This window comes from Meleagris gallopavo, chromosome 8 (genome assembly GCF_905368555.1).
Source record: "Meleagris gallopavo chromosome 8, MGAL_WU_HG_1.1, whole genome shotgun sequence".
In the NCBI taxonomy this organism is placed as follows: Eukaryota; Metazoa; Chordata; class Aves; order Galliformes; family Phasianidae; genus Meleagris; species Meleagris gallopavo.
The window spans coordinates 31,103,927-31,213,388 of record NC_139411.1 but is presented as its reverse complement, the minus strand read 5'-3'; the positions used below and the strand labels follow the sequence as shown (position 1 = coordinate 31,213,388).

Genomic DNA, 109,462 nt, shown 5'->3' with positions numbered 1-109,462 from the left:
TCATACTGTGCTTGAAAAGTACTGAATACATACGTTTACTTTAAGCTGATTTTCCAATAGTTTCCCATTCTGTTTGTGTTACAGAGGTCTGTATTGTTCAGCAAACGCCCCCGTGGGTATGTGCTGTGTAATTAGAGGCTGGGGGGCTGCAGGCAGCACAGCGGGGACTAACGCAGGTATTTGAGGTAGAACAATCCAGCAAGCAATCAAAACCCGAAGTTCCTGAAGCCAGAAGGTTCAAAGCACTTGGACCAGCCTCAGTGTACTAGCAGGAGCACGATAAACCTCAGGAGGCAGAAGCTGTTGGTGTCTGGCACTGCAGGAGGCAGGCTTTGCTGCAGTTAAACTGCTGGCAGAGCCAGGGAATTGGAAATGTTAGCACTTCTGAAGTCCAGGAACTGAAATGCTGTAGGACTTGGGACAGCGAGAGATGAAAGGTTCCAAGGCCAGTCCAATAGGGTAGGAGTGATTTGCTTTCTTTTAGGGAAACTAGAGTGGATGCCAGGATGATGTGGTCCCCTGGCTGCAATGGGAGCCGAACAGCAAGGATGTGCCAACTGGTTACTGCTATTGTGGCAAGGAGCTAAGAAATTTTACACATCTTCAAAACCTGATGAATCCTCACCTAAGGGTGCTGAAAATCTGTTCCTGCTCTTAGGACCTCATTTTTGAAGAGTTACCTATCCTTCATTGTCTACACTTTCTATATTTTCAGGAACGTTGTCCTGCACCAAAGATTTGCTTCAAATAGTAAGAGATCCAGTTCAGGGCTGTTGTCACCAAAGCTAAAGGAAAGGAAGATGGTCTTGCAGCTAAAGCGCTTCCTCGGGACTCAGACAATGGTAATGATTGCATTCTTTGGAGCTTGGCAAGGCCTGTGTGCAGGCATGGGGAGGAAATGTCCATGCTGCAGAGATCCAACCTGTTACTTATTTTACTAGTTGCTATAAAAGAACAAGGCAAAGAGGAACACAAGTAACCTAATTGATTAATTTTCAAATTTAGCTTTCAAATTTAGCTTTCAAATTCATGGAGTTTTTTACAAAGCTTTGTGAAGGCAGTAAAAAAAAAAAGCCTGATAGTTTCTAAAGCCAAAAAAAAACCAAGAAAATATTGGGGTTGTTTAACATCTTCTGTCATTAGAAATATCATTCAGGAAGTTTAACTTTTCATGCTTCTCCCTTTTAGCCATTCCCTCCTTTCTTTATCCTATCACCAAGGAACAGATTCTTACTGTCTTTCAAAAATAGATGTCTGCCATCTAACTGGGTAAAATAAAAATGGTGGATTTTCTGTATTAATAGTTTAGAAGACCAGAAAACAATGAAGGGTATAAAGCTGTAAAATAGTTTTCATAGCAAATGTGCTAGGCTTATAGGTAGCATAGGCAGTGCTGTGATTAACAGCATCAGTTACCAGTGCAGCACCTCTAGTTTTCTCTGTAACACATTAATATAGATGCAGGATCTTTCAGCGTTACGTTATGTAGTATTTTAGGAAGTCTGCTGATTGAGATGAAGTTATGATGTGTCTACCATATGCTTTGGGTGATGGGTTGATGGTTGGACTAGATGACCTTAGTGGTCTTTTCCAACCTTAATGATGACATGTTTCTATGATAAGATGGAAAAAAAAACAGTTTCCTACAGAACTTCATACTGTATTGCTAATCTATTTGCACCACATCTTTATTTAGCTATTAAGGCTTGGTTTTCCTAACACATTTGTCCTACTTTTCTCCAGAGCAACTGATTTCTAGACACGTGCTGCAGATTTCCTGCTCTGCAGCTCATGGAAGTCCCCAGAATAGATGAGCTGGTTCCTGGTTGTCCTCACAGCGTTGTTACACTAGCCCAGTTTTAATGAGCAGACGTCACAGAAAGAACACAAGCTCAGGTTTGCGTGTTGGTGTAAGATGCCACCTGAAGAGGTGCTCAGTATAATATATCTCCTAATTAAAGTGTAAATTGCCTTTAAATGCACACCAAGATTACTGGGGCCAAAAGTGGGCATGCCAAGCTGGACACCTGGATGGTGACCTGGCGTTCCTTCACTGCACGTTTTGATGCCAAAGTCTTCTCCTGCACTCTGTGACATAGGAGATTAAAGGCTAAAGTAACAATATTTTCCCCCTGAATTATAGCCTTTCAATTACTCCATGTTTAGTATATGGGAAGTGTGCACACTGAGATTAAAAAAAAAAAAAAAAAAAAAAAAAAAAATCTCTGAAGAGGAGACTTAACTACATTTACAGTTCAGGCACTTCTGTTCATTGCAGTCTGGAAGTTATTTCATGTGCTTTAAGTCAATTTGGATAGCACTGCAAGGGGCAGCAACACCTGCTTCTGCAGCACAGATGTCTGCTGCACCCTGTGCTGGTGGTCGTGGCCCAGCTTAGCCTGGTGCTGCCTGCCTGCAGAGCAGGCCTCAGTAGGGGTGAGCAGAAGCCCAAGGGTTGTGTTCCTTGGTCTGAGGCCAGCCTCAGGGGTCCGAAGGGCTTAATGAACCCATGCTGTCATGCTGTTACTCCCCTGTTTTGGAGCAGGAGGGAAATATGCAAGACAAAAGCCAAAGCGGGAGGAGGGCATCTGTCTGAAGCTGTCGGGGATATAGGGGCAAGCCTGTGACTTCTGCTCCAAAGCATGTTCGTCTGTTGTCTATCTCTTATCGTTGTGTGTCCACGTCAATCTCTGGAGAAACATTGCTCTGCTGCTTCAAAAGATGTCTTACTGGCTGGGGATTAAACAGAAATTCAGTGGGAATCACAAGGCACTATGTCAACTGCAACTACTTCAATTTCACTCTGAAAATAAAGAGCATGCAATATAACATTGCTGACTTTGCACTGAAAAATGAGAAGATATAATCTAATCAAAGTAAAATGAGTAAAAAGGAAATTCCTCTATATGCTGCCCCTAGCAGTGTTGAGGTGCTGGGATCTGCCCTTGGATAGATTTGTGCCTACTGGGACATGCTGTGCAGGGATGCATCTCTTCACCCCTGTAATTATGGCTCAGGAAATAATTCCAATCCACTGAAAGAAATTAAATCCACTTAAATTCCTTCTGAGTGCGAGTTGGCAAGACCCAGGTGGCTGCAGAAAGAGAGCAGGAGAATTGGGGTTGAGCCAAAATCACCTGCAGTGAGAACAACAGAGCTCCTGGGAGGCCCTGGGCCTCCTCCCTATGCATTTCCCTCCCCACCTCCCAGAAAAACTCTGTTTTTAATTCTCTATTTGTGTGTGGGGTTGGGATGGTGCAAACCCCAATCCCTCGGCCTGTTGTGTGCCTTGCAGGAGCAGAAGGCCCTGCTGTGCCTTGGGGTCTCCTGGTAGCAGTCCCCGTAGCTGACCAGGTCCAAAGCAGACAGATGTGCACTCAGCACATCTGCTGTAGCCATCTGATGAGTGGGAAGGTGCTGGGCCTCTGCTGGAGCAGAATCTCATTCTTCCCAGCCAGCAAAGCCAAACAGAAAGCGTGGGTTGCTGTCTCAGCAATGTGAGCAGATTGACTGAAGTGGCCTAGTTTTAACTGGAGAGGCGCTTTCAGGTGAAATGTTGAATCCTCTCACCCCCCACGAGAACACATCTCATCAAAATTTTACGTGGCCTTGGGATCTCAGTGTTTTATAAACAAGGCTTTTCCAGACGTGTAAATGAGAAGAGGTGGGAATAGCAGAAATTGTTCATCAAGGGAAAAACGTGAAGGATGAATGAAAAGCACAGGAACTTACCTAAAATAAATGAAAATTTATATTTACATTTGGGAGTCTTATGTAACAGCAATACTTGCTCTTGCAGGGACCTATGGCACCAGGACTGTATGCATCTTTCCTTCTCTTTTCCAGAGAAACTTTATAACATAACCTTTGAGTTGGGATCCTGAATGTGTTGCTGGGATAGGCTTTAAAATCAGCTTGGATGGGGTTTTAGAGATTCTTCTGAACTAAGCATCCATTTATATGGCTTTTTTACATTATTTAGAATTAGACTTGGTGCCCCAGTTCTGCCTTCCATCTCTGTGTGAAAGAAAACCAGTGGAAGGAAAGTTTTTCCTTCGAGGGCACTTTTAATTGCCATGAGGAAATTCTCAAAGTTTCTCAAAGAAACAATTATTGTCAGTCATAACGCTGTAATGTTAAAATAAGGTTTGATCTCTTCATACTTATCATCTGCCTCCCTGATGAAAATAACATGCCTTTCCTTCATATGAAAAATGAAGCAAAGCAAAAATTGCTGTTTGTGATGTTTTTTCCCCAATCTGTCTATGCAAAAATAAATAAATAAAATAAAATAAAAAAATATTCAAAAACTACAAAATGTATTTTAAGCCAATAAGGAAAGAATATGAGATTTTTGGTCTGGTATTACAAGGTCTTTAAAATTCTACATTCCTTCCTATTAATTCTATCCTCCTCGGATAGGATTAATAGTTCTGTAATAGTTCAGATTCCTTTCTCTGTTGTTAATTTTGCCTGCATTTGCAGCTAGGCATGTTAGCAAAGGAGCAAGGCACTGCAGTTGTTCTGCTAACATGAGGCTGCAGAGGCAGTCTGCTTGGGGTGCTCTTTCAGTATGGGTTTGGATTATCATATAGCCATAATATCCTTAGCAGACAGCAATATACAGATTCTGATCAAAAGATCATTGCAAATTCTAGAAGAAAAATGCCTTTGTTTTAAAAGAACAAGATCCTTGACTTCTTTGGATAACCATTTCTACCACCTACTGGAGTGAGGCTGCTCCTCTCTTCGGCTTAGCTTTCCTAGTATTTAACAGGTACAGCTGCTCTTCTTGCAGCAATGCTGCAGTTCCTGTCAGTTTTCAGAGCCCCTGATATTCTGTTACCCACTCAGCTGCTTGGTGAATCTGGAAGTTACAGAGTGCTGGAAACTGGGACAACGCTTGGAAGTGCGCTTGCTTGAAAGGCTCTGTTTCTGTGGCCTGCACCCTCCAAATCCCAATTGGCACTCAAACTAATTTTGATGAAGATGTGAAGTTGCTCTGATACTAATGTGATCCAGGTGGTCCTATGCTGCTGGGAGCTGACATGTTTTGTCATAAAGAGACACTGAAGGAAGTACTTCTGAAATGAAGGCACAGCGAAGGCTGCCAGTTGTCATTTGTTCAACAAGCAGAACGGTCAGCACTGATTACAGTGCACCATCACATCGCTGGTGCAATCCTCAAACCACAAGCAGAGCCTCTGCAATAAACAGAACTAAAGCTGAGCAAGGGCTTCTGAGACATAGATAAAACCACCTGCTAAAAATTGACCTCACTTCCACTGCTAGAATGCTGCCTAAGACAGAGGGTGGCTGCCAAATGCATGGTCACTACTTTCTCCTTTGCTTAGAGGTCAAAAACAAGCATTTCCAAACAGGGAGTGGATCCTTCTTACTTAAGGGCTGAAGAATCAGTTATACCACACTTCTGAGTCACCTCCAGCAGAAGTCTGGCAGCTAAAAACTGGCTGTGGGATGCACAGGCTGACAACAGGCTGTATGCAGTATCCATTGCAATAGAAATCCTGATGTGTTAACCTTTCCCTGAAGATGCCTGGTGGCCACTCTTTGGTCTTCTAACAAAAGACTGTTTTGTGGAGCTCTAGTGCATGAAGTATTACTAATACCTATGTACCTTGTCAGGAGTTAAATCAGTCATTGCAATTAATAAGAATGTAATGCTTTTATGAGAATGATCGCTGTGTGCCTTGGATACCCATCACTTTGGATGTAGGTTGGGATTGTTCATTGCCATCCATGGTCTCTCTCCTTTTGTGATACATGCCCTTCACATTTTTAGGGATGTCGTATGGAGTGAGAAGAGAGAAGGAAACCCTTGGCCCAGGCCTACTTATCTGGAGGAATTCCCAGATTTTTGTGATTGAGAAGCCCAAAGCACATTGTTAAAAAAATATATATATATATTTATTAAGCTGAGTTATTTACTAAGATTTTCAAAGACATTTATATATTGAGGAAGACTTCCAAGATGTTCCAGGAAGGGTAAAGAAATCCTGTGAGTGACCTAAGCAGCAAACAGATCTTAACCTCTCCCTTTCTCAAAGTAGGAAAATCAGCTGAGAGGATGAGTATCCAAATGTCTTCAAACTGTTCTGCTAAATTTGTCAGCTCGAAGGTAATATTTGCAGGAGTCAATGGTGGAAGTTCATTTGCCATCAGCTCCTCTATGCTTACTTCTGAGGTTTTGTCTACCAGATTTAAGCTACATTACTGTGTCTGTTTGTAAGATGTTCTCTTAACATTACAGACAAGTTTTAGTTTTCCTTTTATAAGGAAGCGCCTTTTTTCAGGTTAATTTTACTCCATTTGGATTTGGACTTGTTTGTGTTCAATGTTAAATTCACACGTTTCAAAGCCCACCAAGATTTTGTTTTAATTGAGATAGAGTGATTCAGTATGATTTCCAAATATTGTTTTTTCATCATTTTAATTATGCCTGTCATCCTCAGTGGAGGAGGAGGAGCTGCACATAATTGTTACACCAAACAAAAGTTTTCCAGATGTTGAACTACAGTAGCAATAGGTTTGCATGTCAGTTCTGTGCATGGCCTAGCTGAAAGCACCATGCCAATTTGTGGATCTTCCGAGAGGGAAAAAAGAGGGCACTTCCTCATCAATTCTGGGTTTATCCAGAAAGATATTTTAACTCATGCAAAATAGATGTTTCACCCATACTGTCAGCAGAACTCTCCTTCTGCAAAGGTGCTGCTTCAGACCTATGATAGATGTCAGTTTTATTGAGCACTCCAGAGATCTCTGCTCTTGGACAGTGGTGTATATCACACTCACGTAAGAAAACAGATCATCTCTAAAAACATTCAACCACACAAGAAATCCTAGAATAATTCAGGTTTAATTAAAATAAGAAAAACATTATATATTACACGTGCATTGCTGCTAATCTCCTATATTAAAAAATGTGACTCTAATGCCGTGAAATGTGAGAGAAATTAAAATAAAACATTTGGCCTCTTTCTGAAGATTGCATTTTGATCCATAGGTTTCTTGTTTCATTTTCATGTTTGCCTTCCCAACCATGTGGGCTAGAAACAGCTTTTTTTAAAGGAAAGTTGAGATTCTTGCACACTAAATTAGTTAAGCTGGTGAGCCTCTAAAGAAAATATTCATTACCAGGCAACTTGTAATAACACCTTTTGGTGGCCGCACGGTGTTGTTCTTGGGCTGGCTCAGGTGTTTAGCCCACATTGCTCCCAGGTGACTGGCTGATGTCAGCCCTCAGCCAGGGTTAAGGCAAATGGTGAAAGCTGGTGTGATTGCAAGGCAGTGGGTTGGCCCCATAATGCTGCAAGTGTGTTGGTTGCTCTATGGGTGGTGTTCCTACAGCGTTGGGAACTTGTGTCAAGTATGTGCATTCATCTATTGGGATAAGAGATTCTGTTTGTGTTTTTGGCCTTAAGATGATGCCTTTCTATGCTTTTACCATGACAAATACTGTATAAATAAAAATGCATTTTTTTCCTGACGCTTGAGACCGTAGGAAATACCACATCTATGTCGAGTTAAAAAAGGAGGAACTGCCTACCTAAGAAAATAAAGCAGACCGTGAACTGATTAGCACCACATGATTCCAATCAACAAATTTATTATGGTTTCTAATAAAAAAGCCAGAACTTGCTTAGTTACATAATGCTATAATTTTGTAGACAACAGAACTGTAGCTGTATTATGAAACATATTATTTTGGCTCGTGATTGCATGAACAACTTTCTCACTTTGCTTCTCTTTTTATGGAAGCAGGACGAATCTAGTACTGACAGCTTAGAAAAAAGCAGGTACTCATTTTGTGTAACTATTTGTGTACTAACTATTTAAGTGAAGTGAGGAATACATGGGCATATTTGCAGTTGCCATCACATTGTGTTCGGTACCATCGATGGAAGAAATCAGTGCTTTGTTCCACGCAGTGTTTTGTTCCACCTCTCCATCCTTGTGACACTTTTTTCCGTATTGAATTATACATTTATTGTTAGATTTGTATTGCTGCTTACAAGCTTTCCATACACATTTTCGTATATGTTTCCAGATAATGTACCATTAAAAGACTTTTAGTGTCTAATATCATTCTTCTTGATGCCTGACAATTTTATATCATCCTTACTCACGAGAAACAATTCACCTCACAGTTCAAGACAAGGACTATACCTACAATACCCTGAGTGTTGAATACACAAGTTCTTCCCTGTCTCAATCTAAACTAGTTAAAAGGGACTGTGGAGTTTTCAGGCTATTTCCTCTGTGAATTCCTGCAATAGTTACTGCACATTAGCACATAAGATAATCATAGTCTTGCAAACGCTAATTGTTTTTAAAAGTTAGATAAAGATTATATTCTTGACATGCAGACAACTAGAAAATTACCCCTTTGTTAGTACTCCAACCTGAGGAGAACAAACTTTGACTGAGGACTCAGAACATTAAGAAATATAATAGGATCTTTCCTTCTTTTTTAATTTTCTCTCTTTCCTTCAGTAATAATAGGAGTAGCAATAATAATAATAACAGAGCCAGCCATTTATAAACCTGAATATATTGCCTTGATCGTAATGCAGTGAGATTCACTTAGATTGCCTGGAGTCAACGCGGCATTTATTTCTCTAAATTTTTAGTAGCAAAGAGTTGGGTTTCTGTTTTTCTTTTTTCTTAATCAGAAAAAAAAAAGATGCATTTTACTTCTTTTCAAATGAAAATAAGACATGCAGTTTACTGCAGCACCAGCACCACCACATTCATTAAGCTTGATGTGCACTGTGTGCTACACAGCAGTTCTGGCACAAAGAGCTGGTAATGAAGATGTCAGACATCAAACTGTCACAGGTCCTACATCTTTGGTGACACATGCCTCTGTCTGTAACACAAGGAGAGAGTCCATGTTCTTGTTCTTCAGCAGGCAGCTTCTCCTCCCAGGGACCATGGATGGATCCTGGTTTTGGTCAGAGGAAGGCTTTGGGATGGCTCATCACCTCTGTTACACAGAACTTGGGTTCCGTTGGCACCAGCATGGCCTACTCCCAAGAAAGAGGCCCTGCATGCTTTTCCTCAGCATGAGGTTGAGTCAATGCCACTGAAATCTCACTGGTGGGCTGCTTTTGCTTGTTTTTCTTCACTTAAAACACATATTTGGATGTGCTATTGTTACTGGAACAAACTCTGGAAAGCATATGATGACTGCAAGCAATAAAACGTATTTTATTAATATCCTATGGGTGGTTATCAAGACACAGTTGGAAATTTGGAAAAATCTGTTTTTATTTAAATATAATAAACGAAACAGGCTTGAGCTTTGCAAAGATTGTTTAATAATATTTCTTTTCATAAGCATGCATTTGTTCATGATAGATACAAAGCACAACTTCATGCAAGTTGTAATGGAGAAAAATGAGCGTAGGATGGAAATTGAGGAAAGGAATCTGAAGCATTAAACCACAGCCTCATGGTACGGGGAAAAGGGAAGTATTCTTGCAACTTTTCAGAGAAATGTATTCATCACACTGACATTTTGAGGCTGTAGTTGGGGGTGCTTTGAGAATAAATATTATTATACAAGGAAAAAGAGTTTGTAGGGTCCTGACAAAAGTAGATGCCAAAAACCTGATTCATTGCCTCAACCAATTCTTGTATGTAAACAGAAGCTCCCAAACCCACTCCTACATACTACTGAATATGTTCACTGCTTTGTTTAGTCAGCTGTTGAAAGTCATATCACAGTTTGTATAAAGAAAAAGCCTTTTGTTTCAGAAAACATATTCTCCAGGAAATCACAAGAGACCAGTCTGTACAGTATAACATGCAACAACTGAGATCCACAGAAACCCTTACTCTGGGAATATGAGGGTAAACAAAATACATTTCCAAGCTAAAATATCTCTAGCTTCCTTGAACATATTGTGCGATGAACTCACAATGTATGTAACTTATAAAATATGAGCAGGGATCTTAAAGGAAAGAAACACATTCCACTAATTTTGGTCCCTTGAGGTCTCTCCTGGGGTGTTATTTATTATTTCTGTTGCTAGATTCATATCAACAGTGTTTGAATTCACTGATACAAATGTTTCTACCATTTCTGAGAAATCTAAATACATCACAAATGTTCTGGTAACTTTTTTTTGGGGGGGGGCTTGACTTATTTTTCCTCACTACCCTAAATATTTAAATTTACCTGCACTTTGGGATCTGCCATATACATTTCAGACCCATCGTTTAGCATTTAGTAGTGATGATAAAGAAGATTAATGGGCCAGAAAAGTCCAGGTCCTCACCATAAATAGAACATCCCAGCTAGAATTATCCTGTTGTATGTTGGCAATCATTTGAATACTTCTGGTTTGGTAATTTCCCAAAAAGTCAAAACTGTCCAGACACACGAATAAAAAATAGAGAACAATGTATTTTATTTCTATCTAGAGCAGATCAGAAAACATTCTTGTATTTATTTTCCTTGTCTAAGCCTCAAACAATGTCCCTCAACTGTTTTGTTTGCATAAGACTAAGTCAGGCAAAGAATGAAAGGCAGAGAAATATTGAATAAATATTTATCAGAGTAGGTGACTGATAGTCCATCCATGAGAACACCCTGGCCTACAGTCTTTTTACACTAAGGGAGAAAAAATTGTTCCCCAATTGTTTTCTAAAAAAAGATTTATAAAATAATTTAAAAAACCCATCTAACTCTATATTAAAATCCTGTTATTGTTAAAGAAGTCCTAGGTACTCTCTGATTAGCTGAAGATAGAGATATTTTCATAATCTTTATTTTTTTTTTCAGTTAATACATAATTTTTGCTAATGAATGGATGCGTCCATCAGAATGTTTCAGCAGCTTTCTGTCTTCTTTTAAGACTGACTCAATATCCATAAAGACAGCAGTATGCCATCAGCTGCATCCTCTATGGCCTGAGACAGAGTTCTGCCAGTTTGCCATCCCGGCGAAGTGCTTTTGTTAGAGTATAAGGTACAGAAAGAACTTGTTTCAAAAAAAAGAACCCATAATTGAGACAGGTCACCCAGGGTAGGGGACGATGACCTAACTGAAGACACTCAAACTAGACATGGTTTCTCATCCATGCAGCAAAAAGTCTAAGTTAGCCAGGTTTTGCTTTCATCGGTTTGCATTCAAAGCACACTCATTACTTTTTTTGCAAAAAGCCTGAATGCTTTGCAGATAGCAGACTGAAGTCTGTCTTGCTAAGCCTTTTTCAATAGCAGTCTTCACGACTATGAACTAAGATTATTTTCATTTCCAGAGACAGCAGGAGATTGTTGTTCAGATACAGTGGTCTGAAAAGGCAGCTGGAACGTCCTCACTCAGTCATTAATTCCTTTGTGCCTGAACCTCAGATTTACCTATTATCCCCTTAATTTACCCATTGGAAAAATCTACTGAATTTCATAGTTAAAGCATTTTAACAGGAAGATGAGAGAGAGAAGACAATGGAACCAAAGGGGCGAAAATCCTTCATCTAATCCTTATTCACCAGCTGAGATGCTTATTGCCTCACATGCTTACACCCTCACAAGACTGAGAAGTGCTCAGGTCTCAGCTCAGCTCCAGTCCTGCAGGTTAAGAGAGGTGAGGCATGGCATGGCATGGTGGGTTGCTGCTCCAGAGCCGAACCTTCCACAACTGCAGTTAGAAATAGCCTTGAGGTTGCTTCCTTTGCGCATTGGAATGGAATGAGCAGGAATGAAAACTGCATCTTGGAAATGTGGAGTTTTCACAAATCACAGAAGAGGAAGAGAGAGTGGGCAAAGAATAGCTGGCTGACGATGACAACCACAGTGGCACAAGGCTGGCGATGGAGATAAAGAAAGGTTTCCTGCACGCTGCAAAAGCTATGTCACTTTGACAGAAGACGTTATTTTCTTTCACACTGCCTGATGCCAGAGGCTCCCTGGGGCCCGTGAGGTCTCTGAGCTGGTGAGCTCATGATGCTTATACTTTCAATAATCAGAAAGTATTCCCAAGCATCTGCACTGATTGACAGACTGACAGGATCTACCTGCAGGGTAGGAATAGCTCTGAAACCATAACACCAGCCCTGAGGAGGGATTGATGTGGCGAGATGCTGGGTGTTCACAACTCTTCTGTGGGTAGGTTTGCTCTGCACTGGTGCGGGAAGAGCAGTGGGCAGAGAAGAAGCAAGCCTGTCTTTTCTATTTTTTTATTATATTTTCCTGGAAGCCCTTTTAGATGAGGGCTTTGGTTGTAAAGAGTTCAAAGTAGTAAGATTATTTACTTCTTTTCTTCCTATTAGTCCATGCCTTTCAAGTGGTTTAAGTCTCACAATGGATTTCTACCTGTTTCAGCCATGGCAGTGCCACCATCAGGGGGGGTGGCTCAATGGTGGCAGCCACCAGGAGCAGTGTCCTTTGGGGGTTTTCAAACCTCCACAGGCTTCTTCTGGGGCAGCAGAACAGCCCAAACTGCCAATTGGGAACCATTTCAGACACCATAAGAAGGTGGAACCTGTGCACTGCAGGTAGGAAGCCTGTGGACACAGATTGCAAGTGGGGACATTGCTCTCTTCCCCATCACCTCTGCCTTTGAACCCAGCGCTGGCTGTTAGAAGCAGGAGCTCTCCTTCCTCCTATGTATTCCTTCTAACTTCTGCCATATTCAGCATGTGGATATTATTGTTCATCTTGTTGCTTCTTCAGTAATGCTGTATTCTTCTTATCCTTTGAATTCTCTGGGCTTTGCATCCTAGAGGAGTGGCTGTACACTCTGTTTGTGCTGGTAAACCTAAGTTACATCTCTAACCCCATTTGTATGGAAGATTAGTAGCAAAGCAAGCTGTAGAGAGGCGGTAAGTCAATCAATGAATTAACCTCCTGGTTAAATGCCATAGTATGTGACAGCACAAATGCATCATGGTCCCTCTTTGTTTTAGAAATGCAAATCTCAACAAGGGAGATTAGTGCAGTTCATAATGACCTAAAATGTTTGCCTTAAAAAATGATATCCCAGATGCTGGCTGGCAGACAAGGATTCAGCTTCTAGAGTCTCAGCAATATGCTTGCAACATGAAAAATGTGCTCTTATCAAGGAATGAAGACTCCAGGCACAGTATTGATTTAAATTTATGAGTATATTTCAAAGGCAGCAACGGGTTTATTTAGTGTAGACGACTGGCTGAGAACAATGTTTACCTTGCTTCCCAGGGCCAGCAGAGGTAATACTGTATGTGCCAGGATTCCACCTGGAGCAAAACTGCACATGTCCCCTTAGTGTACAAGGGGGAAACACAAGCCCACCCAGTCAAGTGACAGAGCAGAAAGACCACCCCACAGCCTAGAAGGATCAGCTCTGGAACAGAATTTTCACTCAGAGTCCTCCTGTGTTGCTGGGGAATCAACAGTGGTGGCAGCTGGTGTGTGGACAACTTCAGTTTTGTGTCTGGAAGAGGAGAAGACAGCTGATCCCTGGAGACACCTAGATGAGCTTCTTTGCTCATTAGTGAGTGCTGAGGAGGATCCCATCCCTTTCCTTGCACTTGCAGAAGGGATGATTTATGACAATGACTATTCACTATTGGAAATTTACTGCAGGTGTCCTAGTTTAGCTGTGGGTTGGCCAGCTTTGGCAAAAACTCTTTCTGAAGGTTTGTTCTTTAAGTATCCATCATGGATTGTCTTAAGTCATCCTTTTCAGCAGGCCCACTCTGTTTACTTTAGCTGCATATAAATTAACTCACTGGTTAGCAAGAAATTAGGCTATTCAGCTTGTATAAATATCCCTTATATCTTACTATGTATTGGCTGATGCAGAGTTCTTATTTCTGTTTTGGGACAAATGTTACGTATGTTTTAGGAAGGATTCCTAACTGACTGAAGCTTGTACATACTTATATAAGTTTTTAAAGATTAATAGAGGGATTTTGGATTTTATTTTACAATTAGAACCTTTCCTTTTACTTTTCAAGATCTCAGCTTTTGCTTTTCCCAAACTCTTCAACTTTCTAGGTGCGCAATCTCCATTAGATGGCGCGTGTTCATCTGTGATAAAATACTGCACTTGAGTTCTTAATAATTTATTTCACCAAATTTCCTCTTTGATTCACATTATAAACCGTTACATACAGCCTTAAGAGAGTTTTTAAGCATCAGAAGAAGTAAGAGCATTTTCAGTACAAGGGTTCTTGACTTTTCTAGGCTGTTCTAGGTTGATCTAAAATTTTTAGAAGTATTTATTTCCACGACCAACACATTTTTTTTCCCACAACTGGCATCTTTTTAAGAAGGAATTTGTTTTATGCAAAACAGAAGTTCATCTGTAACCAATACACCACCATACAATAAAAAAATAAATAGATACATCCTTTATGGCAGTCTAGGGGGGGCTTGGAGGAAAGAAAAAAATGAGATTGAAAATCTGTCACAAAACATTAAGCTTCTTACTTAACACCTTTATAATAAGAGTCTTTGCTGCTCGCATGGCATTCATAAATATGACAGGGAAATACAACAGCTCTGTGCATTAGTGAGTGTGAAGTGTCTGTCTTTTAAGTTGGGACCATTCTCTGAAGATAAGAAGTGTTATGACACAGGGATGTGCCAAGCTGACCGACACATAGATGCATGCATTACATTCTACACTATATTTTGCAAATGGACCCTGAAGAAAGAATTTCGCACTTAAGGGAGACTAATTATATGACCTTTGTATTTTGAGGATCCATCTGGAGAATTTTAATCACTCAGACAGCATGAAAGATTCAAGTCAGCTCTACTTACAATCAATTCCATGTAAGCAGCTTTACTTGTACCATAAGAACAAGCTAGCAAGAAAGATACCTTGATAGAAATTGCACTGTTTGCACTGCATGCTAGAATACACATCATGATTTCTTAATTTCCTGATAGTAATCAGGAAGTCAGGACACCAGTCCTGCTGAATGTACAGCAGCAGGGACAATGCTAGGGCAGGATGGCACCGAGAAGCAACGCAATATATTTTCCAGTTTAAGAACATTGACTTCTTTTGTTCCTTTTTTTTCCTCTTTTTAACATTTTGTGGGGCAAGCTGTGCTCTTTTGTGCTGCAGTTCAGTGTCATAAACAACTTCAGCATCTTTAGTACAGTCATCCTGCTACTCGAGCCACAGAAGCCAAAAATGCCTGGCACACCGTGCAAGTGAGGGAAATGCACTCCTAGAGATTGTTCTTAAGGAGCTACAGTGGAGGCTGCAGTATCACACATCAGCTACAAAAGCCCTAGGCATTTTATAGGCTCTGTGTTACACAGAAGCTTTGCCCATAGTCCCTTTTGGACAGAGAAATATAGTGAGTTGGGACAGATAAAGAAGGAGATAAGATGTATAGAAGAGAAAGACTGGATGGATAAACTGAAGGAACAGCAAGAAAACATTTTGGAGCTGCTACAATCATTACTTCGAGACTAAATTTTGATCTTATTATCTAGGACTGAGCAGAAACATTTATCTTAATTTGAAGTCCATTTGAAGGTATTTTTTCATCCTGTGGGTAAAGCAAACTGACAAGGGCCAACAAGCCTCTGTGTGCACACATCTCTCCTGTTTTCTGCTTTTCTCATGAGGTGTTGAGGCAGTTCATTAAGAGGTACTGAAAATTTGTGTGAACTTGATCTAAAAGGTGATTTCTATATCCGTGTGCCAAATGAACCCTATGCTGTAAGAACTTTCTGTAGTGCATTGCAAGGTTTTGGCCAGCACTGCTACAATGATGGTGATCTGTAGTGGTTGTAAAACCAGCACGTACATGGTCCCTGTAGAGTGTGAGGCTGGAAGTTGCTTGGAATCTACTGCTCCCAATTATCTGCATAACTGTAGGGACACCACTAGCAAAAAGTGACTTAGAACATTTCACTGCTGTAGAGCATCAAAACTGTTAAAAAGATGAGAACAACCCCTTACTGAACCAGCAGCCATAATTTGATGATTTGACTTGCTTCTACATCCAGATCTAAGGCCAGAAATTCTTGTCTTTGTGATATTGATAGTAGTAATAAAAATAGTAGCACAGTATTAATATGAAATACATTTTGATTTCCTTTCTGAACTCAGGCCCTGCTGTCTGTTGGCAATGGACGTGAATGAAGCTCATGGGGGACTGAAAACAGCATTTGTAGGATTAGCATTACCCAGGCCTTATGCTCCTATTGCTGATCATGTTGAAAAACATGCTGGTATAGCTGGAAGCCATATAGAGATTTCAGACCCAGATTCCTATAGGGAAATTAAATAAATAATTTTCTGTTTCAACGGCTGTAGGAAATGCTTAAATGTGCCCTTTAATTTCTCCCATCAATCAGTTAAGATTGTTTTTAAATGGGGATCTTAGGGGAGCCATATGTTTAGAGGTTCTCCTAACGTTGTTCAGCCCAACAGAACTGAGCTTGCTCCTTAGGAGGCTAATTTTTCACCATAATGTTGTATTCTGATTGAATTTCCTAGCAGTGGGTGGTCGGTTACGCTGTACATCAAGGGTCGTTTCAATGAACTCCAAAGGAACGTGGGAGAACAGCTCTCATCTCACTTCCTTCTAATTGCTTAAACCATCTCTGCATGTGAATGGTAGCACAGAGGTTTTGCAGCGAGCAGCGATCAAGGTCGGATCAAAGCAGGAGATTGTTGTGAGATACTGTGTTCATTATAGGAAGGAAATCTTTCCTTTGTCACAGACTCAGAAGCTCTGAAAAATGTACAAGCTCTGAAAAAAATTAAAGATTTGAAGGCGATTGTATGTGGAGGCCTTGTCTCAGATCCCTTTCTGTGTGAAAAACTCCTTCCAGAAGGAGCGGTTAACTCTGAAAAGCTGCTGGCACTGGAATGGCAGAGATATCCACAAACATCCATATTTTATTTTCCCAGCTTTCTGTTGTTTATGAAGGAGGCCCTTGGAAACAGAATGGGAGGAATCACCTTTCAAGTCAACTGTAAACTCTCCAGCTCTGTTCCCAAAAGTTGACTCTTGTTACGGGAAGGCTGAAGGCTGGGGCTGACCTCCAGCCTCTGCAGCTGAGCGTGTGGACATGGCACACAGCTCTGCAGCACATCGGAAAGATGCAATTTATGGTGTCAGGTCACCTGCAGTGAAACGCTCTAAAATGGGAGAATTTCCGTTTTCCTGATGTTCTCTCTTTCTGTGAAAGGAGAAACACTGAGCTCAAAAGCATATATTGAATGGATCAGCAGCAAAGGAAAAGTCTGTGTGCCGACTTAAGGCCAACAACTTGTTCATATGTATTCACAGCTTATTGCCTGGGGAGGGAGGGTGTTTGGGGAGTAAAGGTTGACTTGCTCTTGCTCTTGAAAGGGAAGAAGCTTCTGCATGGGCCTCAGACCGGTGGCCAAAAGCTAACAGGACACATTACCTCTCAGGAAGAGGAGGATGAGCACTCTTCAAGACTAATGGAAATGCTGGCACTGGGCATTGCACGAATATCACTTGGTTCTTCTTTCAGGAGCATGTAAATCGAGACCAAATCCATTCTGAGCAAGAGATAATACATTAAAACTTCTGTTCTCGGGAGGAAAAAAACCAAGAACGCTGCTTCTTTTGCTAATGGCTCTTTGCAGCCTTTGGCAAGAGCTGAGCTTTGAAAATACTTTATACAGCAACATCTGGTTACACAGTGCAAATTAAACAACAATTTACACAATGGCATGTGAGAAGATTTGACATAAGGTATTTATTTGTTTCAAAGAATTGCCTGCATTTAGTTTCCATTCAGATATTCCATATATCCCATGAACAGACTCCATATGGGTTGTACAGAAGACCAGAACATTTTGGTGCATGTAGGCATTAAAATAACTGCCAATTGGCAGACTCAGATAAGCAGAGACTCATTACAATTTTCACATAGTACAGAGAAATATGGCAATTTTCTACAAGAAATAGTAGCAATAAATTCAGAACTGGGAAAAAAATCATCACAATTCATAGTAAAGGGTTCGGCAGCAAATACAGGCCATCTAATTTATTGTAAGACATCTCCTATAGTGGCATTAAGCCATGAATAGCATGCTTTGATCTAGAAGTGATGTGGAGTCTTCCATTAAGTAGAAGCACCTTTTATTGTTTAGATGGAACATACAACATGGCATTTTCCTAATGCTTTTCCTCTTGAGGGAATAAAAAGTGTAGCTAATAAGATAAAAGTCATAGCTATGCACATCATTTAGTTCAGTTCATGGTGAACGACTCAGCCATGACAAGCGTGTAAACCCTCCACATCTACATGCACATCTGTTCATTTCTGCTCTTATCTTCCAAGATCCTGAGTATACAAAGTGGCCTCAGGAGTAAAAGATGCATGACTTGATTACTAAATTACAGATCGATAATGTCAACTTCATGTTCCTGTGGGAAAAAAAAGTATCTTTTTACAGAGATCAAGAACAGTAAGTTAGCTAATTTCAACTACTTTACTCTGATTTCTTTCCAGATATTAAATCCAAGCCTCAGATGGGATTTCCAAATACTTTGTAAACATACCAAGCTGGTGAACTTGCATAGCTGAAACTCAATGAAATGTGAAAAATCTGTAGACAACATTTCCATCAAAACAAATTTCTAGAGCAGCAACATATGAAGCCTAAAAATTAGAATCATATTAACCCCAGATCCTCATGTCATGACATTGCCCATAGAAGAATGAGAAGCTGTGAATTTGGGAGTGAATTTTATGGTTATCCAACTTGACATACTGCACAACAGAGACTAGAAAGAAAGATTGTTTAGATTATTTCTACATCAAAATTCATAATTTTAAAGACATTCTCAGTTCTCTACTACATCTGTTACCATTTAAGTTTTTTCCAGTAAAGTTAGCCTTGCCATTAAAAACTTGCAGCTCATTCCTATTGTGCTTTTTATTTATCAGTTGTTTTCAGCTACTAGAGCTGATAATTCTGGCTGTTGCTGAGCCAAAAGAGCCCTCTGCTGTTGGAAACCTACTTCCACTCAGGGGACTTCCAGCCCACAGTCGAGTGTTGTGTTGCACAGTGTAGACAAACCGAGTTTTCAGTTTTTGGAAGGCAGTATTTCTTATTCTGGTATTCTTCTTGCATCTCTGTTCCGAAATGCTTCTAAAATTGCCAACAGTTGCGTGGGTTGGCATTGCAAATATTGGCATTTTGGTGAAAGTACTTTCAACCCTCTCTCCTTTTCTCAAGTTTTTAACTCTCAGATTTCACCTTCAAATAGGTATTCATTAGACACTGTCTTTGGTGTGAGCTCAGCCACCACAGAAATAGAGAGACGTGCCACTGGTCATCCTTGTAGAGAAGGCAAATATTGTTTGGACTGTGTCTTACAGCACAACCACTTCAACCAGAGTAGAAGAAAGAAGGATTTTAAAAGGCTTGCAAACTCAGTCAAGTCTAGCAACAGTCCAATGACTGAAGCCTTTTATAAATTTAATTTATTTCTATGGCTCTCATAAAAATGTGCCTCTCATTAGAAGTACAGACTTTTAACACAAGCTCTGCTTTTGCTGATTGAAAGCATTTGGCTTATGAGTCGTGGTGCATTATGTCCCTGTGCCCACCATAAGCATTAAAGGGATATCAAGGAAGAGGAAGGACGAGAGCACAGTGCATGTTGGCTGGCAGCATGGTGGCTGCAGTATGACAGTTTTGACAGTACAGAGTAAATTCACTCAATGGAAACCAGGGCTGGGTAGTCCATTCCAACCAATGTAGGCAGCCAGGATGAAATACTAGTTTTCTCCATAGCAGATTTTCAGCAGTTTAAATGTGTGCTACAGCTTTCTATGGGCAGTTTGAAGCAGCATGCCTGGTGAATGGAGCTGATGGGACCCAGCATGGGCCATGCTGGAGGCTGGGTAAATGAACATGGACAGTTCTCACAGCTGCTTTCTTTGTTAATTGTAATGAGCGTTTATGTACAACATCATTTAAATGGATCCATCACATCTGAGAGAATTCCAAGGAAATGTTCAAGAAGCTAAAAAGAAATCAGGTCCTTCAAGCTGTATGGGCTGCCCCTGACTCTGTCACTGGCACAGCAGATATCTCTGTGGATCTTATTTCATAGTACCTCCTGCATTAATCCATGCCTGAGAGCTGATCTGTTCAATACTCTACTCACAGGACGTTCCTCACCTTTGCCTGACAGTCAAGAGAGACCTGAAAATTACAGATTATTGCCCCAAAACCTCACAGCATGTTAATTGGACACATGTGATCAGTTTTACTAGTGCTCTGGATATTGTCATCAAATCCCAGATTGATTCTCTAATTAGCCTGTTTTCTCAATTAATTAAGCTTTTACATCCATACTGCCAGAACGTTTCCTCTAATAAATTTTCTTCCCATTGGCCAGACTCCTTGAGTTGCAACAGAGAACACAGAGTATGCATAGATTTAAAGTCACTGCTGACTTCCTTTCCCACACGTTTTTTTGGTATGAAATACAGATTACCCATGCTCTGGGTGAGGAATAGGCCATAGCTTGAGCTGGCTTCTTCACAAATAGCACAGAATTTATGTGGGGAGGCGCATCATGAGTAGCTCTGTCACAGTAAAACTTCGTTTATCGTCATTTTTATTGCAGTGGCTGATAACGTAGTATAAATGTCCATAGCTTCTGTTCTGGTTTCGAGGCAGATTTTTTGCCTGATTTTGCACTGCAGTTACTTCCCAGCCTTTGCAGCTCTGTTCAGCCTGGCCAACGGAGCCCAGGGAAAAATCAGCAAGGGAATGAATGCAGCTGGGGAGCTCCACACCACTGATGGCCATATGGTGAAACCCCAGAGGTGTTATGCAATAACATACTGACACAAGAGGGGGGAAAAACTGAGAATTCAAAATAAGGAAAAATAATTATCACAACTGAGCACTACAGCAACATGAAGGAAATGATGAAAACTCATTGTTTACTAATGCAGACTTTGAGCTGCCACATTAGCTGCTTTGGAAATAGTCAGGAATGGTGATGGGGTCTGAAATGACTGGCAGTGAGTCTCCATCACACAACACGATCTGTTCCCAGATGTCCATTTATGGTTTAAATTAACGTGTTGTCCTGGATTTGTCACAGCACTCAGGCTGGGAGCACTCAGCAGGCTTGGGCAGGAGGGGCTGTGACCAGAATAAGAATCAAGCCAGAAGCAAAAATCCTCCTGAAACAGCATCTACCTACATAGGGATGGGGATGCTCACACTCTCCCACTAATAACTCATGGTCATCTCTGTGTTATACTTAAAGGCTAGCTTGGCTGTTGCTGCTATTTATTTGGTATTATGATCTGCATTTATTTTGGGCTGTAACAGTAGCAACTCAAACTAACCCATTCTGACAACTATGGTGTGACAGAAGCGTTAATCTTCAACTCTCCAGAGAGACTCAGACAGAAGAGTTAATAATGCTGACACCCACACACATTGAAGGAAAGCTACATGATGTCACCAACCATCCAGAATGTCAACAGGCATTTCTAAGAGTTTTTATGCAGCTGTTACCCAAGACCACTCAGCTCCTCTGAGCTCCTGTGAAAGGAGTTAAAAATCCAATTATGACAATTTTTGCCATCCAGCTCAGGAGCTCATTCCTCAGAATTAGCCTGGAAGAACTTGCACATCATTATCAGCTGCATGTTTTTCTGGACAAAATCCCAAATCCCTGACCTCATTTTGAAACTCTCATTAGCAGCACCTGTAAAGGAGATCAGCCTGCCCCATCCACAGAGTTGACTGAGCACACTGGGGCTGTATGGCCAGGGGCACAGTGTGCTGTCCATCAGGCTCCCAGAGCAGCATCACCTCTTGCTAATGCTGGCAGAGAATCAGATACCAATCTGAAGTCTGAAATGACAGTGATTCAGAGCAGGTGCATTCAAGAAATCAACACTGATAGAGCCAACTGCTTATGAGGAACACAGTTTATACAAACACGATCCTATTCTGATATTAACCCTAAACTCAGAAACGATGAAGTTTTCTGAAAACTCCTAAGTTTTCCTTTTCAATTCCTTTCTCCTTCACATCCCTGCATTTAAGGCAAACAGCAGCAGCTTCTCTAAAGCAATATGCTGGAAAATGCAGCTCATCTGTGCGCTCCCAGCTTTTCCCATAGTAGTTAGCACAGATGGGCTTCCTAATACCTGTGTTATTAAGTAGTTGTAAACAGCTACACACAATTTACATTACAAGTCTAAATTTACACACACATGAAATGCATGTTCCATTTGGGTGTGATGGTCTTTAAGGCCCCTTCCAACTTATGCAGTTCTATGATTCCATCTTAAGCTGTTTAGGTTGGAAGGGGCCTTAAATTTTATCCTGCTTCAACCTCTCTGCTGTGGGCTGGGCGCTCCTCACCAGCTCAGGTTGCCCAGGGCCCCCTTCAACCAGGCCTTGGGTACCTCAGATAAGAGCAGGTGAAGAAAGAGAGTTATGGGAGCTGCAGCTTTGTGGTCATGGTCACAGAGCACTGGGGAGCTAAAGGTAGGTCTTGGCTTTAAAGATGAACTCCTGATTCCCTGGGATAATTGCTTTTGGTATTTGATTTACAGAAGTGCAACTACAGGATGTTATTTGTATTCCTGAATTACAACTATCCCGTTGTGATGCTTGTTTATAGCACACGCCATCTTATTTAGAGTTTTAGAGAAAAAGAGTTGTGAATTGGAGCTGAGAGCTGCTTGCATGAGGCCATTCACATTGGGATGCTGCTGCAGGTGGCCTGAACCTGTGTATGGTTTTTCTTTCCGAGTGGCTGCAGTAGATGAGTGAGGGAGATGCTATTTATGCAGAGTACTTAACTACTAGGAAGTTTAAACCAAAAGCCACCACCACCATGCTTTCAGCGATCTCAGAAATTGAAAGGGTTGTTTTTTGTTTTTTTTTTTTCCAGATTGGTAACCATTTATAGCATTGGGCTCTCTGTCTGGAAGCTTTGCCTTCTTCTGCCCTACTCTTTTGTTTTAAGCTTCTGGTGTTTTCCAGAGCATTTTCAACATTACCTTATAAGTATTTTTTTCTTTTATGCCAAGTAGGCAGGAGGATTTTACAAATGATTGGGTGAAATAACATAAATATTTTCCATTGCAATTACAAGATTGGCCTCCCCATACAAATTATTTATGGAAAAAAAATGCTCTTAATGCCGTTACCCACATTTTCCAAGATAAAAGAGGATGAAACTGAGGTTGCTGCACTGCAATCCATTAGCCTGGTATGTATGATGGATCACAGCTAGATGCAAACCACGTACCAAGGAGCTCTAAGTGATCCTCCAGCTGACTCTGACTTTTGAAGCTGATTTTCCACCCCAGGTGCTACAGCCCAACAGAACTTTCTAGGCATGTGGCACATGTGGCATCCATCCTCCCTGCTGTGCTGGCCCTCAGCTAGCTCGGAGGCACTTTGCTGTGCAGCTCTGGATGCTGCAGGTGATGTGCATATGGGAAATCTCATGATGTGAAACACTCCACACTGGAAAGTGTAATGTCGGGAAACAGTTTGTCTGAGTGGATTCCTGAGTGAATTTCAGTTCATGTTGCCCTGCAGAACATTGCTGGATGTGTGCAGGGGCACGTAGGGGAGGTGACTATTGCTGAGCCAGCCAGTATCTTCCAGGGCCCTCTGCTTCTTGTCATCATAAATATTCAGGAAAGATACCAAAGACTGCATTTGTGTTACTTTATGAAAGAAACTAATCATGGTGCATGCTCACAGCTGTTAAAAAGCCCAGAAATTCTTAGTTGTGACCCAAGTTCCACAGAGGGCAACTTCACTGTGAATTAGGACAAACATTGCAAATGCAATTTCTTTCCTTCTTTTTACATAAGATGGATTATACGTGATTTATATCAAATGTGCCTTGGAAGCTCCCTGCCATTCGGTGATGTTCTGCTTATGTGCCTGGAGCCTCATTACAGAAGAGCTTTGGGCAGTTTGCCCTCCTCCCTGCTTGCTGATGTCGGCATTGTGTTACTGGGAATGTCGACGTGCCAGAAATGTTGGTGCAGAAATGATGTTGAACCACCGCTGACTCTTGCACAAAGACATCAGTGTTTTGTGCAACCTGCCCTCTGTGGATGGTGGATTTTCCCCTAGAAGAGACCCAAAGCATGGGTCAGTCCGTGGGCTCGGTCAGGGGCAGTGGGACAAGATGGTCATAATAGTCTTTGGAACAAGGCTGGTTTAGAAGAAGAAAACTGAGCTGGCACTGTGTGCGTGTAGAGAGGACACTGAGCATGATTGCTTCCCAGTCTCCATCCTGTGACCCTCTGTAATGACTCGATGCCTCTGATTGCCCATCACAGCCAGTCTGGTTTCCCTTCATGTCTCCTGCTCCTCCATCCGGAGCGAGTACTCTTGGCTCTTTTCCACACTCTGTAATTGCCATCTTGGCAACAGGATCTGTGTGCTTGGGTTGTTCTGAAGCTGTCTGTATGTTGGTAAATCAGCTCGCTAAACATAACAGAAAATCATTAAATTCACAGTGCAGTTTTCTTCTCGAGTTCCTAGCTTGGTTGTTTGCACACCATTCACCCAGTTTTCATGCTATATGATGTGAATTTGGCTTCTATGTTCAGTTGGAATGAAATCCACCAGGGATTCAAGCACTGTTAGGAGTAAGGCACTGCAAACAGATGTAGTCTGGGAGGACCAGAGGGCAGACAGTGCAGTGCAATGGGACAAGTGTTTCCAAATGCTCCACCACAAAAATCACCTTCCATGGGCCTTGAGGGAGAAAAGAGGGGTAAATGGTGCTTCTGTAACAATCTAGATTTGTCAGAGGTAATCCAGGTGTATAGGAAGGGTGTAACATTGTAGGTATAATCACAGATTTCAGATGAGTGTTTCTAAATGACTTGTACATCATGATCTCATAAGACTGTAATCTCAGTTAAAATACAAAGTACTCTTGAATCCTAAAGCTGTCACTCAGTATTAAATAATCAAAATATCTGAGTGCATGACAGTTCTCCAGAGAGAGGAGACAGCTTTTCATTTTTCCTCATTTGCTGGCGAAGAAGCTTTGGTAATGTTCCCTGTAAGTAATCTGGAGCTGAAGTGAATGAAACTTGGATGATGAATGTGTTTGAAAATGCTTGTTTATGTTAAAAAAAAAAAAAAAAAAAAAAAAAAAGCAAAGCATTTAATATTACTTCAAACCACCTGTGAAGCTAACCAAGGAAGATAATGGCAGTGCAGTGTTAGACCTCCATAAATCAGAAGCTAGCCCTAAGCTCAAGAAGTGTCCAGTCCCTGGATCTCCCATTCCCAGCCTTGCCATCAGTTCAGACAGGAGCTCCAATACCTCATTTCAAAACTGCTGCAAATTCTCTGCATTTTTCACAGAAACTGAGCCTCAGAAACACAACACCAAGTTGTGTGAATGGAGGTCTTGGTAGCCAAGTTTGTATTCAAATCTTGGTGCAACAGTGAAGTTTAGGGGAGCTTGCTTGAGTAGGTGATGTCTCAGCATCTGGAGAAGCACTGTGGTACATCTCTGCTGCTCTCAGGGCTAGGCCAAGCCATGCCAAGGCCAAACCAAAGGTGGCTAATCCCAAATCAGATGTGCAGGGATGGGAGAGGATGAGAAGTTCTTGGGCAATAACAGCTTCTATATGGTTGCCAAGGGAATCTAGAGATTGCTTTGTATCACTTCTGGTTTTCAATCCAGATTGAGAAAGAAAATTTGTCTGGATAATGTTCCAAAGGAGGCAGCAGTTCTCATTATTAGTCACAAGTGATTTGCATTAAAAATAATTATTGTTGTTATTGTCACTTTTTGTGACCTAAGCTGTTAAGTTCTGATGGATGCTTCTGGAAACAACTCTATTCAGCTGACAAGCTTACCTGACCCCAAGTGAAGCTGAGATATTTCTCTTGCACTGTTTGCCATACCCAACATGGAGCAAGCAAAACTAGCCTGAGCTGTATTTTGGGCTGGATTTGATGTAGTTCAGTTTTTCTAAAACTCAAATTCAGTAATCCAAATGTTAATATTCTTAATGATATAACTCTACTGAAGTCAAGAAAATCCTAAACAATGCTGTTCCCATTAATAAGGGACTGTATAAGCACACAGTGAGAAATAAATCCTTCCTTAGAGATCTTGTCGTCTACATGTTCAGAGAGAGGAAAAAGGAGAGGCTGATCTCCTGGAGTTCCTTTCCAATCCAAGCTGCTCTGTGATTTTAGGAACTGAAATACTCAAGATGGATTGAAAAATTTCAAGAATTAGATTAAAAAAAAGCAATGATTACTATAGCAGAGCCCTGTCCTTTTCCCCATCCTGTGTTCTTGGCAGTGCCTAGGATCACCATGAAGAAACACATTAATGCATTTCTCAAAGCGGTGCATTTGAGATAACTTATGTTATGCTGCATATTAGTAAACATCTGCATTGCCTTTAAGCTTCACTGCATCTTCAGAGCTGATCACTTCACCTTTTGAACAGCTTCATCAAGCATGCTGGCACAAGTCCTTTTTTAACAGCTATAAGTCAGGTTCCAACAAGTTTATTACACAGCTGTGAAATTATATTGTCATATCCAGTAATGTAAGTCTGACATGAATCTTTGATGCCTACTGTATGACAAGCAAAGACTCATTTCAGAGACTATCCTTCACATAAGTTCTTGTATTTTCTCTGCTTTAATATGAATCCACTATGGAAAGTACTTACAGCATATTGTAAACACAAGATTATGAAGATTAACAAAATCAGCTCTTGTCACCTTCAAACAAATAAATCAGCTATAAATACCAAAATGTCACCAAATTCAGATTTGGATAGAAGTTCTGTGGGGATGGAGTTGTTGGGGAAGTATCACATTATGCATTTATTAGACCAAATGGATCACAGCCACGAATACCGCTCATATCTAAAAGGAATCATTCCTTGCTATCGTCTTTAAAAAGCAATCCTTAAATACAGAAATTTCAAGGACTACTCTCATGATGTCACCATTTATTTAGCATGACAAAGACTGTTATATTTATCCGTTGCCTTCAGTTCCACTGGATTTTTGCTCATGACTTCTCAGGCTGCAGATACAGATGAAATCCCAGGGAAAAATGGCTCTTGAGTTGGTTTCAGACAACACATTGCATCTCGCTGCTGCTGCCTGGGATGTGTTAAACATACTGCTCACACTCTGCATGGCACACGTACAGCAGTTTTGGTCCAGGAAATACCAGACAGAAATGTGAGAGTCATTACTTCTTGAGATTCAAATGTTGGCAGGTAGGTCCATGGGAATTTGCTGGAAGTGGCTGTTTTTGTATAAGTAAAGCAAAAATGCCGTTCCTGCTGCACATCACCCACAACCAGGGTATTTCTTCCCATTCTCTCCTACTATTCCTTGAAATTGCTGTCATCCAGACATCTCTGTGGCACCAATGCTAGCTCAATCTTACAGTTAATGTGAAAGACGTGTAAAACTTGCTCTAACTTGACTGATACAAACAACTCCAGTTGAAACTGTTGACTAATGCAGACCTACAGTCTTCCAAATAGAGAGAAATCAGACAAAAAAAAATAATATTAGAAAAAAAGTATTGTCTATCTTTTCTGTACTGCTAATATCACAGAGTTCTGAACGTGGCACCTTCTTCAGTCCCCTTTCCAGTGATAACCCTGCTGGCACAGACCCAGCAGTGGCTGCCAAATCCCAGGGCAATGTGTTGTCAACATTAAATGTACAGCCCTTCTGGGGCATGAAGAAATGCAACTCCCACCACAAAAAAAAAAAAAAAAAAAAAAAAAAAAAAAAAAAAAAAAACCATTGCATTCTTTGCAAAAATACCAGAAATTCTTTTTGGCTTTGTTTATGGATTAATATTGTCTTTCTCAAAATGCTGTTTCTCAGCCATTCAGTGTGGAAGAGAAAGGAAAACTCTGGAAAAAGTATGCAGAGACTTTTCACTTCTCCAGTGCAAACGGACTGATGCAAATGTGTCTGATCTGAATAACCCTGAATAACAAGGATGATGCATGCAATCTCTGAGCCATGTTCAAAGCATTTCTGCAGTGAACTGAGCTGTCACCTAAGATGGCTTTGGGATGTTCAAAACATGAAAATCCCACGTTTCCCTTTCTCGCTAAGAAAAGGGTTCATATAGCAAAAATGATATCATAGCACAAGGAAGTAGAAAAGAACAAGGAACTTTTGTTTCCATGGCAATGTGAGCTCCTTCAGACAGAAGCACAAAGGCAATATGCTGAATGATTATCCGAAGGTCATGTTGTTCTTACCAGAAAAGTTAAAGAGAATACACTGGGCTGATTTCCCCAGGCAGGACACATGCTGCATTGCTAACCAGTTCAAATAAGCAATTTCTGAAAGAAATAATTGCCTTCACTAATGCCATGTGTTTATTTTAAAGTCTATTTTCATAAAGAAAACAGCAGCTTGCTCAGGAGAGAGGGGGGGCCGCTCTTCACTCATATTTTGTACCGTTATATGATGCTCTCAGAAGACAGAAGTTCAGTTCCTGCACGTTTCTGATAGGCACCACCCAGTAAAATAATGATATTCTGCTTCACATCAGACATCTCTTAACAGTGAAAGAGTGTCTCCATATAAGAACTGGTTTATGTATCCAGCCAGCTCTGCTGCTACTGCCTGGATGCTGCAGGATGCATGCAGCCCAGGTGGATATAATGGACAACCTGTTATCCCTTTCTGTAACCTACACAAGGAACGGGCACTCAAGAAACGTATAAACATTAAATGCAGTTTACTTTGCTCTTCCCAATGTCAGCTTTCTGTTTCCTCTGAGATGCTTTGACCTTGTTGACAACCGGAGTAAATGCTTTATGTGGAAAAAAAACACCAGACTGCTTAAAAACATTCTATTCTCTTCCTCCGCTGTGTTCTCCGTGATTTACTACAGACCTGAGAAGGACAGAAACTTTCTGGTGTGCAGAGGAAAAGTTATTTTTAGTCTTGTTTTGTTGCCAAGGTGTATAGAAACCTTATGTGCTACTTCAGGAAGTTACCAGGGAATGGGAATGGAAGGGAGATGCTTGGTTCTTCATCTTTGTTTCCAACCACAAAGCTTTTCTTCAATTAGAAAAAATGATGTGTGTGTTCAATGAGAGGTTGCAGGAGTCACTGTCCAGTTTGAAGAATTAATGAAGGAATGTGTGAACATATATTACGTGGCGTAAATATGGAGACCTTGGACCAGGACATCACTTAGGCACACAACCCTACCTGTCTTTCAGCAAAAATGCATTCCTGAATCAGAGCTCCTTGAAAATGCAGTTGTTGAAACCAGGCAGGGGGAAGCAAGGCTGAAGCCCACTTCTCCCAGGTCCATTATTAAAGCCATATAATTTCAAACTGGTATAAATGAAACAAAAGTTGGGGAAAAAAAACATCTCAAGGGATAGGAAATATGGAAAAGTGCAGTCTGTTGGGGCAGCGGAAGCTGGAAAGGTTCCTTTCCCAGCAGTGTTGGTGGAGCTGGCTCACAGTACACGGCTTGGAGGAGAAGCCATAACGTTGTAAATAAATACTTTTTGGGAACAGAGGGGGAAACCCCTGCTTGTTTGCTGATAACAGCATGTTTTGATTCACTTCAGAAGAACAAAGATTTAAAGTAAACTGTAGAATAACTTAAACATTGTCATGGCGTTGTTCCAGGAGGGAGGATATGGCCAGCTGCAGTCATTCTGCAAACATATTAGCTTGCTTTATCTCCTTCCATATCAACTCAAGTTTTTAAAAGCAATTGTGATAATTCACAGGCAAAAATAGGGAGCAGCCCTTCTAAAGCTGGAAATATTTCTCTGTTCAACTAATGAGACTTCAGTGAATTTAATACTCCCATGCTGCTCTAAGAAGAAAAAAATATCTCTTTTCTTGTGAGTTGTGTATTGCAAGGATGTTGACTGATGTTAAAAAAAAAAAAAAGAAAAAAGAAAAAAAGGAAGAAAAAAAAAAGAAAAAAGGGTGAAAACTACTTTTCCTTCGGAATACCTAAATTCTGCCCAGAGGCAGTCTTTGGCACTGCAGCATGGGTGCCCTAAAAGCAGAGGCAGACCACAGGTACCCATAGCAGCAACGGCCATTTCTTGGGACTATTCTTTGTATACTGACCAAGTCATAGGAAATACCAATCAGCAGGAAGGACTGAAGTTTGAGAAAAAGAAATGTAGGCAAGATAGGTACAGACATGAGTAGACACATTGGACAACGTCAACACACAGAAATCAGTTATTGGGTACATGGATAGTGAGGTATTGTGATGGGGAACATTTGGCTGCAAATTTGTGTCAGTTGTTACATGTATCAAACAAGTAAAGGCCTGATATTGACTGGAAAATATTTTGCTGTACTACAGTTAGCTATAGTAATGCATCTATGTATATACAGGTATTACACACACCCATTAAAGAGGTCCAAGTCAGATGTGAAATATTGCTGTAATATAACAGGTAAGAAATAACATATTATGTAGTATTATATAATATAAATAGATAAAATGCCTAAAATGATAAGTTGGCTCCATAGAAAAGGTGTCATATTTTAGAACAGTGGATGTGCATGAAAGAAAATACACGATCTTTGCACGCATACATTATTGAAATGTACACATGTAAAGCTGCCAAAAGCAAATAATTTAAAATTGCCCCAAATATATTCCTCAATCTTTAATTAGTATACACATGACTCTATCTTGCATACTTCCTGTTTTGCATGGAAATATAAATAGTCTTCAGTTTCTATGGAACATTTTTTACCACTGCAATGAGTTAAATAATACTTTGCAGCCAAAGCTCCTTTAGTTACCAAAAAAGTAGGTCATTAATGATGACATGGAAAAGCCAAGTTTTCTGCAACTTCTGTAAAGATGTGGAAATCCATACTACTAACCTCAGTTTGGCTGTGCTACAAACAGTAGCAAAACTGTGCAAATTTTCTGCAGCCCGTGCTCTGTCCTCAGAAACTGGGACCAAGGGCTGCATACACAAACTGTGATTGAAAAGGCAGAATAGAGAGTGGAGTAACAGATGTAATGCTTTCTCCTGCATGACTGGGCAACGGGAAGAAATACAATACACATGATGAAAATATAAGCTGGTATTTTCAACACAGGAGAGAGGATTCATATTCCACGTGAGCCAACTGCTGCACATTTCCTTCAGCACTGAATGGTATTTTGGAGGTATGAAGAAGATGAAAGATAAGATTTAATTCCGAGACAAATTGATTCCATTAACAACACTGGGTTGCATGTGTGCAGATGCCAGCACAGTGCATCCTAATCTGCTTGGAAGATGTTTCAGGGAGAACAAAAGTTGGGATCTTGCCAAGAAGAGCGAGGAAAAGGGCTACTGTTGAAACACGTCCTTCCTGGCGTGTCTCCCCTGTACCCCAGGAGATGCCCGTAGCTGGGTACATGCTATGTGTGGATTTGTATTGTTTGGGGCAACCAGGGAAGCTCGGATCTGTTCTAGAGAGGGATGCGAAAACATATTGCAAAAAGGTATATAATCCATCACACGTGGGATGAGGGTGATGAGACGCAGTTCCATTATATGTCAGCGTTTGCCCATGGCTCAGAGTGCCCACCCCATCCTGCATAGCATCTCCCAGGGATGGAAAAACTCTTTTGCTGGGAGGTGAAGGCTTGCTGCCAACTTCACTTTTCTTTGAATAAATGCTCCCTTGGATCAGCTGCACGGGGGACGGCTAAAGGAACTGCAAGGAGATTTCTGTGGAGCTGTGATCTGGGAAGAAAACAACAACAGCAAAGGGAAGCAGCGAGTGTGCCGTGCTGGAGGTCACACCTGCCAAGACAGCATCCTGTCCTGCCTTCTCCAGCGTGTCCATCCATCCGTCTGTCTGGCTGCCGAGCGCGGTGATCACATGCATCCCGCCTGCCCCCTCCCTCCCTCCCAGCCCTGTCCCGCTGCGCTGCACGGCTCCTGCAAACTCGCCCCAAGCAGAGGAACTTTCTGCAGACGGGCTTCTTCATCCCCCTCTGCTTCCCCTCCTGCCAAATAAAGTCTGGGGGCTTTGCTTTAACACTAAAAACTGATGATTGCCCTTAGGAAGAGAAGCTCATGCCCCTCTCAGCTGTTCCCCACTCTCTGTGCCCTCGGGCTGGCCGTGCTGGGGGGTCTGTCCTGGGCTGTCCCCATGGACGAACAGGATTATTATCTGCAAGAGATTAGCAACAGGGATCACTATTACTCCTTTCCATACCCCGGTGAAGAGTATTTTTCTTTCACGGAGCAACCCGGAGAGGAAGGAACTATCCGTGCTTCAGAGCCAGAGGAACACCCAGGGTTCAAACCGAGCAGGAAAGAGTTAAAACCGAAGAAAAGCAGCAAAAAAGGAAAAGCCATTCTTGAACCTCCACCAGGTAACTTTCCACCTCCTCCTCCAGAGCTCGGAGGCTCTGAATCTCACGCTGACTGTGACTTTTAACATTAATGAATATCCCGCTAATGGCAGTCTTGGTACTAATAACAATAATATGCTTGTGGTGGTGATGCTGGCAATGCACTATGTTTAATATCCTGCTGAACAGCTCTACAGAACTTTTACAGGCTTTTTAACCCCTTCCTCGTCAAGGGAAGACTTTTCGGATTGCTAACATTAATTATTTTGCACTCTAGATATGATGGTTTTCCTTCTTAATTGCACTTGACAGCTGGATTGCTGTGAGAGCTGCAGTTCTATGAGCAAATGAGGAGAGACAGATTCTGCAGTGTGGGCTGTCAGTAAACGCTGACACTTCGCTCTGTCCCCAGTTTCTTGAATATAAGAGAAGTTCCTGAGCTGATTTTGTTTGCAGTTGTGACTTTCTTTGAGCTTTTGCTTTAAAGCCCTCCAGAGGAAGATATGTAGACAGAGATTTTCTCTGAAATAGACCGAGTCACAGCAAGCTCACTGTTGTTATCAGCCTGTAAAGCATAGAAATTAAGCGACAACTAAGATTCCTTATTAAAAAAAAGACCACCTGCAATTTCCTTTGTGTTTTCTGCATGTGATTGGCTGAAAATATGCAAGCATTATTAAAATGTGTAGGAGCTGGGTCAGCTGTTGCCAGCCAGTCATTCCCATTAACAGCTAGTTGCACCACCAAATCTCACTTGCTTAGAACTGAGCTCCTCTTTACTTCAGGAAGAAACTTTTCATGGCAACAGCCAGAGCACGGGCATAAAGTTAGTAGTTCAGAGGCACTGCTGCATGCAGAGCAGCAAAACAGAGAGGCAAGAATTGTATAGGCATCAGCTTTTCCTTCTTGTATCTAGCCAATAGAATATACAGAATTTTCAATTGAAGGTTAATGTGGATAGAGATGAATTAGTTTTTGATTCACAAAGATTTTACAATAATAAATAGCGATAAGAAAATATTATCTGTGAAATCTTGAAGCTGTTTGTGGGGCAGCCAGAGATCACAGATGAGAGCAGGACAAGTGCCTTTATGGGGGAGCGGAGACATGAGACATCCATGAGCTTGGCTTCCTCACAGCCCAGCAGCTTTTTGGTCTCAAATACTGCTTATTTTCTATCTAATCTTGGGCACAGTGGATTTTTAAGCTACTGTCTCAGGTACCAGGATTGCTCTTCTTCAGAAGAGTAGAGGCAGCACCAGTTTCCCACCTGTAGAGGAGTATTCTGCAGGTTAGTTCTGCTTTTGCCTTTCCTGTTGGCTTTTTCCCAATTTCCCTGGCACCTTATCTACTCCAGAAAACGCAGTGGCAGCAATGAGGATGGCTTGTAATCTGTGAGGGCAATTTTCATTCATCGGCACAAACAGGTGCCCACCTTGCTGAGCACTTTGCAAGTGCAGAGAAGCAGCAGCTGTACCAATATCACCCTCCTTCACTGTGCATCACTCTTCCTTTCTCAACCTGATTTGTTTAATGCACTGCTGATAAAGCAGCACAAAATTCCAAGTCTATCCACCGCGAGAGCAAACTGAAGTCTTACAGGCATTCTGAACATGGTCATTCCTAACAAGATGGAATCACATTCCTTTTAGACATGGGAAATGATGGAATAAGAAAATTTAAACAAACCTTCCATAAACCCTCACAGAATACACTCCGTTGTGCACTGACCAATGGACTCATGCTGGATTAATCCCTTATTATCTGCTTTTTGCTTTCCACCCTACCTGACTCTGAGTTCAGGGAGATTTTATTTCTATGTTCAGCCCAATGTGCTGAACTCAGCCTCTTCCTCTATCTCAGCATAGATGGGCACAAGGCCAAGTATGGGAGAAACTCATGATGTGCCACCAAATTGCTGGGATCAGCTCAGTTGCTGCTGCTGCCACAGCAGCCATGTACTCTTTTTGACACAGCTCCCACCTACAGGAAGATGTTTTAGAGTCTGTGAGCTTTTGTACTGGTACCACATACAACAGATCCCCTCCACCAAACTTTTGCTCCAGCACATGGAGCCTTGACACCAACTCAACGAGTTGGTTGTTAGACCTGCTATAATATGGTGACATGCAATGCATTTCCTCAGGAGCAGCTGAGCTATTTTAACTGAAATAGCCCTAATAAAACCTATGCAGACACTCAGCAGAGTACGATTACTGTTTGTTGAAGAAGCAAGTAACTGAAGACAGGAGTCATATTCAAAAGGAAGTTTCAGGCAACTTTATCTGAGGAGAGTAATAAAAATTCTGGCTGTAGTATCAGAATTCTTTTCTTTTCCCTCTCCCAAAGACAAGAAAAGATACCACACAGCAGTCTGGCAAGGGCAAAGAGTAGATGTACAGGTCTAAGCAGTGCAGGGACACCAAAGCCCCATGTCGTGTCATTGGGTATCAGTTGGAATACGTGTACATCTGGAACCATGCAGAAGGGACTAAATAAGAAAACATGCCCGTAATTTCTCACATTCGGCCCTTGAGAAGGACAAATAGAAATATTTATGGTGATAACCAAACAGCCATGAACAGCAGCTACAAGTCTGGCTGTGTGAATATGTGTACATGTTGTATATATGCATATACATCCATATGTTTATACGTGTATCCAGAACTGGAATTAATTTACTGGACATGCAATAAACACAAGAATCTGCTTTTTGTGAGGCTCACTGGGAGCCGGGGCATGTGGAATTAGTTATTCTAACAAACAATAGGCTGGCTTGGAGCTGGGATGAAGGAGGCGGAGGGCTGGGGACGTGTGATCTGCCCTTTGGCTGAGCAGCTGGTACTGATCAGCCCAGGCTTGGAAACAAAGCTGAAATCAAACATAGCAGGCTGAAGGATGCAGCTCATAGCAGATAACACAGGCTCAGCTTATTTAAGCTAATTATTAAGTGTGAGAATACAAACATTTCAATCTGTGAAATGTTACGGTGGGAAAAATTCTATGGATGTCAGTGGGGTTGCAATGTCTGTATTTTGTTTTTGTTTTTAAAATATAGTTAAGAACCAATATTTGCAAAATACACGATTCAGATAACAGTAACATCAGCCTGCCTTCTTGCCCTGTAGATGACTCGGAAATGAAATGGTACCAGGTCATCCCTGGAAGGTAAACAGTCAGATTGACAGGTTTCTGTATATGCATATTTCAGTTTTCTAATTCCACCTTTGCTTTTTTAGGCCTTGATCCAAAGCCCATTCAAATCAGTGGAAAGAGTCTCATTAACATCAATGTTTTTCTTTTATGAGTTTTTCAATAGAATTTAATAAATGCCATCTCAGCCACCACCTGGGTGGTAAATCCCAACCAGCTCTGTCTGCCTACGGGCCAAAATGTAACCTCAGAGAGGTTTATGGGGCTGAGGTGCCCATGAACACGGCTTATAAATGCTTAAATGCTGCAAATTGCTCTCGATCAGTTCCCACTCTCATTCCTATTGTGCTTGAATTTGCCGCAGTTATCTCTGTAATTATATATTCCTTTACACTTTTGTTGCTTTTCAGCATAGCTATGAAATGATTTTAGAAAGACAATGCTAAAGACATCCTATTCTATATATCTGTTCAAGTCTAAGATTATACCATGCTTTCCAAAATACCATCTACAGAGCTTTCTTTGAGACCACCTATCAGGCTCACAGGGAGTGGAGAACATGGGGATGTACCAAACGTTGGCAAAAATTCTTCCTAGGAAACAAATTTGACTTAGACAATTATACTTGTGCTGATTCGTCTTCTGTCTATACCACAATTCTGATTGCTACTGGAAAATAAAGGAGAGGTGTTCATTTGTATGGCAGAGGTCAGAATGGTTTTTACTGATTTTTTTCACATTCTACAGGTGTTCCATTGCCTGATTTCAGGGCAATCCAAAATATGTCACGATTTTCTTCCTTGTCTGTTTCTTTCCCCAAGTTTGTTGAAACTCTTCAGATGCATCACTCTTCACTTGCCTCATATTTGTTTATTTTTGTGTAATATTGGCACTCACTCAACAACGTCTTTTTTTTGTTGTTGTTGTTAGAATTGTTTCTGTATATCTTGCATGGGCCAAGGTCTAGTGGAACCATGTATCAATTTTCAGCATCTGAGATAAGGCAGCCCATGATCCCATCAGACAGAGCTGGGAATAAAAAGATCTCTTTCATCATCACGAAAAGCAGGAGGATGAGCCTGGGGAACTCTGTTTTCTGTCAGGTTTTATGAGGCACGTGGACAAAAGGAAGTTTTAATCCGGTCTGAAAGGAGGTCAAGGAGAGGTGCTTCCTCCCAAGCAAAAATCTGCACAAAGGCAGGTTTTGACCAGATAGGTGCTGAAAGCTGCCTTCATTGGCATGTCCTATCAGTGGCAGTAAGTTAAGAATGCTGGGGGGAAATCGCTGCTCAGCTAGTGTCTGTGGAGGCAAAGAGAGGATAACATGGCCAATGTCATGAGATATTGTAGTGGACATGCAAAGTCACAGCTTGAAGCAGTGATTGAGCACCTGTTGGGAAGGCAGGGCCAACCCAGGGCAGCTCAGGTGCATGCAATACAGTTGAGTGACCAGAAGGGCTGGAGCCAGGATCCACCCCTTCCCAAACCTCATTTAAGGGTTGGCAGTGGAGGCAAGAGGATCTTGTTGGAGCTCCCTGCATACCTGAGGCCTTCTGAAGGTAGGCAGATTTTTTTTTGTTTATTTTTGTGCCTATGGCTTTTGTATTTGAGCAAATTCTTGTTTGCTGTAGGCTGGGACCTTGCTGCTCTGCTGTCGTTGCTGAGTTTTCCATTGCATTACCAATACGAGGCGATAAATGCTTAAGGAGAGTTCAGTGAGTGAATGAAAAGCTGAAACAAAGATGTTAACTGTGGAAAACTGGAAAGGTATTATAATCACAGAATAACTGAGGTTGGAGAAAGCCTCCAGGACCACCAAGTCCAACCCTTTCATGCCTGGAGACTGGTTCCCTCAGTGCTATAACTTCATGGTTTTTAAACATCTCCAGGAACAATGACTCCATCACCTCCCTGGGCAGCCTGCTCATTGATACAGAATGCAAGTGGATATCTGAGGAGGTGTGAAGTTAAGTACTTGACTAGATTGTGGTCTTATAGATAGTTAAAAGGGAACTTGTCCACTCTGGGGAGGAGATGAGAGTGAAAGACATTGAATGGATAACTGAAAGTACATAAGCAAAGGTTTCCAGCTAGAACAGAAGGAAATATAGAAGGAAGAGGTGCTTGTGCTTGCCAGAATTCTGGGGTTTGGGGTGGGATTAGCCGGAGATGAGACTGAATGGGAAAAGGGGAGATTTAAAATGGGTAGGCATGCTTCTAGGGTTAAAGGAAATCTAGGAGCAAGACAGCCATTAAAGTCAGTTTTCTGCAGGCGCTTGTTGAACTTTGCTGGCAAGCTGAAGATGGAGTAATGTCTCAGAGATCCAGTGAGGAAGAAGTCATTAGAAATGTTGGCAAGATGCATTTTAGTGGAATGCCAAAGCTGAAAGCCAGGCAGGGCAGGAGGCTGGCGGGGGTCTGAGAGAGAGCAGTGCCAGCAGCGGCTTTAGGCAATGTGCTAGGGAGCTCGGAGTGGATGGAGAGGGGAGAGATGAGCAGCAGCCAGAATACAGCAGGGATCGGGGGGACAGAGTAGAGGCTTTGGGCTTAGGGAACAGAAGGAGATGGTAAGGGTTATGACTGCACACAGGGGCTGATATGTGAGTGAAGGCTGTTCCGTGGTAGGTGACTTACATAGAAACCAGGAATGCTATCAGTGTTGCTGTTATATAACCCACTGGTATCTTTTGTCTGTAGCCTCGTAACTAGTTCCCATTCCTCAGTAGTCCAGAGAAAGTAAAGCACTCCTGTGACTTTAAAACTTCTGTAATGTAACTTTAAAACTTCCGCTTAAAATTCTTTGATTAGCAAGTTCTAAGAATGAATTTATAGAACCTAGATTCTCTTTGGAATATTTCCCATAGATTTTAATATAACATGTGTCATATCCTAATTGCCAGATGTGACTAGCAAAGCTGAAAACATCTGGCTTTTAATGAGTTTTTTTCATCTATCAACTTCTATTTTCTCCTCCAGAAATACGTAGAAAACATAACAGAACCATTCTGTTTAAGAGCCCATCCTTTAAAGAACGTTACAACAAAAGAGGACAAAGATGACTAGGAATGAATAATGAGCGGGGCCTTCAAAATTGGCCAAAACTTTCTGATTAACCACGTCTCCAATGAATAATATAACATGAGGAAAAAATGTAGAATAAATACATTTGATTATGCTAGAGAAAACCATTTTCTATGATAATTCTCCCAGTAAGCTTCTCTGAATTCAAACTAATTTTTAAGGTGAAAAAACAGCTCTTTAGAAGAAGGATGATTTCACTGAATAGATTTTAATAATATGAACCTGAGCCTAGACCTGTTCCTGAAATACCAACGTTTTATGAGTTACTTGTTATTTGAGCTCATTCTTGTTTTTAAAGTTATTCTCTGCTTATTGAGCTGGTTAGAGGGGTTCACTCTAAAGGCTCACAATCAAACCTCAATTATTTTTTGGTTTTGGCAGGCAGACTTCTGTCAGCTAGGTGGACTTAGGAACTATCAAAAAGATAAAGTAGTGGAATTTGAAGGTATGGTGCAGAAGTCATTTCTTGAATTTTTATAATCTGAGCCTTTTCTTTCTGGAGTTTTTGAGCCTTGCCCGATTCCTTGTCTACACAAGAAATGGACTCCTGGATTCACTGTCTAGGAATAGAGTTGAAATGTGACTGACATATTTACACAGAATAGCTGCTTGTGATTACATTAATACGATAATGCAAAGCATGCAATGGATCTGCACCTTCATGACGTTATGGCTTTTGGTATTGCTTGTTTTATAGCGTGCAGCTCTTTGAAATAAATGTACAAATATATGCTCTTATCACTCACTTTTGCTTATTCATGGGGAAAAAACAGATGAACAAAAAAACCCCAAAGTTCTGATGCAGCTGAAATTTAAAATCAAATGATTACCCACGCAAAACACTCCCATAGCCTTCACTCAGCTCAGACATTTCCCAAGAGAAAACAGAGGGATAGTAATAATCAGCCATGTTAGGTGCAGGCACCTTCAATTTTTCTGTACCTGGGAGATATCTTAGTGGATGGTTTGGTCCTTCTTAATTCAATAAGCCATGAGTTGAAGGGAGTCTGTTTTGGATTTGGCCATAGCCATGGTTGGTTGTAGCCGTCATATCTGTGCAGTTAGGTCTCTAATGTAGAAGTTAACTCTCAAAAACTTGCCTGAACACACTATCCGTGCCATGACAAGAAGAAAGGAAGTGGGAAAAGGGAAATAACAGGACACTCTGGGTGGTTGCTGTGTGTCGGAAGAGCTGGAGCACAACCAGAGAGGAGCAAGGCGTTTTATTCTCTGTGCAGTCAACAGGCAGTGCTAAATCAATTTGACAGGTGTAAAAGGAAGAGCGTTTCTCTTTTTTACTCAAAGCTAAAGATGGGCAACAACAAAAAAAGGTGAGAAAAACAAGAGGGGAATAAAAAAAATGCCAGATGGTGACTTGGAGAGTCAGTGTGCCTATGAAGACATCAGAGGAAGTGTGTGAGGATCATTTAAAGCATCGATACTTGGTACAGTTGATAATCTCTCTGTCTCTGTTTGAATTAAATTATAAAGCATGTTCTGGAGACTGAGATATCTAACTCTTCTTTTAGACATACAATAATTCCTTTCTGTGGGATAACGCTGATATTGGGAAGTAAGGATTTGTACTGTGTTATTATAGCATAAATGGAGACAAGATAAGGTTTTTATTCTTCATTTCCACTGTGAAATACATCATTTTTCTTAAACAAAAGGCTTTAGTGTGGCTGTCTGATTCTGGAGTGGTGTTTAAAGGAGCTGTCTTATATTCAGCCAGGTTCCCATTTATATTGTAAAATATATCTTACAATAATGTCTTCTAAAAAATTATACAAAATACTGATATTTCTGAATTGGAGGAGCATGTTTTACATTGGGAAGAGTGAACGACTTCATACTCTGACAGATAAGTGAACTGTAAATCCTCATTGCATTGTCTGTGTCAGGCTGAGCCTCAGTGCACCCACTGGGATTTGATATTGCAGAAGGTTGCAGCAAAGCTGGCATACTAGACCATAGCGAACTCCAGTAACTATTAGTCACAGCTGAAATGGAATATCTGATTATCTCATCCATTATTAGTGAGTACAGATATCAAAATAATTATCAGGTCTGAATTTCTCACCCTTTGAGTCCTACTACGTTTTTTTTCTTCACGTTTGCAAATGTTATCACAAATGCAGTACCTTTCTTGACTTTTGTTCTTGTTGGCTCTGCAAGATTGATTCCTCTATCTGGAACCTAAAAGGGAACCTGATAGGGAACCTCAAAAACCCAACTTGACTTTCAGATTTTTCTTTCTCTATGAAGACGTCCAGTAGTTCTGTGGTCTTTGCTGTCATCACGTTTGCCTTTTCACCGTTTCCTCATATGAACTCTGGAGAGCAAAGCAATCTCCTTCCCGGCCTCGTTTCAATGGAAGTTCTGTTGACAAGAGAGTAGAGAGCGAGGCCAAGTAGCTCCTGATTCCAACACATCTGAGATTTCCTGTAAGCTGCCTGATTGCACTAATCATTGTGGTGTGCTGGGAGACGTGGAGTTTGAAATGAGAGCAACTGAAAACCATCTCTTCCAACCTTTCCCAGAAATGAGAGTATTCTTATGTTTTCTTCTGAGAGGCTGTATTTTATGGTGATAGGTTTATGGCTCTGCTTTACAGTCAGGGTGCTCCTAAAACCTCTGTCTTATGAAGGGAAAAGTTCAAATTTTCTTTAAGAAGTTATTTCAAATCTGGATGTGAATGCTCCCTTACCTATGCTCTTACTAGTGAGCCTAATGCCCTCTTATGGCTTTCACTCCTTTTCCCCAAGATAATTTTCAAAAGTGTCATGAGTTTGTTCAATGCACAGAACAGAGGATTTCTGGACTCTAGAACTGAGTTCACCCCTTCTGAAGACTTTCATTGACCTACAGCAGAAACTTTGGTTTCAGCCAAAAGCCTTTTACATGTGGTTGCCTGAAGTAGAACTTAATCAGAAAATTCATATTGTCGAGGGCTTTGGTGTTTTTTTTGTTTGTTTCCTACATACTGAGAAGTTACAAAACACACTTCAGAAACAGAATGAAATTTGCCAACATGCACTGGACGGCAAGTACTCCCAAAGATAGACCCAATCTTATCCTACCAAGTGCTCAATCCACACTCTTAAGTGCTTCAAATTTCAAGCCAAAAATCCACTCAAAACTCTGCCAAAAGTATATCTGGGTTGTGAATGGCCTGCAGGTATGGAATTTCCCAGAGTGAACTTGGATTCTGATATGGTCCTGGGTGCACGTGGCCTAACAGCGTGGTGCCTACCCTAGTCCTCAGTGTGTTTTGCTCGGCCCAGATTAGGAGGCTTCTCTTAAGGTGGGTTGAGAGTGATGTTAGTAAATATAGGGCTGATGTGAGGGATGGATGAACAGCCAGAGGCAGTCCTAGCCAGGGCCCTGGGCATATCACAAGATGAAGAGAAGAATTCCTTATAGGTATTAGGTCAGATGTGTTACCCTTAGGCTCCTCTACATAGTTTTGGATCCCATTGGAGGACTGCAGTCCAGATGTCTTCCAGGCTCCCTTCAGAAGCATCTCACATCTGGCTCAGTTCCTTCACATCAGGTATTCCATCAGTAAGTGTAATTGACAAAAAGAGGCTCCCAAAATCTTATTTCTCTCTTGTAGAGGAACAGATGATTGAGAAATCGTATAGAGATGCAAAGAGCTTTGAGTCTTCTTCTAAAGACCTTTGCTTGTGCTGCCGTAGTGAGGTACTACAGAGACCCAGAGATGGGTGGGATGCACACAGCTCGGGAGAAAATGGGACTGAGATAAATTCTTCTGAAGTCACAAGGAATAGCATCTGTTCTGTCTGAATGATCAAATTGTTCATTTATTTAAAAAAAAAAGTAAATATGAAGGTTAATATACTCTAAATCTTTTTTTTTTTTTCTTCTCTGCAAAGTTCTTGCTTGGTACCTAGGATCTGGAAACTCTATAAAGAAAAAAGGATGATCTCTGCTTGCAAGCAACAGTTCAAGTCCACAGTGAACAAAGAACAAGACTCTCATCCAGCAAATGAATGCATTCAGTGTTATTTTAAGCTATTAAATGAAAAGGAGGAAAAAATTCTTGTGGATCTACTTTCTAAATAATCCAAATCATGACAAAGGCTAGTAATATGTGGAATGCAAACTGCTGTAGACACATCTGAATTGTTTGACATTGCTAATAATATGCAGAAAGCAAATATATACTTTATGTTTTTTAATGCTTGGATGCCAGTCAAATGGCAATGACTGAGAGAGTCCATACGCTCTTCTGAGAGGGCTAGAATGGGAAACCTTTCAAAGTGTAATTAAAATGCTAGGATGAAAGTTATGCAGCTAAAATGCCACTGAGATCTTTGAAAGCATGGAGAGAAAATAGCATACAACTGTTTTTCTGCAAAACTTCCTTATTTCTATTCATTAATTCTGAACTAATTTTTTTCCTCCCAATTAACGAGTTGAAAAACAATTTGTTATGCTCATGGAAGCTTGCCTTGAAACTTTTTCTATTCCACTGCTTTCCAACTGCAGAATTCCTATGCCCACTAAATGCTTCTAGCTCCTGTGGGTGGCTGGGAGGGTGGACGTTCTATGGCAGTGACTGATTTACTGATAAATCCCAGATCGTGGCCTGAACGTTTCACATCAGCACATTCAATCTTTGCATTTGAAAAGAGTCTGTTGGAAACACTGTGGAATACTGCTACTGTGAGACTTGTGTGAGTAATATCTATTAGGGACGAGCAGTATATACTGGGATTTGTCTGAATGCATTCCAAGGATCCAAAGGATAGTAAGGGCATGTCTTTTAGTGTGAGCCTTAAAGAAGAACGTATGTATGCACGCATACAATTTTAAACTCATGAAAAACTTGTATTTGATGTCATTTGAAGACTCTGACACACTCAGCTTTGCATCATGGAGCCTTCCTATGTGCCAAAGATCTGGCCTGTGATTAAGTGCCTTTTCTGGACCAGAGCAGTGTTTTTAAACAAAGCAGAGAAGATGTTTAGACAGAATGAATTTTGGGAAACTTTTTGTGGGCTGCACAAAGCTGCGAGTTCATAGGAAGCTGGAATAAGGTGGAAGGACCTCTGGACACTCAGCCATTTGGATTGGAGAGGTGCCCACTGTTTGAGATGTTTGTCTGAACCTTGGTTGAACTATTTCAGCTCCTTTACTTTCTAGCATGGATCTGGAGCTTTGTAAGAGCCTCCCTGCAAAACCTCTCCAATCCGTTCAGAAAAACGGAGTGCCATGCCTTTCAGCATTTCTGCAGGCAGGAAGACCAGAGGTCTGTAAAAATGTTGAGCCCTCAACATTTACAAGATATCAGTGGAACTCTTAAGATCACAGAATCCTGGTACTTGGTCTTGAAGCATTTTTTCCTTTAACTTCACTAAGTTGTTTATTTCATGGCTAGCTTAAGGGCGGATAGAGATGGGGAGATGCAATGGATGGCCCACAGTGTGTTTGAACTCTGCTTTCAGGGTGCACCAGCTGGGACATAGGGTATGCTAAAGGAAGGGAGAAAGCTTTGTTATGAGTTCCTAAATGTTTTTAGGATTTCCAGTTGTAGCCAAAGGACGTCCATTGTTCTGTGAGTGCTCCTGGCAAATTTCTCATCCCATCACTAAAAGTGTTTCCATGTTCAAGACTCTAATTGTGTGAACTATTTCTGATGTTCTAGTATGGTATTAGAGCTAAGCTTGGAGGGGAGGAAAAAAAAAAAGAAAAGGAAAAAATTCACCAGAAAGAATAATTAAGTAAAGAGCAAACAAGTCAACTGAATTTATTTTTTTTTCTTCTACCGTGCTCAGGAAAATACAAACATTCCTTCTTAAGGGCTGGGAAGGAGCACGTGGTTTGAAATCAGGTTAAATGTAAACACATAACTTTCTTTCCAAATCATTGTCTGAGAAACAGCTCCAGGCACTACGGTGACTCCTATGCTTTTTGAGGAGAGTTTGCTCTTACTAATTCTTCGTATTATTTCATAAATAGTAGTAACAACAGATGTGATTTTGGGGAAAAAATGTGTAAATGTCTAAGCTCCCTGCTAGAGCAGACACACCGTGTCTCTGTAACACCGAGCCTTACTCTGTAAAAAAAGGTTTTAAAACCAAGTTGGATGGATTTTAGGTATTTCCTGTCACAGGCTCTCTATATAGGTCAAGTATTCAGCCCAGATGTGCAACCTGGAGGAGGGCTGGGCTGCAGCTGAGAGCAGCCTGCATGGGGTGATGGCTCACAAACAAACCAGTGAGCATTCCCATCACTCCATGATGGTTCCTCGTGATGGGCAGCCCCACTGTTGCTGCTGTAGGAAGAGGGACAGCTCAGTGCAGGGAGATGCTGCATGTACAGTTAGGTGCTGGGGTGATGATGGTTGGCTCTGCTGAGTTGCCCAGCCCACCTTTGGGAATCTTTTTGCTTTGTGCATGGAGATGTGTTTGCAGTTATGTGTTTGACAACACAGAGGGGAAGGGGATTTTAATGCTGCTTATTGGCCACATATCCCTTGGAAAGACTTAAAACTGGCAGCGATTTGTTTTTCATAAATCAACAGAGGAAGAATGACTCTTAAGAAAAGTGGTCACAGGTATCATTACAGACACAGAATACTTCTACGTTCTGTTGGTAAATGTGTATTTTTAGTTTTAATCGTGAAAAAAAATGAAAGCTGACATTTCAACTCACAGTTAAGATGACTAATGACTGTCTGCTGCCTAGAGGCACTGCTCCTACTGCTCCATGGTGCTGGCACTGAAGCTTGCTGGCTCCCACCGAGAGCTAAGTCAGAGAGCTAAACTGGTAGAAAACAGCCCTCTCTGGAACCCAAAAGTGAATAGCAGAGTGATTCTATCTTCATCACTCGTTCACTTGGCTTAGGCCTTAGACTGCTTCATCAAAGGAAGCTAATGCATCTGTTTTGAGATCATATTCAGCATACTTTCCATCTTTTTGGAATGTCAAAGAGTCTATTCTAGAGCTTAAACTTGATTAAAAGTTGAATGGCATTAAGTGGAGATGGAACAGATGACATTTAAGGAGATTCCTTCCAACTCAAATGATTCTGTGATTCCTTGAAGTACTGCTTACTGGAAGGTGGCACATTTCAGTCTTTCTCAAGTGTAAATCGAATACTTAAAAATTGAGGCAACAGTAACTGTGGCAATAAGATGTAATGGTTCATTACTGCTATAAAGAACTCTTTTATAATAGTTCAGTTTTTTTCTGCTTGATGTCTGTAGGCTTCGTGTGTGTGCTAGGAAGAGAGAGAGAAGGTGGTGGGACTAGATGACCTTAGTGGTCTTTTCCAATCTTCCAATCCAATGTGTCTACTGCATGTTATCAGTGATAACATTCATTTCAGTGAAGTTACATGTTTGTAGAGAGTGGAGTTGTCTGTATGAATTTCACTACCAGGTCTGGTATAGCTCCAGGTTTGCCTCAGATTAAAGCTTGTAGAACACTTTGTAGATGCATGTTTCCAGGAGCCAAAGTTTAGGCAATTTTTCATCTTATGCATGTTTGAAGAACTTCATGCTTATGCTGTTCTCTGTACAACTGCACAGTGAGTGAGCTATATCTAGTGATGACTGTATACAGTTACTGCTTCAGCTTCCGCAGGAGCAGAGAAGAAATTGATTGCATCATAAGACACTCTTTATACAACTGTTTTATGCAGTTGTACGCTTTCTGGTAAAATAGACTCAAGTGGAATTGTTAAAATTTGTTAAACTTTCGCACTTCAAAAGTGTCTTGTTTATTGGGCCACAGAAGGATCTGATGATAGCAGGTACTTGTCTTGCTTTTTTTTTTTACTTGTTAATGGTATTTCAAGTCTCAATGTTTATTTTTAATAGCTACAATTATGTTCTTATTGTAGAATCTTTGGTCCTGCAGTACACCTCAGTGATTTGATACTTTAAGCTATTTTTGGCTTGAGCACATTGGATTGATACGCATTTTAATGGCACTTCTAGTCCTATACCCTGCTAGCCTGCAAGCAGTCCGACTGCTTTTTCTCCCTTGTTTGTCTAAGTCTGTTTGTTTAGATCTGGGAAGAAAAGAGTGGTTTTCATTTCGACGGCTGTATTCAGTTTTGTGGCTTTAGTTGGAATTACAGAAAGTCTTCATCCTGTACTTCAGAAAAACAGAGGAGACATTTTAAATGAATAACACACAAGTCAATGTTACTCAGTGCTTATAATAAAAAGAAGTGATAGAACACTTTTTGGTTCTTCAAGGGGATGTTTATTTCCCAGAGCAACTAAATACATGTATTCCTTTGTACAGAAAGTGGAGATCGTGGGTACCAATGAGAGCTCACCATGTTACAAGGACTCGGAAGCTTTCCTCAGGCTATGCCTGTGGTGATACTTAACAGCTCTAGACAGTAATAGCACTGAACACTGCTTGTTATCACATCAGTTCTTTTGTCAGGGCTTTGTAGCTATGACTGTGTTGGGAACATGCAGCTGTGTGACTCCCACTCCCCTCCTTCCCCATGTCAGCTCACTGTAGCTAGTGTTCCCATGGACAAGAAGAGTGGGAATTTTGGTGCCTGCCTGCAGGCCTTCTTTTTCTCCACCTTTTTCTTCTCTTATGGATGGATGGGCTTGGCTGCTGCTTCTTAAGTTCTTGGGTACTTTCTTCTTAAGCTCTTTACTGTGAGAGTGGTGAGGTGCTGGGACAGCTGCCCAGAGAGGTTGTGGATGCCCAGTCTCTGGAGGTGTTCAAGGCCAGGTTGGATGGGGCACTGGGCAGCCTGGGCTGGTATTAGATATGGAGGTTGCTGGCTCTGCATGTGACAAGGGGTTGGAGCTTGATGATCCTTGATGTCCCTTCCAACCCAAGCCATTCTATGATTCCCACCTCCCAGAAGGACCACAGGCAGAAAGATCCAGTTGCAGGAGAAAAACTAGGAAATGTTTCTTGTGTTCAGGCACGCGGACACCATGTGTGGAGGGCAGGGATCCTGTACTGCCCGCATCACAAATCATGCCATCTCTTAGGTAGAATGTATGACAGTAGCAGCAGGCAGCTCTGGGGAGGCTACATGGCGTCTAGAGTGTAGCTGAGCCTCCTGAGTCTGAAGGTCTAGGCAAGAAAACTCCTAGAGAACAGGCTCTCTGGAAATTCCTGCCTCCAACTGTGCCAGGAATAATAGTTACTCTTCCTGTTAATTGTGCTGTTTGTCACAACGAGAACAATCTGGGTGTGTGAGGGAAGAAAACTGTGTGGTAATAAAAAAAAAAGTGTACTTTCCAAAAAAAGTTTGATTTCATGTCAGATATGACCTAAGGATCAAAATAATCCTTAAATTATTCTTTAATTGCCTTGAATTGCTGAGTTTTCCCTGAACTTCAAAGGCAAGAGAGGAAACTCTTCTACTTTTGCATAGTCTGCAGCCTTTTGGCAGATGACTGATTCCTGCATCAGTCAGCATTTAGGTGGCAGGAAGGAAGTGTGAAAGTTTTCCTTTTCTGTGAGTCACAAAAGGGCTGTGAGGCTGAGGACACAGCTTTGGTGGCCTTGGAGACTCTGAAAAAGGGTTGTAATGAAGAAAAGTATCTGATCATCCAAAATAGCTGAAAGGTATCAGATGGGTGGCATTTCACTGAGGCTCTGCCTTCACCTGGAGCCCATGAAAGTGTTCCTCTTGAGCTAAGGAGGCTTTGGCTCAGACCTCATATCAAAGCAGGCTTTTGTGGTTTCCAACTTAAGGTGTTCATTGTTTGTTTTAAATATTCAACAGGAACCATTTGAAGTGCATGCTGCAGCACTGTAATAAATCCAGCCCTCTTCTCATACAACCTCTGACACTTTAAACTCCTGTGCAGTGTATTCTGCTTGTACAAGAAACATACACAGTTTTGATGCAGCATTAGAGTGCAATTAATGTTGTCTCTGGATAGGAAAATACGGCATCAACTCAATCCTTTGATTGATCTTTGGTCTGGGACTGTAATTCAGCTTATTTAACTTCTGCCTAGGAGATTTGATGTTTGCTTTGTTCTTTTGGTGCTCAAGGAATGGGTTTATAACAAAAAGCAAATAAATGCAAAGTGTGTTTGCCTGAAGAACCTTTATCTGTCTTTACTTCTTCAGTTAATCTGCTGGACTGAACTCAGGCCAGAAAACAAACTAGAATGCATTAATATCAGTACTTTGTGAACATAGGAACTGCTCAGACTGAAACCTTCGGAGCTGTTTCCAGGGAAAAGCTGGGCCTTCCCAAGTATAGAGTATGACTCATGAACATCTGTGAGAATGTCACACTTCCACAACCACATCTTCAAAACAGCAAAATTTAGCCACCCCATGTCTCCCTACAAATGGCTTAAGACTGTAAATATAATGCTTTTTTTTAACATGGAGAACCTTTTCCTGTTTAAGTCAGCCCCCGTAAAGACTGTCTGTGACAGCCAAACAACCAAAATGCACTGTTTGCAGGCAGCAGCTCAGCAGAAATGTTCTCTTGCTTGTATTTCACCTTTCAGGTGCATTGCTGTTTTAAAATACTTTGCATAACTGAGAGCTAAGTCTTATTAGAGACATGGGAACTAGAGTTTCCTTAACAAGTTCCCACTATTGGGAGATGAATCATAAGCCACACATTCCATAGGAAAAGCTAATAGTGTTAGACTTATTTAATAAGCTTCATTAAGAATTTTTGTTAAAAACTACAAGGGTCTGAAATTGGAAAGACTAAAACTGGATCAAAATAGTAAGAATAATATAAGTGTTAGAGTTTTCATCCCTCAAAATATGTTTGTGGGCTTAACTAACCTATTATAGTAGCTTCATACATTTGCAGCAGCTTTTCTACCTGTGTTTAAGCATTTTATGTAAATGGAACCCAAATTCTGCTTCTACTTTGGGATGACCCAGAAAGAGAAATAGGGAATCGGAAGCTGAAATGACAGCTGCCTTATGATATGTGATTTTGCCATGAGCGCCTGAGCATACCGTGTCAGAAGGATGAATTTTTTTAGTCCCCAGAGAATGAGGTTTCTGGAGAAGGGATGTACCTGCAGCCAAGTTAGATAGGCAAACTCACACGCTTGGTTTTTGTTTCAGGTTGGATGTTAGGAGACATTTATTCTCAGAGTGTTGATGCAGTGGCACAACTGCCCAAGAAGTGGTGGGATCATCATTCCTGGATTTAGGAGCCATGGGGATGTGGCACTGAGGAATGTGGGCATGGTGGGAGAGGCTGGAGTTGGGCTTGGGGATCTGAGAGGTCTTTTCCAGCCTTAAAGATGCTGTGGTTCCATGACTGACTCTATGATAAAAGCAGTAGGTTGCTATCAGAAATAGCAACCTGATGCACGTCCTGCTGGCACCACATGTGCAATATGGGCTTTTGATTCTTTAAACTGACCATTGTTGTTTCTAGAGATACTTAATTGTCCGTTGAGAGAACTTGGCCTGTGCTGTGTTACTGGAAATTGTTCTGGCAGTGTATGCTTGGATGCAAAATGCACGACCTGAAGAAATCGGTTACACTGTAAAGGTCATGAGGTCCTTTTCATAGTAAAAACCTGATCCAACTTCTATAAGAACAGTGGGAGTTCTTCCATTGACTCTGGTGGTGCTGGCTCAAGCCCCTAGTGCAAAGCCATAGATGTCAGCAGCAACAAGGAACTGTCCTGGCTCTAAAGCCATTCTCTGCATAGAGAAATTCTCTGTCAACTTGTCGTCAATGCTGCCTTGTCCTCTTCCTGCCTATCTCTACAGTGTAACTTCCTTTCTCCCCAAACAAACATTTCAAAGGACAAGGGGGTTCTTAGATATTTTAAAGCGAGGAAGCTCCTGGAGCTAAAACACATTGGAATCATAAGGAATAACTCGTTAGCCAGAGTGCATCCTGCCTCCAAACATCAGGGAGCCTGTCAGACAGCACTGGGCTGATATTTCTCCATTTCCAGAGCTGAGAGTGAGGAGTTAGACAAGCCCAGACTGGTGTAGATTGAAAAGGATTAGTGATATGGCTCCTAAAAACGTAAGTAAAAAAGGGAATGTGCTCCTCCTGTTTTTCATTCCATTTAAAAAAATGATCAGGTTCTTAAATTGATGGGAAACGTTCTTTAAATACAACAATCATTTGTCTGCTGTGCTTTTTAAAAGATAATAATTTCCTAAATGCATTCCCATTAGATACCAGAGCTGTAGAGACAATCCGTGCTCACCCGGACATCTTCATTTGGACCAGCAGAAAATAAAATAAATGAGTGATTTAGGAAATAAAGATGAACAAGAGTGTTCTCTTTGCCCTGTTCATACATACATCGTCTATTTACAACATTAATCTGCATTTCCAAGGATGTCTGCTGATAATTTTATCACAAAGAATCGTTAATCTTGCAGGAGATTAACTATAACTATGCTGCAGGTGTAAGGACAAGCAAGATGGTTCTGTAGAGGGTGGTGGTATTTTTCTTTTTGAGCTGAGTTTCAGTGGAAGATGCAGCATCGTTAGGGCATGGCTATCCTGAGGCTGAAACTGCTTTCAGGCCTGGTTTATTATCTCTGTACACAGCCAAGCTGAGATTACAGCCTGAGGTGGTGCTGGCTGCACCTTCAGCTAGTCCTCCTGGTACAGGCAAGACCCAAGTCATAATGGGTCAATTCAGATTGCCAGAAATGAGCTGGGGATTGAAGGTAACTCCTGCATACTTCAAGGAAGAGGTGATGGCTCACAATGCCACACTTTGGAAAACAATCATCTTCCATCTAGCTAGCAGAAACAAAACTGAAAATCATGAACATGGAGATATAATTAGCGAATCTATTTTGAATTGGAACCCCCACTAGATCACTGTTCAAGAGGCAAATATTATGTCTGAATCCATACCCTGCCTCTTTTTAGGTCTTGGAATTAATTAATTTGATCCAGACACCTTGTCAATGTGTTGTTTTTAAAGTAATACTCACTCATGGTTGAAAATTGCACGTGAAATCATGACTGGATACAGCCCAGAAAGAGAGAGATGCCCACACCTCAGCCTCTTCCCCAAACCTGCAGGGTGAATGCTTGCTTTTCTGCCAGTGAGAAACATAAATATGTTGTTGGATTTTGTTACCACATTTTTATGTACACAGCATTTGGATTAAAATGCTGAATTTCCTATATTTTCAAATTCCTTTTTCAACTAGTTAAAGAAATGACAAAATAATTGGGTCGTTGCTTGTTGAATCTATAACGTAAAGCTGTTCTGGTTGCTTATGCTTCCCCACGTCTAAAGCTTTTGTATGTGTTTTCCTAACTGGCATTTAGACAGTCTGCATGGCAGTTTTCATTGCTATATGGAAAGCTTCTCTAAATTACTTAGAATATAAAAATTAATACTTTCAGAAGTGCAGGCTTAGCCATAAAGCACTTTATTTTCCTGTGTATTTCCTAAAAATAATTAGTTTGTCTGAATTACCCCTAGAGGAGTTAAGAAAGCTTGTGAGGGAGGACAAACTAATGCAATAGTGTAGATAAACTGAAATTCACAGTATGAATTATATATTTTTTTTTTCTGTAGTGTAATGGTAACTTCAGGTTGATTGTATGACACTGTAGGGATTAACTTGGACTTAATCTGATGAGCTCATACTGAGAACTTTGCAGTCACCATCTCTGTACGTTATAGGTCAATTATTTGGTCCAAGATGTTTCTCAGTGTATCTCTTTATTGATGATGGAATTTGTATGTCTGTGGAAGGAATGAATATTTCTGTATTTTTAGTATTTCTACATTATTAACAATCAAATGTTGTCATTGTCTCCCCTTCCCCAGACCAAACAGTCCTAGCCTTAAAGCCTAGTTCACTTTCAGAGACAGCAAATTAGGTGCTCTCCTATAAATTTTTATGAATAACAGTAAAAAAAAAAAAAAAGAATTACTGGGTATTATTGAACAGCTGTTAAAGATACAAATCATTTCACTTGATATATTCTAAGGCTTGACAACAGGAAGAAAGGACGCCGCATTGCTAATAATATATTTTCATCAGAAGTATCTATATTTTGTGTCACTTGCTCTTAGAGCCTACTCTGTCATCATTGACAACTCCCACAAACTGAGCATTTCATAATATTGGCCTGTTGATCTGATGCCTTTACAGGCAACACAAATAACTGATGCTGAAAAAAATAAAGAGCAGCTAGGTGCGTATAATAGGGATCCATATGAACAATGAGATAATACACACCAATACATGCAGGCTTTTTTTTTTCCAACATCCTGCAGTTTAAGAAACCCTGCCTGAAATGCACAAGCAATCCCAGAATATGGCAATTTGATAATGTTAAGAGTCTTTCAGTCTGAATAAAACCAAACCCAGTTCTTTATACGTATGCTGGTGCTGCATGTCACATCTGGGAAGGCTGGGGAGCCTCAGCCAGTATGCTGCTGGTGGAGCTGGCTGTTTGCTCAGTGGGAAATGCTCTGTTTTTTCATTAATTCCCTTCAGAACATGCACATTACCCCCCTAGCCTGTATTAGACATGTTATAAACATGGAGCGAGTGATGTATGAGTGGGAAGGCAGCTTGTCCTGGGTACTCCTGGGTAGTGCTTTAGCATTATGAGGGTGTTCGCAGACTCAATTATACTGCAGTGCAAAAGGATTTGCAGGATTACCTGTGAGATTCATTTCCTAACCTGTCTGCAGGACTGAACTTGCTAAAGGAAGGCAGGCAGTCCCCAGCTCTGCAATTTACTCCCAGTAAAGATCTGTCAGAGCCTGAGAGTTCTTCCAGTCGCAGTGCAATGAAAGATGGAGCAGTCTGGAAGGAAATGCAATTAAACCAATCTGCCAATGAAACCCAAATCCTCCGAGCTGCTCCGTCCTCTGGTTCTCCTTATCCATCCTGTCTCTTCTCTGCTTGGGGTAATTAGATTGAAAGCTCTTCAGAATGAGGAACTGTCTGCAGCCTGTCTCTTGTGTACCAGTACGATTGCAGTTGGTGCATAAGAAAATACATTTGTAATTAACGTTTGTCTTTACCGCCTCTGATGAAGACACAGAACTTCAGTCACTGATTTCTGTGAGAACTTTCCTAAGGATGAGCATACAAATGCTAGCACAAATAGCACGCAATGGTTTTCCCGAGGGATTTTAGGCTGTTGTGAGCTGAGCAGGAGCGCAGCAAATCTTGTATACGTTTTGACAGTTTGTGCACAGCAATACAAAACCAATGTGAGAGTCAGACCTGGCTAAATAAACACCAAGGCACTGCTTCCCACCTCTGCCATGTGCAGGCTTTTCAACCTTGGTCCGTGCTGAATTCAGGGCCTCTGAATCGTGCCCTGCTCTACCATTCAGCTGCTGCCAGAATGCCTCTGTGCTTTTGTCCACCTTCTGCAGAGAACAGAGTGCACTTCCCAGCCCAACTATAGTGTTTCCAGGACAAATACGCTGAGGACTGCGAGAGACTCAAATACTGGGGTCATCTCAGACCACAGTGTTTTCTCAGCAAATAATGAAGTAGGCTCTTTCCAATGCCTTATCTTCCAAAGCCAGAGCTCTGGGCTCTAGCTTGCTGCGTTCCCAGCTCGCTGTTGGGGCAATGGCATCAGCTTTTCTTTCTTTTTGTAATTTGGAGCCGAGAGAGATGGCTCCTTGTTGCAGAATTGCCCTCTTTGTGCTCAGTCATTACCTCTGCAGCTCGGCGGTCGGCCTCCCGGACCTCTGTAACAGATGCTATTGTGCAATGTGAGCGACTGTGATTGAACTTTCCAGAATGGATTTTAATTAGAACCATAACTTCATACAGTAGCTTGGAATGAGTACAGGAGAAAAATCAAAACGAGATGAAAAAGAAAAATGCCAAAAGGCAGGAAAATAAAAGGCCATTTTCTTGGCGTCTTGTACTGAAACACACTGGACAGGAAATATTCTGCATATCTGTGAAAGACAAAAGCATAGAGCAAGCAATATTAATTTTATGTGAGTGACAAAAAGCCAGATCCTCACTGGTGTAAATCAGCATTGCTTCATTGGTTTCATGAGAACTGCCATTTCTCATCGACTTCACTGGTGCTGTGCTCGTTACACTAGCTGAAAGCCCAGGCCAGCTTGGCACAAGTGAAACTAAAACACTTGGAATGCCTGTTTACAGTTTGCTTTTTTAAAATAAATCAATACACGTTGTATATATTAAGTTTCAATAAATCTTTTGTTTTGTAGATTGTCCTCCACTTGGTCTAGAGACACTAAAAATTACTGACTTCCAGCTCCATGCCTCTACAGCAAAGCGATACGGCCTCGGGGCCCACAGAGGAAGGCTTAATATTCAGGTAACATCCATTTTGCTGCTAAGTGGGAGAATGGCTTCAGGTTGTACGGCTACATAAAGGGAGCCAGTGGATGGTTATTGGTTCTGACTGCCTTGACAGCTCATGTAATTCAAGTGAAGGGAAAACGCTGGAATTAGAGCAGTGAACAGGGTTGATGGATCACCCTTAAAGTTGTGGGGTTTATTTCCCTGGTTATAGAAGTCACGTGCTGAGGTTGCAAACCCCAGCAGAGCTCTGTGGGTGAGCAGAAGTGGGTGCTCCCTGCATGGCTGCAGGAGCATCTACAAAGAAGCTCCCACTACCAAGGACTTTTTGCCATTTGCCTGCAGTTAATGACAGCAGTTAATTGGAAGTATGTGGCTCTAAGTGAAGCTCTTGCCCTGAGGCTGCTTTTCAAAGGCAACGAATATACTACAAAAGATTCTGCAATTCGTAAGCCGTAAGCAGACAGTCTGCTTTCTCTGCTTTTATTTAACGTTAAGGTTGTGCTTAGCTACTTTGTGTGTCCAAAACTCTATTTCTCTATTTCTTGTGTTTTTTGTCAGGAGGCCCAGTAAGTCAATCTGCAGTCTCTCCAGCAGTAGAGCCAACTTGAGTGGAAGGGGGCCAGGTGCAGCAGTTGGGTGCATGTGAGGTCCCACCTGTGGGCTCTGCAATATCGTTCTACTGAGGGCTGAGCAGTTTTCTGCTTCTCAGAAATTTTCTGCTTCTCAGAAAGAGTGGTAATGCTGCAACGTGCTGCTCTGTTCAAGGAGTGTTCAAGAAATGTGGAGATGCGGCTCTAAGGGATGTTGTTAGTGGACATGATGGGGGTGGGTTGGGGTTGGATTGAGGATCTTAGTGGTCTTTTTGCAACCTTAATGATTCTATAAAACTATATATATAGATCTGTGATGCAAATCTCTGAACTCTGTGTTGGCTGTGCTTTTTCATGATCTCTAGAGGTCCCTTCCAACCCCTACAATTCTGTGATTCTGTTAAAGTCCACTTTATTTACAAACGAAAGAATAACATGGGTTCAGATCAGGAACCTATCTAGCCCAGTATGCCATTACCGCCAGTAACACCACCTTGAAGTAAATAGAGGAGAGTCTTTGATATAAATGATGGTTCTCCTAATGGTGGTCTGGAGCCTCCAATGGAAGCTGAGGGAGCAGTCTTCTGCTGGGAAATGAACAGCAGGCAGCTCTTCCTTCCCAAAGGTCGGTGAGGCTTAGGGCAGGCTGGCTTGGTTTCTTTTGGTGCCCTGTCTCCCAGGTTCTTGTGGCTGCACTGATCTCCCCCTATGTTCACCTGCTGGTTATAATAACGATGCTTCTGCCAGGTCTGTGATGATTGATTCTGTTCATTTATTATACAAAAAGAGTCTCCCCTTCCTTAATGCTGTAGCTCTGTGCCCTCCATGCAGTGCTGTGGGGTCTTGGGTGGAAGGACCTTCGCTCCAGAGCCAGCTTAAATGGGAGATTTTCTCTCTTCTTTGGTCTGAGATCTTTGCATAGAAAGATTGTACATTTTACTTGGTTGGTTTGTTTGTGGATTCTTTCTCCCTGTGAGCACAAATTTCATAATGTCACACTGCTGCTTGATTACAGATTTTCACATTGTCATTTCCTTCAGCTGAAGTTTTATGTGGACTGATTCTCTTACTATGCAACAGCTATTTTTGCAGTTCTCTGGTACATGCAGTTATCCTATGGCTCTAGGAGGCTTGTATACAAATAACACAACAGCACCCAGCTCATGGTGAACTTCAACTTCAGTGACTGCTCTGCTGTATTTTCTTGTTGAAATGCAGCCTTTTTCTCTGCTACAACCTTAGCTCCAAATGGAGATTTCTAATAATCCTCCAATCCACGATTTTCTCCACTACTGAAAGCTTATCTGTATGCTACAGACACAGCAATTCCCCAACCCCCTTGACCATTAGGAGTTACCACTATGTCTGGCGCTTATTTCTCCTTAGATACTGCTCCCTTTGAAATCAGCTAAAAATTAGCAGCACTTACATTTTGCAGCTCTCTTCGTGTACCTTGCTTTTCAGCATTAAGTTTTAAGGCTTGTGAATTTCAGTCACGTTGCTGTGGTGTCTATGCTTATCACCAAGCACAGGCCAGACTTAGCAGGGCTCTAAGGATCTGCCCTCTAGGATCTGCTTCTGCAGAACCCTGTGTTGGGTGGCACTTGATGTTGGATGCTGGAATTCCAACTTATCTATGCTCTCTAAGGAGTATTTGATGATAATTGTTCTCATCTTTCAGGAATGAAAGCTTTCCAAAAAATGTGATATTAATTTAAACTACTGAATAATAATTCTCCTCTCTTTCTGTCTTTCCTCATAGAGGAAAGCTTTACAACACAACAAGCATCATGCTAATGGGCAGCATTCTTAGTCTGATTGAAGACTGAGGGTCCCAGCCACAGCAATGGGAGATACGGGCAGAATTGGTGGAATTTCATCAGTGAGCAGGGGATTAGCATGACGTTGGTTCAAGGTGCTCTGCAGATTGTAATGCTTCCTGGCAAGCACTGGTTTTCAACCCTAAGGCTCCATCAAATTCCATCTTATTTTAAAATGCTCTGAAACCTTTGCTTGAAAAAGATTCTAACTAAGGCAGTGATCATATCTGTGTTGTTTCCCACTGTTCAGGCCTCCTTGAAGAATTTATCTTTCGTTAATGCAGTTCCTCACCATGCAGTGTGCTTCCTCTTGTACATGAGCTTTGCTTTTAAGATACTGGAGTGAGGACACAGAAGTAGGTGGCTTCATGTAAATTTGGCCAAGGCAGGAAAACTAATAATACTTAAGCTTCCCTGATCTTAGATTTGAACGCTGTTGAAAATGAGAAGCCTCAGGAATTGAATCTGTGTCTGCTTTGCAGTGCTCTCTTCAGATGTTACCAGACTCAGGCTGGAGAAATAGGATTGACAGCTGCATCTCCTTTTTGTGGATTAGACCAATCCAGCACCTGTTTTGGCAGAAATTTTGTGTACAAATGGAGAGAGAGATGTCAGTCTCTGACATCGTTAACCAACTATGGCTGTAATCTCAACCCAGCTATGTCTGTAATCTCAATCCAACGATGGCTGTAATTTCAATCACAGTATAGAATAGCTGTATGTCAGAGCTTAAAGGAGTCTCTAATACACATTTTCAAAGTTTTCCATACTCTTCATTTCTATTTGGGAAATATTTAAAAATATCCTTTCTTGGAGTTGCATGGATGGCAATGATAAATCCACATTAAACACAGATGATATAACATAAAAATAAATGTAGCCTCTGAGAACCATATGGAAAAGCTTCTGTGCTTTCTGTGACAGTAGCCAGCTTGATGCAGAACATTTCCTCAGTTTCAGTAACAAGATAAATATCTGAAGACCTCGCATGACATGTTTCTTTGACTGTTATTTCTTGTGTGCTTAGATTCTGCAAAATAAAAATATCTTGTGGCTATCTCCCTTTTGAAAACGTGTAGAAGACTGCTTGTGGAGTTTATTGTTGATGTAGTTCAGCGTATAGATTGGTAAGCAAGCTGGAGTCCAGCGGGGAGCTGGGCACTCCTGAATCCTTAAGCTTAATTTTCTGCAAGGTCTGAAAATCCCTAATGCTGAAAATTTAGTGATGGGAATGAGAACTGGTGGAACACAGCATTGCTGTTTCCATATGCTTTACAGTCTCTTTTGCTGATTCTGGAGGAGGAAGAGTTAACTCCACCACAGACTATTACTGAAATGGAGCAGAGATCACTTTTTAGGACTTCCATCACTCTGAAGACCGTGTGGATAATTTGTTTTTGGTGAAGGCTCTGTCAGGCCGCAGGCACAGACAGGTGGACTGGACTAGACTGAAGTTCTGTTTGTGCTCTCTGAGCTATATTTGTAAGTAATGGCTCTCAGGTTTTGAAGGGGTTTTGCAGAGTTCTTTCTCCCACATAATTTGAGCAAGAAAACATTTTGGCCATTCCATATAACTGTGGAGAATGACAGTCTCAGGGTGCTTAAGATTGAGCCAAAGGAGAAAATGAAATGAATGATGACTTCATGTTTTCTTTTCTTTTTCCCAAGAAAGACCTTTGGTTTCCTGGTTCTGATTTATGAAGAGTTCTGCTTTCTTTTCAGGCAGGTGTTAACGAAAATGATTTTTATGATGGTGCTTGGTGTGCAGGAAGAAATGATCCATTTCAGTGGATTGAAGTAGATGCTCGAAGGCTAACAAAATTCACTGGAGTCATCACACAAGGAAGAAATTCTCTCTGGTCGTAAGTACATGCTTGATTTTTTTCCTTGAGATTCTGAGCTTTCAAGCCAAAGGATTCATGCTGCAGTGTGCTTCTGTTTTTCAAGAAAAAGAAAGAATTGAAATGATGCACGAAGTTGAGTATTGAATGCAGGAACACTGAAAGGCAAAGTGCTTTTACATGGCATAAAATGCAACTTTCAAGGTAGCAAACTTCTATAGTCATTATTTACATCTCTTAAAGGAGGCAATGGGTTATATGCCTTTATACTTAATTAGCCAAATTTCATTGTGTTAAGCTTTCTAATTCTTTTCCAGAATTAACTTGATTAGCTTATCATATTAAAGAGTAAATGGCGACACTCCAATACAGTTCTGAACTTAGAAGTTTTTTATATCCTTACTTTTTGTTCTAAAGAGGAATTTATAACAATCCAAACCCAAACTCCTGGTTTTGACCAGGAGTGAGCTGTTTGGTACCAGGCATGCAGTTCGGGCTTCATGGATGGGAGGAAGACTGTGCATTTCAAGTCTACTTCTATGAAGATTTTAAGGAGAGCTTGCAACAAGTCAGCCTAATTCTGTCACTGCAAAGAGGCAATCCAGCCATGCATAGCCCAGGTCTACCATTTTTGGTTCCCCAGTGTTGGCTGTTTCCAATGCTGAAATCAATTGTGAGCTTTCTGGTTATTTCTTGAGTTATTGGTTGAGTGTACTGCACTGGGAAATAACTGCTTTGCAAAGAGTTGTATGCATTTGTGTGCACTTACTCATCTGTGGCCTGCTTCTGAGTGTAGATGCCCAGATTGCAGTGTTCACTCAGTCTTGCTTAACTTCTGGTTGGATCTCACTGCGTTATGTGAGCAAATTACCCTGCTTGTGGGGAGAGGCCTTTTCCAGCAAGTACACAGGAGACGCACAGTATAAGATCGGTTCTGGTCAGATCCCTCATTAAGAAAATCTGTGTGATGCACAATAAAAGGGAAACAAGAAAAAAGGGAAACATCACCATAACTAGGAAATAAGGAAATAAGTTCCTAGGAACTACGAAATAAGATATAATTTTCCTTATACTGTTTAACTTTCTGATATTTCGTTTCTTTAAACAACGGAGAGGAAGCAGGAGCCTTTTTGGCAATAGGGTTTCTATATTTATTCCACACTGTTCTGTATTGGATAATTACAGTAGCAAAGGATTATTCTTTCCTGTATTCATACTCTTGACGTTGCTATTCTCATCAACACCAGCACTGCACTGCTTTATCTTGTCACACTGCTATTTTTAGTTTGGCTGTATTGTGAGTTTGCAGCCAGACTCGATGTTCTATTTGTAGCTGGTACTGTCTGGGTTTTTGGAGGGTTTTTTGTTTTTTGTTTTTTTTGGTTTTTTTTGGTTTTGTTCTTAACTGAGTCTTGCTCCATGAAAAGTTGGTGGGCAGAATGGTAATGGCCTTCAGGAGGATTGGGTCTGATGCTGGGAGAGCTGATCCAGGCTCTTCCTGAGCTGTTGTTCAGCTTGCAGTGAAATTGGCACATTTCTGCCTCGTGGGGCAGGTCAGTATCTCCTGGAAAATGTGGCTTCTCTTGTCAGGGTCTGGTGTAGTAGGCATGGTAGCATGGGTTGATGACTGAACTAGATGATCTTAGTGGTCTCTTCCAACCTTAATGATTCCATGTTTCTAATTTGGTTTGTGGAAGTGGCCTCCCTCGAGTCTACCTCATTTCCTCGGCCCACGTCATCAGATAGAAGAGATGAAATCTTTTTGGTTGATGTTTGGGTCATCTTTTACACACGTCAGTCCCTAGATTTTAAAATTAACTTGATTCTCATAGAGGTACCACAATAAGATTTTCAATATGCAGCCCTCATCTGGACCAGGACAGGTATCCTATGGTTTCCAGCATCACAGCACTTGGGGACAATGTGTCCAGAGCAATGTCAGGTGCTACTTTCCACATTAGTTGTAGTGGAGCATCCCTCCAGCAGTCAAGGAAGAGAGGAAATTAAAACCATGAAACCCTGGGGTGGACAGGAGCTGCTCGAAGAGAAATGGAATCTGTAGAACAGTAGAGACTGAGCATGAAGCAAAGAATGCCTTGGGCTGGAGTTGAGGGGCACTGGTGGGTACACTGGTACTCGTGATGGCATCAGGATTGCATCAGACCCCAGCCTGCTGGGACTTGTGCTGCTGTGGGCAGGTGCTTTGGTGAGCATTCTATTACAGTGGGCACTAGAGACAAAGGAGAGAGACGTTATCTTCCTCTCATGCTTTGCTGCCATTATCAAAAAGCACTACTGATGAAATGAGAGTTTGTACAAAAGATGTCATTATGCTACCTGAGGCATCTTCCCAACTTTATGAAGTTATGTGACAGGAAAAGTGCAGTCATAGATAATAGAAACACAGGTATATTGGGAAATAAGCTTATTTTGGGTAGGAGAGACAGAAAACAGCCTTCTCTTCTGTGTTGTATTAGAAGCAAAAGCCTGCCAAGCCTGAGAGCCAAGGTAGGATTTTATTTAAGCCTTGGAGATTTTCCCAGCATTATATAAGAAAGTCAAGACACCGGGATATATGTGTGCTAGGTTCACCAATGCTATTATGTGATACAGATTAAGAATCAGAAAAAGCCATTTTTCTGTCTTCATACTGGACAAGAAACTTGAACAAAGCAGAAAAAAAAAATTACTTAAATGAAAGTCACCTGTGAACTACTGCCCAGATCAGATTCATACCTGTCCCTTTGGCTTCCTGCAGCTGACTTAATGGGGACATGTAATGACAAGGAAAGGAAGGCAAGGACACTGCACTGAGTGCTGCAGGAAATCACTCTGCTCCACGTTGTGAAGCTGCAATACTGGAACCAGTGGGAATCTGGCCTTCGATTCTGCAGCTACTTCTCATGCTGTAGCCAAAGCTAGCTTACTGGTGCAGGAAGCAACCCTTTACTCCTTTATAACAGCTCTGACATCTGTCATCTGGCTTTGCTGACAGCTGCTCCACTCAAGCAGAGGTGGTCTCTTCACCTCAGCTGCCTTGTTTATCAGGTTTAGGGACTTCATAGGAAATGGATGAGCCTAAAGGTCACACCTGACATAATGCAAAGAGCACAAAAATGCATGAAGCTGTCACCCTTCGTACTCTGGCAGGAACTGCTTCACCTTAGTTTTTCTTCTCTTAGTTTCACTTGCGAAGTTGCCTGTTCTTGTCTGCCTTCCCAGGGCATTTGTGCCCGAGCTTGAGACATGAGAGCACTAAGGAGGAAGAAGCCAATGTGCTGAAACAGCTCTTGAAAGTACACGTGACCTGACTAGAGAAAGAAAGAAAGAAACCATGCTCGGTTAGTAATGAATACTTGAATTGTTTAATCATTTCCTTTATAGAGAAAAACACTTCTCGAAGTCAAATTCTGTACTTGAGCTGTGTGGCTGCAAATTCCATGACAGCTACTTGGAAATGAATCATTCTGCTTTTCTCTCCCTCTCCAGTCACAAGCAGAAACAGGCCTTGCGTGAAACCTCCTGAACTGGGAGGATCTTTACCAAAGCAAATATGTGCACTTGGTGGGTGTTGCAGTTTGGGCAGCGCAGGCACTCCTGAGAAACCCAAAACTGTGGCAAAGCACTCTGTTCACCATCATCAATACCAGCTGGGGTTTGGGCTCTCCAGAAGATCTGCAGATGTTGAGTTTCTCAGGAAACGGGGAACAGCTCGGAGAACCGGGGCTCCTTTCTGTCTTCCGTTCTGATGAGATGTGGAACTCAGGTGTGCTGCTCGTGTGGGCTGGTGTAAGTAAGAGCTAACACCTTGAAAGTATGTCCTATGAACTGAGCACGTTTGGGGATTAGCATCTCATGGCCTTAGCACACTGCTTCACTGTGAATATCATTGTTAACAGAAGGATGTTACTGAACTCTGTTTGCAGAGCTGTTTTGTTTGCCTTTCAAGAAGGTCGTGTGAGCGATGTAACCTTCTAGAGATGCACGTGACATCCTCTTCAGAGACTGAGGATGCCAATAGATTCAATCTAGCTGAGCTACTGGAGGGTTTATGGCTGAGAATTTGGGGGAGAAATATAGTGTGTAATTCTCTTTAATTCTGCCAATATGTCTTTGAGTTTTATGAATTATGTATCTTCAAGCAACTGTTCAAGGCTGAGAGGGGCACTGGAGGCATCACAGTGGAATTGGGCTGTATTTAAAGCAATGATGTGATAGTTTAAAATATGCGTTCTTTTGAGAGAGGAGAAGAAAACATTAATCACTCTTAGCAGTTTGAAAACATGTTTCTCACAACCCAAACAACTGGATTCCCACAATCCAAACTTGATAGCTCAGTGCCATCTTTTGTGTCGAGAAAAAACCCGTATATTTAAAGAGACTTCATGTGTTAATACAAAGCTTCAACAATTTCAAGGTAGAGGATGCTCTGATTTTTAGAGAAGTGGATGAGATGTTTCAGCAACTTATATTTGTGATGATGCATTCTTTTTAAGTTAATCTTTCAAACATGCTAAATGATGCATTAATATTACTTGTCAGGAAATAAAGTGACAATGTGGAAAAAAAAAAAGCATGGGTGCAACAAGCTGTGCAGAATGCTCATTCTGGAGTAAATTTCCACAATTTAGCAGGAGAAATTAAAAATATTTCTTATATATTTATATTATATATATAATTATATATATAAACTCAAATGCAAAACATTCATTTTTAATTTAAGAAAACAAGTGTGGACATGGCAGTTCACAATGCACATCATGACCCCCAGCATTTCTCTTTATAAACCATTAGTAGGGAACAGCAGGTCTGCAGCAAGCTGAGGTTCAACTCAAGTCAGTGCTGTTTATTTGCTGCTGATTTGGGTGGTGCAGAATGCTGCTTTTTCTTGACTCGTGAGCTGAATGTTTTGCCCCACTTTCTTGTTACTGCAGTGTTCACCTCCATTTCCTGAGGAGCCAAGACTCATTTCTTTGGGGCAGTTCTTAAGTGAGGATTCCAAGATGGTAAAATTTGATGCTTGCAAGAGGGTAAAATTTCTTCCTCCCCTCTTTAGCCACTTGTTATGTCTTAGTAATAGTAAGATTGTCTTTTTGATGAGAGAGTCTCATCAGCATTTTTGGTATTCCAATAATCAGGAATTTATCAGGGATAGCCGAGTGTTGCACTATTAGTGTTTGGGACAGCAGAGTGGTTATTTATTGGTATTTGAGTTGTTGCTAGAGATACCCAAGAAAACAATTTGCACAGTACGTGAGAAGAAGGGGTAAAATACAGAGAGAAAACAAACCAAACACAACAGTGCTTTGGAAGCACAGTGGAATAAATTGTAAACATGGTTCAGTTCACGAGAACAACAGACACGTTTGGCATTGACTTCCAAAGCAATACCATTTTTCCCCATGTTGAGGATGTGAAAACAGACCCCGAATAACAACTTCAGCAAATTCAGTGAAAATCTCTCTGTGTTTTATCCACATCCTGTAATAAAATAGGCAGCTGCTGTGTACGGACACGAACTGTTAAGGCATATTAAATCAGCGTGAGATGATATTGGCCCTGACTGGGTGACGGGACTGCAGAGATTGTTACAGCCTCCCTGAAGTCAGGTCTCACTGAGTGACTTCCCAGTCCACTGACATCGTATCAAACACATCATGCAAGTTATGTAACAATCTGATTTCAGTGTCACTAGTTATCATCACAGAATGGCTTGGGTTGGAAGGCACCTTAAAGATCAGCTAGTTCTAACTCCTGTCATGGGCTCATTCCCTAACTCTGGCATGGTGCAGATGCCTTGTGGGGAGAGAGCCTGCCCTTCTCCTGGGGGCATTCAGAAGGGGAGGGGTACTACAATGGGAAGCTTTAAAACCAAACGAGCTGAAGCTTTTAGGAAAAGGATATACCAGATAAGTACAGGAAACAGATTAGTCAAGCGTATTACCCACAGCATTGATTTGTGTATCTTTTAATGTGAATTGTGCCTCTTTGCAATGAGAGTGGCTAAGTGTGAGGTTACCAAAAGACTGTTGTGCAGCTGCTCCTTTTCCCCTTCCCAAGCCAGCATCCATCCTGCACACAGCAAGAGCTTGGCCATGTCTTTGTGTGTACTCAGTAGGCAGGAGCCCTTTCAGCATTGCTGTAAGTGTGCTCAGAGCCGTGCACACAAGTGGCAGTCTCTGCTGGTTACTGTCAGAGCAACCAGAGGCTGACTGTATTTAGCAGATATAAACGATGCGGAAGGTGTGGTGGAGGAAGAATTTCAAGCACGTGCAGATCCCTTTGCAAGGAGTGCCCTGTGAATGAAAAGTGTTAAAACTGTAAAACCTTTGAGGCCAAGGATATCTTTGACCCCATGCAAGAGGCTTGGGGCCATACAATGTTTTTAAAGTGTGAAAGCATAGTAGTTACGGGAAACAACTACAGCTGGATTTCCACTGGCACACTGCTGCCCAGCATTATGTGGTTCCCAGCTGTAAGATATTATTCTGTTAACATCAGTGTCTCAAAGCTTGCTGGGGACACAGATGGACTTGTCCGAGTCCAGGCAAGTCCTGGGCAAAGGTTGTGAAATCCTCTGTCTGGAGAACTTTGATGGACAAGCCTAGGGGCAAGGAGAGAGAGAGATAAGCTGCAGCTAAATAGCTGTGAAGCGGTCTTTTGTGTGGACTTACCTCAGGATGATGGCCATCTCGGGGGATACTCACATGAACTCTTGCTCAAGCGCCCCGGGATGTCACGTAGGCAGGAGGATAAAAAGAGGAACCGAAAACCACGAGGGTAGGTGTCTGCCATCAGACACCACGGAATTCCTGCGTGCTGGCGGACTCTCCTGGGCCTGCTACCTGAGCCCTGCTGCTTCCTCCTGGATCGGCTCCGCGACTTCCTTCTGCCGCCTGCTTGCTGCCCAAGGCCGGCCACGCTGCTTCTCTCTTCCGCCCCCCCCGCTGCTTCTACTTCGGACCATCGAAACGTCGTGCAACGGGACGGCTGCTGGATCCTGGTGGTGACTATCTCCGCTTTACTCATGGATGGGCCTGGGCAGTCTGAGCTGGTGGGGCAGGCAGCCCATAGCAGGGGCTGGAGCTGGATGAGCTTTAAAGTCCTTCCAACCCAACCATTCCGTGGATTTTCAAGGAAGGCCAGAGACTAAAATCTTATAAAAACCCACTGTAAGATGCTGCCATTGGATGGGAAGCACATTTACAAACTCACTGAGAAGGGAGTTAGGAAAAAAATAAAATAAAGTCCATGTTTAATTCATTCAGAGCAAGAGAATTTCTTGCCTTGAGCTTTTCTTCATAGGGCCTCCAAAGAGCCAGATCTCACAGCAGTGTATTCATTTAAGTCAGCTAGAAGCAATTTTAAAAATTAAATATTCAAAGATTTCAATTATTAAAAAAAAAAAAAAAGCCCACCCTTGCTTGCTGTTCAAGCTTCATCTCTTAAATCATGTTCATTTTAATTAGTTTGTAGAACTTGCTGGGCTACCTGTGGTTAGCCAGAGCATTTTTTAACTTGGCTTATTTTTGAAACTGTTGGGCAGTTGGTGCTTTAAAATGTTAACCACGGAAATGTTGTTAGGCTATATTAATGGTTTTATATTTATTTGCGTGAGATTACAGATTGCTTTTTCAATCAGAAAATCATTAACTGCCAGCACGCTGATTGCATTGCATCATTAGAGATTAATCTAATGTTTGCCTAGCGTTTTTTTGTATAAATTCCTCTATTTCAAGCACTTGGACTTGTCGATTTATGTATTGTTGAAGGATACAAATCTGTTTGCCTATCGTTTTTATTTTCTAATTTTGAGTTTTGCAATGTAGACAGATTAGATTGCCCTGACAGCAAATGAATGACACAGTCAGCTTGGAGTCAGGTGATGCTCACCTGAACTCTGCCAATGCTTTCTGGTCTCCTCTGCAGCATCTCAGTGGCCACGGGGTTGAATCTTTGCCTATTTGCCTTAAATCCTGTGGGAATGGGTGGTGCGGATGAGCATCCTTTGAGGCTGGGATAACTCACCTGTTGCTCACACAATTGTCCATAATTGAGAAGCTTGGCTCTAAATAGTTCACACAGCACAAACTAAAACCATATCCAGACAGTCAGAGGTTGAGGTGCTCACCTGCTGGAAGTTGGGCAGCCAAACCTACTGGCACCTCTCCACTGTTGCTCATGGAGGAAATCTGCTCTCTGCTTTGATAAAGTTTTCCCTCTGTCCATGGGTGAGTTGCCTAGGCTTCCCCCCAGCTTGGTTTTTTGGATGGAAATGGATAAACTGAACATTTCTCATTCATCATAGGAAACTGAATTTAAAATTGAAGATTCCAGATAAGCATAATCTTATTATATATATATATATTATATTATATATAAATTAGCTAATTATAGAAAATGCTTTTTTTGAAATCCATTACAGTGAGTAAATTTGGATTGTATTTGATATTTGCATTTACTTGCTGGTTAACTTGTTGATTAGTCTTAGCAAAAAACACTGAGATTTCTCAGATTATTTTCTCTTGATAAGTTAAGGCTGGAATAAATCTCACAAGGAATCATTAATGGGAATCACCTGAATCCAAATAACTCCTGTCACATCTGTATCTCATGGCCCTTTTGTAAAAAGGGAAAAAAGAGGAAGAACTTGCACCCATAGATGCAGTTTTAGTATTTATTGCTAGTGTGAAGGAGAAGGTCACCTGTGCTGTGTTTATTCTGTACCTCACAAATGCAAAGAAGATGTTTATTCCTTACAGGCGAGCCATCGTGCTGATTTGTGTACGTACTCCCAGGATCCTCTGAAATCCTCCTATTCTGCAACTGTACCAGTCAGGATGTGATCCCATTTGTATTTTAATTGGCAGACTGCCTCTGAGAAGCATTTCACTTGTTATCGCTCAGGATGGATTATATGTAGAAAGATTAGTATACATTTTCCTCCAGGAGAAGTCGGAACTTCTGTTGACTGTATGGAGTGAGAAAATTAAAATACGGTAAATAAGTCCTAGCTGGGGAGTGCTTCAGAAGCAGTGATCTCTCCTGGTTTGTAACGTTGCCTCTTTTGGTTGTTTATCCTCACCCTGAAAACTGACCCTAATTCAGTTATGTGCATTGAATACATGCGTCCCCATTCAAACCTGGGATTATTTCTCTCAGGCTTGCTTTCTTTTTCAATGGGAAAAGTTATTTTTCCTCTTCTAAAGGGACGTTTAAGATCACCTAGTTCCAACCCCCTGCTGTAGGCAGGGATACCTCCCTCTAGACCAGGTTGCTCACAGCCCATCCAGCCTGGCCTTGAATGCTTCCAGGGAGGGGGCATCCACAGCCTCACCAGCCAAGCTGTTCCTGTGTCTCACCACCCTTGCAGTGAAGAATTTCTTCCTAGTATCTAGTCTAAGTCTACTCTCTTCCAGTCTAAAACCATTTCTCCTTGTCCTGTTTCTACCTGCCCTTATAAAAAGTCTCTCCCCAACTTTCCTTTAGGCCCCTTCAAGTACTGGAAGAGCTATAAGCTCTTCTCTGAGCCTTCTCTTCAGGCTGAAGAGCCCCAGCTCTCAGCCTGTCCCTGTAGGGGAGGTACTCTAGCCCTTTAATTATCTTTGTTGCCCTCCTCTGGACCTGCTCCAGCAGCTCCATGACCTTTTTGTGTTGGGGGCTTCAAAAGTTCTTAGGTGCCTTACGACCTGTTGCATCTCCCTCAAGTGCCCCAGTTCTTTCAAATCCCGAGAGTTTTCCTTGCTCTGCTTTCCCCCGCAGCACCTTTAATACATAGTTCAGCTAAGTACCTGCTTTTAAGAATGACTCCTTTAGAGGACAGCTGGTTACACGTGATCAGTTTACATACATGAAAACAGGATTTAATCATTTGGACTGGCTTTAAAGTACAAAGGTATCTCCAAGGCATGACTCTCCTCTAAGTCACTGTGTATTGGAAATTGTTGTTATGAAAAAAGCAAATTACCTTTACTTCTTCAGAACAGAAAGCACGATGAGATATTTGGGGCATTACCTTCTCTGTAGCTGTACACGTTACCATGGGAAATGCTTAAAGAACCACATCAGTTTTACTCCACTCAGGTTATGGGAAGCAATAACCTGTTTCACCTCTTTGATTTAACATGGACAAGGTACTGTCTTAACATGAGTGAAGATTTTGTTTTTGTTGTATTAGGGTATTTTCCTGTAAATTAGGAAACTGGTATCTAGGGTATCTCACCCTATCCAAGTCTGATCTCGGTGTGTAGTAGTGTGCTAGTGCTGTGATCAATTGCACTCTGCTGTGCAGGGGGAGAATTATGTGTGTCTTGCTCTCTACTGCTAATAAAACCAGGAATTATTGCAGGCTGTGGTTCACAAGCCATAGTCTTCTCAAGACCCGTGCCAGGTGGAGGCCTAATGCTCATACCAAGGAGTGGAACCAGCCTGCAAACAGAAGGAAAATCTGAACCAGGGAATGAAAATGCTCCTGCTTAAAACTGGCAGACTTTGTAGAGGTTTTTATTTATTTTTTCCTAAGCTCTCTGATGACAGCAGCAGAAATAATAAATGTTGTGTAGCTGTAAAGGTAAGACTTCTGAACATCGGAGTGAATGTACATGATGTGATGATGTTTTTCTTTCAGGATAAGTGGCCCCTCCAGGAGAGCGGTGTTCTCTCATGTCCTGGAATTCCAGAATACTGACTTGGGCTTTTCTCTGCTTCTGTTCACTAGGATTTTTTGATCATCTGCTAAATCTAGATTCACATGTCACTTTTTTCATCTAAGTGTTGATATGGCTGTGCCAAGTGGGATTTCCATTGCTAGCAACCTTACATGCTTTATAACGAGACAAAATTTGCAGTCAATTTTAGCTGTGGAAAAATAATTCCAGCCCTCTTTATCTTTTTCCAGGAGTAACTGGGTGACCTCCTTCAGAGTACTGGTGAGCAATGACAGCCATGCATGGACTGCTGTCAGAAATGAATCTGGAGATGTGGTGAGTACCAAGAAGCAGATGTTTTTCTTTATGAGGTGGAGCAAATAGGGTAGAGAGGGGGACTGTCCATGTGGAGCTTTGGTTTGCAACATCAGTCAGTATAAAAGGAACATCTCTCAGTGGTCCCATTAGCCTGAAGTAAATTTAAGAGCACATCATATAATACAGGGAGAGGCTCGGGCTGTCCTTTAAGGGAAATGTGTCTGAGCAGGGAAGTGAATGCTGTCCTGACACTACCTGAGATGAGATATGTACATGGGTTGGCATTGGGCCACTGTTCCATGGGGTCACATCATGTACTCAAAGTCTTTTTAAATAACTGATCTTAGCATTTTCACGTGTTTGGTGCCTGCACAGATCTTTGAAGGAAACAGTGAGAAGGAGATCCCTGTTCTCAATATGCTGCCTGTGCCACTGGTTGCACGCTACATCCGCATAAACCCTCGGTCCTGGTATGAAGAAGGCAGCATCTGTATGAGGCTGGAAATCTTAGGGTGTCCTTTACCAGGTAAGTCTTGCTCAGTTGGTATTGCTATCAATGCCTGTACCAAGACACAGCAATTTTAAGTCCTTTGAATAATTTTTGCTCTTGACACAATACCTCTCCTTAATGGAGAGAGCTATGCAAAAAGAATTGGAAAAGTATGTGTCCAGAGACATGGGCAATATCAGGATAACTCATTTCAAACGCTACTCTGTAGTATATATAATTGGCTATATTAATAAAACAAGATTGCATGGAAGATCTAACAAGATTGTCTCTGTTGTTTGGGTTGAAGTGCAGTGCAATTAATCTTACTGAGTGCACACATACTAGGGAGGCAGTAGAATTATATATCAAGACAATCACTTGCGGATGTCTTTAGCTTTTGAGGCAAGAAAGAGCTATTGTAATAATGCAGTCTGATTTTTATTTTTTTTTTTAATTCTTCTTTTTTAAACTTTATTGCACAGGCTATAAGACTCCTTTGAATTGATCTGAAAGCAAATGCTCTGACTGATGGTAAATGGTTTTAATCCTTGGCTTAGACTAGAAACTGGGTGCTGAAATGTTGAGCACTTGATGTTTCTTTTATAATACAAGTGTAGAGCGTGGTTAGCGTTTGTTACTGAATACGAAGTGAAACCTTAGAAAAGGGGCCTTCTATGTGACAGACCCATATTTCTGATAACCATGTCGTAAATAGTCTCACGGTGGATTAACTTACGCATGTTTGAAGAATTCTGTGTCCAAACCTTCTCTAAGTTGCCATTCTGCTCGCTCCAGATCTTTCATCTGTTATTTTTTTTTTCTTTGCTCTTAAACCGTGGCACCCTGGGGAATCGATCTTCTTTTTTTTTTTTTGCAGGGAGGTATGAATAGCATTTTCAGAAATACTAGAACCACAAAGAGAACTGCCTTTCCAGAGCCTATCATTACTGCTTTAACTGTACCTGCTGCTGTTCAGGGACTTACTGTGTCCCGTTCCACTGCTGATGTAGGGTCTTCACATGCCAAGCAGAGGTAGCTTGATTTTTTTTGTCTTTCAGGTGTTTCAGTACTATTTTAGAGAGCAACTTAGAGAGTAATTCTCTCTAAGGATAGAGGAAAGAGCAAAAATGCAGATATTTTGAAAGATGTGTTTTTGTGAGGTTGGTTTGTTTTAAATTGCAGCAGTTTTACACTTATATTCTTACTGGGTATACACCCATATAGGGCCAAATTCTGCTTTCAAGTGTTAACGTTTGTCACAGCTTCACAGCACCATACTGATGGTGAAAGTGTTACTAAGATCAGAATCTATCTGCACTTTGTCTGCTGTTGAAATGAGTACTGTTACAGCTTGCTGAAGAGCCTGGATTAGCAGAGAAACAGCACTGAGGCTTCCTCCTGACAGTTTTTTATTGAGTTAATTGTCTGCAGTGACCAGTTCTGTTTATTCTTGAAAGAAAATGCTATATGCATTCATTGGGAAACAATTGAATGGGGTAGGTTTATTCAAAATGCAATTGGACTGCAGGAACTGATGGGTTTTGATAAGCTGCTGGCCCATCCTTTTAGCTCGGAGAGGACTGACATCTCTTTCTTCTAGCTCACTTCATTCATTGCAAGCAAGGCACTCAAAAGAAAATATTCCCCAGGTTGCAGAGGCCTTTCCACGCATGTTTTTGACCAGCAGGATATGGCTTATTTTTTGCAGTTCCCTGTAAGTGAATGTCCCTTTATAGACTTTACTTGATTTGGTTCCAGTTAAATAGCCAGCTGGTTTGGCCTTAGGTCCAGCCTCATTGATCATGCTGTTCTGCTACACTGCACTGACTGTGCAACTAGAAATCAAGCTTCCTCTTCTGAAAGAGGATTCCCATGTAAAACTGGGAAAAAACAAATTCATAAAAAACAGTGAGTAGGACTGTGTCGGTTCACCCAACCTTATCCTTTCAGAAGCCAGTGATCCATAGAAGTAGTTTTGCCACACTCGGTTTCCTTGAGTAAATGGTACACTTGTCATTTGCACCCTGCAGGTAGATGTACAAGATATCAAATTGTCAAGAGGAGCAGCTTGGACAGATTTCAGAGCTCCCGTGCACTGTGTCCTCCTGAGCCAATGTCAGTGCATGGGTAGATAGGGTGTAGGGAAGACCCCAAGATGAAAAGATGGTTTGTAAGGAAGGAAGATGGTTCTGGAGGTTTTTCATAACAGTGCCTCATTTCATGTCATTTTAACTTGTAATAGTAGGTTGTATGTCTTTATTAAGCCCTGAATACATTAAGTGGTTGGCACTCAGCCGGTGCTATGTATCAGCTTTCCATCAAGTAGGCTTAAAGGAGAAGGAATACCAGATGAGAAAAGAAATCTGGATAAGATATTAATATTCTAGAAAAGCTTGTTAGCACTGGAAGAAGGCCATGAAAACAACTAGAGCCAGTGAGGTCCTGTAGTAGGACCTGCTAATTAAATCTGCAGTGTATACTACATGACCCAAACATGGACAGAAAGTGAGAAACCACTGCTTGTGGTTACAAGAAGACTTGTACAGACCGATTAGATCAATGGTATTACTAAGATACTTGTCACTTTTATCAACACAATGCTTATATATTATTCATAATGCATTTTTGCTGTACTGCAGGCTAGTTTTGACAAACAGCCTTTTCTAGATTATGAGTGTAGCTCTACAGAAACAGCTGTGCTATCCAACCATGTCAGTACTGCCTTTCAACCAACAGAAGACATTTACCGTTTCACCAATGGAAAAAACAGTTAACTGCTGGGGATAGGTGCCATCAAATCCTACCTGTGCCAGGGGATCGGAGCTGCCATTTCTTGCTGGTGAAAATAGAGGACAAATGCACCCGCCTGTAATTCTCTCCCCGATCTCCAGAAATGTCAGTGTTTACATAGATGTAGACTGACACGCACAATCTTTTGTAATTGCCTCAGAGGGATGGATGTACTTTTCTTGCCTGTTCTTTTTCGAACTTAAGAAAAAAAATCAGAAAGAAAATGTGTATGATCAAAAGTAGCCAGAGAGAAGAGAGAGAAAATTAGCCTAGCTCTTCATGCATTTATTTATACTGTCGAGTATTCAAGGCAATAGGCAATCTTTTAAATTGAATAAATTTGTGATAAAATTTAATTTTTAATAATTCTTATATAGAAGACTATCATTGATATCATGATTATGCCATCGCTTTCAACTCGAGATAAAAGAGGAACTGTAACTCCCCTATAATGGAGTACTGCGTCCTGCACTACATGCATCATTCGGTCCTATTTTCACTGCTTGCCTCTTCTTGTCAAGTTACCTGGTTAAGTCCGGGCATGTGCTCACTTTGTATGAAACTCCACAGTTAGCTTTGATTATTGGTGATTGTGCATGCAGCAGCACTGAATTCAGTGCATTACTTTTGAAAGTAAATTTTTGCTTAAATTGACAGCCTGTCCTAGGGTTCTGTTTTTATTTGTTACAAAGCTAAAACTTAATCTTCTACAATTTAAAACTTTTTTGGAAGTTCTCTTGAGCAAATACTGAATAAAAATGAGACCAATTTCAATACTGCTCGTGGGAAAGGCCAATGCATTATTTATCTCCATACTCCTCTCAACAGATGTGATGTCTTCCAAGAATGCAGTGGCCATCTTTAAAAGGCTTTTGTTCATATTTTATCTGTAGAATTTTACCATTCCAGAGAAGTATTGCCATTGCTCATTGTTATTATGATTTCCATTAGAGTTCTCCATTTATTATTAGAATAGAATTGTAGGAACTCATTAGGAAGATCAAATGATGCTAGAAAACTTTTAAGAAGAAACTACCAGAGGTCAGGAGTTTTTCTCTTGCATATCTCATTCAGTCTGTTGAATTGGAATTAGTTGTGAGGTATTTGACTATATCTCAACATATGTAGAAAATAATCCACATATAGTAGAAGAGTGCAACAGAAAATCCAATCTACATGTCACACTACTCAGCAGTGGATCTTCTCTGTTGCTAGGTTTAATTTATGGGCAATCTCCAGAGCTGTCATGATGGACTAGTGGGCTATTTTCAAGCTGATCTCCTTTCACAGAAATGGAGATAGAAAAGACTTCCTAGTCATTTGCCTATCTTTTTGGAGAAATACAGTGTGAAGGAAACAAGCTATCTTTACCTGAAATCTTATTTAACTCTCATGGTAACGTAAAGATAGATTAGTGGAAGAAAATGCTAATATATTCCTCAGTTTAAATGGAAGTGCCACACATTTGCAGTGTTTTTCCCCCTTGGAAGAAAAAGAGGCTGTCTGAGACGAGGTTGTGAATAAATGAGCACATTTCAATTCAAATTATTCTCTGGTTTGAATATCTTTCACTCCGTTTCATGAAAGAAAATAATTCTGCCAAGGTGGTCCTAGACAACTGTGCAGGGTATTTTATGCATTTCCACATTTTAGTCCTTAAGTTTCCTGCTGCAGCAGAAATCCAATGATCCCAGCCGCCTTGGAGTAGAACCTGGCAAAATATGTGTTAACTCTCTGGGGAGCTGTCAAATAGTGCAAGTTTTCTGAGAAGGTCTAGAGATGCCATCGTTCTCACTGTATGTGTTTTTCAGTTCTTTGACTTTCCACCAGCTCTGCAGTATTCATAGTCATTCCCATGACATTAATGTTTGATGTATGGAAAAAGTGCCAGACTTTGAAAGGAATGGGATTAAAGTATCAGGAAAAAATCAGCTGCTGTATACTTTGGCTTGTGGTGATAGAGAATGCCTTCAACATCCCGGCTGTTTCTTTTTTTATGCTTATTTTTATATTAATTTTTACAACGTAGATACTTTTACGATGTTAAAGATATTCCTTGAGGCATTAAGGAATCTTTCTACAAGAAGTGCTTTTACAATTTCTATTTCTTTGCCATCGATACATTGACAAGTAACCTCTGTGAATTAGCATGGGCTGACCTTGAAGAGTTTGGCATCCCTGAGTTGTTTGCAGGGTTTCTGCAGCACTGCTGCTTTGGGTGGACCTGGATGACCTGCAGTTGGTTGGAAAAAAAAACAACCTGAAAATGCAGGTGTGCTGTCTGAAATGTCACCCTCTTGACTCTTCAGAACTTTTTATAGGCAAAGGAATCTTGTTTCCTCACCTGATTAGGCTCCGAATGAAATAATTTTCCAGTTGGGCTTCCTATACGTGTCCATGTCTATCGAACAACCAGATTTGAGTGGGACAAGATGTTTTTTGCTTTTTTACATCCCACTCAATAGACTATACAAAAGTATTTGTGGAAGGGAATGAAAAGGGAAGAAAATCACTTAAATGAAAATTAAGTATGTGGTAGAATATATGAGTGATTTTACAGTAAAACCTAATAAAACTTGCACGTTTCATTTCATAAATAACTTAAATGGTTCAAAAAAACCCACAACCCCAGAACCAAAATATAAATGCATTAAGAATTTTATGCGGGGAGGAAATATGAGAATTTAGATATATTAATATCAGAAATGTGAAGTTTAGATATGTTAAGCTGTAAGGTATTCCTAGGTAGTTTTCCATAATATCAAAAAGCATTAGTTATTGCAAGAAATGACAACAAATATTTCTCCTACCAGTAGTTATCTTTTTCCCTTTCAAAAAATCACAGCTGTTTAGTGGTACTGGTTGGTTTTTTTTTTTTTGTAGAGAAGTGTCTTTTCACTGTGTAGCAACAAGATAGAATGATACTTAGATTTTAATACTTGGTTCTTCCCCTAAAAATTTTAAGCCAATTCAGGATGATTTTGTGGGAAGAGAAATTATCTTTCAGTTTGACAGTTACACGAAGTATAAGATGTTCTACAGAGAGCACATTAAGGAATGTCTCTGTTTTCCAAAAAATTTGTTTATTCCTAAAATAAATCATGATAGATTAGATTAAGAATTTGTGTATCACAGAATCTAAAGCTAAGTCCTAGCAGTCTTGGCTGGTTGGTTGTTTTTGTTGTTTTTTTTTCCAGGTGAATGGGCAGAACACTCACCTGGAAAGTCAAGGAGGAGAAAGTTTTTTTTTATTCAAACCACATATTCACCTTGGATAGTACGAAACACATGAATTACAAATTATATCCATATAGAAAAAAGCGTGATTACTTGAAAGTTCCTTTTTTAAAAAAGACCTTAGACTACCAAAACAAATGATGAGGGAAACGATTAGGCACGTTTAGTATGTTCAGTGGTTCCTTTCTGTAGGCAGCGCAAATACTCTGAAAATACCACACAAAGTTAAAAACAACTCACCATTCCTTACGAGAGCAAATTAATTAAGTAGACATAAAACATTTACGGGGGCTTTTTCCTCTGATGTGATATATTCTTTTCCTCTCCTTTATCTCTCATCTGACTCATCGTCTGCCCGTGTCCTTTGCACTCCCCTGTGGCCTGAGGATGCCCTTCTGCTTTTCTCTTGGAGTTCAGCAGTGTAGCTGCCGAGTGAGCAGATGCCTGCTGCCTCCTTGCTTTTGTTCAAATCAATACCCGTTGATTTCTGCTGTAGTGAGGAATATTTCAAACTCATTGTTCCTTTTCAGTTTTGTTTTTGAAAACCTGCGTAGGAGCATGGAGGTTTCCACGTTCCATGCCTTTATTACAGTTAAGAATCTTTCTAAGTGGCTAATAAATACATGAAAATTATTCTGTTTCTTTTCTCAGACCCAAATAATTATTACCACAGGAGAAATGAGATGACAACTACCGATAATCTCGACTTTAAGCATCATAACTACAAGGAGATGAGGCAGGTAAGCAGGGTCTGTGCCCTTCAGGAAGGGGAGGTGCAGTTCTTCCAGAGCTCATACAGAATATGGTTTCTTCCTATTGAAATGTTATTAAATGTGCCTGCAATCTATTCAGTTTTTATCTCTTTTATTCTACTATTAAAAGTTGCAATCTATTAAAATTTCAGTATCTAAATTTGTACGTCATCTTAAGCAAGTGTCAGTGCACTACAAGGGAATATTTACACCTAACATGCCATCATTTTGATTCCATGTGTATTTAACAGGTAAACATTACATGAGTTTCTCCTTACAAATTTGACCCTGATTTGGCCATTAGAGTTCTTCTATCTTTCAGGGGTTTGGCATAACCCCAATGAACTATACAGTATCAGATTCTGTAGAGTACTTAAAATCTCACCAGAAACTGTTGAAATCGTTTTGTTGTCTTAACAAGGAAAAAAAATCCAGTTAGTATAGTTCTAAAACTCCTAGCCTTGTTAATTTTGTTCCCATTGCTTCAAATAGTCAATCTTGGTTTTTGTTTTTGTTGTTTTTTATCTTGTTTCGTATCAGCGCAGACATAGGTGTGGATTGCACCAAGGAAATGTTTCTGCCTCCTTTCTTTTAGGATATAAAGATATGTTTGGACTTGAAGCGTGTGAATCATTTGGTGAATTTTCAGTATATTTGTACTGCATGAATCACTGTTCATTTTTATTGAGCAATTGTGTACTGAGTCACAGGCTTATTTCAGCAGAGATTTCATGGCCTATATCTCTTAGCATAAAAATTAGACAAGTAGAAACTCAATTGGCATTATTACTGCCAAGATCAATGAAGTAAAGGGTACTTCAGGTTCTGATTGCAGAAAGACAGGTTGATCAATTTAGAAAGGTCTTTGGTTAAAAAAATAAAAATTAAAAAAAAAATCAGTTTTAAAATTGGACGCTTTTCCAGTTTTAATACAAGCAGAAAATTTGCAGCTGTGGTTGAGACTGCTCAATTGCGACCTGTCTCTGTGTTCTCCCATGATTTGTGTCCCTGCATGTCAAAACAGTTTGTGTGTTCAGAACTGAATGCATTCTAATTGGGTTCTGCTGCTGGTGGGCAGAAGATTGCGAGCTGGGATGTGTTAAGTTTTATATCCCCCAAACTGCTCTTTGGTGACAGCCACAGAACTTAATGTTTCCTTTAACTTTTTTTTTTTTTTTTTTTTTTTTGGTAATACAGAGTGTTGTTATCAGTTTTGTTAGCACTGCCAATCATCTCATAAAAGCACTGATCTTTGGAGTTATTTATCATAAACACTGAAGGAGGAGGAGGGTGTTCCCTGGGCCATGTTTTGGAAGCATTACATTACATTGCAATATGTCAGGCATTTGTAGGAGGGAGGAATTTTTCAGTGTCTGATTATTTTAATAGAACTCTCTATTTAGGAAGTTGAAATTTACAGTATGAAACGTTTCTTTGAGAAGAGTGCTTGACTCTTCCTTCAGTCAACAGAGACACTCACTGTAACTCACACTTGGAAGCAGGGATCGTCTTATAGTCCACAAAGTATATAGTCCAGAAAGTACAGACATGATGCATTTATACTGTAAAGCAAACTTTGAAAATGGCTGATGGATATTTCTGGAAATAATTTGAGATGGACACTTGAGTACACGTGTTGCTTGTGTAACCTAGGTGAATCATACGAAAGAATGGAAAACCATCCCTTCTCATAAAATGAAACATCTGATTAAATAGAACGTGGGAGAAAACCCTGCCAAAGTATCTGACATTTCTTTCCATGTTAGAGCTAGCTATTCTAAAATAGTCACCTTCAAGCTTCAGAAGGAGGTGAATCTGAATACGGCCCAAAGCTTCAACCTTGTCTTTGTTACAAACTGAAATGTCTAACCAGAATCATACTTTGCTTAGAAAATAGGAGTATTAATTTTTAAGTCTGTTTAACTGTGCATAATCCTTTCCTCTGGGACAAGTCAGATTGCAGTCACCCTGCAGGTCTTGCGTTGGTCTTCACGGCCAGCTTTGTTCATGGAAGTGGTGGAATGGTAGTGTGGAACGTTCTGAATTTGAGCTGTATGCATTACCTTTTTATCTGAGGGTGAGCCAATGAAATGTAAGTGTAATTCCCAGCCAACATCCCATGCTGCATACAAGGCCAGATTGATGGCCTCCATCTCTCCACTCAAGAAGAAGGCAAGTTCTGTTTTGACATGAAGCAGAACAGAGAACACAGAGGTCTCTATACCTGGTCTGTTGTAGGACTCAGATACCCAAACGATTTTCATAAAGGATAACGGATAGCCCTAACCTGAACGGCATTAAGGGGAGAGCCTTTTTGCCTCCTCCAGGTTTAGGCAGCACTCAGACCTACATTTAACACACCTTTCCTGCCAAACTGAAGAATTGGTCCTTCAGACACCAGCTCTGAAGGGCTTCTTCAAAGACTGCATGCAGTTTTTCCAAGGCGCTAACAAGATAAATAATTGGTACTGACAAACAAACAGGAGCTGTCAAATAAGAACTGCTGGTGAGCACAACTCTGGAAATGTTTTACAGCCCTGCTGGTTGTTAATAAAGCCCTGATGGACTATTATCATCAATTGTCTCTGACAGTTTGTACAAGCGCAAAGAAAACACTGTGACATTCCAGGTGACCTATTGTGCCGTTTGCAGGAAATGGGCATGAGAAAAGCAAATACGAAATATGTTCGTTTCCAGCATTGTATTTATATATAAACACTTATCCACCTACTATAACCACACTGCCATCAGAGGGACCACAGTGGAGAGTGTCGCGTAGGACCTGATTCAGGAAAGGTTCTTCGTTTAACTTGGAAATAGTCACAGGCCTGAAATAAAACAGATGGTTGGGAGTTTGCTGAGGCCAATACAAATATTTCCATTGTTTGTAAAATGCTTTGAAATTCGTTCTAGGCATTTTTCTCACCAGGAATGAACTTCAACGTGCTTTCCTAAATTGATGCCCTGGATATCTGGTGCCAGGTACATTGGGAAAGCTTCTACATTGCAGAAGGATTTTGTGAACACTCTGCAAGGACAGGCTCATCTCCCTATTTCAGAGTTGAGTGGCTGCTCTAGTAAGAAAGATTTCCATAGCTCACTTTCCATTGGTATTTTTGGTTCACTGTGAGCAATTTCAGACACGGTGGCTCTTGACCATGGAGATTTAAAGCATTCTGTCTTAAAAACTTGGCAATGAGTTGTTAAATCTTGTGTAGAAAATGTAAAACAGTGTCCCCTGCATCTTATATGCGCTTCTACTGGAAAAACAAATCGTGGCATACCCTTACGTACATGCCCAGAAGATTGAAAAAATTCCATGGGAATATTTTGGGTGCTCATAATACCAGCACGTTGATGATGATGGCAGTGGTGGAAAAAAGTACATAGAAAACCTGGTAACACACTGATGAAGCATACGTGAATGCAGTTTTAGAGGAGCGTTGAGTTGACGTTTGCAAAATAAATTGTTTCTCATATGTATAAAGCCAATGTGTGAGATGGAAATACATTTAAAAAAAAAAACACAAAACATCTTTTCTGTCTTTTAGTGTGATTATAAATAGAAGTCTTTTATTAGAGGAATTTTAATGATGTTCTTCTCAATGTGAATTGTTTCCACTTTGATGTACTAAATGGTGACATGGGAATTGGACACATCTAATTAATGTTTTTTTTTTTTTTAAATCATCAGCTTTGTTATCATGCAGTATTGTCTCTATATTAATACTGTGCGAGCAGGGAGGTTTTGTTATGCTGCAGTACTTCTTCAATAATATATGCACCCTTGTTTATGGAAAGATTGTCTAATTAATAAACCCTAGGGCTCCAATTTACAGTAAAGTCCTTATTTATTTCTTTAATCCCTTCCACTGAAAAAAAGATCAAGGCAGATAAATTTTGTCATTTAAAGCTATTTACAAGAATTTCTTAGTAAGAACACATGTTTTTAGTCTTGTATGTGAATCTTAATGTTCACCTGAAAATTGCAGTGAAAATAGTTCTGTTTCTTTGAGGGATGATTTAGACTGCAGATGTCCTTATCTGGATGACATCTGCAAAACACCATTGGTTTAAACATAACTACAGCCCATACCATGACCTTCCTTATGCATTTTATTAAGCAGTAAGGCTAATTGATTACATTTAGATGTCACGCAGTATCTGGAGGAATGATGAACTGAGTAGATTTTGACAGTAGATGCTTTCAGACTGAATGTTGGCGTTGCCATCATTTTTTTGCTGAAGCCTGGTAAAGCAATTCACAGGAATTTGTTATACCATTTACTTGCTGAAAGAGTGTATCCCGTTATGTTTATGGGAGTAATTCAGATAACACCTGTCTTGCTATTTTGGCCACATCAATACTGCCTACAACAATGATTTTACTCATATGAGGCTTTATATTGCAATACAGGGCATGTAGGAAGAAGTGTTGAGAAGCCTAATTACCCTCCATCCATCGTGTAATGTTTTGAGAACATATGCTCTATTATCTCCTGATAGTGTAGGACTTACGTAGGCAATTGTTTGTTTGTTTGTTCGTTATTATTCCTTTTGAACCTACCTGTCATGTAGTTAATACATCTCATGTAAGCAAGATGTAGAACTTCACCCACACTGTGCTGTTTCAGCTTGTTCCAGCTGAACAAAATTGATGTTGTGTGATAGGAAAGCTCTGGTTCATAAGTTAAGCATAAAGCACTTACAACTAAGAAATAAGATAGAAAATGAAGAGTGTCTTAAACAACCAATCTGGAATAAAATCATAATAGTTGAATACTGTTGATGCTGTTAGTCTAACTCTGTGTCATTTTTTCTTTGGCAGTTGATGAAAACTGTGAATAAAATGTGCCCAAACATCACAAGAATTTACAATATTGGAAAAAGCCACCAAGGACTAAAACTGTACGCTGTTGAGATTTCTGACAACCCAGGAGAACATGAAGTTGGTTAGGATTTAATCTAACTAATTCTGTTGAAGGGTGTTGGGCTTTGGTTTTTTGCTTCGGTTTTTGTTTTTTTTCCTTCTCATTCTATCTGCAGTAATTATCCCTGATGGAATTATATTCATGGCTGCAATGATTTCGAATGTGTGTGGGAGGAACTTCAGTGCTGAGTTTCTAAAATGAGAAGAGTAGGATGAGCACAAACAGAAGGCATTTTGAATATAGGATCAAATTCCTCAACGATAATGAATTTTATTCTTTGCAGTAATAAAGTAAAAGTGAATCTTAGCACTGGGAAATGGATTTCAGTGCTGAAATTTACGTTGCTTTGGACGAAAATTTGCTTTTTTATATGGGAGTGTATGCATTGCAAACAAAGACAGGTCCAGTCTCCCAGTATGCTTTCAGTGGTGAGTGTTGGGGGGTTCAATTTCCTACGGTAATATCATCCCACAGGACAGGTAATCATTCAGTCTGTGATCCCTCTGTGGATATGAATAAAGATCTCACTGTGTTGCTGTCCTTGTCAGGCATTGGTGTAAATGTGCTCTACCATACCTGTGAATACCGTGCTAAGTGCCCAGCCCATGCAAGGGAGGTGTTACCCAGGTGTTAACACCAGAATAATTCATCTCATGTCTTACCCCCACATCAGTGCCTGAGATTGTGTGTTATGGGCTTGGCAAGTGGAAAGGTGGACCCATCTGAGGTTGTCCCTTTTGGATCTGTTCTAGTTGGGGTTTGCAAGTCTTACTCCTTCAGTGGACTTGGCCGTCTTGAACCTCATTGGGTTGACGTGGGCTGACTAAAAAGGCAGAGCCTTGTGTGTACCACCAAGGTGATGCCGTGACTCGGATTTGAACCGAGGTTGCTGCGGCCACAACGCAGAGTACTAACCACTATACGATCACGGCGTGCTACCAGGGCTCTGATGCATAAGCCTGTTATTTTAGAGTAACTACAGAAAGTAATTATTTGTTTCTTATGTGTTTTCATTTATTATTTTTTCAGTTAAGGCATTTCTCCAACCCACATTAAGTGAAAAGCTGCTGCTTGATATCTGTAGACCCTTCATTTGCTGCTCTGACTGCATTTGTGTCCTGTGTGATTGCCAGGTGAACCGGAATTTCGGTACATTGCAGGAGCTCATGGGAATGAAGTGCTTGGACGTGAGCTGATCCTTTTGTTAATGCAGTTCATGTGTCAGGAATACCTTGCTGGGAACCCACGTATTGTGCATCTCATCGAGGATACCAGAATCCACCTTCTTCCCTCAGTCAACCCAGATGGATATGACAAGGCATACAAGGCGGTAATGTTGAAGAATTATTTAGATCTGTTAGATTAATGAAGCAAGTGACTGTTGTCATTTTTTTTTTTTTTTTTCTGGATATGATATTCTGCGAGCAACTGAAAGAATAAAAATAAAAAATAAAAACAGAAGCATCAAAGCTAGCATAAGCCATTGAAGTATCTTACCTGAGGAAAAATTTGTATCGGTCTTCATGTGATATTGGCTAATATGAGGATGCATAGTGGAAAGGAGGGGCCCTAAGACTTCCACAACAAACGGTACTGAGGAGTAAATCAGTGAGAGCACCAGCATGGAAAATGAAGAATTTGTGCAGCCTGTTTTGCCATGGGAAACCAAGCTTGAGTACATGAAAATCTGTGTTCTTTTGTAGCTGAAATTTAATATAGCACCTAGCACCTTTAAAGAGCACACAATGTGTTGGGCATCATGATATTTCAGTCTGGAATAAGACAGACAACGGGAAGGGAAAATTCATGGGCTCTGTTCAGGTGCACTGGAAAATCTTTCTGGGCAGTCTGTAGCAGCAGACTAGAATGCAAAAGCTGTGCTCACAGCCATAGAAGGGATATATGCCATCTCCACTGTAACCTAGGGAAAAATAGTCTTCAGCAGAAACCTTGAAAACAAACCAGAACATTTTGTCTAACCCCAGGTGTTTTGACTTTGGCTTTACCTCAATCAACTCGAAAAAAAAAATAATTCCATCTTTTCATTTCTGTGATAGAACTAATTCATCCTTCCATTTCTGTGCATGGATCATCCCCAGTTACTTTGCTGGGGATTACAGGTTATTATATTCTGAATGATCATTTCTCTTTCTTTTCTTTTTCTTTTTTTTCCCTTCAATCTAAGGGCTCAGAATTAGGGGGCTGGTCTTTAGGTCGATGGACTCAGGATGGCATTGACATCAACAATAATTTCCCCGATTTAAACTCTTTGCTCTGGGAGTCTGAAGATCAGAAGAAGAGCAAAAGGAAAGTTCCAAATCATCACATCCCAATTCCTGACTGGTACCTATCTGAAAATGCCACCGTAAGTAACACTGGCTCCGGAGAGATGGGAAGATGAAATTGGGGGCGGGTTGAAAGACTGAGCTTTGTATTTTTCGTGGAAAATGCAGCTTGCTGGTGAAGCTGCATACCTGCTCTAAGACAAATGTCTGGGCTTCCCTGATAGTCAGTGGAAATAAAATTGCACCACAAAGATACAGTTGGGTCCCATGTTTTAGCAGCTGCCCTTGGAAAGGGAGCATCTTCCTGGAGTGCCATCTTTTCCCTCAGCTATTGGGAGAGCCTGGAGGACTTGATACCTAAATTTGAGTCCCAGGCAGGTAAAGAAACAGAAACATAGCATACCACTTTTACGAGGTATGCACCATCCCTGTTTTTTTTCTTGATGTTGCTTGAAATAACATCACAGTAGCTTACGCTAGCCATGTTAAAATTTAACTTATTGTTTGCATGGCATTTGAAATAACTATTTATAGTAGCCAAGCTTCCCCTGTTTTGCAGGAAAGGCACTTAACTGCAGCAGTTCTGTGGGCTTTAGAAATATTTCCCTGCTTAAAACCCCTTATTTCTCAAACTCATTCCAGCTGATGCCACTGGGCACAGCATTATGATCTGACAACTTGCTGGTTCTAGATCACTCCTGCAGGATAAGACAAAAATGTTAAGGTTTGTGTTAGCATTGATGGGTTGTCAGTGGCCTCCAAAACGTGTCTGGCAGGCACTGTCATTAAAATACTTTCTTCTTGGCCGCATCTCTTGTGCTGACTACTCACTCTGTGTGAAGCATCTTCCAGTCTGCCTCCAGATTTCCAGATCTCACAGGCCACAACAAAGCTGTTTCCTTCTTTCCTAGGTGGCAGTGGAGACGCGAGCAATCATTGCATGGATGGAAAAAATTCCTTTTGTGCTGGGGGGCAATCTGCAGGGAGGAGAGCTGGTGGTGGCGTACCCCTACGACATGGTGAGGTCCCTGTGGAAAACACAGGACTACACACCCACACCAGATGACCACGTCTTTCGCTGGCTCGCCTACTCCTACGCCTCCACGCACCGGCTGATGACAGACGCGAGGAGGAGAGCGTGTCACACAGAGGACTTCCAGAAGGAGGACGGCACAGTTAATGGCGCCTCGTGGCACACCGTGGCTGGAAGTAGGTGCCTGAGGAAATGAGCAGAGTCACAGAATGGCTTGGGTTGGAAGGGACCTTGAAGGTCACCTCGTTGCAACCTCCTGCTGTGGTCTGGGTGCCCCCCCACTAGCACAGGCTGCCCAAGGCCCATCCGTGGATGTGAGCGCCTCCAGAGATGGGCACCCAGTCTGGGCAGCAGTGCCAGGGCCTCACCACCCTCTGAGTACAGAATTTCCTCCGAAATTCTCGTTCATTGTGCCATTACGCTGTTAAACGTGATAATGACATCACTGCCTGGTATGCACTGTGGAAGTAAAGGTGGTAAAGTGTGCTCTGAGAGCAATATTTCCTCGTCTGGAAATCCATTTGTTACACATCGTCAGCTAGTAGCAGATTGACAGGGGCTGCTTTGTCACTAATACCCAATGGCCATTCTGTTTACTACCAGGGTTTTCCAGAAGTGCAATGTGTTAATGCATAGATTCTCTACATTCAAGATGGTTTGCTGGGAGAACGACAACCCAGACCAAATCTCCTATATATCAGGGGAACCTCAGCTGCGTTGAACAGACCTGCTTGCCTGCTGCCATCTTCTTTTTAAGAGACCTGGACGTGCTCACGCTTAAAATATGAATAGGCTCCGCAGGCATTTTTGCTGCCAGAATAAATTACAGAGCACATCACTCACAGTGTGCCCCAGCCTGCGTCACTGTCACTGAGCAGAAAGGGGAAGCTGTGCCCTGTAGTGCAGACAGAGCATCACTTTCTAGGGAAGCCCAATCAAAGACACATTATTATCAGCAATAGCTGCAGTTATCTCTACGGTTGCACACTTGAGCAGACTGATGAGGTGCTCTGCAGAATCATCACAGCTCTACTCAAAACCTTTATTTCCAGGTGCATCAGTTAGACAACACTTTCTACACAATTAAGAAGGAAGCAGCTTGCCTGAATGACAACAGGAGCCACTGCAGCCCTAATGGCAAACAGATGCAGGGAAGCATCTGTGCAGACCACGTTTTTATTGGAGCTGGCTCTTGTTTGTAACTTGCAGGTAGTTTCACTGCATAAATGTTTCTCAGCTTTGGGTTTTTTTTTTACATTGGCCCATATATGATTAACATTGGCCAGCCTTTGAAAGCCAGAGCCAAGAATTAACTTTTCAAATATTTTTTCAGGAGGTTAAAAAGTGGTGGGTGAGTTTCAGGGAGGGGAAAGAGGAAGATTGAACTGCTCAGGTCGGAAGGCCAGTGTCTAATGATAGGTTTGTATGCATTTCTCCAAATTCTTTTGAAAATACATAACTTGCTAACTTGACTGCTTAATTATATAATTTATGAGCTTAATTTTCCTAAGTGCTACAGAAACACGATTATGAATCAATAGAGAAAAGATGGCACTGGCCATGTCACTGACAGATATTGGTATTAAGTTACATTAAGCAACAGTGTGCAATGTGGATGCTGAATAATGTCTTGATTTCTTAGAAATGATTGCATATTGGATTTTGTTCATCTGATCTATTTTATTGCTTTATGATGTTTCTCATTATATTACATATCCTGCTTTATTCCATAATAATAAGACTTCCAATATTGTCTTTGAGAGAAATGCTTGAAATATTGCTTTTGCCTTTGTTCTTTACATCCCAGAGCCTAGGCTGAACCTCGGATGATGTGGTCTCCATTCAACCCGTGGGATGGTTTTAGACCTCATCTCTTCATCGAGAAATGGAATGAATTTTGTGGTGTAGATATGTGTAGACACGTAGAGAAAGACATGCACATATGCACATAGACATATTCTACAGCTGACAGAAACCAACAGCACCCTGTGTTTTCCAGATATGACTTCAGAATTGAACGCAAATTTCTCTCATACTTTTTCCATTCCATTCCCTCCGTGTTCCCACGCTGACACAAGTGTAGATACATTGGTCACTCAGCTTTCTGTTTATTTACCCTTTAGTTCAATGTATAACAGTTTCTGCATGCATTTTGGACTGCAATGAATGCAAGTTCTTTAGGCAAATTTACATATAACATTCCTGCACTGGGTGTGCTGCTCAAAGGCAAAGAACAGATGAATTTTATTTTATTTCTAGTGTTTTCAAGGCTGGAATTGCCTGTTAATACACAGAGAGTTGCTCTTGGCAACGTTAAGCCATTTTCTAAAATACACATACTAAAACTGAGCAATTGCTATGTATTGCAAAACATTTCACAATAGATTAATCAGGATGTGATAGAATATGTGAGGGAAAAATAATTGTGGCTGTTTCTCAGATGGAAGAGAAGCGCATTTGTGCAGTGCAGCATATGCCACTGTCTGATATTCAGGCTTTCCCCACCAAGAAATTTGAAGAGCTTAACATCTGCCTTACGTAATCCCCCAACTCTGCACCCAGGAGGCTCTTAGGTCTCATTAAATATTTGACTACTGCTCTGTGGTAATTGGACAGGGCTACAGTTTTTTTTAGTTTGTAACTCTTTTCCAATAGAAGTGAATGCATTTCCTTATAATCTTTGCCATTGTGAAGTATAACGCTTAGTGATCATGAATAAATATTTGCTTAAATATTCTTTTATTGTAAAAGCAAGTGGATAGTAATGAAGGAAGCTCCTATCACTCCTTTCTCTAATGCTCATAGACCGTACCATGTTATCTGTGTAATTGTGAAGAGCTAATAAATGGAATTTTCCAAAGGAAAATAGCTGCAGGAGTTGGAAGAGAAAGCTGAAAAATGGAAATAGTTGAGATCTGAATCTAAATACAGTCTTCCTTAGCAGTCGAGACCTTTGTAAAGGTCACAGCACTTTCTGTAATGCAGACAAGCTGCAGCTCCTCACAGGCACTGATGTTCCTGGGTTTTGGTCAGGACAGATTGGACTAATGGAAGTCCCCATCACGGAGAGATGATGCAGATTGTATTCCTTTGCAAAGCCATAAGAGGAAACACAGAATGGATTCTTTCACTCATTACAAGCTTATACATATATACTAGATATATGTTTAAAACTGCATTGTTTCCATTTTATTACGTTCCATTGTATTTTACTCCACTGTATTTTTTTACTCCCCATTGACAGGCATAAACGACTTCAGCTATCTGCACACCAACTGCTTTGAGCTGTCCATCTACGTGGGCTGTGACAAGTATCCCCACGAGAGCGAGTTGCCTGAGGAGTGGGAGAACAACCGGGAGTCCCTCATCGTTTTCATGGAGCAGGTATTCAAGAGCATCATAACTCCTGACCCACTTGTTGGCTTCCTTTTCTGCTGCTTTATCTGCGTGTCATATCTGTCTCTTGTATTCAGCGTTGCTGGGATCCTGCCAGTATTTGTAAGCTGAATTCACATTGTATGAACCCCAAAATAGGTATGCTTAATTCACATGTGGAATTTGTGATTTGCTCCGTCTTTCTTATGGCAGCACTGCTCCTTGCTAAGTAATGGTTATTTTTTGGCTCGTTCTCTCAACAGGTCCATCGGGGCATCAAGGGCATAGTGAAAGACATACATGGAAGGGGAATCCCAAATGCCATTATTTCAGTAGAAGGTGTTAACCACGACATTCGCACAGGTAAGAAATGATGATAGTATTGAGCAAATAACCTTCCATCTGCCCCTGATCAATTGCTTAAGTCAAGCTATGTTAAAAGAATTTTTATTCCTCCTTTTCTCGTGAAAAGCTAATGCAAATTCAACCTGGAGTAACTGCAGCACTGACAAACAAAGCTGTCGTAGCAATTTGCCATACAGTGTTCCTCTGGCTGTTAAGTAATGGGAATGTGTTGGAGATGTGAGCCTGAGCTGTGTCCAGAGGAGGAACAGCTGCTGGAGGGAAGGGGTTTCACACACACTGCAGTCTTCTGCAAAGCATCACAGCTTTGGGAAAGAGATTTTGATGGGGCTCAGCCAAAACAGTGCTTTGTATGGGTGAACGTCAGCCTGAGAATTAACTTTCAGTATGGATGGCTAAAAGTAAAAAAATGCACAAATGTCTGTTACCTTGTTTGATCTACACCCAGATGTAGCTATTTGTGCTCAGAGTAAACTCCAGACCTATTTAATGGCCTGGCAAGTAGACATGGCACTAAATAAAGCATTGCCTTAAATAGACGCTGGTGACTACAGGATTAATAGTAGTAATACCTGAAAACTGTCGTTGGCAGGGCAGGGGCTGGATGGCTGTTGTGTTTGTGGAGGTCCTGTGTGATTGCTTATGACCCAGTGGCTGGGGCTCTTGTGAGCTCTGACACTGGGAGAGGGGCATGGAGAGGAGATGGGTAAGCAAGAGATGATGGCAAGGGCTGGCTGCCGAGGTGCAAGATGGCACACTTTGGTGTGTTGGCTGAATCCAGGCTATGGAGTACCACAAAGATAAGAGACTTCCACCTCTTTATTCTTTTGTTGGGCATGGTAATAAATCTTGGAATATCTAACTTAGTTTACAAATAATTTTATTTCGGTGTTACTGTGTCTCTGTTTAAAACAGAACATTGAATAACAGATAATTAGGCAGTAATGCCTCTTCCTTAAATATTTTACAATTGGACAAGTGGGAGATGATAGCTGGAATGAAAGTAATCACTTGGTTTTCTCTGTCTTGGAGGAGTGCCACAAACTGTAAGTTGCATTCTTCTGCTAATAGAATTAATGTATTTCTCTGGTTGAGACAAACAAGTGCAAGAGGCTCCAGCTCTCCGTATGTTGGATTCTCACATGAAAGAAAAATCAACTGTTTAAAGACAATGAACAAGCATATGGAAGTGAGTCCTGGTGGCATGGGGAGAAGTGCACAAGGTCCCAGAGCCCGGCTTGTACCACTTGAAAGCTTGCAGCTGCTTGCATTAGGCTTACTGCTGAGCTTCTGTGGCTTACGGCCATCTCAGTGCAAGCAAAAGTAATTGCTTTATTATTTTTACTTTTATTTTTAATGAGAAATGCTGAAGTTGATAGTATGTTTGGGAATCACTTTTTAGATTGGAGCTACAGGACTTTATTTGTTTTGTATTAGGCAGATAACAACGTATATGTTGTTGGAGACAAAAAGCTGAAGTGCCACATATAACATTAGAGAAAGAAGGCAGATCGTTGGCATTCTCCTTCCTTCTGTACGTTTTAAAATGAAAAAATTATATATCCATTTAAACCTCTGAATTGTCTTGATATAAAAATGGTCCATATGGGAGGGGAGTTATGGCCACCATCTTTATTCATGTAACTTTTTGTTTCAAGCAACCTAGGCTGTAAGGTACCTGCTGTTTCTTTGGTGCATCTACGTGGTAGACTACCTTGTAGAGCAGGCAGAATTGCCTGCAAAGGCCTTCTAACATCATTGATTATTATTATTTTTTTTGAGAAAATCTCTTGCCAAATGTGCACAGAAAGCACTTTTTTATTTTCTCTTGGAGGTACAATGTGTCTTATGGGAAAAGGAGACTGGCGGCACTAAGCTGGTCATATTAATAGGCTATTTGGAATTATTGATTTTGAGAGTAAGAGCTTTATGGAAGATTATGCCATTTTCTCTTGATGCAGATGCAATTATTGATTAACTGTGATTATATTTGATTTACAATCATTCTGTGATTCTATATGGTGTTATGATTAGACGTGGACTATTTTCTATGAGATAACCTTTGGAAAGGAGTTCATCAATTGGGTGAAGGAATGCACTGGATGCCCTTATTCCCTGATGCTCCAAATGCAGTCAGTTTTCTGGTTTGTCTTAGAATCATGGAATCATTCTGGTTGAAAAAGACCATGAAGATCAAGTCCAACTGATCATCACCATGTCCACTAACCACGTCTCTAAACCACATCTTATCACTCCCACGAGCAGAGACCAGTGGAATTTCTACCACAGAGGAAAAGTAGTTTGCTAAATGCATCTGATTTACCATGGCCATTGTGTTTTAAATCAGACTCAGGTGGCAGCTTTCTGAGTATCATAGAATCATAGAATGGCCTGGGTTAAAAAGGACCACAATGATCATCTAATTTCAACCCCCCTGCCATGTGCAGGGTTGCCAACCACCTGACCAGGCTGCCCAGTCCCTTGGAAAGGATTGCATTTTGTTTACTACCAGCTGCATACAGTAAACAAGTAATAAATGACTAACCCTGGAATATTTAGTGAAGGGTAAATAGTTTTCTACATTTTTGCACACTTTGGAAATCTCAAAGCAAGTCTTAACCGAGAAATACACAAATCTCTTCCAGTGAAGCATTTTGTACTGGAGCCTGTACCAGAGCTCAAAGACTTGTGTATTTCTGTGTGATTTTTTTGCAATTAAGCGTAATTAATTTAATTTCACACAATGTTCAGAGAAAAAAATTATGAATATTTTGATAAACTTGATGTGCTTTCAGCATACATTATGTAACCAAACTCAAAGATTTGGAAGTAGCATCTAGTTAGTGTGTAATATCATTAGTCTCAGCTAGGCATATTTCTAGTGTTAGAACTTTCCCTTTTTTTTTTTCCTTGCTGGCTGCGTTTCAGTGGAGAAGTTAGGTTTCAGTTATTATATGCATTGGGAATACAGCACTATCACTTGCTTTTCTGGGGACATTTTTGCAGGTAAGTATTAGGATAATTTATATAGGGTATTTAATAAAATTTGTTACATTTATGTTAATGACTTAATTTTAAAATAGGGGTCATCATAGTACCAGAGGATCACTGAATCATTCAGGTTCGAATAGACCACTAAGAGTATCTAGTCCAACCATAGACCCATCACCACCATGATCCTATCAAAGAGTGAAATACATCCTGCTCACAGCTTGATATTCAGTGTTGAAATGAACCATAGACCCATCACCACCATGATCCTATCAAAGAGTGAAATACATCCTGCTCACAGCTTGATATTCGGTGTTGAAATGATTTCCCAGTGCTGTGTCAATGGGTAGATGTTTTCCTGGTGTGTGGCTGTGATAAAATGCTTATTAAATGTGTTAGAGAAATGTGGGTCAGCCTTGGGGTGGGGATGCAGCATCCCCAGGGATGTGATGGTGGACACACCAGTGGGAACCCAATCCCCTTCCTGATCCCCTTTTCCCTTGAGGGGCATAACACTGCATGGCTGCAAGCTGAGCCCATGGGGAGCCACACTGGGAGCACAGGAACTGCCAGAGCTGAGGGGGTTCTACAGCTCAAAGTAGGCCCTTAGGGAGAAGTTCAAGCAACGTGGACAGCTTTCAGTCTTGCCTTTTGGGTAGGATGCCAACAGACCTAACAGCAAGGGAGAATAACTAAATAAGGAGATCCTCAGAGAGCCCATTCTGAGAGTGCTGTTCCTGATGTCTAAGAAATAGGAAATCTGGACCTTGGCTGTCACCTCACAGCAGGTCACAGTGAAAGAAAAAACCTGAGCAAAGTGCTAATACAAGAACTAACACAGGTGTGCTTGCACACAGTTTCACATTTGCAGTCAGAGGCTGCAGTACCACAGTATAGTTCATATTTCTGTTTTGCTAAGGCTTGCTATTTGCGATTTTTTACCATGCCCTAAATTAAAATCATATTTCTTTAAACCAAGGCCAGCCAGTCTGATCTTTTCCCAAATATCATATTTTTACCCAAATGATCTTTAGCTTTTGCAACACTGCGTTGCAAGCAACCCAAGGCAAGTGGTAGTAAGGCTGTCAGCTGTCATTAGAGCTAAAAACAAGAGCAAACAACCAAAAAACCCTCTCTGTACATGAGATGCTGTGCTTCTATTTAAATATAGAATTGCATGCTTGATTGAAACCTATTGTCTTTTTTTTTTTTCTTTCCCATTGTTGGTGCCATGTTCTCCTGTAGGGCTGGCAGGAGAAGGAGAGGCACATGTGCCATGGGGCAGCCTCATAGCCATCCTCCTACCACGAGGCTGTCACCTTACCCATGTACTGGCGAGTCTGCATTCACATCAGTAACACTTCACTCAGTTTTCCCTGGGGAATAATGTCTCTACCATGTACTGTTTTAACCCCTTTTTGCTTTTCCTCCGCATGCATTCACAGGAAAGCGTTATTTGTGTTCATTTTAAGGTGGTCCTTTCTGGAAATGAACTGCTCTTCTTGCATTTGATTCTTCTGGCTTGGTTTTGCTGGAGACGTTTCCTTCAGCCCTGTGTGTATTTTACTATCTACTGGGATATCTGGGGGGAAGTAGGATTACTTTGTATTTCAATTTACAGAAAGCTGAATAGGGAATAAAAGTTCAGATGGATTTTTCCTTTCTATTGTCTTGCACATGGAGGCTTTGTTTGCATTTTCATGTACAAGCCCAGCTAGTTACATCTGCCCACAGCCAGGTCCAACGCCACATGTCCATGTTGTATCTTTGAATCAGGAACATTTCTTCTTAAGGCATGAACACGTATTTAGAATAATGAACGTGTTTTCCCACTATTTTTTGAGCAGTGGTTCACCACAGAGGGTGACACAGAATGGTTAGAATTAGAAAGGACCTTTAAAAGCCATCTGGTCCAACTTCCCTGCAATGATCAGAGACATCTACAGCCAAATCAGGTTGCTTAGAGCCCCATCCAGTGATGATTTCTTCCAGCTGTGAGGTTTCCTGTTGGAGCTCCAGATGAAAGATTTTTAGGGAACACACAGCAAGGAGTGCATCCCACTCCCCTTGCCTCTTGGGCTGGGGAGCTTGCATAGCTAGATTACCCTAAAATTCCTCTGTATTAAAGGACTGGTGGGTTTCTATGATGGCCTCAAGTGTGCCATGAGTTTGGTTGTTAGCTGCAAGGCCTGGATGGCTGTGAAGGACGGATGCAGAATTGCCAGTCCAGTGTCTCATCTCTACTTGTGTCATTTGAAAAGCAACCTCCAGCTCATGTTGGGTACCAGCTTGTGCTGCATCCAATCCAGTATGCACTGCAGGAGAAAGGAACCCTGTCTTAAAAGCATCCCTTTCCCACACAGGAGCTGATGGGGACTACTGGCGCCTTCTCAACCCAGGGGAATACATGGTCAGCGTGAAAGCAGAAGGCTACACCACCGCCACCAAGAACTGCGAGGTGGGCTACGACATGGGAGCCACCCGCTGCGACTTCACCATCTCCAAAACCAACCTGGCAAGGATCAAGGAAATCATGAGGAAATTTGGGAAGCAGCCCATCAGCCTGTCCCTGCGGCGGCTCCGGCAGCGGGCTCGGCAGTGGAGGCAGCGCAGATAGAGCCCAGTTCTGGCAACGTCAGCCCAGCCGTAGCACTAGTGAGAGCTGCATAGCCCAACCCTTCCTACGCATTTCCCTGTCTGAGGCCTTTCTGTTAGTGGAGCTGGATGTGGGTTTGTCAGTGTGGCAAAAAACTGGAGGCAAAGATTGGTTCAAGCTGAAGTGAAATAAGCCCTGGTGTGTGTGGGGGGGGAGGGAGGTGGGAAGAATGAAAAGATGTTTTGAGTTAAAATGAAATGTTTTTGGTGGTTTTTTTTTTTTGTTTTTTTTGTTTTTTTTGCCTGTCGATTATTTAATCCTATGTAAATCTGTTTTCTTTAAAAATAGCAAAGGAAGAAAAAGAGATACTTGTAAATGAGAAATACTTTTGACTGAAAAAAAAAAAAAGATGTTTCTGAAGTATAAAATTGATATATTTTTGCAATTCAAAAAAGTTATGACAATCTTTCAATTTTATTCTCGTGTGGGAGAAAAGCTGAGAGGGCACCGCTTCTGCTGAAAATCATTAAAATGTGTCCAAATTTTGGTCTCCCTTTACTTGTAAATCCACATTTTGACAAGCATCGTAATCTCTGGGGGAAAAATATCCTGAAGCGAATAACCCATCTCAACTTTTCTGTTTTGGTATTCAGGAATGCCTGGTGACTCCAGAACTTAGTGCCCAGCGTTTTATATTTTCAAGGCTGTGTTTTTACTCTGAACTACACGTAACAAAAAGGGCGCTGGGTAAGAACTGCTGCAGCCACAGCACCTCCTCTCTGACGCAGGAAAAAGACTTGAAACGAAGCTTTCCTTGTGGATGCAGGCTTGGGCATGGGCAAAATCCACTGACAGCATCTTTCTTCTTGATTCTGGCCTGCCTATAAGCACCTTTGTGCTCACGCACACCTCACGTCGCTGCCTTCCACAACGTGGCAGGGACTCGCCTTCCTCCACATGGTCTGTTTGTCTTGCCACTACAGCTGCTGCTTTCCTGGCCTCGCCGCTCTGAGAGCTGGACTTGTGCTTTATTATCGGCTTTTAAGTAACAGAGTTGTACAGCAGAATGGGTTTGAGGTTTGGGAAAGATGCAGATTGGATCTGGGAAAGAATGAACTAAATAAACACTGGTCAAGCCATCAGCTGGTGGAAATCAACTTTGCTCTGTGAGATTCAAAGTCGTGACCTTGGTTGTACCAAAAGAAGGGCCAGCTGTACTTTTTTAGCCAGTCAGAAGCCTGTGGATAAATAAACATCTCTAGCATGCATGGTAGTGAGGCTGCAGTGTACGCTTCCACATAGAGTTTTATTTAGAACCTTTTAATTGCCGTTACAGTGCTTGCCTATACTGATGTGATTCTTGGAAAAGATGTTCACTCAACCCTTATTCCAGACCGAGGAGGAATAAACTGTGAGTAGAAAACTTACTGTAAGAATATTATGTGCCATCTGTACTACATCTATTTTTATTTTCTCAGCAAAGAATCTTGAAAACACAAAAGGCAAAATATGGCAGAGCGAATAATATAATCGTGAGCCCTTACATAATAAATAGCCCTGTTCTTAAATTTCTTAGACAATTCTAGCCTATCCTTGTTCTGCAAATACCATTAAATAACAGCAATCTGTGTGACTGCGAGGGAACAAAGAAAATAGCAGAGTGCAGACATAATTCTCTTCAGCTGAAATTATGGAACTCCAGCTCCATTGTCAGCACTGTTCAAACTAAATAATAGACTCAGACAAATAATCTAATCATTACATTACCATTTGGAATTGTATTTTACTTATGCCAGTCTATTTACCACCTTTACAACATTCTATAGTCCATTCATTTGTTTTGAACAGCAAATGTCATGGCACATTATCAGCAGCTGAGACCTCATTCTTTTCTTGGGGAGTGATAAGAAATATTTTAGGAATATTGGAGTAGTGACAGCATATCAGTACTCCTGCATTCATTGGCATGCATAGGTTTTGCCACCACCGCAATGCCAGGTTTTCTGTGTTATGATCTGAGGAGGGTCTTTAGGTTGGTTCTCTATGGAGTCCTGTGAAATCCCAGCCATCTTGGTGGGGGTGGAGGTCTGAACAGTCGTACAGGGAGCGGAGCAGCCACGTTTGAATCACTGATAGCTGGACTGAAGGTGGAATCCAGTAGATGGACAGTCGTAGTCTTGGCAGGTCAGTTCTTTCTACTTTGAAATAATGTTTTTTACAAACCCAAAGGTCCTCATGCTCTGTTCTCGGGTATGAGGTTATCTCAACCGCCAGGTATTTTTATTCAAGGAGCAGATGTGATGAGAAATTCTTTGATATCTGTGAGCTAAAAGTAAATAGGTCCTGATTGCTAAGACCTCAGTTCCACCAGCTGCTGAAGATGGGGGCCTTGGTGCTCTGTGCTGGAGGCAGCCGTGCTCACACATACCTACTGCAGCAGCACTATGACTAAGGCTGATGACCTCACCCTGCTTTGGCCCAGGCTTTACTCAGTAAATGGCCTAAAAGCCATGGAGTGCACTCATCAGTGCAAGTTTTTTTTTAATTTTTTAGCACTTTTAGACCAAACATTCCAGCTAAAAAGGAGTAACTTTAGATGTGTGAACATCTCATGCTGAGACAGGATGCTTATGCCTGCCCTAAATACAATAATACCAGAATGAAGTGTGCCCTAGCTATAGTTATGCATTTGAGAACTAAATATTCACTTAAAGAAAAATACATGGCACTGCTATTTAATCTTTATGTAGATCCAGCAACAAACCAATAAAGGCAGTATTTTACAGTTGTCTATCTTTTCCATGTCTTTAGCACAGCTAATTTTTTTCTAACTTCTTTGGTTTTTATCTCCTTTACTTTTACTTTTGTATGAAAAAAAAATGCAATGCTGCAGAAACAACAGGAAATAAAGCTGGAGGATAGATACACTCCTTTTATAATTACAGATCGGTTTTAACAGATACTTGTTATGAGGACTTTGCCAAGCTTTGATCATTCCTTTGATCATCTCCCCCTTATCAAGGGGAAGAAAATATCTCTTCAAGTAATAAGAAATTCAACATCACCCACACAGTAAAGGTTGAACAAATAAAAGGTTAAAACAGGACGTATTCTGTTCTCCTTGATAATACCAACCATCAGTCATCTGCTCCCATACAGAGCCCCTGCAATCACAAAATGCAGCATGAGCCCACAGCCTTGAGTAACCATGTTGTGCCATCCAGTTACTCATTTGTTAATCTCTATAATGATCATGATTTCTATCACCCTGTGTCTGTTTTTCTCATCCATCTTAGTTACTACAAGTACGCAAACCTCTGGAAGACCGAGCTCATTATCTGCAAATCAGCTTGGGAATGCTGAAGCCAATAATACTACTTAGTATCTACTAAAACTGTATCTACTTACACATGTTGGGATGGATGTACTGAATCGTGGTAATCTCTTAACTCAAATTTAATCAGAAAACTGTTAGGATTATCCAATTGTGCCTTTGAGTGTGAGGTTGAATTCTGTGTGGATAAAACACCCTGATAAAAATGAACGCAAAGTTACTGATGACGCTGGGGAAAAAATGCAATTTTTCATGGGATGGTTTATGCCTGCTGTGTGTTTTGAGTTTCACTTTCTTTCCCCTCCTTGATCCATGTATAGTTGTTTTCCCTCTCACTTCAGCTCATTATTTTTCGCTCTACCTTCAGCTCATATTTTCACTGAATCTGGGACATTTTACCGAAGTATGGATTTTAGCTGTCAGTAACAGAGTTACACAACCAGATTTATTTTCCTCTCATCATCCTGCATTGGGTGCTTGACCTTTCTGAGAAACAACTGAACAAAGGCCGGTTGACTTGGAGTGGAGCACAAGTGGTTCCACACCAACACCTTTCCTTAATTAAACCTTTAAGATTGGCATATAAATGCCTGAGTTTGGAGGGAGAAGTGTCTCTCTATCGTTTACTTTTGTAATGGTCTCCACATGAATTCACCCACCAGCCAGGTGTGAAGAAGTATACAAGCCAGTGCCAGTAGCAAAGGTTGGGGCAGCATCATCTCTAGTGGCTGTACATTTTTGGACTGGACAGGCAGCTACGTGTACACCTCCAGCTGTTCAACAGCAGTGCAGAGAAGCCCTATTTCTTAATAAGAAGATATGTCTCACATCTTTTTCCTTTTTTTTGCACACGTGGAAAGGGGGGAAGTGATTTTTATGGCTGATTCCACCAATAATCTTAAAGTGCCACTTTTACATACACTTATCATTCAGTCCTCTTCACTAATAGGTGCACCATCTTTAATGCAAGGAATGATTGTTTTTAAGCTTCGAGTGATTAACTTGTAGATGGTAAAGATATTTATTCCTGCATTTCCTCAATTTTCCAAGTTTAAATCACAAGTGTATGCGCAGACTAACATGCTTACTCATCTTTAATTTCTTTCTAAAGGTCATTTAGCTTGAGATGACATTTTTGTATTTCACTGTGACACTTCAATAAGATTTTTGAGCCGCAAAATTTATGGTCAGTGAAGCCATCATGGTGAATGTGCCTGGAACAGCAAGTCACTAAATAACCATTCCCTGCCATCCCTGTCTCTGTACATTTTGTATTGCCAGTTTACATCTAGTTGGGACTTGCAAACTGAGCACATTCAGATTTCTAGGACAACTTGTTCATGGGTTTTTGTGGTAGCTCCTCTGTCTTCTTAACCCATGAAATTATGGATATTTTTCCTTCCCTGTGGGGATTTGGATTACTGATTCACATTACATTTTTAAATGGTGCACTCCCATTGACTCCATGCTCATCATGCTCATCAGACAGCAAAAGGACAGGTTTATGCTTTTTGTGAATTTCAGAGGGGCTGTGCTCCTTGGATGACTTTTGACATATCTAAAATGATGAATGACTCACTGTTAGCTGAAAAGAACATATTTATGAATAAATACACCAAGAACAGAACTTCAGAATGCTTATGAAATCATAAAGATGCTTGATATATCTGTGTTTCCGTGCTATTGCCTTTTCAGCCTCACAGGCTCCATTAATTACGTGACACGGAGGGCCAGGCTCAGAGAGGTTACATCCATCCTCGCCTTTCCTCTGCCTGGTGGTTTGCACAAGCTGGATCAAACAGCATCCCACACAGCTTTACACTCAGGCCACTTTGTTTGGCTCTCTACTAAATGATCCCCAGAGATCTTCCAAGCACTCACCCACCCCCACCAGCCAGGCTCACACACACTGCTCTCAAAGTATGGCAGAATACAGCAAAGGAGCATCGCACCTTTTTTTTCCCATTGCCTACCTCTTTAGCCTAATTCTATTCCAGGACAAGACAATGAATATTTAGTGAGATTAATTTTTCTGGTCATATACATACATGCATGCATGTAAGAAAATCTGGAGAGTTGATAAACAGCAAGTATTAAAAAAAGTGATGAAATGATAGCTCAAGGTCAGGAAAAAAAAAAAAAAAAAAAGGTATGGAAAAGAACATATCCAGACCTGAAGTTATACAGTTTGCTGCTTCAAGCATGGCAGCATGGTATGTGCCCAGGTAGTGGGAGTCCAATGTGGGTTCCCTTGTGATAGCATCTCAGTCTGAAAATGACATCTACAGAATAATTCCAGGAGAATGAGATTAAAGGCAAAAACAAAAAACAAAAACAAAAAACCAAACACTTTTCTGCACAAGGAACAAAACAAGCAAAAGGCTTCCTCTGCATATTTACCAATATACACCAAAACGTGGTAAATCTCTGGGATTTCTCTTTTCTGAAATACTGGTGCTTTTAGAGCTAACATTTAGCAAATATTCACTCTCATTATCATACTTAGTTATATCAATCATCCGATATTTTAATTTTTTTAATCATTAACTCTGACTTAATTTGCAGCAGCTGCTTTCCAGGATTCAATATACCACTTATGTCAATGCCACAATCACTCTCATTAACTCAGCACTACCCCAAGAGCAACAGAAAAGAGCACTCAGGGTAAACCACCAGTTAAAGATCTAGCAAAATCCAGCCAGCCTTATTGGCAGCAAGCAAAGATATGAAAAATGGAATTACTTTTCATGCTTTAGGTGTGACAGAAATTCAATACCTAGGTTAATAAGGATCAATGACAGCAGAATCTCACTTGAATAGACCAGAGGGATTTAAATTTGAGATCTATTTCTTACCACAAAGACCTGGATCTGATTACATGGCTTCAGGTGTTGTTGGTTTTTGTTAATGTAAAGGGCTTTAAAATCACATTCTTATTTATTACAGTGCTCTGGGACCTCTAATTGGCAGGTGAATGGAGTCATTACTCTGCTTGTCTCCATGCTGCAGCTTTAAGGCAGCTCCCTTCAAGTGGCTTCAAGGGTGGATCAGGCCCTTAGTAGCACAACTTTTACAGTATAATCTGGAAAGAGATGGAAATGGAAAAACAGCCTGCATGCCTATTTATCTTGTATCTGCCCAAATGCAAAAGCTTGTTTTCACATATTTGGCAACTAACAACATCTAGAGCTGCTCTAATAAACGTAATGCTTCCTGGCAGTGTTTTGGTACCCCTCTGCTTGCACCGAAGGACCAAGGTCACTGAGTCAACAGTTCCAACAGAGACTGTAAGATATGGCGCTTTAAATCTTAAAACATGTTGATTGAATGTTAAATCTTGAGCAATTCTTGTGTTTTACTAAAATTTTGCAGCAATATTTAATTGCACATTTTATGCCATTTTTGCCCTAAAATGTCACCAGGGAGAAATTTAACAAATCTGAGTCACTTAGGGTGTACTGATGCATGTACTGATGGTACTGTATTGTCACTAACAGTGCAACTTTCAGCATTAGCTAATGTGCAGAACATACATGACTTGGAGGAAATCCAGCAATATAAAATCAGTTTCTCACTAATGAAAGCATTCATAATATTAATTGATGAATTTTCACCTCGGCTTTGGAAGAAATCTATCATTCCTAAAGAAATATGGGCCTCCTGAGAGAGCTTTTCAGATTATCACACTCCTCAGATGTATTATTAATTGTTTGACTGTTGGATGATTTGTTGTTAGACTGAAATTCAAACGTAATAGGCAGTTCAGGATGGGGAAGTGTCACTTGGCTGTTTGCTGGGGGATCACTGGCACTAACTCTGGAGACAATGAAGAACAAGAGAATCCCAGTTTCTGAAAATGTCTCAGTAATGCTGAATGAGAAGAGATGCTTCTTCTCACCTTTTTGCCCATACAAGTTTTCTCTAAAATGATTCCTGCTCCTGACTTTTCAGATAGTCTGCTTTTGACATTCATTGAGATGTCCAACAAAGAACAGAACTGGCTTTTCAAGATTTCCAACCAGAGAACTCAGAAGCAGTCATTTCTCCCTAAACACTGATAATAACAGAGAATGACTGAATTTGGGGATCCGGTAGGAGGGAAGAGGAGATGCAGGAATAGGTCAGGCTAGGAAGCTGGATGGTCAAGAAAGAATTCTATCAACAAGGGAATGGTTGGACATGAATTTCATGTTTGATGTGAAAAAGGAAATGGTGCTATAAGCTTCTGATAGCAGCAAGATGGACAGTCATGAAACTGAATGGAATAAGCTAAACCAGGTCTCCACCCGCTTCCCACTGTGCTGAATGCTTGGCCCATGCCAGGCACAGGCACAAATCTAAATTACCACTGTCCCTCCATTGAGAATCTAGGGAGAAGAGATCAGTTTCTAGAAGTTATAAAAGTAGCATAGACTGCTGAAATAATCCATTCTAAATTTAAAGTAAAAGAAATGTATAACATTAAGGGGGAAAGATTAAGTCTTGATGGGGGAGAAGAAGCAAATAAGGTTACTAGGAACAGTAGAGTAGAAATGCATCTTTTATGACCCATAACAATACTGGTATGTGTATTTATGTGCTGTTGTGTGAGTATGTAGCATACACTTCATATGCTTACTTGTAGTAGACAGAAAAAATTATGAGGACAAGCAGCCCTCAGGGGGCATCAATGCTACAGAGCTGCCAATTGCTTGACGTTAGGAAAGCCAAACCGTACAGATGTAGCCTTATTATAGTAACAATCAGAGCAGAGTGTGGGAGTCTGTAGTATTTATCAGCTTTCCTGATTATGTCTCATTGAATTTGTTTCAGTGATCAAGCTTTAGCCTAACAACTCAAGATGTAAAATAATGGTTTTACCATCGTTCCCACTTTTTAAAATGGGAAAAAGCTGCTGAAGAAAACCCCAAGGTCTCCTGTGAGTTCTGCATTTGAAAATGCTATCTTGAAATATTTAGTATCTTGGCTAGGCTTTTAATTTACTCAGGTTATAAGGAGGCTTTGGAGTAGCAACAAGAACAAATACGGGTTGAAGCCATCCCAAATCTACTGGCATCAAGATGAAATCTCCCAGATGCTTTTTGCTGCATTTACTTTCTTATCATGGCTCCTGGTCATGACTCATGAAGAGTTTTTGGTTTTATCTGACTCCCAGTGCCAAATATGTTGATTTTATGTAATACAAGAAATTGTGACCCACCACTGCTTGAATATCTGCGAAAAGTTCCACATGTGGGTGCTCCTGTAAACACGCTACTAAGAAATAGCAGATAACTTGGGCTCTGGTGAAACAGAGATAGGTGTGCAGGAAATCTCCCTGAACAATCTCAGGTGTTTTGTTTTGGTTTGTTGTTATTCAAAGAAATTTCTAGACTTAGGAGCTGTAAAGGAAAGCCCCAAATCAGATGTCTGCAAGCTGGAGAAACTATGGCCAAACACCACTGACCTCAATTATGTTTTCCCTGTAATTTCATCATTTTTAAGCTGAACTCATGACTTTGCATGAGCCAGAATAAAAATTTGAAGACATTGGCTCAATGCTGTTGTGAGGATATTTTGCTTTTCACTTATTACTCCATAGAATCATAGAATGGCTAGTGTTGAAAGGGTCCCCAAGGATCAAGTTCAGACCTTCCTGCCACAGGCAGGGCCACCAACATCGAGAGACTTCCTAAGACTGCTGCTGCTTACAGGAGTTGCATGTTTATCATTAATTCTGTACCTGGGAGATCAATTTAATGACCTCTTTATTAACCCACAGTCCCTGTCTCCTTTTCTCCCTTCCTCCCCCTCTATGCTGCAACCCCAATACCTTCAGCAACAAGCAGAGATGGGCCCATAATCCAGGTCACTGCTGAAAATTGCTGCGTTTAAGTGACAGAAGATTTTGTAAAGTTGTATTGCTGCAAGAGGGAGAAAAGAACAGCTGCAAAGTCCCAACAGAGGCAGGTGGCATTGTAAGGGAATATGGGGACTGAGATGGATAACTGGCACATCCAGTATTGTACATTTATGAGTTGTAGAGAAAACTCCCTAAAATTCAGCAGTACCTGCCTCCATCAGCCAGTCCTTCCTGATTTGTAATGGGTAGATGACAGCGAGAGAAACAGTGTAAGGGACACGCACACCGAGAGAAAGGAAAGACAAGAAAAAGCCTGAAAGGAGCACACTGGCAGCAAGCTCATGCAAAACATGAAAAGAGCATGAAAGAGCAGTGATGCAGTGGCACAGCATCACTGTAGTGAGTTCACCGTCCCTGGAGGAGTTCCAGAACAGTGGGGATGTGGCACTGAGAGATGTGGGCAGTGATGGGTTGGTGTTGGATTTGGTGATCTGAGAGGTCTTCTCCAACGTTAATGATTCTGTGATTCTAAGTATCAGAAAGTACCTGAGGTTGTCATCTTCATCTTCTCTCCCCAAGGCAGGAGCAGCACTTACACATCTACTCACTGTGTCTGGGCAAATAGTGTTACTGGATGTAAAGCAATTACATCCAGTGACATTAACAGCTGCCCGGAAGCTCTCTTGTTTTATGCACAGTTGGACCAGAAAGCTGACAAACACAGTGTGGAAGGACAACCAAGTTCAGACACAGAGGGCAGCACGCATGCAGTTACGATCAGGAAAACTCAGATAGTCCACTGGAACTCAGTGGGCACCAAGTGAAGTGCTAGATATAGGCAAACCGGTTTGAAAGGTGCCCCATTACATTTCAGAGTCTGAGTGTGTGCTGTAAGCAGCACTGCTTGTGCCCCAAAATATCTGAAATGTATTACTTTGGTGACTCAACAGCTCCATGAAGCTGTGAACTAGCAAGGGACCATTTATAAACAGCATAGAGGGCTCAATTCAATTAGCTGCTCACAACAGAGTTTGAACAGCTCTGTATACGCAGCCAACACAGATAATTTTAATGTGAAAATTATAGCAAACACACAATCATTTTAATAGGATGATTAAGAGCTGCGGGCTCCTGGGGAAAGCACTTCAGCAACGCGTGCACCTGCATCTATTAAAAGAAGCAAAACATACAGGCTAATAAGCAATAGCTCATCAGCCCGTGGGCATGTTGTAGCATGGGGCAGGTAAAGCTGAGATGGAAGAGGAAGCTCAGAATAAGGACCATTTACTGAAAGTCTTGAGCTTAAAGCAAAGATTACCAGGGTGCTGATCTCAGGTGCGCTGAGGGTGGTTGGTGCAAGGAGCATGAGTCTGGAAGCCATGTGGGCTATGCTGATGCTCACCTCCTCCAGGAACTCCTCATCATCAGTGGAACATGCAGGTAACTTGGGGTACAAAGCGTAACACTGGAAAGGCGAAGGCAGCGTCTTCAAAATCCCACAACTCAACCTCACTGCTCACTTCTATCATAGGTAAGAATATGGAAAAAGTCAGGGCAACTTGGCTAAAAACAAGAGGAATAAGCAACCTAAAGTTATCAGAAATTCTTCCGAGATAACTCTCTGACTGCCTAAATACATTCAGTATTGGCTGGCAGCAGTATTTGCTGGTTTCTATTGACGCAGGAGAAGCGAAAATAATTATACTTTTAAAATATTGATATTTTTATACAAATAATTGAGTAATTTTTAGCAGATAATAGATTTTATTGCCTTTTTTTGTACTTTCTGGAGGAATACATTTGTAAAACACATACATATTTATATGCAATATAAATATCTATGTGTATATATATGAAAAATGCAGATATCCCTGCCTCTTCTATCTTTTGCATTGCAATGGAGAAATACAGCATGACTGAAAATATCTTTGGACAAATACACCCTGGCTCTACAGAACAGTCAGACTTTGCTGGTTCCAGAATTATAACAATTTGAGCCAAACAATGAAAATTATTAACTGTGCTTATCCATGCCCAGTAATTCATAGCTGGACACAGGCTGTTAGGCAGCTGGCTTGTGCTTCCTCCAGCAGTTCATGAGACCTGGTCTGCAACAAAAGACACACGCTGCAGTCATGCCTTGCTTTCTATCCTCCTAGAAAACCTCTCCTTTGCCCTGCACAGTTCATCTCCCCTTTTGGGCTGTACTGCAGGCACAGATGTGGGAAACCCGGGTGACCTGGTTCTTTGCATTGCACTCATCCAGATTTTATTTTATTTTATGACGATACTCAGCCACCTGCCTGGAAGCAAGCCCCAGAATACTACTTTTGTTGGCTTTTAGTGTTACATTTCATTTCCCCACTGAGCTAGAGGGCACCTACTATTTAGGCTACGATGAAAATGCTAAGTGGCAAATTGCCATGCTATGGCTATCAAGCACAAGGTGATGTTTTATGTGGTTACCAATGGTTAGCATTAAACCCAACACGTCATATCTTGGTAGCAGAATTGTAAAAATGGCCTGAAAGGTGATGGGAAGGCCCTGCAATGCACAGTAACTGGCAATGTTACGTGTCAGCCAAAAAAGGCTGATATGTCCTTCCTATACAGGATGCATGCCCTTGAATTCCTGAGCAGTGCTTCCTTAGGAGGAGCGTCTACCTGCTGCTAAATACACTATTATTTAGAGAACTGTCTTAGTTCAGCATCATTTTCCTTTAGATCCAGCTACCATATGCTGCTGTTTCCTTTTCCTTGTTATCATGGCACGTAATTACCATACTCCTAAGCATTTCTTCTCTTGTTCCTTTACACTACAAGCTTTGCTTTGGTTGGTTTTGGTCTTCAGCTTGCTTAAAGCCCGCAACTGTTAGGAGACACTTAATGAAATCAACAGCAATGTTTGGTGCTGTGCAAATATTTCTGAAATGGATTAAATAAGGACTGATGAAGCACTGAAATCAATCTTTGTGTCAGAAAAATGGGAGGCTCTCATGGTATCCTTTCCCTCTGAATCCACACTGTGCAGGAGGATCCTTTTCTAGCAAAACACCTTTCAAAGATGATTGTGGTAACTCTCAACATTTTAACCAGCTGTTTTACATAAATATTATTCTGACCTCCAAAATATCATGGAATTTTTTGCATCTGAAATTGCTGACAATCAACACCAGCACGAGAGCTGTGCTTTGCTCAGAGCAGTGACCGACTCAATTTGGGCAGAACATGGAGAAAGGGGGAGAATCAGCAGCAGCTCTGTCCTGGGACTGCAGCGCGTGGCGTTGGCAGGATCCTTGTCCCTGTGCCCATAAAGAGGTGGGCTGACCATCCTTGGAGGTGTTCCAGACCCATGGGGATGTGGCACTGACAGACATGGAGGCATGGTGGGGGTGGGCTGGGGTTGGCCGTGGGGATCCTAGAGGTCTTTTCCAACAACTAAGGCAGCCTACCAGAACTCATCCAAATTCAGGGATACTTATCTCTCTTTCCCAAGCTTAAAAATAACACTGAAAATACTGCAGTCTATCAGGGATTCAACTAACATTTTACGTATAACATTAATGTTGTATGTCATGTATCGATTATTTATGAAACAACATCTTAGGCCTACTACTGTAGAGTGTTGTGAGACAAAAAAAAAAGCTAAGATTTTAACCAAATTTTTGGTAAACAAAGTTTTGAAAGTGTGTGTTGTTGAATTTTTTATTTTCTTTTTCCTATTTCATCATCTCCTCAAGTCTTTTCAAAAAAATATCATATGACACTTCCTCTTGATTTATCAGCAGCTTGGAAACAATGCAACCAAATTGTGCCAACATGCATAAAGTGTCCTATTGTGCAAGTGTTTATCCACTTCAAGGGTGTTTTGCAGGAGAAAAGAACTGGGGAACTTTCTTCTTTTCTCTGAAAGTTTCCTTCATACTTTCAGTGTCTCGTAAATAGAGCTTTAACTCTTCAAATTCTCATCTGTTAAAGTGTTTCCTGCCATAACTACACATGCATAAAACAAATTGAGATCTATAGAGTTTACATCAACGTTTGCAGCAGAGATATTACAGAGATTAATGTAATAGCAGGAATCATAAAATTGAAATTGTCTGGAGAGGATAGATTTGTGGAACAGCCATGGCTGGGGTTATCATGTGCTGGTGCTGGATGTGTTTTAACTGAGCCCACCTGAGGGCAGGAACCCCAAATGCCCAATTTGCTACAATTTCTTTACCAATTATTTTCTTTGCTTGTCTCCAAATCGTGGCAGCTGGAAATGATTCTGTTAGCATACACATGGCAGATTAGCCATCAGCTGGATTGTGAATCTGGTGTTTATGGGCAAAGAGGGAATTTGATAGCCCAGTTTCTTTAGATCCAAGACTTCATTTGGTGGAATGCTTCAACCATTATGTTGCTTCAGATTCTTTCTTAAGAGTCTACTGCTGTCATCTGCTGTCCCATTTTACTTTAAATTCTTCCTTACGGTTCTATGAGAATTTTAGCTGTTTGGGATTATTCATGCTCACCACAGAAGTATAAAAAAGACAAAAAATATGTGCTGGGCTTGTACAGCAGCACTTCAGATATTATACATAATTTTTGGTTGAAACTCTTTTAGCAAATTTTTTGGAAGACATTCCAACATCAGGTCATACCACTTACATAAGTATCATACTGCTTCCAACATGAGGTTTCTGAACTACCTTCTGGAAATGCAGGTCTCTATCGACTGGAAATGCAATCCTAGGCACTAGGCATGACGAGCTGTCACTGGCAGAGAGGCAAAAATTGCTGCTGAAAAATAGCCTACAACATAGATTCTCTTAAACAGGGATGAAGGCTCTCGAGCCAGTGTATGTTCAGCAGAGCAGATCATATTAATTTATTGAGAAGGTGTAAAGAAAATCATCTTCCTAAGCAATTGAGATACGTGGCTTCCTAAAAGTCTTTGTGAAGTATCTATGGTTATTGGCAGCTCTTAAACTGAATAAGGATCAGAAGATGTACTTAACACATGTTGATCCTTCTTGTGTCCATTTGAATGATGACAACTCTGGAGTGGTGGTTTGAGGACTGAGTGGCCCAGGTGATAATGTGGAGGGATGTCTCTTGCCAAGGAGAAGTGGACCTGGAGTTGAGACCCTGCCTATGGTCTGTGTCCTGTGGAGACCATGGGACCCACGTGAGCAATCCTGAACAGTATCTGTGTAATATTCTCTTTCTCTGGAATGCTTTTTCCTTCTGTCTGTACAATGCTAAACACAGCTAGCTGCTTATTTACTCCTGGATAATTGTATTTGATTTCCTTCCTTTAACTGTATTTTTCATTAGAGTGTTTCTGTCAAAAAATACACTGG

The 109,462-nt window shown here is 41.1% G+C and overlaps 1 protein-coding gene and 1 non-coding gene across 4 annotated transcripts; one reads left to right on the top strand and one right to left on the bottom strand.

Moving 5' to 3' along the window:
• Positions 1-31,887: 31,887 nt before the first annotated feature.
• CPXM2 (carboxypeptidase X, M14 family member 2) lies at positions 31,888-96,503 on the top strand. Of its 3 annotated transcripts, XM_085229929.1 has the most exons (14): positions 31,888-32,392; positions 54,781-54,890; positions 59,010-59,149; positions 70,026-70,110; positions 70,468-70,618; positions 77,261-77,349; positions 82,190-82,313; positions 83,426-83,622; positions 84,478-84,657; positions 85,489-85,786; positions 88,855-88,994; positions 89,084-89,144; positions 89,249-89,348; positions 94,703-94,827. In XM_085229929.1, the coding sequence occupies exons 1-13, from the start codon at positions 32,065-32,067 to the stop codon at positions 89,329-89,331; spliced, it is 1,986 nt and encodes a 661-aa protein (XP_085086055.1). In that variant the 5' UTR covers positions 31,888-32,064; the 3' UTR covers positions 89,332-89,348; positions 94,703-94,827. The 3 variants fall into 3 exon arrangements, with proteins under 3 accessions (XP_085086055.1, XP_003208272.2, XP_085086054.1); XM_003208224.5 differs by lacking the exon at positions 89,084-89,144 and having other exon boundaries at positions 31,890-32,392; positions 94,703-96,503; XM_085229928.1 differs by lacking the exons at positions 31,888-32,392; positions 89,084-89,144 and adding an exon at positions 36,834-37,083 and having other exon boundaries at positions 94,703-96,503.
• TRNAH-GUG (transfer RNA histidin (anticodon GUG)) lies at positions 83,153-83,224 on the bottom strand. The gene has a single exon. It is a non-coding gene; the product is annotated as a tRNA-His (tRNA).
• Positions 96,504-109,462: the final 12,959 nt, after the last annotated feature.

What these genes read in the sequence shown, in the direction of transcription:
- CPXM2 (XM_003208224.5), top strand. Translation starts at nt 32,065, where the DNA reads ATGATTGCCCTTAGGAAGAGAAGCTCATGCCCCTCTCAGCTGTTCCCC. An exon ending in GAGGAAGGCTTAATATTCAG is followed by an intron (nt 54,891 to 59,009) that starts GTAACATCCATT and finishes CTTTCTTTTCAG; the next exon opens with GCAGGTGTTAACGAAAATGA. An exon ending in CTTAGGGTGTCCTTTACCAG is followed by an intron (nt 70,619 to 77,260) that starts GTAAGTCTTGCT and finishes TTCTTTTCTCAG; the next exon opens with ACCCAAATAATTATTACCAC.